This window comes from Canis lupus, chromosome 27 (assembly GCF_011100685.1).
Source record: "Canis lupus familiaris isolate Mischka breed German Shepherd chromosome 27, alternate assembly UU_Cfam_GSD_1.0, whole genome shotgun sequence".
NCBI lineage: Eukaryota > Metazoa > Chordata > Mammalia > Carnivora > Canidae > Canis > Canis lupus.
The window spans coordinates 19,762,506-19,898,724 of record NC_049248.1 but is presented as its reverse complement, the minus strand read 5'-3'; the positions used below and the strand labels follow the sequence as shown (position 1 = coordinate 19,898,724).

Here is a 136,219-nt window from a genome sequence, read left to right as displayed (position 1 = left end):
CAATCTTAATTTTACCGCTAATATGTTTTTGTGGTATTCATTCTTCTTGGAGGAATGGCTATTTTCTTTTTACTTTTTTTTTTTTTTTACTATATTCACGTTATTACAGTATTTACTATTTTGATTTTTTTTTTTTGCTATTTACTATTGTCTCCTGTAATATTTTCCTTAAGTGTTGTACTATAATATTAAGAAGGTACAATTTCTCTAAGTGGCTCACTCTAAAACTAGTAATTACAATGCCCCCCCCCCCTTAATTCTTTAAACTCTGGAAATAATCATTCTATATAAATAGAAAAATCTACCATGTAATTACAGCTATTTACTGATATCCCTAGTAATTATTGTGTTTTGATTTAATAAATCAAATAGTAGGGAGTACAACAGTGATTCTAATTCGTATTACTAGCTTAGACAAGAAAACAAAACATTCTAGGAGGAAATAGTACTTTAAACCCATTGAAATCTAGTCCTATTTACTTCTGTAGCCTCTTATTTTCACATGGTCTCACTCACAATGTGCTCCATCTACACTGAAATACACTGGCAGCATCCAGATTACAGCATGCTCTTTCTTTTCTGAACATTTGCACCTAACTTTTTCTATAATGCTCTTCCTCCAACTGATTTTCCATAGTGCAATTCTCACTGACCTTTGGTTTCAGCCAGCCATCGCCTTCCTTAAGGAGCTTTACTGGGGGGATCCCTGGGTGGCTCAGTGGTTTAGAACCTGCCTTCAGCCCAGGGCATGATCCTAGAGTCCTGGGATCGAGTCCCACATTGGACTCCCTGCATGGAGCCTGCTTCTCCCTCTGCCTGTGTCTCTGCCTCTCTCTCTCTCTCTCTCATAAATAAAATCTTTTTTTTTTTTAAAGAAGCTTTATTGAATGTCCTTAAAACTGAGCTAAGTGTCCTCTCTGTATGTTTCAATAGCACCTTGTCGTCCCCTGAAGTTAGCCTTATATGGCCTTATTTTAAAACTACCTACTATCCCACCTGACTGTCCCCCCACCACCATAGCCTTCTTAATCTCTGGGTTTATTACTAGTCTCCCTTTATATCCCCAATCTTCAATTAGTAGTGAGTGCTCAGTGTAGATGTCCCAAATGAATTAGCAATTAGGTGGAACATGAGACTGCCCAGTCCCCTAAGGACCTTTAGATTCATTTTCCAGGGTCAAGATCCTCCCACATATTATGAAAGCTAGTTCTTCTTTAGGGAAGGCAAGGAGAAGAACATCTTGGAACCCAGAGGAAATGGAAAAAGGCCACTGGAATGGAATTATTGTTTACTTATCTTAATACTTAACTATTTTCCTTTTTTTTTTTTTTTTACTATTTTCCATTTTAGTGTATAAGGCAATTTAACAACAGCTACACTGAAGATAAGAGAAATTCATATTGTTTTATGATAAATAAGTAAAATACTTCCCACAGCTAGTTAATATTCTAAGGGAAAAGAAAGGAACAACACTTCGCATTATTACTTTTTGTTTATTGAAATTGTAGTTCCCATAAAATAAATGGAAGTATAAAGAAGGTAAAGCATATTCTCTTCCAAATGCAAAAAATGCTAAATTATGGTATCAAATGGATGTGGCTAATTTATTTTAGTTCTTTTAAAATATTGGCATTAGGGGATCCCTGGGTGGCGCAGCGGTTTAGCGCCTGCCTTTGGCCCAGGGCGCGATCCTGAAGACCCGGGATCGAATCCCACGTTGGGCTCCTGGTGCATGGAGCCTGCTTCTCCCTCTGCCTATGTCTCTGCCTCTCTCTCTCTCTCTGTGATTATCATAAATAAATAATAAAAAACATATTGGCATTAGAAATAGTTTTATCAAAGAATTTTATCTGTTTTTTTTAATTTATTTTTTATTGGTGTTCAATTTACTAACATACAGAATAACCCCCAGTGCCCGTCACCCATTCACTCCCACCCCCCGCCCTCCTCCCCTTCTACCACCCCTAGTTCGTTTCCCAGAGTTAGCAGTCTTTACGTTCTGTCTCCCTTTCTGATATTTCCCACACATTTCTTCTCCCTTCTCTTATATTCCCTTTCACTATTATTTATATTCCCCAAATGAATGAGAACATATATCTGTTTTAAGAAGAAAAAATATGTTCTTTCAAATAATACTGTAAATACTACATTATATTCTCTATTGATTTTGTTTTTAAATTCGTATTATGTTTTTTAAAGATTATTTATTTATTCATTAGAGACACACACACAGAGAGGCAGAGACACAGGCAGAGGGAGAAGCAGGCTCCATGCAGGGAGCCCGACATGGGGTTTGATCCCCAGCAGGGCTGCCCTCAATGCTCCATTTCAATTTTTTTTTCTATTTATGATAGTCACACACAGAGAGAGAGAGAGGCAGAGACCCAGGCAGAGGGAGAAGCAGGCTCCATGCACAGGAGCCCGACGTGGGATTCGATCCCGGGTCTCCAGGATTGCGCCCTGGGCCAAAGGCAGGCGCCAAACCGCTGCGCCACCCAGGGATCCCTCAATGCTCCATTTCAAAAGGAATATTAATGTCAATTATCAGATAGCTATATTATGGAATCATAATATAATGATCTTCCTATTTAAAAGTAATTTAGTAATGTGTCATAACATACAAACCTAATAATTTTGCAAAACTTAGATAAGTCTTTCAACAGTATTCTATTTTCCTTTTAAATCTCTAGGCCCTTTTGCTCTCTGTCCTATGATGATCCATTTTCTTTCACCTGCCCCTAAATGTATCTGTTTCTCAAAGTTCTATTCTCTGTGAAATTCTCTTCTCTTTCTTTACTGCCTTTATAATACATCCGCTTTTTGTTGGTTACTGAATATACATTCTTCACCTCTTCCTCACTAACAGTATCCCAATTTTGTTTAAATTGACAGTGTGCTACCTAAAAATATTTGTCTTTCCATACCTTTGGCGGCAGAGGTGGCCATGAGACATAGTTCTGGCCACTGAGTAAGTTCAAGTCAGCCAGGAATTTAGGAAACCTTTGTTCTCCTGACACAGGTACTGCTAGCTCCTCCTTTTCTCTTTCTCCTTCTTCCTGTCTGGAATGTGGATCTGAGATTAGGGGTAGAGCAACTATCTTGCAACCATGAGATCAGAAGTTTGAAGATGAAGATATGTTTGCTAATGATGCGCAGGGGAGAAATGGAAAAACCCCTCTCTAAGGCTTAATTAAGCCTCTTTTAAAACTCTGGATGGCCTACCTCCAGGTCTCTTGTTGCCTGAGATAATCTCTCTATATTTAAACCTTTATGAGTTTTCTATTCTTATTGCTGAACATAATCCTAATCTAGCACACTTTTATTTAGTTAACTGAAGACAAAAGCATTTGGTTCACTCTTGTTATATCTTGAAAAGCATGTCTTCAAGTTAGATTTATTCATACTACTCATCTCTGATTTCCCTTCAGTGTGGTATTTGAAAATGTACAGAATTGAAGGCAGTATTTTATATTATTTGCAAAGTCAGACAAATTGCTTTTAGCTCAAAGGAGTTCGATGATTTATTGTGGTATTTCTCGCTATGATTTATCTGCAACATTTTGCTGTAGGTATGACATGATTTATAATTTGGAGACTCTGCTGATGGTTTTATTTCCTATGCCATTCCTGACCACAGCTGATGTCAATTCATGTTAATCATTCCTACAAATCCAGTCCAAATTAATCCTTCTGTAAATTTACTTTGTGAAAAGGCATGTCATATTTTACTAGACACAGTTTTTCATTTCCTACCCTTCCTATATTGAGGTTGCTTAGCAGTGAGCAAGCAGTAGGTCACTGTGCAGACAAATTTATAATTAATAATTGTACATATCTATATGAATGTTCACATCTAGATCTATATTTGCATATATATTTATATATTTAAGATTTATTTATTTGAGAGAGAGAGAGAGAGAGAGAATGAGTGGGGGAGGACAGAGGGAGAGAATCTCTAGGCAGCCTCCCCATTGAGCATGGAGTGAGGTAGGGGGCTCAATCCCATGACCCATGAGATCATGACCTGAGCCCAAATCAAGAGTCAGATGCTTAACTGATTGAGCCACCCAGGCACCCCTATATATCTATAATTACGTCTAGATCTGATTGAGGTATCAGGTATGTACTTAAATACGTTTTCCAAGGCAATGGCTTTGTTTTCCTCCCAATCATCATGGATTCTATTTAATGTAGTAAATTTCTAAGTTTGAATATATTTCTTCAGTTTTGTAAAAGTTCGTATTAATCAAAATTAGGCAAATATGCTCAATAAGATCAATAAATTTCACTTTTGTAATGAAGAAAATAATAAAATGAATTAGCAGGTGAGCATGTGGGTTATGCAAATGCAAACCAACACAATCATTCTAATGTTATTTAAAAGATTAAAAATCATTACATTTTTTACTGATTTATTCATTCAACAAATATTTACTGAGCATCTGCTATGAGCCAGGCATTGGTTCCAGGCACTTGGAATATATCTGTGAATTAAACAAAACTTTCTGCCCTACCAGGGAAAGACATACTAAAATAAATAAAATATATAGGGTTGTATGTTTGAAAAATGCTAAATGTATGGAAAATAATTAGAAAAAAGTGGGGTCAATAATACATGTGGAGGTGTGCTATTTACAATTTTCATCAAAGTCAATAGTCATTAAAAAGGTGGTGTTTGAGCTAAGATTTGAAGGCAGTGAAAAATGTCATACTGATGTCTGGGAGAAGAGCATTATAAGTGGTGGAGCAAGGACAACGTGGTGGGCAGTAAATGCAAGTGTACCCCTAAATGGGAACATATCTGTCATGAACAAGGCATTGCTAAGAAGCCAATCTGGCTGGAGCAGAGCTCTGAGGAAGAAAGACGTAAGTATGAAAGAAGTAAGATATGAGGTGAGAAACGATCAGGAAAGAGGTAGATTAAGTAGAGCTTTGTAGGCCATGTGAGAACTTTTGCACTTGTTTAATGAAATGAGGGGTCATTGCAGGGCTTTGAACATGAGTGACATGCTCTGAAGGCAAGGTCAAAATCAGAGACAAAATGCATCAGATAAGAGGAGATGGTGGTTTGCATCAGAAAGAAGCATTTGGATTCTGGGTATATTTTGAAGGAAGAATTAACAGGATTTGGGGAAGTTAATCATATATTATTTGTTATGTATGCTAGACATTTCTAAAACTGAAAAATAATGCCATGAAGTATTCTCCCAGGACAAGTGACATAAAAGTGTCCTGTTCTGGACAAAAGTGGGCATAAAATCACTAGTCATTAGTGACCAAGAGCTTCCTCTCCCCTCATCCCATCCCCACTTTGCTGAACAACTTCTCTTGTTTTTTTCCTTTCTAGTCAAATTCTGCCCCATAATCCACAAAAATTGATCCATTTTGCAATTGTTTATCCTGGTCAGACCAAATGTCCTCTGGGAAAAATCAGCACTGAATTCTGGAAGATAAAGAAAAGCAAATATTGCTCCAGAGTTTTTGGCATAAGTGGCCAGAGGATGATGGGATGATATGTCATCTACTGAGATGGAGAAACCTGAAGGTGGACTAGGGTCTTTCTTTTTTAAAGTGACAGAAGGGAGAAGGGGAAGATCTATTCTATTTTGTGCATGTTAAGTTTGATATGTCCATTAGAGATCCAGTAGAAATGATGAGTAGACATATGTTTGAAGTTTGGTAGTAATAGGTTGGATATATCTGTTTGTGAATGATCAGCCTGTAGGGAGTGTTTATAAGCTTTTAAACTAGACAAGATCACTGAGGAAGTAAACATATGAAATAGTCAAAACAACTAAGAACTGAGCCATGAGGTATTCCAGTGTTAGAAGATCATGCAGAAGGGGGTCCATCAGAGGAGACAGAAGTAAATCACCCATAGGTTAGGAGGAAAACCAACAAATGTGTCCTGAAAGCCAAGTGAAGAGAGTTTTCAGGAGAAAGGAATGCTAGACTTGTCAAATGCCACTGATAAGTTAAATAAAAGAAGACTGAAAAATGTCCATTAGATATTGCAATGGAAGGTCTTCAGTTGGTTAACCATATAAATTATCATTCAGACTTGACTTTTCAAAAACCAAAAACATTGTACTTTTCTAAAATGTGTATGCTTCCATTATCCTCCCAAACAATTCAGGAAATTTAACATGATTTGACTTCTCTTTGATATACACCAGTTCCCATCTTTACATATTCTTTTTACCCAATTTTTTTTTTCTGGCATCATTTCTTTTTTTTGACTAAGTAACTGGCCTTATACTTTTTATCTATTTCTTCCTATGGAAGATGTAACTCTCAAATAATCCATTATGCATACAACTACACATACAATACTGCTTTTGATAGCATCCCAGTATCATTAATTATAATGCTGATTAAATACATATTCAATGTTTATATAGTTATGACTGTATAAATATTATTCACGGCTGCTATTACACTATAATTACACTTCTTGTCTTGTACAACCTTTTTGTTTTTCCTGGAGTTGATAGTTGCCTTGCTTTTTTATTTGTTTAGTTTTCTTTGTTCCTATCTCTACTTTCTTCACAAACTATCCAAAAAAAAATGAAGATACTACAGGAATATAGAAAATCAGTATACTGACAGAACACTGATGAAAGAAATTGAGGAAGACACAAAGAAATGGAAAAATGTTCCATGCTCATGGATTGAAAGGACAAATACTGTTAAAATGTCTATGCTACCTAGAGCAATTTAGACATTCAATGAAATCCCTATCAAAATTCTATCAATTGGCCCGCAGCCCCGCGAGCGCGCAGCCAGGCCGTAGCCCCCGCGCGGCCCGGCTCCCTGCGGCCAAGGGGGCGTCCGCGCGGCTGTTGCGCGCCGTGATCATGGGGGCGCCGGGCTCCGGCAAGGGCACCGTGTCGTCGCGCATCACCAGGCACTTCGCGCTGAAGCACCTCTCCAGCGGGGACCTGCTCCGGGACGACATGCTTCGGGGCACAGAAATTGGTGTGTTAGCCAAGACTTTCATTGACCAAGGGAAGCTCATCCCGGATGAGGTCATGACTCGGCTGACCTTTCATGAGCTGAAAAACCTCACCCAATATAGCTGGCTATTGGATGGTTTTCCAAGGACACTTCCACAGGCAGAAGCCCTGGACGGAGCTTATCAAACAGACACAGTGGTTAATCTGAACGTGCCCTTCGAAGTCATTAAGCAGCGTCTCACCGCGCGCTGGATTCATCCGGCCAGCGGCCGAGTCTACAACATCGAATTCAACCCTCCCAAAGCCGTGGGCATTGATGACCTGACAGGGGAGCCTCTCATTCAGCGGGATGATGACAAGCCAGAGACGGTTGTCAAGAGACTCAAGGCTTATGAAGTCCAAACACACCCGGTCCTGGAATATTACCGGAAAAAGGGAGTATTGGAAACCTTCTCTGGAACAGAAACCAACAAGATCTGGCCCCATGTGTATGCTTTCCTACAAACAAAAGTTCCACAAATAAACCAGAAAGCATCAGTTACTCCATGAGGAAAAGTGTACATCACCAGTAAGATGAGCAGAGACTCCTCGCCTGTGCATTTAGAAGCTCTGTGTTCTGAGACTGGCATGTATGAGTTCTTTGAAAATTATATTAGTTTCACTTCTACTGATTTCATTCTGGAAATTAAGAATGGGCCAAATGAGTCCGATACTAAGATTCATCTTTTTGTCTACCCAGGGTATCTTCTACGGGTATGTAATTTAAAAACATCAGATGTCCTAATTAAAAGAGCAATTGGTAGTAATATTAACTTTTGTTCAGAAGACTAAGCGGTTGATAAAAAATTTTCTTATTCTTTGGAGAAGCTAAAAACATTTCCATGTCACTCGGTAAAGTATCTCATCAGAGAAATGTGTTGTAGACTGATGCCAAAACCCAGCATCGTTAGCACTGTGGTACATGGTTTTGTGAAACACTATCAAATTCTAGAAAACAAGCAACCAGATATGCAGATTAGTTTAGGATGCAAATTCACTGTTGCCTTTACAGTAAGAAACTTAAAAACTTAACCGTATATACTGTATTTATTATGTCATAAACTTTCAGTTTATTCAGAATTTTCAGTCTGCTATAAAATTGTGTTAAATTAGCATATAGGAAAATATTACTTTCCTATGACAGGTTTTGAGAACATGTGTATTGAAAAAAATGATTTATTAGAAATTGACATTGGAAGTTCTTATAAAAGCACTGAGGTTGAATTATCAACAGAAAATGTAATTAGTCTTGTGTTTTCAGATTATTACTCAGGTTAAGAAGTATAAGTATGTGCTTTAGGATCTACTTGCCAGTTTCTCTTTTTGATCACTATGTAAAATCTGCTGTGATGAGTGACAAATTAAAATACAAGAAGAAAAGCAAACCCATGGCCCTACATAAAAGCAAGCATACTGGGTCCTCAGGAAGTAGAAATAGATCAGTTATGCCTGGGGAGAATTTCCCTGACACGCTTAACAATCATAATAAGTAAACAATCAAAATTAGTAAACTAATCAAATTAGTAGCAATTAAAAGGATTTACATGAGAGGTTAAAAAGGAACAGGAAGGTAACTGAGTTTGTTGAAGGACTTTATTCCTAGTGAAAGCAGTGGGCAGCTGCTGGCTTTCCCTGCCACCGTCAGCAGGGCAAGAACTCCACCTGTGTGTGTAGCCTGAGTAAGTAGCCCTTTAAAAGCGAAGAGAATTTGATTTCTTCGTAGGGCAACAAGGATGCGTGCTTATGTCCTGTGGCCTGGCAGGAAGAGTGGGGCGATGAGAGGTGGATGAAAAAATCAGCTACATCTTCAGTGGGATATTTACTCTTACTTGGTGCTAAATCAGATGCAACGAGTCCTGGTACAACCTGTTATGAACTGCCTTTGAACACCGGCCTGTTATCCCAGGCACGCAAAATATAAATGCCAGCAAGTGGGTCTTCGTGTATTTTTGTGGGAAAAAACTTTTCTTTTGATTTTTAAAAATTCAATGTTGATCTTTCAGAATGGACCAAGGCTTTTTTTAAAAAGGATTGCAGGACACACTTAATTCTTTACAAAACTTTCTGTAATGCCTTATTTGAATGTATTATGTGCTTTCTAAAACTGTGGTGAACTACTAAGCTTATGAATAATTACTGGCTTTCCTGGCATACATGACTCTTAATGTACTACAATAAAATTAAATTCTAGAAAAAAAATTCTGTCAATTTACTTCACAGAATTGGAACAAATAGTCCTAAAATTTGTATTGAACCAAAAAAGACCCTGAATAGCCAAAGGAATGTTGGAAAGAAAATCAAAACTGGGTTCATCACAATTCTAGACTTTAAGCTCTATTACAAAGCTGTAGTCATCAAGACAGTATGGTACTAGCACAAAAACAGACACATAGATTAGTAGAACAGAATAAAGAACCAAGAAATGGACCCTCAACTCTATGGTAATCTTTAACAAGTCAGGAAAGAATACTCAATGGAAAAAAAAAACAATCTCTTCAACAAATGGTGTTGGGAAAATTGGACAGCCACATGCAGAAGAATGAAACTGGACTATTTCTCACTCCATACATAAAAATAAACTCAAAATAGATGAAAGACTAAATCTGAGACAGGACTCCATCAAATTCCTAGAGAAGAACACAAGCAGCAGTGAACTTGTGACCTCGGCTGCAATAACTTCTTACTAGACATGTCTCCAAAAACAAAGGAAATAAAAGCAAAAATGAACTATTGGGATTTTATCAATATAAAAACTTTTACATAGCAAAGGAAACAGTCAACAAAATCAAAAGGCAACCTACAGAATAGGAGAAGATATTTGCAAGTGTCTTATCAGATAAAGGGCTAATATCCAAGATTTATAAAGACCTTAACAAACTCAATGCCCAAAAACCAAATGATCCCGTTAAGAAATGGACAGAAGATATGAACAGATATTTTTCCAAAGAAGATATACAAATGGCCAACAGACACACAAAAAATGCTAACATCTTTTGACATCAGGGAAATTCAAATCAAAACCACAATGAGAGAGATGCCTAGGTGGCTCAGCAGTTGAGCATCTGCCTTCAGCTCAAGGCATAACCCTGGAATCCCAGGATCGAGTCCCACATCGGGCTCCCTGCATGGAGCCCTCTTCTCCCTCTGCCTGTGTCAAGCACTTTATTTTTGAATTGGTTTTATCTTTGCCTCTCTCTCTGTGACTCTTATGAATAAATTAATAAAATATTTTAAAAAAACATAATGAACTACTACCTCACACCAATCAGAATGACTAAAATTAACAAGACAGGAAACAACAAATGGCGAAGATGTGGGAAAAAAAGAAACTCTTGTACACTGCTGGTGGGAATGCAAGGTGATACAACCACTCTTGAAAACAGTGTGGGAGTGTCTCAGAAAGTTGAAAATAGAGTCACCCTATGACCCAGCAATTGCACTACTAGGTATTTATCCAGAGGATACAAACATAGTGATCTGAAGGAGCACCTGTATCCCTATGTTTATAGCAGCAGTGTCCACTATAGCCAAACTATAGAAAGAGCCCAGATATCCATTGACAGATTAATGGATAAAGAAGAAGTGATATATGTGTATCACTATACACACACACACACACACACACACACACACAATGGAATATTACTCAGTCATTGGAAAAATGAACTCTTACTATTTGCAAGAGTAGAACTAGATGGTATTTCGCTAAGTGAAATAATTCAATCAGAGAAAGACAACTACCATGATTTCACTCATATGTGGAATTTAAGAAACAAAACAGAGGATCATAAGGGAAGGGAGGGGAAAATAAAATAAGACAAAATCAGAGAGGGAGACAGTCCATATGAGACTCTTAATCATAGGAAACAAATAGGATTGCTGGAGGGGAAGTGGGTGGGAAGATGGTATATCTGGGTGATGGACATTAAGAAGAGCATGTGATGTAATGAACACTGGGCATTATATGCAACTGATAAATCACTGAACTCTATTTCTGAAACTAATAATACATGTTATGTTAATTAATTAAATTTAAATAAAGAAATTTTGGACAGTTTTCTTGTTACAAATAGGCATTGGCAATATATTTTTAAAAATTGAAAAATCTGACTATACTAAAAGTAAGAATTTTTGTTCATCAAAAGCCAACATAAAGAATGAAATGACAAGTATGACAAGTAACAAAGTGAGAGAAAATATTTACAATGCCTAGAGCTAACAAATTAGAATCAGTAATATAAGAGAACACTTCCTCATGAATAAAAGCACAAACAGCCAAATAGAAAAATAGACCAGAGAAATGAACAGGCATACCACAGGATAAACTCATAGAGCCAATAAACATATTAAAAAATGTCCAATCTTTTTTAAATCAAGGAATTACACATCATATCAAGGAATTACACATCATTATCGTGAAATATCATTTTATATCCATCCTTTTGAGAAAAATGAAAAAGTCTGAAAATACCAAGTCTGTATTTCAATAGCATCTTCCATGCATTGCTGCTGAGTATAAAGTAACATAATTACCAGCAAAGAGTTTGGATATACCTCCTAAAGTTGAACATTCACATCCCCTCAGTTGCATCCTCCCACAGGTAAGTCTATTTTCAAAAGAAGTTTTTGCACTTGTACAACAAGAGGTCTTCTTAATAGCAAAATCCAGAGAAGCATTTCTGTGTTTGAAAATTACAGTTCTCCCTTTTGCATAGGGAAAAAATCCAATTCTTTCCTCCTATCTTTCTCTTCTGTATATCTTTACTTTGACACCACTACCACATTCATACAGGGCACTTGACTTCTGACACTTGTGGTTACCAGATGTGTGTGAGGTTTTCCCCATATCAAGCAATTCTCTGAAACACTAGCTGGGTGTCCTACAATTGTACTTAATTCCAACACTATCTACTTAGAGAGAGAGTCAGATCTCACAAGGCCTCTATTCCAGAAGACTGCCCTCAACTTCAGATGCCAATTACAAATAGTACATCTCCCAGGTTACCCACGACTTCTATTCGATTTGGCTACAAATCACAGGTTCACATTATCCTTCCTCAGGTTTGATTAATTTGCTGGAGTAGCTCACAGAACTCAAGGAAACAGTTATATTTACCAGTTTGTTAAATATATGATAAAGAACAAAGATGAACAGCCAGGTGGGGATATACATATAGCAAGGTCCAAGAGGGTCTTAAGTTCAGGCCCTTCTGTCTCCATGAAGTTGTGGTATGTCACCCTTCTGGTACGGGGTTGTATTCTCCAAACTGGAAGCTCTCTGAACCCCATACTATTGGGATTGTATAGAGTCTTTCTTACATAAACATGATCAATATTTGAGTCCATTTCCAGCATCTCTCCTCAGATTGTAAGATGGGGGCGGGGGGAGAGTGAAACTGAAAATTCCAAGCTTTTAATCATAGTTTGGTCTTTCTGTGATCAGCCCACATGCAGGAGCCCTCCCAGGATCCCATCTAGAGTTCTCTCAATAGAATATCCAGGAACCCTGTGTCAGGGGTGGGGTCAAAAACAAATATTAGAACAAGATACCCTTAGTGCTCATATCACTTTAGAAATTAAAAGGGTTTGGGGAGCTCTGTACCAGGAACAAGAAGCAGGGACCAATACATATTTTCTGTAATCTCACAAATCCACATGTCCTCAAAGGCAAAGTGATAACTTAACTGTGGTAAATTTACCCAATGGAGTTTTATTTGGCAATAAAAATAAATAACTACAATGATATAATATCCACCAAAATAAATGAATCACAGCAATAGGTAAAAAATTTGAGTACCCTCAAATTACACACAGCCTGAAACTTTCTTTATGAAGTTTAAAACAATTAAATATATACATGTATGCATGGGTGCACACACACACTCTCTCTCTCCAGGAATATGCATAAATGCAAAGCTACATAAAAATGAAAGCAAAGAAATGATGAACGAAAGATTCACAATGAACACAAGATTCAGGTGGATGGTTACCTTGAGCTGTGTGAGACAGGAGGTGGGTTGAGGAAAATTAGACAGTTAGATGCAGTTTATTGATAAGGTCTAGGCTTTGCAAATAAAAGCATCCATGCATGGACAAAGATGGGAACAAGTAAACCAAGAAGTATGTATGATCAAACTAATTTTGTGTTCCTGAAGCCCCATAAAATATGTTTGTGTCTAAATTAAGGATTTCCTAAAAAGGTAACTTTCCACATTTTAAAAACAGAGTACAGAAAAAAAATTATGAGAGATGCACGTCTCACTTTGAATTAGTAAGGTGTTTTTTTGTATTATTTTGAATAATTACTAATAGTGCAATTGCTGTATCATAAGATAGTTCTATTTTTAACTTTTTGAGGAATCTCTATGTTTTTCAGAGCGGTTTCATCAGTTTGCATTGCCAAAAACAGTGCAAGAGGGTTCTCCTTTCTCCATAACCTGGTCAACACCTGTTTTTTTTGTTTTTGTTTTTGTTTTTAACTGCTGATTTTAGCCGTTCTAACAGGTGTGAGGTTATATTTCATTGTGGTTTTGATTTATATTTCCCTGATGATAAATGATATTTAGTATCTTTTCATGTGTCTGTTGGCCATCTGTATATCTTCTTCAGAAAATGTCTATTCATGTATTCTGCCCTTTTTAAAATTGGATTATTTGGGCTTTGGGTGTTGAATTGTATAAGTCTTTTTAAATATATTTTGGATTCTAACACTTTATCAGAGAAGTCATTTGCAAATATCTCCTCCCATTCCTAAAACCTTTCAGTTTTATTGATTGTTTTCTTCACTGTGCAGAAAATTTTTATTTTGATGAATCCCCAATAGTTTATTTTTGCCTTTGTTTCCCTTACCTCAGGGAGACATATCTAATAAGTTGCTATGGTCCTGAATGGATAAAGAAGATATGGCATATACATGCAATGGAATATTACTTGGCCATAAGAAAGAATGAAGTCTTGCTATTTGCAATGATGCAGTTGGAGCTAGAGAGCATAATGTTAGTGAAGTAAGTCAGTGAGAGAAAGACAAATACCATGTGATTTCACTTATATGTGGAATTTAAAAAACAAAATAATCATAGAGGAAAAAAAAGAGACAAACCAAAAAAAAAAAAAAAAAAACAAACAAACAAAAAACAAAAGCAAAAAAGAAAAACAAAAGACTCTTAACTATAGAGAACAAACTGATGGTTACCAGAGGGGAGGTGGGTGGGAAGATGGGGTAAATACATGATGATGATTAAGGAGGGCACTTGTGATGAGCACTTGGTGTTGTATATAAGTGTTGAATCACTAAATTGTATACTTGAAACTAATATTACACTGTTGGTTAACTAACCGGAATTTAAATAAAACTTGAAAAAATAAATACTATAAATATATTTTTAAAAAGTTATGAGGGAACTCCCTAACAAGTGCTGAGAGGAAAGAATGTGTGTAATAGAGTGAAGGGAACACACATAGTTGTTTTAAGTTCAGAGAGAGGTAAGTCGGATATGCAGACTCGGAACGAAGCTTCTGAACCACACTACTCACTGATAAAACCACAATTCAAAGATTATGTGAGGAAAGGATGGTAGTGGGTCACTAGCCACACATAGACTCTTTCCAGCACTTCACATTGATGTCTGAATAGCCATAAGTCCCAATTTTTTTCTTTAATTTTTATTTATTTATGATAGTCACACAGAGAGAGAGAGAGGCAGAGACACAGGCAGAGAGAGAAGCAGGCTCCATGCAGGGAGCCCGACGTGGGACTCGATCCCGAGTCTCCAGGATCGGGCCCTGGGCCAAAGGCAGGCGCTAAACCGCTGCGCCACCCAGGGATCTCCGTAAGTCCCAATTTTTATCAGAACTTCAGCTGACATGACTTCACACTGATATTGCTACTACTAAAAGCATTATTCTATACTAGGGGTCAGCAAACTTTTTCTGTAAAGGATTAAATAGTAAAAATTTAGGTTTTGTAGGCTATAAGATCACTGTCACAACTATTCAATGCTTTTATTGACAGCAGCCAGAGACAAAATTTAAATGGTTGAGTGTGGCTGTGTTCCAATAAAACTTTGATTACAAAAGTAAATAGCAGGCCAGATTTAGCCCCAAAGCATAGTTTTCTGAACCCTCTTTAATCTTATCCACCCAATGGTTCGTCTGTATATTGTATGGTTTTAGAACGAGCATCAATACAGCATGCTTGCCAGTGTGGTGAGATGATATTTCGGCCAGAACTTAGGGTTTAATGAGTTATCACTCAATAGTTGCCACATCTTCCAATGCGGCAAGAAACTCAATCCTATGATCCAGACTATCAGAATCTTTATGGTGGAATTATTACCAAAGAACACTATATCCAGAGCTGCAAATTTGAGATGAGGACTTGAGGGAAGCAAACAGTAAAAGGAGTTTAAAGAAGGCTTCTGTTATTTTTGGATGCCTCTTCTTTGAATAAATATATTTTATTGAAAATGTTCAGTACTACATAACCATATTCTGCGTTGTACCTAAAGATCTGTGTGTGTGTTCCTTTGCACTTGGCTGGTGAGTCCACTGGAAAAGCTGTTCACTAAAGGTGTATCCCAGTCCCTTCTTTGCAGATAAAAATCCAGCCTGGTCAGTATCATGTCGAAGATCCTGGTTCTGTAAGTTGCCAAATAAAAGTCCCAGGCAGACAGGCATGTGGAGTCAGTAAAGCAGGCTACCCCCTTTTAGTGTGTGTGTGTGTGTGTGTAGTCTGTGTGTGTCTATGTGTGTGTGTGTGATTGGGGCAGGGCTTACAGACAAGATAGAACACAGTCACTCAAAAAGTGAGTTTGTTATTCACTTTAAAAATAAGAATTGAAAAAAATATGTTCAAAGATCCCCATGGCTATCTTAAAACAATTTCTGAATGGTTGGTAGAATAAAGCTTTCTTTTGTTTCTAAACAGCTTCAAACCTAAAAGTACACAGGAAATGAAATTATAAACAGAGTTGGTAGATTGGCCTCAGAAACACATCTCAGTTCTGAAAATATTAAGTCCCATCATAATCCTGCCTCTCTCCCAGCCCCTTAGAGTTTTTAAAATATATTTATTAAATAGGCCTAGTGAGGGGAAGAGATTCCCTCTTAATCTTATTATGTTGACTTGTTTATTGTCTTCCTATTATCAGAACAAAAACATCTATAGAGATCTACACTTCTTACCAACCATGATAGTGTCTGTCATGAATAGGCATTTGGCAAATATTTGTTGAATGAAAGAAAGATAATCTCTGCTGTTATTTGATGTAGGTGCCATAATTACCCTTTAGCATGGGTTAAAAAACTGAAGCTAATGAGCATGTCCAAGACCACAACTCATAGCACTAGAGCTGGTTTAGCCAGTGCTTGTAAGCATCCCATAGCATTTGTAGCATATTAATCTAACCATCCTTTCATCTTTCATCCATTTTACCTGGATATGACCACCTGAACACATGACATAGCCCCTAATCTTTCACTCATCCAATCTGTGTAGCAAGTTACCAATAAAATAATTGGTAAACATTGATTTTCTCCCATCAGTCTACTGTTCAGAAATGGTGGTACCCTATAGAAGTGAACGTTCCTGTCCACAGCAGTGTTCCAAGTTTATTGCTTCCAAGCTTATTCTTATTTTGGCATCATCTTTTCTTAGGTTATCCAGTCACTCAGAAAATTAAACTAATGTTAACCATATTAGCCTTTTGTTTAATAAATGAGAAACCAGTAAGTAATTCCTTGACTTATGAAAGACTTGTTAAGGCACAAAAGAAAAATACTGAAGGCTTTGCAAGTTAAATACTTCTTAATTTACTACTTCCTCACTAACTGATTTTTTCTTTACTCTTTTAACACGATGTTATAGTCAGAGCCACAGACATGTAAGGGTTAACAGTTAAGAAAAAACAGCAAGGGAGGAGTCCCTGGTTCCAAGTGACTAATCTTTTCTATAACCTGTTTTACATAACCTTCAAAGCCAAAGAAACTTTATCAAAGGATTAAAACTTATATAAACAAAGATTCCTTTATTTATAACTGACTCTCTGCAGGACAAGAAGCTCCACTTACATTACACATGTGCAGAGATTTATACATATTGGTTACTCAGTGTGTAATTTAAAAAAATCTGATGATCTTACAGTATAGAAGCAGCAGTGAATGAAGAGGATGGTGAATGATAAGGTAAAGGGAGTTCATTTATTTGGTTTGTTGTGAGTTTCAATTCAGTTATTTTTGCTTTTAAAAATGCAATGAAAATGTATTACTCAGAAATATGACTCCTTGGGTTTTCTAATTACTTTGTCTATAATTTCCTGGTACTGACAAAAATTCTGTGTAATGCTGGACTACGTAATTGTAATAATATTGCTTGTTCACACACACACACACACATGGATATATACTTTGATTTTTTTCAAATACGTAGTTACGAGTGGTTTAGACCATTTGAAATGAGTTAAAGTGATTCCAGATAGTATTTCTTTTCTCTTGCTTTGCCCATGGTCTTTTAGACTGCTCCTTGTTTATTTAATTCCTCCAAACCCATCTTTCTCATTCTGATCAAGCCCCATGTTCCTCTCTTTCTCCCCTGAAATACTATATATGCATACACACACACACACACACACACCATTTATTGCTGTTTTCTTTCAAAGTTCAAAAATAAGAGGAGCACCTTGGTGGCTCAGTTGGTTAAGTATTCAACGCTTGGTTTCAGCTAAAGTCATGATCTTGCAATCATCAGATAAGCCCTGCATGGGCTCCCTTTACCCCTCCCCCACTGCTTGTGCAGGTTTGCTCAGAGGGCTTTATATTTGTCCTCTGCAGTTTGGTGGACACAGGGACTGGTGTCTGACTCATGCTAAAAAGTCTAGAAAGCAAAGCTGTGAGTGAAACCTCCTGCCAGGAGGTGGAAGGAAGCAAGAACTACATTTGAAAAGGAGCAATATCCAGTCAGTGGTGGGTCAACCATCACTAGTTTGGGTCAGTCTTCCACCTGGACTGATTGGATTATATGGAGCAGTGATGAGACCTCAGCAGAGAGGCTCAAAGTGGGTGATGCATGCAAAATTTTGAAGAACTTGTGTGTGACTGTCAGAGGAAGTGCATGTACCCTGCCGAGGACACTGCAGGTTAGTGATCATGAATGAAGGGGGAGCATATCCAAAGACCCATAGAAGGGCCAAGAGAGTCTGTTTTAAATAACTTTCAAGGCCATAGAAAGCAAGGATGACATTTCCTGCCCTGTTAACATCCCTCATATAAGTTTCAACTCTGGAGGACACAGAAACATACTTCTCCAACTGTGAAGGGAGGCCTGAAGTGGGGCTGAGGAAAGAGGCCAGGAGAAGCTGACCCAGAACATAGAGAAACCAGGATCTTTTTCCCAACCATAGAGCTTGGATATGTTGTAGTGGGAGGAAAAAAGCTGCAATTTAAATGAAGTTCAAATACCTTTTTGCAGGACTAATTTAACCAAAGGGCTTTTTTTTTTTTCTTTTGAAATTCAACAGAAAGTAGAGCAACCTGTCTGTGATTCCATTTAATATCAGGAAAAGAACTGGCCCCATAAAGTAAATTTTATAGGAAGTGTAGGGAAAAGAGTAAGGCTTTTTCTCTGATATCAAAAATCCCACTTGTTCAAAGGGTCTGTACTGTGATCTATTTCTGTATGTAAATACTGTTCAGGAACACAAAGGTGAATTATTTCAACTTTAAAGTCTTTTTTCAACAACTTATCCTTTACAATAAACATGGGACTTCTTAGAAATCCACAGGATTTCTTAGGATTATATATTTGCCTTCCTTCAATCCTCCCTTTACTTCAATATACTGTGGCTGATTGTTCTACCTAAGTATTTTCTACACATATATAATGTTTTACCATTTAGTCTGAAGACTTCTTTATGAATCATGGTAATAGATTTAGATTTAAAAGCATGTCATCTATGTCAGGATAGAGGTGGGTTAGGACAGTCAAAGCAAGTGAATCAAATTTGAGCTACTTTATAAAGAGAGATTTTTAAGTAGAATTTATTATTATTATTATTATTGAATTTATTTTTCATAATAATGATGTTAATTTCAATAATTTATATAGTATTTTAAATCTTCAAAATAGCCATTTATTTCTCAAAAGACAAGATATAAATAAGATTACATGTCCTATTGAAATGAGGACAGAAAGTAGAAAATGTCTTAAGAGTTACTTAACACAGGGATGCCTGGCATAGCTTAGTCAGAAGAGCATGGGACTCTTGATTTCAGGATCATGAGTTTGAGCCACATGTTGGGTGTAGAGATTACTTAAAGAAAAAAAAAAGAATTACTTAATATAGCTAGTTAGAGGGAGAACAAGGATAAGATGAAGTTCAAGCTCGTCGACTTTTTAATTATTTTGGCTAGCAATGAGACAGCAGGAATTACCAATTATTGAAGCTTTTGTCAGGTTTTCTCATAGGTATTTTACGTCATTTATCATTTTTCATTACATGCCTGTGGATGTCTAATCTTTTTAGGATCCAGCAAAAAGATTTAGAAATCTCCAATTTGAGTCAATTCTAGAAATCCTGACAAGATCCTTAATCCCTCATGGTCCCTTGGTAGTCCCGAAAAAACAGAGGTATTTGGGCTCCCTGGGCTCGAAAGTTAGAATTAGGGATGCCTGGGTGGCTCAGCGGTTGAGCTGCTGCCTTCAGCTCAGGGTATGATCCTGCGGTCCTGGGATAGAGTCCTGCATCAGGCTTTGCTGCTTCTCCCTCTGCCTGTGTGTGTGTGTGTGTGTGTGTGTGTGTGTGTATCTCATAAATTAAATAAATAAATAAATAAATAAATAAATAAATAAATAAATAAAATCTTTTAAAAAATTTAGAATTAATTCATATGTGGCAGCAGGAGCCTGGGTGTTTCAAATGTCATCTAAATATATGCTGTAAACTGTATTGTGTTGCTAATGCAGGAAAAGCACGAGAGAATGTAGATTGGGTTTGACATTGGTTTGGTTCACTAAGATTTTTGTATTACAAATCAGAAATCTTTCTGGTGGTAATAATCTGTGATTTAATTTACTTTAGGAAAATATAATATGGTGATCCAGTGAAATTGTGTAATTTTATTTGCATTCTCAAATGGAAAAACAGCCACTGAGCTAGGACTATGAAAAACCCACTAGAGGCACCTCATTTTGAAGGCATCCTGGTTTCTTTTCCTATTCATCTTCTTTTATTTGGATGTGATTTTTTTTTCTTCATCTGCTAGTGACACTTATATCATTTGCGGTTTATGCACTCCTATTCTCTATGCTGTGAAATTTGGTGTTAAAATCCATGGTAAATGGGGCTAATTGGTAGTACTACTTAATATTTTAATATCTAAAGTTGATATGAACTACAATGTCAGAAATATACATTTGAGCAGTGAATATGTTTTTGATTTTGCTATATCATCTTTTGCCTTTACCTGAGAGAATAAATTGCTTATATACAGAAGGAAAGGGCAGAAAATAGACTATTCCACATTTCTGTTTCCCATTTGGGACACTGATCATTTGCTAACCCTGTACAAATGGATCTTAACTTATTAATAATCTCATTTGCATCTGGAACTCGTGGATACACTTGAGTATATTTATATAGATTAAATTATTTTAAAATATTTATTTATTTATTTATTTATTTATTTATTTATTTATTTATTTGAGAGAGAGAAAGAACAGGAGCAGGGTGGAGAGGAGCAGAGGGAGAGAGAATTCTCAAGTAGACTCCCTGCTGAGCATGGAACCTGATCTAGAGCTCAATCTCATGACCCTGAGATCATGACCGGAGCTGAAATCAAGAGTCAGATGTTTAACTGGCTGAGTCACCCAGGTGCCCCAAAAGTGGCTAATTAAGTTGTAAATATGCATTCCTAGAACAGGCTGAAAAGAAAGGTGTATAGGTGATAGTTAATACTTAAGCAAAGTTCCCAATATAAACTTATAGTAAAGGGGATCCCTGGGTGGCTCAGTGGTTTAATGCCTGCCTTTGGCCCAGGGCATGATTCTGGAGGCCTGGGATTGAGTCCCACATTGGGCTCTCTGCATGGAGCCTGCTTCTCCCTCTGCCTGTGTCTCTCCCTCTTTCTCTTCCTCTCCCTCTCTCTCTCTCTCTCTCTGTGTCTCTCATGAAAACAAAACAAAACAAAAAAACAAAAACAAAAAAAACTTGTAGTAAAATGTAATTGTATGGTTGAGCTATTTTTAAGATATGTAAACATTATATCCTGATGCTTTCCTGTATTATAGATGGAAAAAAATTTACTTCAGATTACTGGTCACAGTGACCAAGCTCATTTTTGGTGGTAAAGCAACACGGTATCCATTGTAGGTGATTCAGTTCCTAAACTCAAATATACCAAAAGAGCAGCACATACTAGAGATATGTGAGACTTAGGATAGTGAAGAGCCTCAGCACATTATGTCTCAAAATAGACACATTTAAGCTTTCATTAGATTGTTATATAAAGTTATTCAGAATCAAGGTGCAGCCAAATGTGAAAGTAGAGAGGTTGTTTAAATTCTTAATACCTCATGCTCTGGTCAAAGCTGCACCCTAGAACTGAGTTAATAATAATTACAGGAGCACCTAGGTGGTTCAGTCAGTTAATCCTCTAACCTTGACTCAGGTCATTATCTCAGGGTACTAGTATCAAGCCTCATGCCTGGCTCCATGCTCAGTAGGGAGTCTGCTTGAGATTCTCCCCCTCCCCCCTCTCCCTCCCTACCCCTCCCCTCACTCATGCTCACTCTTTCAAATAAATATAGTCTTAAAAAAATAAAAGTTGCTAAATGTAGTATAGCCAAGTATAATTGCATAATAAATGCTTTTCATGCATTATCTCTATCCTTTTATCTCTGCAGAATAGATATTATATTTTGCATATGTAAATGAGGAAATTAAGGCCAAAAGAAATTAAGAAATGTTTATAAAGTTTTGAAAAAGAGCTAGATCCTAACAAAAGTTAGCCTGATTCTAAAACCCATCCTTTGGGACGCCTGGGTGGCTCAGTGGGTGAGCGTCTGCCTTTGGCTCAGGTCATGATCCTGGGGTCCTGGGATCGAGTCCCACATCGGGCTCCCTTCATGGAGCCTGCTTCTCCCTCTGCCTGTGTCTCTGCCTCTCTCTGTGTGTCTCTCATGAATAAATAAATAAAATCTTTTAAAAAATAAAAATAAATAAAATAAAGCCCATCCTTCCCATTACACCAGCAGCCTTACTATAGTAGCTTCCAGTATCCTGTTGATTTTTTGCTCTTCACCATGACAACAGGACATCCTCAAATTCTTTGATTTTACTTTTCTATTATGGAAGTTGAGCACACTTAAACAATATCTCCTGGGTATAGACAGATACTAATTATAAGCTTAAATTCAAGGAAAGCTCCAGAAATTGACTTTGAATGTCAAGATACTCAAAGACTGTAGCTCTGTTTGAGAGTCTTTTTCCAGTTCCATTTCTGTAGGTGGAGGACTCTGAACAAAAGTGTTCCTAAGGATCCAATACTGTCTCAGGAAGCCCGAGGAAGTTTCAGAGAAACAAATGGTTTCCATAGTCCCCTTGTTTTCCCTGTTTTGTCTTGCCGGCCTTCTGTACCCTACTGACCCAGGCTACATTTAGAACTTTATAACCGGGGATCCTTGGGTGGCTTGGTGGTTTTTTTTGTTGTTGTTGTTGTTTTGTTTTTGTTTTTTTAATGATAGTCACAGAGAGAGAGAGAGAGAGGCAGAGACATAGGCAGAGGGAGAAGCAGGCTCCATGCACCGGGAGCCCGACGTGGGACTCGATCCCGGGTCTCCAGGATCGCGCCCTGGGCCAAAGGCAGGCGCCAAACCGCTGCGCCACCCAGGGATCCCCGGTTTGGTGGTTTAGCGCCTGCCTTCAGCCAGGGCATGATACTAGAGTCGCAGGATCAAGTCCCGTATCCGGTTCCCTGCATGGAGCCTGCTTCTCGCACTGCCTGTGTCTCTGCCTCTCTTTCCATGTGTCTCTTATGAATGAATTAAGTTAAATTAAATTAATTAAATTAAATTAAATTAAATTAAATTAAATTTAAAAAAATCTTTGTAACCAGGGTAGAACTGGTGCTTTCAACAATGATCATGCCTAACTGTGTGCAACAAATGGTTACAAATGAAGGTAGGCCCCAAAGCCTGATCTGAGAAACTATAAGGTAACCAGGACCTTTTATGTCTTTTCCCCCTGCCCTTCTCCTTTCTCTTCCTTGCAGCTGGAGTCCTACCCCCACCCACCCACCTCTTTTCTTGTCTTCAGGTACCTATTCCATTCTCCAAGGGTTTGTTCTTAGGTAGCTGTTAACATACTTCAACCAGGGTATTAGTTGATAGTAAAGATTTCCCCATCAAGAATGAATTGTCTTTTACTGAAGGACTTTTGAACTAAAAACACTTAAAAGGAAAATTATAGATTTCAAATCATAGAAAGTTATGGGGGTTAATTTGGATTGGAGTTTTGTTCAAGCAAGACTTGTTGGCTTATTCAGATCACTCATATTTCTGGAAGTGGAGGCATATATTTAATAAAATAAAGTCAATTATTGTAAACAATTTTATCACAACTATATGTGTGTAGGGCCACAGGATCCTAGCCTTCAGGTGAGTTCACACTAAGTATTTCAGCATGTCAGTTACATAGGCCCCATGTTTACATGTTTAAAGGATAATTAAAAGGAAGATGAAAAGATTTTTTTTAAGTCTACAGTTTTTTGATAAAATTACTTTTCTTACATGTTACAGTTACATGTTTAAAGGATAATTAAAAGGAAGATGAAAATATTTTTTTAAGTCTACAGTTTTTTGATAAAATTACTTTTCTTTTTTATAATGCTTATCCTTGATTTCAGTTTTAAAAGTATTAAATTTATTAATATATAGTTTGTTATATATGTAGTAATATTTCTGGCCACTTAAATTCCATCCTTTAAAAATTTTAGAATTTGCTCTTATTCTTCTAATCTATTTCCAACCCAGGTAAACTCAACCAGATTTGCTTTTTCTACAATATCTATGATTTCCTTGTAAGGATTTGTGTGCCACTTCTTACTGATCATGACCTTGGTTCTACCTAACTAAAGGAATGTTTTTTACAGCAAAGAGGGTGGACTTTTAGAACCTACATCTTTTATGGCTTTGTAAAATTTTGTAATTCTAGACATGCTGTGCAGGACAAGTGCCTTTGCATCATTGGTTATTGGAGCAGGAAAAGTGTCTTGTGATACAAATCCTATTTAGGATTTGAGTAGATTATTGTCTTTATTCTATTTCCCTTTTGTCTCCTTGAACACTTCTCCTTATTGTTTTGAGCCCACTTTTGTTACCTACCTTTATCTTTTTTCTCTCTCCCTCCCCTTTTTTCTTTTTAAATCTTTTTTGTTTGCTATCAATAACAAAAGCACCTACTTTAATACCATATTGTTCCTTTCTTTGTGTATAGTTACCATGGCTATAATAGCTATCATTCACTGATTGAACACCCAAGATGGGTGAGGTACCTTGCATATTTTATTCCTACTTTTTAATAAAACCCTACAATTATTATCACCTGTTTACAAAAGGTGTAAATTTTCATATTCTATCAAATTTATCACACATATCATAAATTTATATTATTTTTGCTCATTCATTTGTTCATTTTTCAGAGTATGTTTGTTTAAACAATATATATTGAGTGCCTGCTATATTTGAGTAATGGGCTTAAATACTATTGGGATTACAGAGATGACTCATACTTCCTTGCTCTCAGGTAGTTTACAGGCTACATGAAGCAATAACACTTGTGCATATATAACCGAAGTACAAGATAGAAACTATGAACATGATCACAATGTTATCAAAATTCCGACTAGTAAAGTATTATCAAATACCAAAGTGAGCTGAATAAAAATTTATTGAGTGATTGAGTAAATGTTTGAATAAACTGATATTAGAAGAGTAATACAAATAAGAGCTATGTAAATCCAGAGAAGAGCTAAAAGAATCATGAGAGATTCCCTGGAAAATGTGGTATTTGAGAAGAACCTGGAGGTAGATTCCTAGAGGATGAAGGGAGAATACTGCAAGATAAGCAAATCATATGACCACAGTTGTGGAGCATAATGTGTGAAGTACATTGAAGTTAACATACAAGAGAAGTGCTATAGCAATGCAGATAAAAATGAGTTCTGAACTCTCATGGAAAAGACTTGAATGGAATAATTCCAAAACGAGGGCCCATTCACTCAGCTGAGTTTTTGTTAAACCACAAGAGAAAATTTTCTTAGTTGTATACAGAACAAAGAAATAAAAGTCTCAATAGAAAACTCAATATGAAAATGCAAGTTGAATTTGGTGAAGGATGGGAATCAAGATAAGTTACAAGGAATCTTTCAGTATGAGAAATATTCAATAAGTATATTCAATTTTTCAAACTTTCAGTTGAAACTATTAAAGAACAAAAAAAAAAACAAGGCAAAACTATCTCATACTGAGTAAAGATTGTTATTCTCAACATCAAACAAGTTGTTCATATTTTGAGAAGATATTTTTGTCCCATTATTCTTTTGCCTGACCTGTTTATCCAGTTCCAAGACAAGCTAATTTGGCAGGGTTCTACATAAAATAAACCACAGGACATAGTGGAAGTAGAATAAAAATATTTTTCTTTGAACATGATGTAGAGAAATTGTCTGGACTTTGATAAACCTGAGTTCCACTATTGGAATGATTATATTAACTGTGTGATCTTGGACAAGTTTTCTTTTAAAGATATAATCCCTGTATTTTGAAATATGCAATTGTTTTAAGACAGTAAGGAAATCCCTATCATTATTCTCTACTTTTGCAGAATGAAATTTTTATGTCAGCTCATTGTTTTGCTCCTTAGTTCTTATCAGTAAATGGTTTAAAATACCAGCCTCATAGAGTTTTGTGAAAATCAGCAATAACATATACATAAAATGTACATATGTATATAAAGTGTATGTAGACAGTACTTTAAAAATAGAGTCTTTTTTCTCCTAATTCCGTCTGGTCAGAATTTTGGTTTCTTCAAAATTTTTGTGATTTAGTCTATTAAGCTATGAAAGGAAAATGAAAGATTTTACAAATTAAGAAATTAGGGAAAATTGAGGTTGGGGGAAGCAGTATACCATAGTGGCTAAGGGCACAGCTCTTGAACCTGTAACCCCCCAAACTAGGATGCAAATTCCATGCAGATAGAGGTTCTGTCTGTCTGGATTATTGATGCATCCCATGCACTTTGAAGAGTGCCTGGAATATAATAGGTGCTCAGCAAACATGAGGAATGGTGAATATTTAGGGTAATATCTTGGCTCTGCCATGGGAGTTGTATTATACTTGGTACAAACTGAAGCAGAAGAAAGTGAAATGACCCTCAAGGTCAAACAGCCTCAGTTTTTTCATTTGCAAAAGAGGGATAAAAATTATACTTTTTATTGGACATTATTGACATATATTATTTCAGATGTACACTATAATGATGAATATATGTATATACTGAAAATGATAACCACAATATGTCTAGTTGATAGCTATCACCCACACTTGGTCACGAATGTTTTTTCCTATGATAAGAACTTTTAGGGGATCCCTGGGTGGCTCAGCAGTTTGGCGCCTGCCTTCCGCCCAGGGCATAATCCTGGAGTCCCAGGATCAAATCCCACATTAGGCTCCCTTCATGGAGCCTGCTTCTCCCTCTGCCTGTGTCTCTGCCTCTCTCTCTGTGTGTGTCTCTCAAGAATAAATAAAATCTTTAAAAAACAAACAAAAAGAACTTTTAAGATCTACTCTCTTAGCACCTTTCAAACATACAAAACAGTATTCTTAACTATAGTCACCATATGGTACAAAAAATCTCCAGAAGTTATCTACTTTACAACTGGAAATAACAGTATTTATTTAATAGGATTTATGAGGATTAAATCAGATAATACACCTGAATAAACTTAAAATAGTATCTGGTACATACTGAGCATGCCATAAATGGAGCTCTAAATTGGAAGACAACGAGTGCTTAGCAATTAATGGGTACCAATTAAATTGTACTGAGCACAAGCTGAGATGGATAAACAGATATGCATATTCAGATATAGAATAGAGTAAAAGCATGTTATATGCTTCCTCAAGCACCATCCTTAGCTCTACAGTGGGCAGGTACCTCCCCCTTTCAAAGTGTAGCCCAATTCATTCTGCTGTGGAAAGCTTGCTTTTGTGGGAAATGCTTTATTATTTTTTAAAGATTTTATTTATTTATTCATGATAGACACACACACAGAGGCAGAGACACAGGCAAAGGGAGAAGCAGGCTCCATGCAGGGACCCTGATGTGGGACTCGATCCCGGGACTCCAGGATCACACCCTGGGCATGAAGGCAGGCGCTAAACCACTGAGCCACCCAGGGATCCAAAGAAATGCTTTAGAGGGAGAGAGGAGAATTCTTCTCCAAAGGGAAAGGGAGACAACCAGCATTTATTGTAGGACAGATTTATAGTCAAAATCTTAACTATTTTCATCAATGACTTTTCATCTTCATAGTCAATCTCTGAATTAATTATTATTCTTTTCACGTCACATATGAAGAGAGGTTCAGAGTAACTTAATCATGATCACCCAAGTCTAAATGACTCTAGTCTGGATAGCTTTCCTATTGTAAGGTACACAGGAGGACATACATTGATCAGCTCTCCCTTAGTCATTCCAAAGAGTGTTGCTCTGGAACAAATGTAAATCTCCCATCTTCATCTCCATGGTGACCAGAAGCAAAATGGTAGTTCCCTCCTCTGAGAAAGACAAGGCCTTCCTATGCCCTGTGGTAAGAGGAATGTGTATTCTTAACTTTTCTGAGACCTACACAAAAGACCTACATTTTCATGTCAATAATGATACATCAAAATTCAGATATCTGGTCTATACTCTAGTTTATTTTTTCACTTCATAAGCATTTCTACACTATCATTGTGAAGAAATATCAAGTCCAAAATCACCAGGGATGCTACTGATATTTCCTATGTAACTAAGAAAAAGTGAAGAATTTGACAGCAATTTTTAAAAAATCTGCCATTACTTACCCAACATAGGTGTATTTCTCACCATTTGTAGATGACCAAGAGACCTTGGAAACATCATGGACTTTTCCACTGGAACTTGTTACTCAGTGATTTCTTTAGCAATAGAAACGTGATACTGTATTATATAGCTTTCTTTCCTAGGTATATAAGCCCATTTAAATAATTATCACATAAACAGTATTTTGCAGATGTCCAAAAGCATAAATTGGCTTTTTCCCAAAACTGTACTATGGAGTTTTAATACTAGATTTGCCTTTTTAGATTATTTCAATTACTTTAACTAAAGAGAATACCTGATCCCACCCATCACAAAAAGCTTGTGATCTACCTTGTGATCTGTAAAGCATGTATTTGTATTCTTATTGTTACAGGATCTTCTTATGGAATCCTAACTGAAAGTGTTTAGGTATTAGAGCATGGCAGTCACTATGCAGAAAAGGTCTCTGAATCCCCAGAAGAAAAATATTAGCTGTAATAGAAGTAACTGCCATGGTATGATTTAGTTTTTATTTTTTTTATTTTTTATTTTTTTTATTTAGTTTTTAATCATTGAGAGTTGCCCTAATCCCCGACAATATAAAGTGTGATGGTTAATACCCTTAAGTATATTAATTATAGGCCAAATGAATGATATAGCTATTTTACTAATTTATGTGTTGACTCATCCACAAAAACTTGGCTGTTAATATGTAAAGTTTTAGTTTCTGTTTGGCTTCTAAATTGATAAATCTTAGCACAAATATTTAATCCATTTCTCCCTGATTGACTAAATTATCAAGGAATGTCTGAGCATCAGGGATGGATTTCCAATATGCTTAGTGTCTTAATTTCTTCTGTTGGAAATGCTATAAGACTATGACTCACTGTGTTCCTTGGTATCTCATTATGCACTCTCAATAAATGTTTCAAAGTAGAAACGTTTCAGCTACAATAAATATTTTCCAAATAACATAGGTTAAAGAGACAAATGAATAGAAATGACCAATCTACACTATGTTCTGACAAAAGTAATAAAAAATTAAATAATTTTCAAAGTTTAAGCAATAGGCCAAAATTTAAATTTTATGAAATCTGTTTATAAATTCAATGTATAGCCTAAATGAATAGTAATGGGAAAGGTAAAGATGCTAGCATATTTCATCATTTTTCAAATGAAAGGGCATTTTTCTTACAAAGAGTTGTGAAATATGACTATTTGCTTCTGTCTCACTCCACTAGGAAGCCCATTTACTCTGGAAGTTACTTAATCCCACTTAATATGGAAATTTAGGATTGTATTTCAATTATTATTTTATGGAATTTAAATATTTAATTGTGTTATACTATGTTTATCTTATTAGGTGATGGAATTAACTTCCTAAAGGTTTAGTAACTCAAGGCAAGAAAACCATAATTAATATGTTCTGGCATATGTAAATTACATTCCATACCAAAAGATGTTGGTGGTAAATGTCAAGTCATTTTCCGAAGACAAAAACTGTTCAGCTCTATGCCAGTACAGTATCAAGGACAGAAAATGGAAACTACTCAAGTAGCTTACTTTTCTCCAGAATGTGTAAATAGGCTTAAGCTCCTTAGTTATAAAAAGAATATTTGTGGAATGGAGAATAATTAAGTCTGAGTTTCTGCCCTTAGGAACATAGCAGTGTGGGAGAAAAATGTGTCAGTCACACAAATAATACAGAAACAACATAGCAATGCGGTATTTTTAACACAAAGTAGCAATAATATAATTACTCAAATTACATATTTCTTTTGAATCTAAAAGATATCCTCAAGGTGTGGTAACAGCTCAGTGGGTGGAGAAGTCATATTCAAGAAGGGAATGATGATAGATCTTGACTTTGTCATTAAAAGATTTAAAAAGGTTGCACTAGGGACAGTTGTTCAGCTAGAGGGAATGGAAGGAAAAGATAGAGACTGGAAAAGAAGAGGACACGTGATGATAGAACAGAAACAACTAAAACAACCAAAGAATTTAGCAGGGAATAAATGTATAAAGTGAGATGATGTCCAATAAAGCTGGAAAAGATTAGGATTAATTTATAGTGGGACTTGAATGTTAGGATAAAGAATTTGATGAATTTTAGGTTAAGAATAAGTCTTTTAAAAATTCTGTGTAGAAGACTGATGTAGTAAGAAACATGCATTAGGAAACTACAGTAGGTTACTGTAGGGTTCTGGCTTACAATAGACTGGAGTTACACTGGTTGCAACAGAAGAAGAAGGAAGAAACATATCCTAATAGCAAAGACGCTTTCAAGTACATGTGTCTTGGTAACTGACTTGAGCATGTGGAATGTGGAATTTGAGCAGCTGGTGATAATTCCAAGATACCAAGACTGAACTATAGTGGGAGCATAGTATGCTATTATTAAATTCAGTGGAGTTGACAAGAGAAGCAGCTTTGTTAGGGTGACAGTCTGACTTTGGTTATTATATTATGGTAGGTTGTAGAGAAGAGTCACAAAAGCTTATTTCTTGATCCTACTCCATGTCCAAGACAGATTAGTAGGAATGTTCACCATGAAGTCACTCAGGGCTCCAGCCTGATAAGAGGCCTCCTCATCAGGAAGTGCTGCAGCGAAAGAAAGAGAAAGATAGGCTTTTCACCTAGTAGACCACCCTGAAAATGACACACATCACTTCTGCTAATATTTCACTTGCCAGAATCAGCCACATGGCCTCACCTGAATGCAAAAGGGCTAAGACTACAATCTCTTATATTCTCAAGAAAGAGGATATTGGTGAGCACTAATAATGCCTCCTGCAAATGCATTGAGTGGAAAATGAATCTTTCCATAGCTTTGAGTAGTCTGTGTGTGAAAAGGAAAATAATTGGTAGAAAAAGAATAATTTCCCCTACTTTATATAGAAAGCCTGTTTTGTACTCAAAGGAGATTTGGACTCACTGGACTTTTCTACTCTTGACCAAAAGGTATTCTGCATAATATTGCTAGGTAATGATATTCAGGCTTCAGAGAAGTGAGAGGCTCATTGCATAATGTTCTCTAAACGTGCTCAAGAGAATTTCCAGTTTTAAACGTAGCATTACTAAATAAATTCTATGTCTGACTCTGTATCGCAACATGGAAGATAGAGGAATCATTTGTATTTTTAGTTGTCTAGTGAAATATCATTTGTGGCATGCATATTAGTATTTGGAGGATTAACCCACTTCTAGATTATTCAAGAGTACCTGTGAATTCAGGTATCATAGACATAATGAGAAAAATTGGGACAAACATAAACATCAAAACTTACTGTTGATATCTCCAATTACATCAATTGAATTTTACTCATTATTTTCACAAGTAATTATAAAAAATCTGGAAAAGTATTTGGTAAGCCTCATGCAATAAAGCATTCCCAACTTTTATATATTTAAATCCCTACTGCCTGCCAGCTAAGAAAACACTATGGAATTTGTTCAAATGTTTTACTTTGATAATAAATTTAATGAATAAACTTGAGAGTGTTTACTATTAATATCTCTCATATCAATATAGTGACTCTTTTCTTCTCCAAAATCTTCCAGCTGGAATAAGTTACATAGCCACCCTGACTACATTTTACTCCTTAGCACCAAAGGTTGTTAGGTCACTATAACTACACATAACTCTTCTCATCATATTCCTGATATTTATCTGCTACTATATACATTGTCCTTGAATATCATATACACTCATTACATTTTTTTAACTCTTCAAAGATAGATTGGAAAGTTGATATAGACATGATATGCAATAGAGTTTTATTTAAAGCAGACTATTATAGGAAAATTTTAAATAAGGAAGTTTAAGAAATTGTAACTTAATCACACCTTACTCAATTTAAAATGTTGAACTCAAATCTACTTTGAAAGAAGGGCTGACAGTCGAATATCACAAATAGGAATTTATACATTCATTTATTTTAACGTGCAACTTATGACATAAAATCATTATAAATATCATCTGTTGCTATACACTCATACACACACAACTAAAATATGGTAATCTAAGGCACACTTCATAAGGGGAAATTTTAGTGTATAAGTCAAGTTAACAAGTTAGATTCCCATTAAAAATGAGATTTTTTTCTATTTTTTTTAAATACAAGTTTAGTGTCTTTAGGAATGGCATAACACAACATGATAGCAGTTGTTCTGGGTTAATGCTACTTCCAAAGGTGACTAAATCATGGTCAGGATAAAACAAGAACCCCTGTAAGAATGAGAATTAGAGGAAACATTACATTTCATGTCCAATTCAACAGTTTTCTTCAAGAAAAGTGTATCACACACATGTAACCTCTGCCAGAAATGTCCAATTAGTTTAACAAACAAAATAAGTTACCATAAAATATATAACTCTGTGGTCTTTTAACTGAAGACATACATGATTAAGAGGAACACAAGTTGCCTTTGCAATATCCTGTATCAGAATATGACCGAGGTTTGCTGTAAGCCACTTGAACAGAAAAAAGGGCATTTATGTTTAATAAAAGGTCATCAAATGACAACACACAATGAAACCCTCATAAACACAAATTGCCTTTATATTCTTAAATAACTTCTAATACCAACAATACAGCAAAGAATATAATTTAAAAAAATATTTTGACTGAGTCAGGAGCAAAAATTAATTATTTTTTAAATAGCATTTTATCTAAACATTTGAGAAATCCAATGCAAAAAAGAATTGCTTAACAAGGGTCCTTATAATTGTTGACTTTTAATGTGCTTAACTTCACTCTCCGTTGTTTACAATTTACCAAGTTTCCAAATACTATTTTCTCTTTTGTTCTCAAACTCAGATCATAAAGATATAGGCAAAAGAATGACTTTTTAATATGTTTTCAAAATAAATATCTATAGCAAGAACATTTCATTTTTAAAGACATTGACTTTTTATGATGGGGTCTTAATTAGCATTAAAGTTAAAACAATTCTTACCATAACAATTTATATGTAGTGCTAACAAACATAGTACATAAAAACTTATGTTCATGCTAATGTTAACTTACACAGGAAATCACTAGAATATTTTTATACATGAAAGTAAGAATGATAGGGGTGCGTTGACCTTCTAAAGTGGTAAGTAATTCAATGGTCCCCTGTTTAAAATCTCAATTGTGTTTCTCTTGCCATATGTATTGGATCCCACATTGGTAGGCGAGAGAATGGCACCAAGATTATTGCTAGTACGAACCAAGAAATTTGCCAGGCGTTGAGTCGCACACGTGGCAGTGTTGCATTTCCGCTTTTCCATCTGGTGACTGACAATATAGAACAAATATGGAAGGTTAGCGACTTAGACTCAGGTTTGTGTATATTTATAGGACAACAAATAGTTCATATTGATGAAAATATTTTCATGTAAGTAACTCAGCATTTGTTTTGGAAACATCTAGATGACTGAAATTTTTTGACACCTTGAACATGCAGCAGAAGCAATTTTTGACAAGGAAATCATATAACAAAACTTCCATTATAGTCGATGTTAAATTTCTCAATATAATCCTTTGAAATTTCAGAATATATTCCAGATAGTAATCATAATAAAAAGGGGTATCTTTGTCTTACAGTCCTCTAAACCCTTTCTTTTTATTCTTCTAAATCTTGGTGAATCTAGTTCCTAATATATAAAAAGGATTTGGAATATAAAATTTATATGTAATCTGGAGTATGTGGTACTAAATATGTATATTCATTTCCCACATCTTTCCAAAGAAAATTAAGCAGTATAAGATATTTTTGTTAAGCTCCCTGAGATCATTAAATCAGGCTATTAAAGGAGAAATGTCAGGTATCTGTTGAGTATAAGTGTATGCTGACAAATCTATTATTTAGGCAAAGGAAACCCACTTTGGGACTTAAATACCTAGTCTATATGTTAATGTTAGTCATATTATCTATTTAATTATTTCCATTTGCATGTGTAGTAAGCATGGCCAATGTGCATTTCCAATGAATGATTTAATGCTTTTTAAGAATTAAACCATAATTCATAACATCAGATGTTTAATTCTAAAAGAGAAGAAAATTGTCTTGAAAAAAGCAGGAATTGTATTTTGATCAAATATTTCAAACTAATAAATTTAAAGCAATAAAGGAAATAATGGGTCAAACTGGAAAGGTTCAAAGTGATATGTGTCCTAAAATGTTTGGCAAATGCCTGGAGCAGAGTGTAAACTAATCTATGTGCTAAATGTCTGAATGGTACTTTGATGATTGGTCTTAAGGTCTGTAACAGACTTAAAATTACTCCAACTAAAATTTTACCTTATTTGAGTTAGCTATAAGAGCCACCATTCTACTTTAAAGAAATAATAAGACCTTTTATGTTGATTTGTTTCATTATTATGAAGCTGCTTTTCCAAACAAGACTTTTCATGTAAATATAGCATCAGTATGTATAAGATTCTACCCCAAACTACCATTAAGATAGAAAAAGATGGCTGAAATGGTTAGGAAAAAAAGGCAACACACCCCTACTTTCAGGCATTTTTTTCTCTTTAACTACTTGGGCAGACTAGGCCTGCCTAGTATCTAGTAACAGACGTAACAGACACTAGTTCAAACCTATTGACCATTTACACACTGTGCAAATTCCTAACTTTAAGAATTTATACAGTGATGACTACAGACTGAAGTATCACTCTTATGTTGTTTCTCTTTACAAACCCCTCAGTTTCAAGAGTCTTCAAAGATTCGTTTTAGACAGAGAGAAAGAGAGAGAGAAAATGAGTAGAAGTGGCAGAGGGAGAGGGAGAGAGAATCTTAAGCAGACTCTGCACTGAGCACCGAGCCCATTGAGGGGCTTGATCTCATGACACTGAGATCATGACCTGAGCTGAAGAAACCAAGAGTTGGATGCTTAACTGCCTGAAACACCCAAGTACCCCTCAAAGATTTTCAAAACCATTTTAAACTATCCCTGCTCCAGTTCTCAATTTGTAGAAGTAATTATACTGTTGGCTAACCTCTGATTATCTGCTAGGCAGGTACTTATAACTGAGTGTTTAAAAGTTGGTGAGCAAGTGTGTGATCCTTTTCCCTCAGTCAAAAGTATAAAATATCTTTTGGTATGGCTTATCTAATCAGTTTGTTTCCTCTTAATCTCATGTCATACATGTACAAAAGTTAAAAAAGATCTCAAATGAGACTATTAAATTTTATAAGAAAAATGACATTGATAAATCTACATCAGCTTTGTCTTTTAAAGTTGTATGAGATTTGAGTCATTTTCTACACAGGCTTTCTTAGTATTTTATGAAATTTATAGACTATTACATGGATGAAGAGCTCAGGATGATAAATTCTTCCCCTTTAAAAAAAAATGACCAGACATCCAGATTTCTGGAAACTCATTAAAGAGCAATCTGAAGAATGCCTTGGAAGTATTCCTAATAAAAATTCAAATTAAGAGATTGTGAGGCTAGCATGAAAATAACTTGGTAATAAATAATGTTATATAGCATTTTATTTGTGAGTGAAGTTCACTTCATAATAAACTCATATCCATAATGACAAACTGGATAAAGGTGCTTATCTAGTGAAAGAAAAGATCAAGATATGAACAGAAATACTGTGTAATACTGCTAATTTTCCTGTTATTCTATTGTTCTACTGGTTTACCAGAAACATCATGTCAGTTTCAGTTATTTTTATCCAAAAATCCAATTGAAAATCAGAGCCAATTCTGAGAAGAACATCCTCTAAACTCGGTAAACCTGAAGGGACAAAGGAAATCTGATGATTCCTACTATTTACTACATGTGGGTGCTGTAGAACTCTTTACATATCACCACAGATTGCCACCTCAACAAAAAACAACCCAAAGGAAAATAGACAAGATGCTAATAATTCTATGAGAAAAGTTTTAATATTATTTCCAAAGCAAACTTTTCAAAAGTAATCTTAATATTCCTTGGTCTTAAAGAGTGTGTAGTTTCAGTTCTACAAAACTGTAAGGAGCCAACTGATTTAGGCACAAATTATCATTGTATTGTTTATGATGTATGCATGAATTGGCCTTGAGAATCTTTTAAATAAAGGGAGAATTACAGTTCTTTCCCCCTGAAAGTTATAATTACTGCTAACATTTCACCTTACAGAGTTTTTAGACTTCCTTAAAATTACCACTCAAACGACATGACACCTCCCAAAATAAGTCTTCTTAGGAAATCCTGATGCACATATTACCTATTGAAAACATTTTTAAGAGTATTAATTTACATTTAGAGTAGCTCAGAATTAATCTGATGAATAACATAATTTTTATAATTTTATTTCATTAATATGAGTTAATATAGAAAGAATCCCCTAAGAGCAAATGGCTTTTTAACTAGTTCTTAACATTTTAATTTGCCCCCTGATTATTTCTATGTATTTCTTTCCAGAAGGAGATGAAAAGTTTTGGACATTGTCAGAGCCCTCTGAGGAAAAAAAAAATCTATGTAAATATGCAGTAAAATCCCACCTAATATAAAATATATGTTTCAAGCTTCTCTAGTTTATTTGAGAACCAGGTTAATATAGTGGAAATTACTACCCTTTGGCTTTTCCTGCTTCCTGATCTGGTTTTGCCCCTCTAGGTTTCAATAACATATTTCTTGACAAAACTGGAACTATCCATTCCTGTCTGTCAGAAGTTCTGTCAGAAAGATACATCTTAATGGCATAAGGGCTGTTAGTTATATAGCAGTTTTTAATTCTAATTTTCCCACATTTTACAAAGAAACAGGATTTTTAAAATACTAACCTTTTAATGGGAGTAGCCTTCAGATGGTTTAATGCAACCGAGAGTATGATGAGAACTACTGGCAGCTTCAGGAGACACATTGTTTCTCAAATTTACTGGAAAAGAATAATGCAGCATTGAAATCAAGAAATTTTTTATAGCTCTGATTGATGGAATTTGAGACTAAAACTTACTGTAAAAAAATCTCATTTTAAACATAATCTCCAAAGATTATACTGATATAGTCCCTTGATACTGTTCAAACAATTTTTGAATATTTTCAAAACTTTCCCCTTCTGAATTTCCATCCCTGAACAATCTGGAAAGTTGATATTATAGCACATTACCCCTTTAGCTTTTTCTTTGAAACAAGCAATATATTTAATCCCAAATCTGCTCCTCCTTAAACAAATAATATTTTCCCATAAACAAAAAACTCTTTACCTTTTAATGTTTCAGTGTCAGTATATCAGAGAATGCCTCTAATGGTAAGAAAGCTTCATGAACAATCCCAAGCTTGCATCCACTGGAGTATTTGTCCCCCACTTGCCAATGAGTAACCCAGCTCTTATATATACTTCACACCTTTCCCAGCTCTGACATCAGGCAGTTCAAAGAGACTGTCATAAATTTCTATCCCTGTAGATAGAAAGTGCCTCATTAGACAACAGAAGCAGATGGGTCATAATTACATTAACCCATCAGTAAATACTAACATAGCAGATACAGAGTGTCTTTGTGCAGTTAATGATGTGTCACACACAGCAGAAGTTTGAATTTTCCATTTTTATAAAATACAAGTGTGGTTTTTCAAAGATTAATCAGTATGCTCCAGTCAGGGATTGATAAAAGGAAGTGATTAAGAATAACAAATGTGTTTATATGCAGAGAGTGAAGCTGAGGACACTGAGGAATCTAATGAGGAAGCTAAAGCCAAATGACCCCAAAGGCTTAATTCCATGAACATTTAGTAGTAGTTTAAAGTATGAGGGTAGAGTGGATAAAAAGAACACTAAAAAAAAAGAGAAATGAGAAGCTCTTTATAATGAAGTGGGAGGTGGAAGACTAAAGGTAGCAAAAAAATAATTTTCAATCCCCAAATTCATTTGTCAACATTTAAGTAGTGACACGTATCTATGTAGTTAAATTTTTTTTGCTAATTTTTTCTGTTATTGCATAAAAACATTGCAATTATCTTTGAAAGAATAGATTTAATTTGTTACTTTTTATTTTCTCCACATTGTTCTTTTTTCTTATATTTCCAAGTTATATTTAAATTAATATTCCAAGCTATGACAATTTAATTTCATATATAGCAAGTAAAACAAATTCCAATTCCAACTGCTAGTGAAAGCATGTATATTTATGTAATTTTAAAAAGATAGAAGTTCTCCAAGTAAAAAAAATAAGTTCACTGAGTCCATATACTTATTTAAAGCTTAGTAATATGGCTGGAGGGTGTTTAGTAAAAATTTCAGAAAGAAAAAAAACTTTTTTTTCCAATCCTTTTTCTAATTATCCAATGATAAAATTATCCAATTTTAATATTTCTGTAAAATTTACTGCTATCCCAAAAGGAAAAAAAAATAAAAATCAAATGATTTGGAAGAATGATGGTTTCCTATAAGATAATTAATGTATTTAACTATGTACAATGATTTAGAAAGGATACAGAGGCCCAGAGATATTAAATAACTTGTTCAACATTATACCTCTAGTTCATTTTGAAATCTTGAACCAAAGCTTAGTTTTTCTGATTTACAGCCTAGTGTTCATTTAAACCAAAATTTATTTTATTTTCCTAGTATTATTTGTTTTTTTTTCCCCCTGTGAGATGTTAAAGGTCTCATTCAAAAAATGATACTCACTTGTCCTCTGGGAAATTGATGTTATAAGGAAAATGTTCTACCTAAGAAAGTAACAGAAGGACTTGATTTTTTTTTTAAGGGCTACCTTATGCCAGGCACAGTATTTAATTGATATGTGATACCTCACTTATCATGCCTCTAAGTTTTCATCATCATCAGCTGATACGAAAATTCAGAGAATTTAGCTGCTAAAATTACACACCTACTCAGGGGCAAACTGAAATTCAAATTCTCATCCCTCTGTTCCACGATATTTATTTCCTTGTTAAAAAGGATCTCTGTTCTCATATACTGAATTGCCAATTGCTTCCTTTAAATTTTGCAACTTATTATAACACTTTAAATGATTTGGTCACAGTCAGATATGGCCTTAGAGGGTCTTGTATAATGTTTGGTAAAGTCAACATCCATCCCAATCTCAAACAGCCTTAATTAAGCCTTTTATGCTTTATACATCAATGAAAGTGAAGGTGATAGGTGATGATTTAGATTGTGTTTATGAGGCAAGTCCATTACCAGATCATAAACTCCTTCCTACAGGACAAACATTACTATCACTCATCTTTGTACCTGCTTTAGCCTTTCTAGTCAAAGTGTAATTAAGGCCCTGGCAGCTTTTGTCTCACAGGAAGTCTGTTAGAATTTCAGTCCCCACCCCAGAGCTACTGAATCAGAATGTGCCTTTAAAAAAGGATCTCCCCTCAGTGATTGTATGCACATTAAAGCTTGAGAAAATCTAGTCTACTGTACATTCCATTTATTCACTGATTCAATAAATATTAAGGACCCACTCTATGACAGGGAATGTTCTAGGTACTAGAGATACAACAATGAGCAAAACAAAATCCTTGCTCTCATGCAGCTTAGAGCTGGTGGAGGAAACAAAGTCAAAGCAATTAAGTATATATGCAATTGCAAGTGGCAAGTGCTGTGGAGAACATTAATATGGTGGTAAGAGAAAGAAAAGTAGTGATATTTAAGTTGAATCTTAAACCATTAGAGATGACCAAGGAAAGAGTGATGGGGATGTGTTTAAGATCTGAGAAACAGCATGTGGAAATTCAGGTGAATGAAGGAGAAAGTGCTGTAAAGATGCTGCTGGAGACATAAGCAGCAGTCTGAGAGTGCAGGGCTCAGAGGCCATGTTAAAAATCTTGGATTTATTCAGAGGATAGTATGAAGCTATTGAAGGGATCTCAGCAGGGGTGTGACATGTTCAGGTTTGCAACTTGAAGACATCAATCTGATAATGCATACCTGAAACTAATACAACATTGCATGTCAACTACAATCAAATGAAAAAAAAATAAGTAAGAAAACATCAATCTGACTAGTATGCATGGACTGGATCAGAGGGGAGCAAGAATAAAAACAGGAAATCTGGTAGTAGACTATGGCAGTGTCCAGCTGTGAAACAGTGATGCCACACATAAGGTGATGGCAGAGAAGTTAGAAAAGTAGATGAGTTCAAATCATATTCTGGATCCTTACATGATTTGGCAGTAGATTAGGTACAGGGAACAAATGAGTAGGATACAGAGCATAAAAATGAGAGCCAGGTTAGGATATAGTTAATAATACACATTAATGGGCTACTTCTGATCAAATTTTTATTTTTTTATTTTATTTTTTTATGATCAAAATTTTAAAAGGAAAAGATATTTTATATATCTTTTAGAAAATAATTTCTATTTTTATCAAGTTTGCGTGTGTTTACAATTTTAAAAAATTAAAATGCTATCCCAAGTCTAATAATTAAAACAGCAGTCATCTCTGTCTTCCTTCTTCCTACTTTTTGAATTTTGCTCTCCCTTAAGTAATCAATTTTAGCTGTTTTCTCCATATTTCAAAAATAATTGCTTCTCAGGGTGCCTGGGTGGCTCAGTCGGTTAAGGGTCTGTCTTTGGCTCAGGTCATGATCTCAAGGTCCAGGGATTGAGCCCCACATCAGGCTCCCAGCTCAGCAGAGAGTCTGCTTCTCCCTCTCTTTCTTCCCCTTCTCTCTCACCTCGACTTGTGTTTTTCTCTCTGTCTCAAATAAGTAAATAAAATCTTTAAAAATATATTATTTTGGGCAGCCCCGGTGGCGCAGCGGTTTAGCGCCGCCTGCAGCCCAGGGCGTGATCTGGAGACCCTGGATGGAGTCCCACGTCAGGCTCCCTGCGTGGAGCCTGCTTCTCCCTCTGCCTGTGTCTCTGCCTCTCTCTCTCTCTCTCTCTGCATCTCTATGAATAAATAAATAAAATCTTTAAAAAAATTATTATTTTTCTGGACGTTCTTGATTTATCAATTTTAGATGTTTTATGTTGGCATCCTAGTCTGAAAGATAAAGAGTTAGCATTTACATTCTTTTGTTTATTTTTAAGAAATCTCTATACCCAAAATGGGGCAGCTTGAACTCACAATCCTGAGATCAAGAGTTATATGCTCTACTGACTGAGTGAGCCAGGCACCCCAAAAGTTGGCATTTAACAACGCATTTACTTTTCTCCTTTACTCCATTCCTAAAATATTTTAGTAAAACATTCGGATTATATCAATATTATATGGATATTTTTGTATTTATATTTTAAACTTTCTGTTATGAAAAATTTTATATGTATATAAAATTTCAGTAACTATCAACACATGATCTATCTTATTTCTTTTACATTCCTCCTTCTTCCTTCCATTCCATACTAAATTGTTAAAAACAAATCCTGGACATTACACAATTTTTTTTAAAGATTCTATTCATTCATTCATGAGAGACACACACACAAAGAGAGAGAGAGGGGCAGAGACACAGGCAGAGGGAGAAGCAGGCCCCATGCAGGGAGCCTGACGTGGTACCCAATCCCGGGTCTCCAGGATCATGCCCTGGGCTGAAGGCAGCACTAAACCCCTGAGCCACCCGGGCTGCCCAACATTACACAGTTTTATATGTAGTATGTTTTAGTGTTATATTTTTAAAGATTTTATTTATTTATTCATGAGAGATGCAGAGAGAGAGAGGCAGACCACAGGCAGAGGGAGAAGCAGGCTCCATGCAGGAAGCCCGACGTGGGACTCGATCTTCGGTCTCCAAGATCATGCCCTGGGCTGAAGGCAGCACTAAACCGCGGAGCCACCCAGGCTGCCGTTTTAGTGTTATATTCATAAAAGATAAGGGCACTTTATGCAACATAGCTACAAAATTGTTGTCCTAACTAAAAAAGAAAATTTACAGTAATTTCTTAATATAATTAAACAATCCATTCAGTGTTCACATTTTCCAATTGTCTAGAAAAAAATATTTTTAACTGGCTTGTTTGAATCAATCTAAACAAGATTATATTTGTTTCTCCATCACTCATGACTCTTTTAATATATAATTTTCCCTCCTTTTTCTTACATTAGCTTATTAAAGAAATTAGATTATTTATTGTATAGAATTCCCCACATCCCATATTTTGCTGATGGCATACATGTTGGATCATTTAATGTGTTCCCTTCTCACTTTTATTTCCTCTCTACTGGTTGTTTGGTCCAGAGGCTTGATTCCATTCAGGTAAGAATCCTTTGCATGTGATACTGTTTATTTCCTATTGCATCACAACATCTGGCTGAATTTCTTTTGTGGTGTTAAGATTGATCAGTGAGGTCAGATTTTGTCAGCCACATTGCCCAATTCTCAGTTCTCTGTTAGGCCTTCAGTCACTGATTTTAGCAACTATTGCTGATAATTGGCTAGAAGCATTGTTTTATTATAGGCTGCAAGTGATAGTCTAATTCTATTATTTCCTCTACATTCATTAGCTGAAATTCTCCAATAAAGGAGACCATTCCTCATTAACTATTTGGCTACCTTGAGGCAAAATTTTTTTTTTTTTTTTTTTTGTTTTTTTTTTTTTTTTTTTTTTTTTTTTGTTTTTTTTTTTGTTTTTTTTTTTTTTGTTGTTGTTTTTTTTTTGAGGCAAAATTTTAAAGGAAAGGCAAGATATATGCTTTATTCTTTCCTTTTATTTACCAGTTTTCTGCACATGATAATGAGTTGGTTCTCTAGCTTCCTCCAAAAATGACCAAAGAGTTTTTTGGGGGGTTCTCATTGTGAACTCACATATTTTTGCATATATGTATTTTTATCCCCTTTTTAAAAAGTTTTTAATGATTTTATTTATTCATTTGAGAGAGAAAGAGAGAGAGAGAGAGAGAATGAGCAGGAGGGAGAGGCAGAGAGAGAAGCAGACTCCCTGCTGAGATGGGACCTCCTCCCCGCCCCCCCAGCCCCCACTAATGTGGGGCTTGATCCTAAGATCCGAGATCATGGCCTGAGCTGAAGGCAGATGCTTAACCATCTGAGCCATCCAGATGCCCTGATCCCCCTTTTTTGCTGCTCAAATTATCCCATGTTGGAACCCTTGTGCAACATTGGTAGAAATGTAAAATTAATTCAGTCACAATGGAAAACAATATGGAGGTTGCTTGAGAAATTAAAAATGGAACTACCATATGATCCAGCAATCCCACTTCTCGTTATATATCCAAGAAAACAAAATCATTACCTTGAAGAGATATCTGCACATGTTCATTGCAGCATAGTCACAATAACCAATGCAGGGAAACACCCTAAATTCCTGTTGACAGATGATTAAAGAAAATAATATTTTTAGAGATAGAATATGATACAAAAATGTCTATATTCAATGCCTGAACTATACAGAACATATACAATATTTTACATATAAAAATAGAAAACATAAAAATAGTGATAGTTTAGAGCTGATTTTTATGTAAACATTTTGTTGTTGTTGTTGCTACATAGTTTTAAAACTATCTTGGGGACTTCTAGGGAAGATGGTGGAGTAGGAGGATCCTAAACTCACCTTATTCCATGGATAAATCTACATAATACCAACATTAGTGTAAACAACCGAAAAATGACCTGAAGACTGGAAGAACAGACTCTCTACAACTGAACATAAAGAAGAGACCACATCAAAAATGACAGGAAGGACAGAGACTCAGTTGGGAAATAAGCCCACCCATAGTACTGTCCCCAGGAGGGAGGGACTCTGTAAGCACAGAGAAAGGAGAGGAATAGACCCCATACCAGGCACTGGAGGCAAGGAGAACCCACTCAGGGAAGACAAATACCCATAATATTTGACTTTGAGAACCAGAGGGGCTTAACATCATTAAATTTTACAGTCAGCAGGGCTTAACACCTGGAACTTTAAAAATTAGATGATTGGCTCTGGGAGAGCTAAAGGATGAGAGGAAACTGAGTCCCCACCTTTAAAGAGAAAGCATAACTTACCTCTGAGTAAGTTATGCTTACATAACCTCTGAGATATAGCCTGGAAGTAGCAGTTTGAAAAATGCCTGCAGTATATGGGAAAGAGATTGATTTACTAATTTCAGAGCATATGCAGGAGGAGCAGGGATCTTTTCCAAGAACAAAGGAACTGGCACGTGCCATTCCCTTCTTCTACCACCCAGACTGGTCACATGGACACCCATGGGAAACAGCGCAGCTGAATATTCTCAACTGGCTTGTTGACAACATGTCCTGCCTCCGTGCTCTTCTGGAGACTCACCTCCTCCAACTTAGCGTCTGTAGCTCTCCAAAGCAGCACGGAGGTCTCCTCCCATAGCAGACTTGTGCAAAACTTTATATTACCTCTTGCCCTCCCCCTTGCTCTTCTGTGGACTCAATCTCTCCAACTTGCCCTCTACAGGAGTCCATCCAAAGTGGATGGACAAGTGTGCAATATGCAAGCAGCCCTAACAGGGGCTAGTATCACCACAAAGTGACCCCTATCTTGGGAAGAAAGGAAGATAACCACACCAGTTTGACTATAGTCTCAGGAGTTGTCTGAGGACATATATCTGGTCTGACCTCAGGTCCTGCCCACCAACAGATTTTCTAATGGGACAGCACAGGGAGAGTACCCTGAACTTTGATGGGACCACACCACTGTCAAAGGCCTAGTCTGACTGAACTCATGCTCAAGGTGGCCTAAGACTAGGCCGCTAACAACACAGGGACCAAATCGTGGTCACTCCAGGCAAAGAGAGTCATTGCAGATAACTGGACTAAAAGCAAATGCATCTCAGCCACAACAGTAGGGTGCACACAACAAATAGGTTCTGGTGAGTAGGGAACATTGCACCACAGGGCACTACAAGACCTCTTTTTTTTATTGGAGTTCAATTTGCCAACATATAGCATAACACCCAGTGCTCAGCCCCCTCAGTGCCCATCACCCAGTCACCCCCACCCCCTACCTTCCTTTCCACCACCCCTTGTTCAAGACCTCTTTTTCATAAAACCACTACTTTCAAGAACAGGAGATGTAGCTGACTTTCTTAACACATAGAAACAGACACAGAGAGTTAGACAGAATGAAGAGATAGAGGAATATGTTCCAAATGAAAGGACAGGACAAGATCACAGCAAGAGAGCCAAACAAAACACAGATAAGTAATATGTCTGCTACAGAATTCAAAGTCATGGTCATAAAGGTATTCCCTGGAATTGAGAAAAGAGTGGAGACATCAGTAATATCCTCAACAAAGAGACAGAATATGTAAAGAAGAGCCAATAAGAGATGAAGAACTCAGTAACTGAAATAAAAATACACTTAGAAATATTAAATAGTAGACAAGATGAAGTAGAATGGATCAATGACCTAGATGGCAGAATAACAGAAAGCAATCAGGCTGAACAGGAGAAGGGAAAAAGATTAATGAAAAAGTTAGACTAGATTGAGGGAACTCAGTGACACCATCAAACATAGTAACATTTGCATTATAAAGATACCAGAAGAAGAAGAGAGAGAAAAGAAGGCAGAATTTTATTTGAAGAAATAATAACTTAAAACTTCCTGAATCTAGAGAAGGAAACAGAAATCTAGAACCAATATGCATAGAGAGCTTCCAACAAAATCAACCCGAGAAAGTCCACACCAAGACACACAGGAATCAAAATGGCAAAAAAAAAAAGTAGTGATAAAAAGAATTTTTAAAGTAGCAAGAGAAAACAGTTACATGCAAGGAAAATCCCATGAGGCTCTCAGTTAATTATTCAGCCCAAACCTCTGTAATCCAAATAGGTTGGCATGATATATTCAAAGTGCTGAAAAGAAAAAACCTGCGGCAAGAATACTCTCTCCAACAAGACCATCAATCAGAATGGAAAGAGAGATAAAGTTTCCCAAACAAAAGTTAAAGGAATTCATCACTGCTAAACCAGACTTACAAGAAATGTTAAAGGGAATTCTTTGAGTGGAAAGGAAAGAGCATAAGTAGGAGTAAGAAAAATTGGAAGTACAAAAGCAGCAATATCTATAAAAATTAGTCAAAGGAGTCACAAAATAAAAAGACATAAGGTATGATATTATATACCTAAAACATGGGAAGGAGGAGAGAACGGTTAAACTTCAGTGCCTTTAGAATGTGTTTGAACTTAAGTGACCATCAATGCAAAATAGACTATTATATGCCTAAGATGTTATACACCTATATCACTAAAGAAAGCCAGCAAAACATGAAAGAAGAAAGCAAAAGGAGAAAGGAACAGAGAACTACAAACACAACCATAAAACAAGTTATAAAATAGCAATAAATACATAGCTGTCAATAATTACCTTGAATATAAATGGATTAAACTCTCCAATCAAAAGACTAGTGTGACAGAGTGGATACAAAAGCAAGACCTTTCTATATGCTGCCTACAAGAGAGTAATTTCAGACCTAAAGACACATGCAGATTGAAAGTGAAGAGATATTAAGATATTTATCATGCAAATGGAAGTGAAAAAAAGCCAGAGGTGCAATACTTATGTAAGACAAAATAGACTTCAAAACAAATATTGTAATGAGAGAAAAAGAAGGACACTATATAATCATAAAGGGTACAATCCAACAAGAAATTATAACAATTGTAAATATTTATGCACTCAACATGAGAATACCAAAATACATAAAGCAGCTATTAGCAAACATAAAGGAAGTAACTGATAGTAATACAGTAATGATAGTGGACTTTAACTCTACTTTCATCAATGAATAGACCATCCAAACAGAAAATCAATAAGTCAATGGGGACTTAAATAACACATTGGACCAGATGTATCTAACCGATATATTCAGAACATTCCATCCTAAAATAGTGAAATACCATTCTTTTCAAGTGAACATGGAACATTCTCTAGCATACATCACATATTAGGTCACAAAACTAATCTCAACAAATTCAAAAAGATTGAAATCATATTATGTATCTTTTCTGACCATAACACTATGAAACTAGAAATCAAGCACTGGAAAAAAATCTGGAAAGAACACAAATATATGGAGGTTAAATAACATGTTAATAAATAATAAGTGGTCAATCAAGAAATTGAAGAGGAAATAAAAAATACATGGAGCCATATGAAAATGAGAACACAACAGTCCAAAATCTTCGGGTACAGTAAAAGCTATTCTAAAAGGGAAGTTTATAGTAATACAGGCTTACTTCAATAAGCAAGAAAAATCTCAAATAAGAACCCTAGCCTTACACCTGAAGAAGCGAGAAAGAAAAAAGCAAACAAAATACTGAACCAGCAGAAGCAAGGAAATACTAAAGATTAGAGTAGAGATAAATGATATAGAAACTAAAAAACAATTGAACAGATCAATGAAGCCAGGAGCTAGTTCTTTGAAAGATCAACAAAATTGATAAACCTCTAGCCAGACTCATTAGAAAGAGAGAGACAGAGAGAAACAGGGAGAATGAGAGAGAGGGATTCAAATAAATGAAATCACAAATAAAAGAGGAGAAATCAAAACCAACACCACAGACATGCAAACAGTTGTAAGAGAATATCATGAAAAATTATATGCTAACAAATTGGATATCTAGAAGAAATGGGTAAATTCCTAGAAACATATGTTACCAAAACTAAAATAGGAAAAATATATATATAAAACTTGAATAGACTGATAACCAGCAATGAAATTGAATTTCTATCAAAAAACTCCCAACAAACAAAAGTCCAGGACCAGATGGCTTCACTGGTGAATTCCATCAAGAGTTAATATCTGTTCTCAAACTATTCCAAAACATAGAAGAGAAAGGAAAATTTTCAAATTTATTCTATGAGGCCACATTAACCTGACACTAAAACTACATAAAAACACCACCAAAAGGGAACTACAGGCCAATATTTCTGATGGAATAGATGCAAAAGTCCTCAACAAAATACTAGACAACTGAATGTAATAATACATAAAAAAAATCATTCACTTAATCAAATGGGCTTTATTTCTGGAATGCAAGGTGGTTTAATATTCACAAATAAAACAACATGATGTATCACATAAGCAATGGAAATAATAAGAACCATATGATCATTTCAGTAGATGCAGAAAAAGCATTTTACAAAGTACAGCATCCATTTATGATACAAACTTTCAGCAAAGTAGGTTTGGAAGGAACACACCTTAACATAATAAAGACCATATATGAAAAACCCACAGTTAACATCATGCTCAATGGTGAAAAATTAAAAGCTTTTCACCTAAAATCAGGAACAAGACAAGGATGTCCTCTCTCACCACTTTTATTTAGCATAAAACTGAAGTCCTAGCCATAGCAATCAGATAAAAAAAAAAAAAATAGAAGGCATCCAGATTGGTAAGGAATAAGAAATACTCTTGGTACTTGCAAATAACATGATACTGTATATAGAAAACCATAAGGAATGGACTAAAAAGCTTCTAGAACTGGTAAGTAATTTAGTAAATTCACAGGATACAAAATTAATAAACAGTAATCTATTGCATTTCTATGCACGAATAATGAAGCAGCAGAAAGAAAGGGTAAGAAAACAATGCTATTTACAATTGTACCACAAGGAATAAAATACCTACGAATAAACTAAACAGAGATGAAAGACCTATACTCGGGATCCCTGGGTGGCGCAGCGGTTTAGCTCCTGCCTTTGGCCCAGGGCACGATCCTGGAGACCCGGGATCGAATCCCACGTCGGGCTCCCGGTGCATGGAGCCTGCTTCTCCCTCTGCCTGTGTCTCTGCCTCTCTCTCTCTCTCTCTCTCTCTCTCTCTCTCTCTCTCTCTCTGGCTATCATAAATAAATAAAAACTTAAAAAAAAAAAAAGAAAGACCTATACTCTGAAAACTATAAAACATCGATGAAAGGAATTGAAGATAACACAAAAAAATGGAGACGCCTGGGTGGCTCAGTGGTTGGGAGCCTGCTTTCGGTTCAGGTCATGATCCCTGGATCCAGGATTGAGTGCCACATCGGGCTGCCTGCAAGGAGCCTGCTTTTCCATTTGCCTATGTCTCTGTCTCTCTCAGTCTATGTCTCTCATGAATAAATAAATAAATAAATCTTTTAAAAAAGACAAACAAATGAAAAGATATTTCATGGTCATGGATTAGGAGAAAAAATACTGTTAAAATGTTGATACTACATAAAGCAATCTATACATTTAATACAATCCCTATAAAAATATCAAAGCATTATTCATAGAACTAGAAAAAATAATCCTAAAATCTGTATACAACCACAAAAGGCCCCGAATAGCCAAATAAATCTTGAAAAACTGGAGGCATCACAATCCAGATTTCAAGCTATACTACAAAACTATAGTAATCAAAATAGTATGGCACTGGCACACACAAAAAAAGATAAATAGATCAGTAGAATAGAATAGAAAGCCCACCTATAAATCTGAATTTATATGGTCAATTAATCTTTAACAAAGGAGGCAAGAGTATACAATATGGAAAAAGTCTCTTCAACAAATGGCACTGGGAAAACTTGACAGTAATATGTGAAAGAATGAAACTAGACCACTTTCTTACACCATACACACACACACACACACACACACACACACACACAAACCTCAAAAAGGATTAAAGGTAAATGTGAGACTTGAAACCAAACAAATCCTAGAAAAGAGCACTGGCAGTAATTTCTATGACATTGGCAATAGCAGCATTTTTCTAGATATTATTTCCCGAGGCAAAGGAAACAAGGCAAAAATAAACTATTGGGACTAAATCCAAATAAAAAGCTTCTGCACAGAAAAGGAAACAATGAACAAGACGAACAAAAAAAATCTACTGATAGGGAAAAGATATTTGCAAATGATATATCTGATAAGAGGTTGGTTCTCAAATATATAAAGAACTTACACAAATCAATACCAAAAAGAAAAAATCACCAAATAATCCGATTAAAAATGGGCAGAAGACATGAACAGACATTTCTCCAAAAAAGATATACAGATGGTCAACAGACACATGAGAAGATGTCAACATCATTCATCATCATGTAAATGCAAATCAAAACCACCATAAGATATCACCTCACATGTGTCAGAATAGTTAGAATAAAAAACAGAATAAACAACAGGTGTGGATGAGGATGCGTAAAAAAAGGAATCCCCATGTACTGTTGCTGGGAATGCAAACTGGTGCAGCTACTCTGGAAAATAGTATGGAAGTTCCTCAAAAAAGTTAAATAGAACTACTCTACAATCCAGCAATTGCACTACTAGGTATTTACCCAAAGAATGCAAAAACACTAATTTAAAAAGATATATGCACTGCTATATTTATTGCAGCATCATTTATATAGCCAAAATATGGAAGCAACTCAAGTGTCCATAAATAGATGAATGGATAAAGAAGAGGTGGTATATATATATATACACAATGGAATATTACTCAGCTAAGAAAATGAAATTATACCATTTGTAATAACATGGATGGATCTAGAGGGTATAATGTTAAGTGAAATAAGTCAGAGAAAGACAAATACCATATGATTTCAATCCTATGTGGAATTTGAGAAACAAAACAAATGAACAAAGAAAAACCAAAAACAAACAGAAAAATAGACTCTTAAGTGTAGGGAATAGTTGTTTATTACCAGAAGGGAGGTTGGTGAGGGTAAGGGTGAAATAGATGAAGGGAAATAAGAGTACAATTATGATGATGAGCACTGAGTAATGTACAGAATTGTTGAATCACTATGTTGTACACCTGAAACTAATATGTATGTTAACTATATCAGAATTAAGAAGATAAATAAATAAATTAATTAAAAGCTATCTTGTTAATGAATTGCCACACATAATGTGAAAGTGGTATCATTGTTCTAAACATTTTCAGAGGAAAAAATATTTTTAAATCTGTGCCACTTGCTCTCAAATAATGTTATTTTCTATTCCACTCCATTGTAATGACTTAAATAAGATTATTTTCTATGCAAAAAGCTACAAATTAACACATACTTTCACTTCTTTGTATCATAGAAACACTTTGCTGGAAAGCAATCCAGACTTGCCATTACTTTCACTCCACATCTAGTCATTCTTTCCTGCCACCCTTTAAAATGCAGCACAGAAAATTTTAAGTCCCTATATTTGTAGGCTCTTGTGGAAAAAGGGAAATATCCTTACTCAGGTATGTAATGGTTTGCATCTTTATATTTTAAAAGTTTCTCAAGAAGTGATTTTAACTGGGACACCTGGATGGTTCAGTGGTTGATGGTTTGCCTTTGGCTCAGGTCGTGATCCCGGTATCCTGGGATCAAGTCCCGCATCAGGCTCCCTGTGGGTATCCTGCTTCTCCCTCTGCCTATGTCTCTGCCTCTCTTTCTGTGTCTGTCATGAATAGATAAATAAAATCTTTTTAAAAAAGGAAGTGCTCTTAACACTTACATGTTATTTCTATGCCATTTTAGCATTTTGAAAAATAACGTAGAAGCCTTTTCAATGACTTCTAAGATCCTGTTACTTCAGACATACAAATTAGGAGCTTTCGAAAGGCCTACTGTTCCCCTAAAATCAAAACAAAATAAGCACACAAATAAATAGACAACAATCTTTGAGTTAAAAGAGACTGTAAGGAGAATTTAATTTACTCCCTTTAAACGCTTATTTGTTCAATGATAAATATGGTCTAATTGGAGATTTGGGCAACTAAGCAGAAAATAGTAGTAAAGTTTTCAGACTTTTGGACAAAGCACTATCAACTTAGTGACTTAAAAATTGAATGCATGGTCTTTGTTCTGGAGGCTGGAGGTCTGAGATCAAGATGTGAGCAGCATTGCTTCCTTTTGAGGGCTGCTCCATGCCTCTCCACTAGCTTCTGGTGGTTGCCTAGCAATCTCTGTTGTTTGCTAGTTTGAATTAGCATTACCCTCATCTCTGTCTTCATTTCCATGTGGCATTCTGTGTGTGTATATGTCTCAGTGCCCCATTTTCCCCTTTTTTATTAAGACCCCAGACATATTGGATTAGAGGCCCAAACTTCTACAGTTGGCCACATCTTAACCAATTATATCTGCAATGACTTTATTTCCAAATATGGTTGCATTCTCAGGTATTGTTAGGACTTCCACATGTGAATTTAGGGGAAATACAATCAACCTGTAACAGTCATTTTCTAGAAATTCTGCAATTTTTGCTTGTTTTTACCCTCTTCTTTAACTCAACAAGTTTGTTTTTAAATCTTTCTTTTTTTTAAAATTTTTTATTGGTGTTCAATTTACTAACATACAGAATAACCCCCAGTGCCCGTCACCCATTCACTCCTACCCCCCGCCCTCCTCCCCTTCTACCACCCCTAGTTCGTTTCCCAGAGTTAGCAGTCTTTACGTTCTGTCTCCCTTTCTGATATTTCCCACACATTTCTTCTCCCTTCCCTTATATTCCCTTTCACTATTATTTATATTCCCCAAATGAATGAGAACATATAATGTTTGTCCTTCTCCGATTGACTTACTTCACTCAGCATAATACCCCCCAGTTCCATCCACGTTGAAGCAAATGGTGGGTATTTGTCATTTCTAATAGCTGAGCAATATTCCATTGTATACATAGACCACATCTTCTTTATCCACTCATCTTTCGTTGGACACCGAGGCTCCTTCCACAGTTTGGCTATCGTGGCCATTGCTGCTAGAAACATCGGGGTGCAGGTGTCCCGGCGTTTCACTGCATCTGTATCTTTGGGGTAAATCCCCAATAGTGCAATTGCTGGGTCGTAGGGCAGGTCTATTTTTAACTCTTTGAGGAACCTCCACACAGTTTTCCAGAGTGGCTGCACCAGTTCACATTCCCACCAACAGTGTAAGAGGGTTCCCTTTTCTCCGCATCCCCTCCAACATTTGTTGTTTCCTGCCTTGTTAATTTGCCCCATTCTCACCGGTGTGAGGTGGTATCTCATTGTGGTTTTGATTTGTATTTCCCTGATGGCAAGTGATGCAGAGCATTTTCTCATGCATGTTGGCCATGTCTATGTCTTCCTCTGTGAGATTTCTCTTCATGTCTTTTGCCCATTTCATGATTGGATTGTTTGTTTCTTTGGTGTTGAGTTTAATAAGTTCTTTATAGATCTTGGAAACTAGCCCTTTATCTGATATGTCATTTGCAAATATCTTCTCCCATTCTGTAGGTTGTCTTTGAGTTTTGTTGACTGTATCCTTTGCTGTGCTAAAGCTTCTTATCTTGATGAAGTCCCAATGGTTCATTTTTGCTTTTGTTTCTTTTGCCTTCGTGGATGTATCTTGCAAGAAGTTACTATGGCCGAGTTCAAAAAGGGTGTTGCCTGTGTTCTTCTCTAGGATTTTGATGGAGTCTTGTCTCACATTTAGATCTTTCATCCATTTTGAGTTTATCTTTGTGGATGGTGAAAGAGAGTGGTCTAGTTTCATTCTTCTGCATGTGGATGTCCAATTTTCCCAGCACCATTTATTGAAGAGACTGTCTTTCTTCCAATGGATAGTCTTTCCTCCTTTATCGAATATTAGTTGACCATAAAGTTCAGGGTCCACTTCTGGGTTCTCTATTCTGTTCCACTTATCTATGTGTCTGTTTTTGTGCCAGTACCACACTGTCTTGATGACCACAGCTTTGTAGTACAACCTGAAATCTGGCATTGTGATGCCCCCAGATATGGTTTTCTTTTTTAAAATTCCCCTGGCTATTCGGGGTCTTTTCTGATTCCACACAAATCTTAAAATAATTTGTTCTAACTCTCTGAAGAAAGTCCATGGTATTTTGATAGGGATTGCATTGAACGTGTATATTGCCCTGGGTAACATTGACATTTTCACAATATTAATTCTGCCAATCCATGAGCATGGAATATTTTTCCATCTCTTTGTGTCTTCCTCAATTTCTTTCAGAAGTGTTCTATAGTTTTGAGGGTATAGATCCTTTACATCTTTGGTTAGGTTTTTTCCTAGGTATCTTATGCTTTTGGGTGCAATTGTAAATGGGATTGACTCCTTAATTTCTCTTTCTTCAGTCTCATTGTTAGTGTATAGAAATGCCACTGACTTCTGGGCATTGATTTTGTATCCTGCCACGCTACCAAATTGCTGTATGAGTTCTAGCAATCTTGGGGTGGAGACTTTTGGGTTTTCTATGTAGAGTATCATGTCATCGGCGAAGAGGGAGAGTTTGACTTCTTCTTTGCCAATTTGAATGCCTTTAATGTCTTTTTGTTGTCTGATTGCTGAGGCTAGGACTTCCAGTACTATGTTGAACAGCAGTGGTGAGAGTGGACATCCCTGTCTTGTTCCTGATCTTAGGGGAAAGGCTCCCAGTGCTTCCCCATTGAGAATGATATTTGCTGTGGGCTTTTCATAGATGGCTTTTAAGATGTCGAGGAATGTTCCCTCTATCCCTACACTCTGAAGAGTTTTGATCAGGAATGGATGCTGTATTTTGTCAAATGCTTTCTCTGCATCTAATGAGAGGATCATATGGTTCTTGGTTTTTCTCTTGCTGATATGATGAATCACATTGATTGTTTTACGGGTGTTGAACCAGCCTTGTGTCCCAGGGATAAATCCTACTTGGTCATGGTGAATAATTTTCTTAATGTACTGTTGGATCCTATTGGCTAGTATCTTGTTGAGAATTTTTGCATCCATGTTCATCAGGGATATTGGTCTGTAATTCTCCTTTTTGGTGGGGTCTTTGTCTGGTTTTGGAATTAAGGTGATACTGGCCTCATAGAACGAATTTGGAAAGACTCCATCTCTTTCTGTCTTTCCAAACAGCTTTAGGAGAATAGGTATGGTTTCTTCTTTAAACGTTTGATAAAATTCCCCTGGGAAGCCATCTGGCCCTGGACTCTTGTGTCTTGGGAGGTTTTTGATGACTGCTTCAATTTCCTCCCTGGTTATTGGCCTGTTAAGGTTTTCTATTTCTTCCTGTTCCAGTTTTGGTAGTTTGTGGCTTTCCAGGACTGCGTCCATTTCTTCTAGATTGCCTAATTTATTGGCGTATAGCTGTTCAAAATATGTTTTTAAAATTGTTTGTATTTCCTTGGTGTTAGGTAGTGATCTCTCCTTTCTCATTCATGATTTTATTAATTTGAGTCTTCTCTCTTTTCTTTTTAATAAGGCTGGCTAATGGTTTATCTATCTTATTAATTCTTTCAAAGAACCAACTCCTGGTTCTGTTGCTCTGCTCCACAGTTCTTCTGGTCTCGATTTCGTTGAGTTCTGCTCGAATCTTTATTAACTCCCTTCTTCTCTTAGGTGTAGGATCTATTTGCTGTTTTTTCTCTAGCTCCTTTATGTGTAAGGTTAGCTTTTGTATTTGAGTTCTTTCCAGTTTTTGAATGGATGCTTGTATTGCGATGTATTTCCCCCTTAGGACTGCTTTTGCTGCATCCCAAAGATTTTGAACGGTTGTATCTTCATTCTCATTAGTTTCCATGATTAAATCTTTCTTAGTGGAGGAGTTTTCTTTTATTGTTTTGTGGTCAAGCAATGCTTTCTGTATTGATTCTACTTTAGACTCTGATAAATCTCTCTTTGTGACCTAATAAATGATCAGTTTTAATAAAGGTTCCATAAGGACTTTTTTTTAAAGCTGTAATTTCCACTTCAGGTACAAAAGTTCAATATATGTGCATATCATCTATTTTATTGAAACTGTTATTTAAGTTTTCTAAATCTTTTCTTACGCTTTTCATCTTGTTACATCTTGCACTGGGAGGAGAATTAAGCCTGATTACTGTTTCTGCTGATTTATCTTTGTACTTCTTGCATTTTCTGCTGTATGAAATCACCTTACTGTCACTGGGTGAAACAAATGTATAACACTTACATCTTCACTGTGAATTGCCCCCTTTTGTACCTTTAATCTACCTTTCTATGTCTTTTCTAATACTCTGAATTCTACCTTGTTAGATGCTATCATGACTTGTGTTTTTTCTTTTTCTCTTTTTTCTTTTGGCAGGGCAGTTAAGCCACATGTTTCTTGATATAATATATATTTTGGGCTTACTTCTGTCATATTAATAACATTTATTCTATATGCTTAATATTATCAGCTTTGGTCCAAGCATTCATCCTTACACAAATTCCAATTTTTTTAACGAATGATAAAACTGAAGTACAGAGAGGACAGTAACATGCCCAAGGTCACAGAGCCAATTAGTGATCAAGCTGGAATTCAAAGTTAGTCTGGTTCCTGAATCTTTTCTCTATTATATCATGCAGTCTCTTTATTTTGTGCCATCTATGTTTGCTAATTCTGAGTGTTCTCCTGATATCTTTTCTCCAGTTCATGAATTATCTCTTTCATCTCTATCTGATATGACTCAATGAGTTTTAATATCAATGATTACATTGTTTCAAATACTTCTTGGTCATTTTTAATAGTTTGATTTTAAGATAAGCTATCTTTAAATTTTTATCACTTCACATATATTTACTTAATGTTGTGTTTCTGATAATTTCATAATATGAATTTCCTTAGACATTGAATCTGTATTTTGTTTCTGATAACTCTCTCACGATGACTTAATTTGTATTTATAAGATCATAAGTTCTTAAATTCAATCTGCAGGAATCATAGGGGCCCTTCCTGGGATGTTCCCTTAGAAAGGATATCTATGGTTACATCTGCCAATATCAGAATTTGCCAATATCTGGGATCACTTCAGCTCCATGGAGGGTCCAGAGTAACATAAGAGATTCACATTAGCTCTCCAACCCTGAGACAAACCTAAAGGTTAGGACGTTAGGGTTTTAGGATTTCTGTCAGTATTTGCTTCCAGGGCAACCTTCTTTTGCTGTCTGCTTATTTGTGGGTCTTCTCAAATTTTAGTTCATTACCTCCCCCTTCATACTTTGAGATTTCTTTTTCTTCTTATGAGCTTAACTATGCCTTAAAAAATATCTTAATTCATCTAAGTTCTAGTTGTCTTAATGGGAAGGCCCTTTGGTATAATTTCATACTACAGAAACAGAACTATATATGCATATTCTAAAAAATTCTGAGCTACAGAGCCAAATTCCTCTGTATGAAAGTTGTAATAATAATCTACTCTTCTTTGGAAATACATTAGTGTATCTGTTTATCCTTGAATTTTTCAACATGGTATATTTAGAAAAAAATACCCATGAGCCATATGGTAAAGGAAAGGAACACTTTTATAATAACTTGAATTTCTTTTATTATTAGTGAAGCTTAAAACTTTAGTATACTTCTGGACATTCATGAAATTTTTTTAAACACCTGGAAACATGAATGTGGATATCAGGATAGGTCTGATCTAGAGATGTGGGACGTTTTTGGACATGAATTATATAATCCAAAAAAAGCATGTACAACAAGAATAAGAGAAAGTGTATGTTGGTAAATATCAAAATTTAGGACTCATAATGATGAGTAGGAAAAGAGAAAGAAATGGGAGTGCACAAACATGACTTATTGGGAGACGAAAGTAATGTCAGAAGTGAAGTGACAAGAAAGTTCCAAGAAGAAAAGCTTGGGTTGAACATCATATGATGCTGATAGATTACACAGGATGCAGACTAAAAATAAAAATTAGAATTTGACAAGTAAAAGTTTACTGATGACAAAAGCTAGAATACTTCAGTTCATATTACAGAGAAGAGCAGGTATGAAGGGATAGTGTAACAGTCCTAAAATGTCACTGACTTCGATCAGTGGATCTTAACATATTGAGAATCAGGATTCTTTTAAGAAGATGATGTGGAAAATAGACTTTTGTGTCTATTTAGGTGGCACTCGAACATGCCAGCTAAATTTTTTTTTTTCTCTCTTTTTTTAAAGATTTTTATTTATTTATTTATTTATTCATAGAGACGGGGGGGGGCAAAACAAATTCATAGAGAGAGAGAGAGAGAGAGAGAGAGAGGCAGAGACACAGGCAGAGGGAGAAGCAGGCTCCCTGCAGGGAGCACGATGTGGGACTGGATCCCAGGTCTCCAGGATCTCGCCCGGGGCTGAAGGCGGTGCTAAACTGCTGCACCACCAGGGCTGCCCACCACCTAAATTTTGAGCACAATATCTAGACATCCATATTTCCTCTGACAATATTCCTTATACAGATTCTTCTACTGTAGCCTCTTTGAAGAGGTTTCATCTTAAAGAGAAGAAGAAAGAAAGACCAATAACTTCAGGAGAGGTTAGGGTTAGGTTAAGATAACATGTGAAAAATACCTGGCACTTAGTAAGTACACATTCAATAAATGCTTGTTGATCTTTCAGGAGCCAGCAGGAAAGGGGAGTTTGGTGAGCTGGGAGAAAGAAAAGTTCATTGTTGGCATAGGGTTCCCAAAGAGCTGGAAGGCAATGTCTTATGCAGGGGAGAGAGGTAGACATTATAACTGTCTGCTTACCCAGAATCAGCTCTATGTCCGGCATTTTCTTAGGACGTTTTGTATAATATCTCATTTGATGTTCAAACAACCCTGTGAAGTAGGAAATATAAATTCTACAGATGAGCATTTGAATGCTTTGAGTGACAATATAACGTTTCAAATTCACGTTAGAGAATGGCAAGAAGAGTCTAACCTCCATGTGCCATACATCAAAATTGCCACACAATTGGAACATTATACATAGGTTAAGAGATTAATTCTTATAACTGAGATTGGAGTTCAAAGGAAGGTAAATTTGGGAAATTTAAACCTCTATTTTCACTATCAAATGGCAGATAATGACTAGCTGAGAATGACTCTTAGCTTAGTCTTCTCCTTTCTAATGAGTGGTCAGTTTCTTAAAGGGACATCCACACATCATAACTCAGCTTCTTGCCCTGTGCTTTATCCTCCACTAGATCTGACAGCAATGAAACCTAGGTTTGGGCTAAACCTCTGAGAAAGAGCCAAATTGTCTATAGGAGATTTTCAAATATGAGTTAAATGAAAAGGAAGAAAACAAGAATACAATAGGCCCATAAGAGCAATCATACATTATCTCCTACCACAGCCATTGAGCTTTGACTTTTGTTACTATTGTTGTTTTCTCTGAGCACAATCCAGAAAGTATGGGAAGGGGCTATCAGCCTTCCATGTTCTAAGTTTTGGAATTAACTTCTTTTTCCTCTATACAATATTACTGTCCATGAGGTTCAGAAGTTCATTAGCTCTTTGAAACTTTGTTCATGTTTTTTGTTTGTTTTATATTTAGAAACACTTTATAAGTAATATTACTTCCTGTTGTTTATATTTGAGTTTTATTGCAATTTTATCTAATGCTAAGTAACTTCCAATCTAAATAGATATGCAATGAAATTAACTGGCTCCAAATTCTTTTAGTTATGAATGCTGTTGTTGAATCTAATTACAGAGATGAATTTTAACTGACATTACGTATAGTCAAAAGAACTCCGATTAGGATTTGATTATTTAAACAGGTCCTACAATAATTTAAGAGGGATATTCTATGATTATGTTATAACACTGTTCAGAGTAACATATAATTTAGGTTGAAATCTACCTGTTTTTATATCCACTGTTAAGAAGTTTAAATAACTTATGCCAAAAATTGCTTTAAAAATTAGTGGTTTCATTTTAATAATAATTTATTGGGTGACAAAATTGCCAAGCTCACAGATACTTTTGCTTACTGTCACCCATACTCCCTCCATCTCCCACTCCCATAGAAATGGTTAACTAACCAATGAACCAACCAGATTTGTAGAGCAACAGGGAAAGAGTATTTTTATTTCAATGTGTTTCAGATGGATTGATGATATTTGGTGTAACACACTGTTCGCTGTGGCTGGAAAGAGTGGAAAGAGTCAACACCTATGTATTCTGAATGAATATTTTCAGTTCAGAGGCCCACGGTAACAAATTTTATCTATAAACAGATGACAGGCACAAAGGAGTATTTATATGTGGGCAGCCTTGAAGAACTCAAAATGATGACTGGTGTTCTCAGACATACCTACACACAGCTATTAGCACTCTTACTGAGAGGACCCAATCAATATAGAGATTCCCGCAGTCAGATGACCTGTTGAAATAGGTAAAGGTGGAGAAAGAGCGTAATGACCCAGTTACTGGGAAAATAAAGTAAGATTACTTGTAATTTTACTGACTGTATGGAATTGGAGCTATCAAACTAAAGCCCTCTTAGCTTTTAATAGCTTGAGCCTCTTAGGATCTTAGCTAATTGCTACTATTTACCCATTTTAGTCTTTCCTCTCTTTGCATTTCCAGTGATAAATTCAGTTTTGGGGATGTAGGTCTGCATTAAAGTGCTTTGGTAAAGTGCATTTCTAACTGGTCAATCTATGAAATAAAACAGAATACCTTCCTTTTTAAAGGCTATTGTTAAATGCAAAGGGAGGGAAGACCAAGAGAGGTGGTTGGTAGCAATTAAACAAATTCTAAAAGATTTGATCCAGTAAAAACCATAAGGGCTTTAGTTTGTTAGCTCCATAGATGACAATGTGGACTAACCGGAAGACATTATGCTATGTCACAAATACTGTATGATTTTCCTCTTATATGAGGTATCTAAAATAGTTAAACTAATACAAACAGAGTAAATTGTGTTTGCCAGAGGCTGAAGAAGGGGGAAATAGAGATTTGCTGTTCACCTGATATAAAGTTTCAGTTATATAAGATGAAAACATTCCACAGATCTGCTGCACAATATTGTGCTTATAATTAACAATACTATATTGTGTACTTAGAAATTTAAGAGGGTAAGGCTCATATTAAATGTTCTTACCACAGTAAAAAATAAAAGTGTCATTGAGTAAAAGCAAGACAAGACAAAACAAAACAAAAAAAATCCTAGCAGACCTTTTAAGGTAGTAACTAAGAGGCTGATGCAATAGGACACCTAACATTTTCCATAAGAATATAGGCAAATGGAGGCATTTTGAATCCATTTCAATCTGTACCTCAAACATGTCCCAAGATTTTGTTTGAAACCCAGGAGAAAACTTCCTAGGGCCAATTTCAAATCAGTATAAACTAAGACCCAAAGGCCTAGGGTATGTTGGTGGGCTTATATTGCATTTGTCTGACCTCAGGTATTCGGGGATATAATACAGCCTGGTGTTGGTGCACCTCATATATTCCCTTAATCAATTCCCTTATTCTCAAGATTTTAGATTACATTGTTAGTAATGTTTATGAGGATTGGAAAGCATTTTAAAAATGCAAGACATAAATGTATGATGCTCATGGAGATAATCTGAATTCTCCCAAATTGAGAGGGATTTTTTTTCTCTTGAGGTGGGCCCTTATGGACTGAAGGCCACATTTTGAGAAACTGCACTAATTACTACAATGTGAGGTGCTTGTTATTCACAACACATCCTGAATTTTGTGACCTCCAGGTTTGTACCTCTCATGATTCAAAACACGTTTTCCCATGCCATGTAATCATCTATATGTCTTATCTATTGACTTGTAAGCTGCTTGAAAGTAAGGGTGATCTAATTGCTGACTTATTTACCAAATACCTCTTTAGCAGAGTGCCTTGTACACATTAAGGTACCTTGTTATTATAGTATAATGATTAAAAGTTAGAGCTTTGGAGAGGCACCCAGGCAGCTCAGTTGGTTAAGCGTGTGACTCTTGGTTTTGGCTCAGGTCATGATCTTTGGGTCATGAAATTCAGCCCAGCCTAGGACTGTGCACTGACTCTGCTTGAGATTTTCTTCCTCTCCCTCTTCCTCCCACTCCCTCCTTCCTTCGCTGGCTCTCAGCTCCTTCTCCAGCTTTTGTGCATGCACACATGTTCTCTCAAATAAATAAATAAATAAATAAATAAATAAATACATACATACATAAAGTCTTCATTTAAGAAAAAAGAAGAGGGGAACCCCGGGTGGCTCAGCGGTTTAGCGCCGCCTTCAGTCCAGGGCTTGATCCTGCAGACCCAGGATCGAGTCCCACATCGGGCTCCCGGCATGGAGCCTGCTTCTCCCTCTGCCTGTGTCTCTGCCTCTCTCTCTCTCTCTCTCTCTCTGTCTCTCATTAATAAATAAATAAAATCTTTAAAAAAATAATAAAAAAAGAAGATCTAGGGCTTTGGAGGCTGACAAATTTGGATTGGAATCCAGGTGTGGCCTGGAGCAAATTAATATTTCTAAATCTCTAGTTCTTCATTTTTAATACTGAATAACAGAAGCAATTATTTGATAATTAAATGATAATGCATATGAAGCATTTTGCATAGAGCCTGCAAGATTATAAACCCTCCATATATGGTAGCAAATTATGAGAAAAATTTTAAATCATCCAGTATTTGCTCATTAAAGAGATATAGAAAATACAGATAAGCAAAAATATTAAAGTAAAACCAACTTAGTCTCACCTTTGAAAGATAATAAAACATAGCATTTTGATGAATTTTCTCCCAACATTGATTTGTAATCTCTATATATCTGAGTGTTGACTTAAAGTGACATCATACCATTCATATCATTCTCTAATATGCCTTTTGTTATTTTTTTTAAAGATTTTATTTTGTTTATTCATTAATGAGAGACAGAGAGAGAGAGAGGTAGAGACACAAGCAGCGGGAGAAGCAGGATCCATGCAGGGAGCCCGATGCGGGACTGGATCCTGAGACTCGACCCTGGGACTCCAGGATGACACCCTGGGCCGAAGGCAGGCGCTAAATCGCTGAGCCACCCAGGGATCCCCTGCCTCTTTTTATTTAAAAACATGTTAGGAATATTTTCCCATGTGAGTAATAACCTTGTAACATTAAATAGCCACATTTTATTCTAGTGTATATGTAGAAAATAAACAATCCCTATTGTTGGACATTCGGGCGTTTTTGCCTATAATTTACAATAATTTATTGAGACAAAGCTGTGGTAAGTTTCCCTGGTACATTATTTTGCCTAGAATTACATTCTTCTTAATCTTTTCAGAAGTAAAATTGTCAGGTCAAGGACTACATTTTTATTTTTTTATTTTATCTTTTTAAGATTATTTATTTATTTTTTATTTCACAGAGAGAGAGCACAAGCAGGTGGAGAGGGAGAAGCTGGCTGCCAACTGAGCAGGGAGTCCAATGAGTGGCTAGATCCCAGTACCCTGGGATCATGACCTGAGCGGAAGTCAGATGCTTAACGGACTAAGCCACCCAGGTGCCTAAGGACTGTATTTTTAAATAATTGATACCTACTGCTCAGTTATTATTACAATACCATATCATTTATATATTCATCATCAGTGAGTGAAAGATCTTTGTCAATGTTGAGTATTATAATAAAAAAACCTTTGATGGCAGTTTGATTAAAAAAGATGGCAGCTCATTTGTATTTTAAAATTAATTCTCAATTCAGCAAATACTAATAGGCATTTCTTCTGTTCCAGGCACTGAATTGGGTGATGGTGGGAAGTGGGGGAGATGATTCAGAGGTAAGCAAGACAGATCAGGTTCGTACATTGATGGAACTTAAAGTTTAGTAGGTTTAAAGGTATGAATGAAATGATGTCACTCTAAATCTACATTAAATGTGTGGCAATTAAAGGTGTGATAAAGAAGAACATATCTAAAAGAGTTTTAACTTAGGCCAAGGCCCTTGAAATGCACTTATAGATGAGCAGAAGTTGACCTAGCTGGGAAGGGAAGGAAGTGCAGGGAAATACAGAAGTAAGAGCTTTTCAGACTGATTGATGCTTGAAGAACTGAAGGGAAATATAGTATGGCTAGTACATGGATCACAATAGAATAATTCAAGATGTGATGTGAGAAGTAGTAAGAGATCAGATCCCATGTTAAGATTGAGGACTTTAGGGATCCCTGGGTGGCGCAGCGGTTTGGCGCCTGCCTTTGGCCCAGGGTGCGATCCTGGAGACCCGGGATCGAATCCCACATCGGGCTCCCGGTGCATGGAGCCTGCTTCTCCCTCTGCCTGTGTCTCTGCCTCTCTCTCTCTCTCTGTATGACTATCATAGATAAATTGAAAAAAAAAAAGTAATTTAAAAAAAAAAAAAAGATTGAGGACTTTATTTTAAGGACAGAAATTTTGATTTTCAAATGATAATTTAGTTGCATTTTGGCGATGGATTATCAGCGAGCAAGGGTGCATATGGGGAGATTTGGTAGGAGGTGACTGTGGACTGGAGTGGCTTACCATTATCTATTACAATTCTTTGGTTACAAGTGATACAAATCTAACTCAAACCAAGGACTAAAGGAAGAATTTGTTGACTCATTATCAAAACATTAAAGTAAAAATTTCATCTGGGTTGGACAAAGGAAACTCAAAATTCCAGCAGTCTCTTCCTCATTCCCTCTCCTTTTCTTTGTCATCCCCCTTGCTGTCATTACCTATCTTTTGTATATACTTTCTACTTTTCAAACTTATTCTCTCGTACTGGCTTCCTCCACATGACTAAAAACAAGGCCACAGGTTGCTTTTGTAATGCAACTATTACTGCTTCACCATCTAGAAAAGGACAGACTCATATTTTCAATAAGTTAAAAATAAATCCAACAGAGGTCTTCTGGTAACAGAAAGAAGTGGAAAGGGTGCTAGAAAGTCAAAACAACAGATGTCCGTTACAGAGTAGGGATAAATGGATGGACTCAGCAGATATTTATAAAGCAAAGTCAACAGGACTCAGCAACTGGGAAGTGAGGGAGAGAATGGAATCTAGAAGGACTCCAATATTTGGACAGTATGGTACCAATAAATTTGAAATGTTTGCAAAACATCCAAGCTGAGATGTTCAACAGGCAACTGTTGAAAAGAGTTTGATGTTTGTATCTTTATAGATAGTAGTGGAGACAATAGGAATGGGTAGACTCCACAGGGTTAAGATAGATAGGTAAGGAGAGAATAATAACAGAGCCTGGAAAATTGCCAGTATTTATGGAGTGGGGAGAAGAGAAGCATCCAAAGAAGACTAAGAAGGAGTACACAAGAAGGAAATCCATGAAAGATAGTATCACTACTAATACAAATGGCTGAATTAAATTAATATTAATTCAAGTAATAAAATGTGTTCTGGCTTTGATCTCTGGTCATCAGTAATGATTCAAAGTGCATTGGGTGGGGGTAAGAGGTGATACAGAATGTGGTGTCATGAAGCCAAGGAAAGATAATTTTTTTAAAAAGAGAATGGTCTTCAGTGTCCAATATTGCTAAAAGATGAAGAAAAAGACTAAAAGATAGATGTTGAATTTAGCAAGACTAAGTTCACTGGTGAAGGATTTTAGTGCAATGGTTTGGTTGGAAGCCACAGTGGATGAGAAATGAGGTCAAGAAATAAAGATACTGATTATAGGTTTCATTAAACAGTGGTTTAATGTGTATGGCTTGCTAGCTCATCTTGTTTCCAGATAAAGTGCACTGGAAAATGTGGGTGTCTCTTTTTCATTGTGAAGTAGAGCACACAGCCTTGATTATATCTTTGCAAATTCAGTATATACAGTATTTGATGATATTGGACGGTGGGTCACCAAAGAGGCCAAATTCATCACATGACAATAAGTCATTAATAAAAGGTAGCTTGTGTTTGCAGTAATTTCCAATGTAAATACACCTATGTAAGGTAAAACATTTGCTTCACTCCTTGCAGGAAGCTCTTAGTAACATGACTGATTACAAGTTCAGACTTGTTTCAAACTACAGAAAAAAAAAAAAACAGCTATAGATAGCCTGTCAAGACTGTATTATTTTGAAAGATGAGGAATGTTTTTTTGAGATATAGAGGTGTTGTTATTGTTTTGCTAACCCGAAATGGAAATTGTTGAAAGTGAAACTTGAAAGAAAACTTGCTTAAAACATCATCAATGGTGCATAAATGAGCACAAGTTGATCTACTTCCTTAAGTACAATTTATTTGGTATGTAATGGTACAAAGTAGCATACTGGATGTTGGAGTTGAGTGGTCAGGTGGACCACTATAAGTTGTGCTTCTGTGAGGCCAAGTACGGGGTACACTGTCAGTTTATGGTGGATAAGGGGAAAGAGAATATTACTTGGATTATATATTCTCCAAGGTTTTTTATAATGCTAAAATTTTATGGATCTCTCATTTAGTAGTTCTGATAGGCAGCACATATACTTATGACAGGCAGCACATATACTTACTTAACCCCTAACATCAATACTACATGCAAATAGTCACTCAGTAAATGAGATTTATCTGATTTTTGAAGATCTATCTATTTGGTTATGAAAGTGCTAGTTTTCACTGTTCCACAGTAATTTTATTGGGGTTAAAGAATATTATCCAGCAGGCAAAAGAAAGTTTGACTCATATTATTCCTTTCCTTTTTTTTTTTTTTTTCAGCCAATACTCACACCTTATATGTGAGAACTGGTCTATATGTAGATAGAACAAAATATATATTACTAACATATACATTAGCATATGTAAATGGCCACCTAACATATGTGATTTAAAAGCTATTGCAAAATTTTGTGCTATTCTCTCCTGTGTCCCTGCCAATGGAAATGCACAATATTGGAATTTCTCCCTTGCATGACATACTCAAGGTGAGGGCTCTCTTCTTTATTTTACAAACATATGCATTTTTTTTTCTGGTAAGGAGGAAAAGGATGTTACCTTTTAATGAGAATGATACCTTTAGTTAGCTGGTATCACATTGGAAAGAAACAAAATGAGATCCCTGAGGGACATACCTGAAAAGTTAAGGGAAAGGGAGAAGAGCAAGAGGGACTGAAAAAATATTTTCTCATAGAAGTTAGTCTTTGATTTAGCCTGTCATTTTTCATATAGACTAAGGAGGGAAAATAAGTGACATTGATAATTTGACCTTCAAGATGACATATTGGGTACACATGGGTGTGTACACGTGTGTGGGTTTCTCACAGTATATACAGGTGTTTTAGCCTGACTGGATACATGTGGCAGACCTTCATATGTGATCAGATATATCTATTGACCACGCATTTCACTGCACACAAGGCAATCTGATAGTGGCTGATGTATTATTAGCTAATTTACACATATTGACTGAGCCTCTTTTATACATGGAAGTACATTTTTAACAGGAACTCTGTAATACCTTATTAAGAAGAAGTATAGGAAATTTTTAACTTTTCGAGGTTGATTAGTCTGGAATTAGTTTATTTAAAATACCATTGGATAGACAACTATTTATTCTGGGCTAACCTTAAGGAAAGAGTTAATGGACCACCAACAGTATTTAATTAAAATTTCTCTATATTGGTAGGGCCAATGATGTTTTAAACAAAAGTGTTTTAGTAAATTACATCTATTAGCTACTTTGCTAATCAAGAACCTTTTGCCATTGTATGATGAATTCGAAGACAGTCACATTTCCACAGAATCAGAATTATGGCCTGGTGAGTAATGAACGTATAATGTTATCTAGTTCCATAAGCCAGTGACTGATGAATCATAATTAATGACCTTTTTTTTTGAAAAACTTGAGAAAACATGAAGTCTTTGAGCTACAGTCAACTTACATCATATTTCTTTCTTTAGGTTGTATTAATCAAAGCCCTTTGTGAAAGATAGTTAATTTGCAAGCAATTAAGATTATTTAGATGAACTTTGAAGTATTTCAAGTTATGTTTTTAACATGTCTATCTATCCTAAATGACATCATTAGGGGAACTGCTTAAAAAATTGGTTGGCTAACTTGAGATAATATTTTGACTGCTTGGGATACTGATGTCAATCACATGCAGTTTCAAGTAAACAGCAAAGTTGGCAAGAATCTATTAACTTAAAATGCAGAGAGCTAGTGTGACTATTTCCTAAGTAATTTTTTTAAAATTACTTTTATTCAGCTTTCTCTAGTATTAAGTAATGGTTTTTGTGCTTGCCTTATTCGCATCATTTGGGGGGCGGGGGAAGATCAGATTTTCATCAGCTCCACTTTCTCCTTCATGCCCAATAAAGTGAGCTCTAACTGGTTTGCATGAAATTTTTTGTGGTTCTGCTTACTCAGAAATGTCCTAAACAGCAGACTACGGGGCTACTTTCTTCTTCCCCTTTGTCTTGAAACCAGTCACCATTTTGGGTTAACAGAGACAAAACTGAAATTATTTCCTCTAAGTGTTCACACTAGAATGTACATTTGTCTACTTGTAGACAGATGGAAAATAAGATGCATGTGTGTGCATGCCTGGGTGTTTGTGTACATGTGCGTGCTCATATGCCTGTCTATTTACATGTGGGCACACGTGCACATGTGTGTTGGGGGTTCAGGAGGACAGGGTTGGGGAGAGACCAAAGGCCTGCTGATGAGGGACTTCTTTGGGGGCTGGGGAGGTGATGGCTTGCTCCTACAAATAATCTAGTATATGACTTTCAACCAATCCCATAATGATTTAGGGTTTTCCATTCAGGAAATTAATATAATCATCTAATCCATCCCTGACTTTTACACACAGAGAAAACATCACGTTAGAAACAGCAGGAGAGGGAAGGACTGAGAAGAGAAGCAACCATGGGCCATTTTGTCTCACTCATTACCAAAACCCTCTTTCAGGTGGTGGCCCCAGCTCCCATACACTGGCGTATGCAGAAATGCAGAGCTTCTTGGAGAAGTCTGTTTATTTCATGCCAGACTTTGGCTCTTTTAGTCTTCTATCTGGAATGCCTTCTCGCCTCCCTTGATCTGTCTAGCCTCTACCTTTCAAGTTCAGTTTGGTGGTGCCTAATTTGTGAAATTTCTTGTGATTCCCTAAGTTAAGAGTGATCTTTTCCTCCTTAAATAAGTAATAATAATAATAACTAATATTTTTTAGTACTTTCTGTGTTACAGGCATGATGCTCATATCTCTGCACATAGTAACTCATAGTAGCTCACAACAAACCTCTGAGGTAGGTACTTTTATTCAGTAGATTTTACTGATAATGAAACAAGTTGGATACTTTTGCCAAGGCCACATAGCTAGAAAGTTGTGAGTCAGGGCTGGAGTCAATCTGGCTCCAGAACTGACATTCTTGTTCCTTAGCCTATGCATTGGTGGGACATAGCTTGAATTATAGTTGCTGCAATTAGAAGTCTTATTTATCAAGCCATAGGCCTTCTATAGAGAGAGACCACATATTTTTTTTCTTTTTAAGATTTTTATTTACTTATTTGATAGAGAGAGTGAGAGCACAAGCAGGGAGAGCAGTTCCTCTGCTGAGCAGGGGCTCGATCCCAGGACCATCAGCTCCATCATGATCTGAGCTAAAGGCCGACACTTAACCAACTGAGCCACCCAGGTGCCCCAAAACAACATCTTCTAAAGCTACTCATCCTCCAAGCATCTAGAAGACCGTCTGTATGTATTAGGTATACATGGTATGTTTATTGACCAAAACTATACAAAGCAGGAATAGGGAGAGTTATGTAATCAAATAAAGGAGAAAGAATTATTTTGCCTTACTAAATCAAAGTGCTAACATTGAGAACATATTAGACAAGCTGGCAAATTGGACAAAGGTGTAGCAAAGGAGATAAGAAAACAGAATTGATTCAAGGACACTTAGAAGGGGAACAGGTGGGATTAAATAAAGCTTTAATTATAAAGCTTTTAATAATCTCCTCTGCCACGGTGGCAGATCTCCAAAGGAAGTGCCCAGTTATTTTTATCCACCTCATTTGCATTGGCATAAGTATCAGGAAGATAAAATAGGATGGAGACAGCTCCCTAGTACCAGATACAAAGGACGAGACACAGCCTACCCTTTAGTTTTCATTGTATTTTCTGCGTTCTGGCCATGTAGGAAAGAAAATCAGATCAGCCAAGATTCTGATGTAGAAAAAATAGACACACAGAAATTACTTTGTGTCATAACTGACCTTGGCATGTTTTCATTAGCCCAGAAATACAATTTTCTCCTGACCAGCAGAAATGTGCTGAACATTCTTTCTCAGGAAAACTTCTGTTTATTATTATCTGATTGATTTATATTGGTTGGACTTCAGTATACTTGAGAAAGAAAAGACTTAGTTAATGGTGCCTTTATTCAATCATATAGTTTTAATGTAATTTGCACAACCGTATTTTTCTATGTATTAACATCATAATTAAGAAAGTCTATGACAGTTTGATTTCGGCACCCTGAACTTCAAGAGATCATGCGATTCACACTGACCTATAGTATTATGAACTTACAGTATTTGCTTCAAGGAGTGTGTAGGTGGTTAAGTGCCTAAGTCTGTTAAGCATCTGCCTTGGGCTCAGGTCATGATCACAGGGTCCCTGCTCCCTCTTCTTTTGCCCTCTCCTCCTGTACATGCTTACTCTCTCTCTCTCTTTCTCTCTCCTCTCAAATAAATAAATATTCTTTTTTTTTCAAAGAATATTTGCTTCAAAATACATGATTTGGAAGTGACAATTTATAGAAAGGATTTATAGATTGTTAACTTATTCAGAGGGTATGTATGAGCTATTGATTAACAGAACAACAATTTTCTAGGTGCCTTAGAACTTTTTCTATGGCACACATAAAAATAACTATATGTGTTGCAGACCAGTGCAAACAAAAGTGTATGCTCCCAGCTGGAGGTGACCAGTCTTAGGGAATCTGGTTGCCCCAAAGCGAGACTGGCCATCTTCTGGCTAAGCTATTAATATCTCACCACACCTTTAACCTGTTCACTATATAAGTGGAACATAGTTTGGGATGCTCTTTTGTAGAAGAAGCTCTTTTTTATGAGTAAAATATCATATCTTCATTTAAAGAGATGATAGTCTATTTGGAGATACAGATACCTATATGTTTATAATGAAGAAGCAGTGATACAATGAAAAATAACACATTGTATGAAGGCAGATGAAGATGGGTTCAGGGAGACCTCAAATGGTGGCACCTCAGTGGGTGTGACCTTGAAGAATAAGTGGAATTAGCAGAGAAAGCAGAAACATTTTCTACTAAAAGGGAAAAGCATAATGGTGGGTGTAATTGAAAATGTAACTACCACATACAGGTAGTTGGAGCATAGGGTGAGTATATAAATGAATATGGATCTTATAGTTAGGGCCATGGGATTTTCCAGATCCTCTGGCTCTGAGTGAATATACTCTGCCCTCCCCTCGCATTGGCTTGGTCATTTGGCATGTTCTGGTCAGTAGAAAGCAGCCAGGATGATACTGTGTAAATTCAGCAGGAAGCACTCAGGAGCACTGCAATTGCATCTCTATTTACTTCACTTGCACTCTTGTCATCTGACATGAGAAGAATATGCTTCAGGCAACCTGTGTTTTTAAATGAAAACATGTGGAATGGAAGGAAACCATAATTGAAGTCTAGCATCCAGCCTGACTCAGCTAAGTACATACACCCTGACTCACAGCCAAACAGAGTTGTAAATGTGAAAATACTTGTTTTAATGCCATAGAGGTTTTTGAGGTTGTTCTGCAACATTATTGCACAAAACCTTATAAATCCAGAAATTGGTTCTAGAAATAGAGTTCTTCTGTAACAAAAACATGAAGTATGCAGCACTAGTCTTAGAATCCGATGGCAAAAAGACCTCTAATATGATCTAGGAAAATAGTGACTTATGTTACATGGTGAAACATTTCGTCAAACAGTTTTCTGCAGTAGCCTAGAAAATTTAGATAAGGAAGTTCTGTGGGAGAAATGTTAATGGCATGAGCTGGTCATTGCTAAGTACAACAAAAGACACTACAAAAGAGATGTGTTCAGAAAATTAGATGTTCTCAAGAAGAATTGAAAAGGATTATAGAGAACCTAGAAATCCATGATTGCAAAATAAAATTGTTTCCTATCACAATGATGATGTCTCGGCCATTAGGGCATGTCCTCAAGGGCAAAACTGTATCTAATAACTGTTCTTTAGGGACAACTGCGTAACACACACATATTGAGATCACCCATCTGTGAACTGAGCTCATAATTTTTTTTATCTCCTATTAGATGATATTAAGGGATAGTGTAGATATGATAGTGAAGATATGATCTGATGGAGAGATGCAATTACATTACCTGCTGGATGACACTGAGTCTGGTCTATCTGCTATGCAGCTTACAAAGGCCCTCTAAACTTGCTTGCACCTCGTACTGAATGCATCACTTTTATCTTTTTTTAAAAATTTTTTATTTATTTATCTATTCATGAGAGACACAGAGAGAGAAAGAGAGGTACAGAGACACAGGCAGAGGGAAAAGCAGGCTCCATACAGGGTGTCCGACGTGGGACTTGATCGCGGGTCCTCAGGATCAGGCTCTGGGCTGAAGGCTGCACTAAACCGCTGAGCCACCCAGGCTGCCCACATCACTTTTATCTTATGATTGATTGCTTGGCACCCACCTCACTTTCTGACTTGCTGAGTCTGACCGAATGCAGTTCATTCTGGCAGTTCTGGTCACATGGTCACTCTATCTAGGCAGTCAGTCACTCCATCCTTTCCAGGGCCCAGTAGCTGCAGAGTGCATGGCCTTGCTTTGGAAATTTGGGGAGGGGGTGTCTCTGTTGTGATTCTCACACTGGGGCTTGCCATAACCTCCACATGTTGTCTTCCCCCCTGATAGCTATCTCTGTAAATGTATACCATCTTTTCTCCCACACAAATATGAGCAACTTCTGGTTCTTTTTTCTGATAAAGATAGAAAAGAATATATTTTAGATCAATGGTTGCATAACATACATGTATAACGTGTTCCTGAGACCATGTTAATCTTCCTAGAAAAGAGAACATGTCTTGCACAGCAATTACAAATGGGATCACTGCTAATTTGAGTTTGTGATAAACTATTGTCATCCTCCAGCATTTTCTAATTATTGCAGGGGCCAGAGTGGTGTGTTAAATGGGGGATAGGAAAGGAATCCTGCATTTTTGATCATTTAGTGTAGCATTAATTTCTGCTGTTCTCCCTACCCAGATCACTGTGAAAGATCTTACCCCACAAGCCAAGGAACAAATATGGGGGTTCCACCATTTACTAAGAATAACCATTCTAATTATTGCTGATAAAAAAATGACCGTGAGTGTGTCTGTTGACCCTCTGCAAGCTAGATCTGGACTAAGACTCCGTTTATTGTCTGCCCACAAATGGCCCCAGACTAACAGAAGGTCTGTAATGACTATTATTGTCTTTAGATATCAATGTCAACTCAGACCTTACATACTAGTTCTTGAATGTTTGAATATATGCCTTTCCCCAGCATAAGAGTACTCTAGTAAATGGCTATATAGCTCACTGAGGACAGATGGGAGGAAACCATATATACTAGTTGAGATGTCATGGTCCTTTCCTCTTAGGGACCTGGTCTCTCCTCAGTCAATGGGTTCTAATCTAAAAATGACTCATATCAGGAAATTGAACAAGATACTGTAACATTTTATTAGGGATGGATGCTCTCAGTCTTCTTATAATCCATCTTTGATTTCTTATGATTGTCTTTACAGCTTCTTGGGTAATATTCTTGTTGGCTACTCATCTATCTTGTACCTCTGGCTGTCATGTTGTATTAATGATCCCCATAACTTTCTGAAGTTCAGATCCCACTGATTACTACCCCAAGCATAATACTACTTGAAATAATTATACCCACTTTCCTTCTGATATTTAAATACTATCACCTGGCCTCTATTGTTTTGTGATATTATCATCCTCTTTGCTCTTAGAGAGCTCTATTCTATAACAGCATCTCTTAATGTTATCCCTGGCTTACCATCCTGAAATCTCAAAAAATGCTTACCAATGAATTCCATCTTGCTTGGGCAAATGGAATATCCTTTGGAGTCTTCCGTGAAACACAGATGATTGGTGGTGGGGCTTTGGGGCTTATGTGACATCTACTTTAGCATGCTTGTTTCTTTGAGCTTTTTATCCCTTCTCCTACCATCTCCCATGGATGTTTTGGAATTTCTATTTCACTTAGTCTGGGCTGTCACTTTTCTAAGCTTCTAAGAGACATTACAGAAGCATGCTAGCTTAACCTTTGCCAAATATTAAAACTTGATAAAACCTTATATGTAAGGGATGGTATCAGTAAAGGGGAAAATAGATATAGATTGTTTTAAAATGTTGGCCAGGATAACTTTTTAAAAGATTTTATTCATTTATTTATTTGAGTGAGAGAGAGAAGAGTGAGAGCGCTCCAGTGGAGTGGTGGTGGGGCAGGGGGAGAGAATTTCAAGCAGACTCCCCACTGAATTCAGAGCGCCACATGGGGCTTGATCTCATGACCCTAAGATCACCACCTGAGCTGAAATCAAGAATCAGATGCTTAACTGACTGAACCACCCAGGTGCACCCAGGAGTATTTTTTAAAGAAAATATCAGAAGAACTTACAACCTTACCAGATACTAGATATAAATTGTATCAAAATTTTTAGAAACAATGCATTTGAAAACTTCTTTGATGCATTTGAGAACTTTTTTGTTGTTGAGAACTTTGATGCATTTGAGAACCTGGCACATTTCATATCCTTGTGTATCAACTATTCAGACCTGGGCATTGCTTTTCCGTTTCACTTACTTTCATTTCCACTCTTCAATCAACAGCCCACATGTCTCATTGTCCTGTGATCCTGTGACCTCAAAAAACTGTTCCTCATCTGATATCTTGCACCAGGAAATGCATCTGGATATTTTTTTCTTTAACCATAATGTTTTATTTATCTAACTCTCTCACCTTTTTGGTTAATTAACTTTTCATCTCTCTCATATTACTCATAACAGCCCTCCTTGTGGTTTCAATCTGCCACTTCCTTAATTCTTCCCTTCCTTCTGCACTCAAATTTGACTTCATGGTCCATAATTCAATTCTATACTTACCGGCTTCATAGATTCCTTTACTGCCTTAACCCATTGGCAGGTCGAAATTGCCAATTCCAAATTCTAGATGAACATATACTTCTATTTATCTCCTTCTTTTTCTCTATTGAATATTTCTGACACAAATTACACAATGATATTTATGATCTTCCATAAAATCATATCATCCAATGTGACTCAGTCTAGCAATCAATCGGTCTAGTAACCTTTTACTCACTTGCATTCTGCTTTTTGTTTTAACCTCCACAGTGACCATTTTTAACTTTTTTTCACTAAGTACCTAAGTCTTTATTATACTTGTTTTGTTGGTGTTTTTACTTTATTTGTTTTTAGATTTTTTGTATTTCTCTTATTTTCTAATTTTTTTGAATTTTCCTATTTGCTTTTTGCTAGAAGTTTAAATTCCATATTGAGCCCAAGACAAGCACATCCTCCCTCCATCCAGCAGATGCAGGGAATCTGTTATAATTCTCCCTACCACTATTAAACAGTATTTTCATAGAAGTTATTTATGAATTACAAAGAGAAAATAATAACTATACTGAAAGAAAACTGGCAGATATACTTTCACCACTGTGATCAAAGCTAACACTTGCAAAACTGAACAAACTGACATCATGTGTCTTCAGATCACACGCCCTGAGGAGGACATATTGCTTCAGTAGTATTCCTGTTCAAATGTGTAACTAAAGTTAATCACGAAGAAACATCAGACAAACTCAAATTGAGAAACATTTTGCAAAGCAACTAAGCTACACTCAAAAAATTTTCAGGGTCAAGAAACACCAAAAAGAAAAAGGAAAAAAAAAAAAAAGGAAAGTAAAAGAAAAAAAAAAAGGTTGAATAACTGTTCCTGATCAAAATAAACTAAGATATAACAATGAAATACAGTGCACAGTGCTGGATTGAACCCAGGGTCATTAAAACAGAAAAGCTAGAGGCATCTAGGTACTAATTCAGTTATACCTCTGAATTCAGCTCAGGTCATGATCTGGGGGGATTGAGTCCGATATGTGGCTCCCTGCTCAGCAGAGAGTCTGCTTGTCCCTCTCCCTCCCCAGCCTTCCCTGTCTTTCCTCCGCCACCCAACTTGTACTCCTCTCTCTCTCTCTCTCAAATAAATAAATAAAATCTTAAAAAAAAAAAAAGCAAAATCCAGAAAAGCTGTAACATTATTAGGACAATTGGCACAATTTGAATACAAACCACAGATTAGATAAGAATACTTAACTAATATTAAATTCTCAGGCTTTGAAAATTGTGTTCTGATTATATAAAAGAATGTCCGTTTTTTTAAAATACACACAGAAATAGTTAGTTAGAAAGGACCACAATATCTCCAATGCATTCAAATGGCTTAGTAGTGGGGAAGACAGTACATATATGCAAAGAGAATCAGAGAGAAGGGGGAGGGATGGATAAGGGAGGGAACAGGGAAGCAAACGATGCAAAAGGTAACTAATTGATGAATCTGAGTAAAGAGTATATAGAAATTCTGAAAAAATATTACACTGTATGTTAACTAACTAGAATTTAAATAGCCTGATACAAAAAATAGAGCATATGGAAATTCTGTATATTCTTGCAGCTTTTCTCTATGTTTGAAGCTCTACCAAAATAAACATTGCTAAAACAATACGGCTGCTTAAAGAAGCAGATCCAATAAATGAAACTCTTCATTTATACTCTAATAAGATTCAGTTCTGGTGGGGAGTGTTATATCATAGGAATAGGTAGAAAGGCCAGCAGGCCAACGATTAAAATATATTCTGGCTAAGAATCATGGACTTCAGTGATATTTTAGATATTAGTCAAAACAAAAGTGTGTAAAGGTGCTTTACAGTGTTTTGTGTGCATACATATATATTATGGCTGTTTCCATATTTGCCACTGAGAACTCGACTGGACCAATGTTATCAATTTCTTTGGGCTTGTACAAGAGTCTTATTCTCCCTCATGGTAAAGCACAATCTTTTGAAAATTTTCATAAATTAAAACAAAGTTTATTTAAAAAGTAGTTGATTCTACCTAAGTGTTTGTAGGCAATTATTAGCTTTATTTAATTAAAATATTTGTTAATATTAAGAATGAAAGCAAATTTCTTGTCATGTGTATCATATTATTTAACATAGGTATACACTTCCTTATTTTAAATTAGTGTTGTGAGAAAAATGCATGACCCGTTAAGAAACAAATTTAAAAATGGCGTTATTTTGTATTTGGCTGCAGGGAATAATATATAAAAGTGTAGATTGGTACTTAACTATAAAGGTGTTAAAAAAGCTGATATGATGTTAGAAATTTTTACATTTAGAGTGTTTAAAAAGTTTTAAAAATCAGTAAGCTGTTTTATAATGTTTGAATTTTTTTCAAATTGAGGAAATAAAAGAATGGCTTTTATGTTATTATTTGCAGATATTTCTGTGAGTATGAAAAGACATCTACATTCAATTTTCCATCTCTTATTCCTTTTCAAAAATTGTTTAGGAACAATGGGACCATAAAAGAAGGTACTAGGTAAAAATTTTGGTTAGGTAAAAATTTTGGTTACATGAATGAAGCTTAATGGTCCAATGAAGATAATCTTGAGGAAAATTTATAAAATTATTATTTTTTAATGTTCCCCCTTAGGTTATATCTTAACATCAATGCCCTTCAAACTTATCATCTTTAATCTGTGGCCCATTAGAAGCAAAAATAAAATAGCTTATGACTGTGAATAGACAATTTAAAATTGTCTAATGATCCAAGCTGCCATGCTGACAAATTCATCTGAGGGTTAACTTGAAGGAGAGGCCAGTCATGTGCCTAATCATGTGATTAATGCTAGTCCCTGAGCCTCTTGCTTGATATGTATTCATTCAAAACTGTTCCCTTTATATAATTTAAACAACTGTTTTATTTACTAATCCCAAAGTAAAAATTGGAATGGATACCTTTATGGCCTGTAACCACATCTAATAGAAAGTTCTGCATAGCAACTCCAGCTCTTTCAGTGGCTTCCAGTAAGGAAAATCATGGGTGCCTTGGGTTGTTTAGCTAAATTAAAGCCCAAATAATCAGAGTCCCTGAGCCTCTTGCTTGATATGTATTCATTCATTCATTCAGAGAAAGAAAAAGGATACAAACAAAAGTTCTTAGTGATAGCAAGATAGAGTAACAAGAAAAAATAGAAGTAGTTAAGAATATAACATTAACAAGGATTAGAAATGTGATATGGTCTTATTATATTAGAAAACAATCAATTCCAATGGTGGGCATTCTTTTCCTTTATGTATTTAAAGTTCAATAAAAAATAGTATAAGTACTCTTGTGGAAAACAGCAAAGAAATTTCCAAAGGAAAAATAAAACAAAATTAACCATCCAGAGATAACCACTTTTAGATTCTGGTTTTGGCCTTTTAGTATTTTATCTAAATGAATACAACAGTAAACACACACGTGTACACACACACACACACACACACCCCACACCATGGTGGAGAGGCAGATTAGGGTAATGGTTCATAGTATCTAAGGCCAGACTGCATGGGTCTCAATCCTGGCTCTGACACAAGCTGTGTGTCCTTGCACACATTACTTGACTTATCTATGCTTTAATTCCACATCTTTAAAGTTGGGATATTATTGATGTCATATCATATGTCCATCAACAGATGAATGGATAAAGAAGATGTGTTATGGGCAGCCCTGGTGGCTCAGGGGTTTAGCGCTGCCTTCAGCCCAGGGTGTGATCCTGGAGACCCTGGATCGAGTTCCATATCGAGCTCTCTGCATGGAGCCTGCTACTCCCACTGCCTGTGTCTCTGCCTCTCTCTCTGTGTGTTTGTCTCTCATGAATAAATCAATAAAATATTTAAAAAAAGATGTATATATTATATTATATTATATTATATTATATTATATTATATATAAAATGGACTACTACTTAGCCATCAAAAAAATGAAATCTTGCCATTTGCAATGATGTGGATGGAACTAGGGAATATTATGCTAAGTGAAATAAGTTAATCAGAGAAAGACAATTATCATATGATCTAACTCATATGTGGAATTTAAAAAACAAAACAGAGGATCATAAGGGAAAAGAGGAAAAAATAAAACAAGAAGAAATCAGAGAGGGAGACAAACCATAAGAGACTCTGAATCCTAGGAAACAAACTGAGGGTTGCTGGGGGCGGGGTAACTGGGTGATGGACATTAAGGAGGGTGTGTGGTGTAATGAGTACTGGGTATTATAAAAGACTGATGAATCACTGACCTCTACTTCTGAAACCAATAATACAGTATATGCTAATTAGTTGAATTTAAATAAAGTCTTTAAAACTCACCAAAATAAAAAACTAACTGTGCTTTAAAATAAAAATATTTACGTCATGGAGTTTTATGAGAATCTCTGGATTGACATCCATAAAGCTGCTGGAACAGTGCCTACAATATAGAAAGTAGTATATAATAATAATTATTATTATTATTATTATCTCCAATTATATATAGTTTTACATAAAATATCACATTGTAAATATTATAATAGATCTTACGTTTTCCCAATCTGCTTATAGCCCTTCAGGAAAATCTGCTATTTGTACTTTCCTTGTATTTTGGGGTCTTTAACAGTGTCCAATAAATGGATATCGATTAATACCAGCTTTGCTCCCATCCTGAGTCCATAGAAAAATAAAACAGAGAAGTATAACATGGAACGTCCAAAATATCACTGTTAGTACTTAACAAGCTGGTATGAGGGAATGTGGCTTACTCCTGCTGGCAAGCATGCTTCCTTACAGTTGACTTCCAAATACATAGGCTTCTCCAAGAAGTCAGTGGGTCATATCAGCCATCTCACATGGACTAAATGAGGTTACAGAGAGAGTAAAGGCATGTCATGCCAATAAAATGCTATTCATATAAAAGGAAATAATAAGAATAAGGAATAAGAATGTTATTTTTCTCCCCTTTTCTTCTCCCACTATGGGAAGGTTTTCCTTCTGACTGTGATGTTCTTTAAAAACTTGGCTGTTGAAGCAGTCTCACAAAGCACTTAGGGGTAACTAAGACTATGTATCTCAGATCTCCTTGGACATTTTCCCCATATGTAACTTGAGAAAAGAATCCCAGATATGCCTTGTTGTGTGAAGATTTGGTGACTACAATTGTGTTTACATGATGTAAAAGTAATTTATTAATGTATGAATCAGTTGAAAATCAGTTCATCTGGTGCAAAGTCTCACGTCTTATTGGGTATTATATGGAGACTGAAATGTCTGTATATGTAATGTTAGGAGTTGGCCAATTATGTGGCCAAATAGCTTGAGTCTATTACTGAGAATTTAGAGCATTAATGATTGAATGTATATTATCCAGTAATACAAATAGCTACCCTTCACTGAGTGTTGACTGTGTGCTGGCATCATGTTACACGTTTATTACATATTATCTTAATCCTATGCAACTGTGGTTATCCTATGCATAATCCTATGCAACACAGGATCCTCTTTGTATCCCAGGACACTGACTTCTGCAAAATTTCTCAGGCTGTCTAGCATCTGATTTCCTGTTAGGTTGTTGATGGCAGTATTGGTGTGAGACTGGAGTTGTTAAAATTAAAACAGACAAGATCAATCTTGGAAATTCCTGGAGCAGACAAAACTAGTTTACCCATACAAAGCTTACCTTAGCTTATTTTTGCAAGACTAACTGGAAACGTGGGTTATTTCTTGCTTATGCTTCTGGAAATTGTAAACAAAACTTAAACTATTTCTCAAGGTTGGTATGAAGTAACCACTGACCGATTCACTATCATTTGAGAAAATTCTAATATTCTGACCAACTACTGCAAAAATGAAACAGACACTATTCTCTTACTACATAAGATTCTTTCTAATAATATACTCCTGAGCCTCATTCCATGAGTGGGTTTGTGTGCTCCTGGTTTTGAAAAGTATCTTTTTTAGTGTGTGCACAGAAGTTTACTAATTACTACTTCAGTGATTCTTTCTGAAGTTTTGACAAGGTTGTAAAGAGAAGAAAAGCCAGGATATGTCCAACATCTGACAGGTGGTGCCTCTGACAACTTCAGAGGTAGTAGTGCCTCCCCAACCTTGGGAACTCCTGCTCCTATAGATCAAGTCTTTTCCCTTTTTGATACAATCATAGGCATGGGAGTGACTTCTCACTGGTATAAATCTCTAGATTGCACACCCTTTGCCTAGTTTGGCTTTTAAACTCTTATTATACTTTTATAACTGGTTTTCCATATTAAATTCCTTTACTGAACTACTTGTCATGAGTTCTATTATCCTGTCTGGACCTTGGCTGATACAAAGGTAGAGACTGTCTTCATTGTGTGGATAGAATAAGGTGACTTGTACAAAACCACACAGCTAGTTTAACAACAAGCTTTTAGACCAGTTGTGTTTCATTTTAAAATCCAAGTACTTGAACTATGGTGCTGTATTCAAATGATATTCCAAATGAATACCCCAAAAAAGTTTTAATTGTCTCTTCCCATTACTTAGCTTAAATTGCCTGTGTTATGGCACTAGCTAGCTATGTTTATCATTTAATTGTCTATCTCTCTCAATAGCTTATGAACAGGCACATATGTTATTATTCATCTTTGTATCCCTAGCACCAACTACTGTGCTTGGAACATAGTAAAGTCTTCATAAATATTTGGGGAATGAATGAATAATCATTAATAGAATAACTATTAATAGAATTAACCATCAATAAAATAACTACTTTATTCCAACAACCCCACAGGGATATTATATAAATTTTATAACAATCTTCATTCACAATCTTAAAAGGTAGGCATAAGCATATAGCTATCCCACATCATAGGTAAGAAAATATAGGCTAAAAGATTTAAACAACTCACAACTGAACTAGAATTCACTAACTGGGCTTCAAGTTCTGACATTTTTATTATATCTGGCTGCCTCCATGAATGTGAATGAACAAATAATGGGTTTGGGGGAAATGTAAACATTTTATTGGATTTTCAGTTATTTGGGGAGCTTCATAAACATAAAAGCTTTGTTAAATGTTGTATTCTTTTTCTATGAGAAAAAGGAGCAATTCAGTATCTATGTGCCATAATTAAATTAAGGAATATGTTTTTCTATCCAAAATTAGGTCTGTACAGGCAAAAGGAAGAAAAAAATGGGATAATAATCTGAAGAAATGAAAGAGTTTATAAATTGTAAGTGTGGAAGAGGTGCCTGAGAGGCTCAGTTGATTGAGCCTCTGACTCTTGGTTTCAAGCTCAGGTCATAATCTCAGGGTCATGAGATCAAGCTAGGGTCAGGCTCTGAACTCAGCAGAGAATCTGCTTGAGTTTCTCTCCTTCTGCTCTCCACCCCACTTGTGCTCTTGTCCTCTCTCTTAAAAATAAATAAATCTTTTTTAAAAAATTGCAAATGTGGAAAACAATGGTTATTCCCATAATTATTTGACCATTCTCTAGCATGACTTGGCATGGGATATAATACTGATGATATTTACAGCCAGTTCTCCTAAAGATTTAGAGCAGGTTTCATGTTTACTTTTCCACATTTTGGTCTGTTATCTGGAGTTAGATGGTATGTTATCCAAAGTAACAGGTTAGGTATTTTTATTACTGGATTGCTGCTGATGGCAGGTTTTGCTTGTGTTATTGTGTGTTCCATACTTTGCTTTCCATGGTAGAATCAGTGTCTGAGTCTATGCCCCAGTTAAATTTCACCTCTATTTTTGCCTGGAGTCATGCATTCCTGGTACCTCCTCTGAATGTAGGAATTAAAATAATACTTGTAAAGCTGATTTACAGAATCCATTATCTTATTTTTTTAAGATTTTATTTATTTATTCATAGAGACAGAGAGAGAGAGAGAGGCAGAGACAGAGGCAGAGGGAGAAGCAGGCTCCACGCAGAGAGCCTGAAGTGGGACTGGATCCAGGGTCTCCAGGATCACACCCTGGGCTGCAGGCGGCGCTAAACCTCTGCGCCACCAGGGCTACCCACATTATCTTATTTTTTGATTTCAGATGAAAATGAACTAATAGAAGACAAATAATGTGGAAGGCACCACACAAAGTATTATTATTGCTTCTATACATGCCTTATTGGCGCTTAACTTGATTTGGTATTGGCTGAAATTATTTCAGCTGGATACCACCAAGAGGTGGTTCTTCTCTTGCAGAACTAGGAGTGACTTGAAGACTCTGGAAATAAACAACTTTCATAAGATTTTTGCTGGGGCAGCCCTCTCTTTTCTTCCTGGGGGAAGGATGTTCTCTTAAGTCTTCTTCGTGTTATGTACTACCAGTTTTGCCATGATAAAGGAAAGTCTTCATTTTATTCATTCAATAGTATAGAATAATGCAAAATTAAACATACACATTTTCCTCTGGTTATTTATAGTAATAAAGAACAATGTATAGATACTTAACCCTGGGGAAAAAGCACAAACATGACCATTTATTTGCTTTGTTAAATGTTGTATTCTTTTGTGATTGGAGACATACCATTAAGGGCTGACAACCCAAGGTGCCAACACTCCCTTCCAACCCACTACCCTCACTGTGTTGCTATACAATGGTTATAGAGTTTCAATCATGCACGATGAAATAGCTCTAAGGTCCAACGACCTAAAATATGAATTTAGTTAACAATTCTATAATGTGTTTTTACCACAACTAAAAACAAAAACAAAGAATCTCAACAGGGTTGTGACCAGGAGGCCTGGAAGAAACTCAATCACTTTTGTAGAGAATGCATACTAAAGAATTACTTGCCTTCATTTGAATGCTGAGAAGAGTTAAAGAAAGAAAATGCTTCTCCATTTAATAAAACTTGAGCAAGTTGTTTTCATTAACAGTAATGATTGATGGGGATTCGTTGGTGACACTGTGGTTCCAGGAGCAGAAGTCACCGTATAAACAACATTGTGCTAACAAAAGGAGTCTGTTCACATGGCTGGCACTTGCAAGGCCACAAGGATATGGAGAAACAACACGTGCATTCCCTGATTTGGAGCCAAAGTACTCAACAGTGATTGTGACATTAACTATTGGATTTCATGGATTTTATTAAATAAACAGAATAGATTTTATCCATTCATTCATTCATTTTCCCCCATTAATTTTTTTTAAATGTGTCTGAAAAGCTAAAATGTTTTGGGGGAATGCTCAGTGTTAACTCAATCACATTGAATTCCTTCCAAGTGCTTAGCTTCAAACACTACCTCTTATCCCAGTCAAGACAACTGTTTATAAAACTTCTCTCAAGACAGTAAACACATTTTAAACAAATCTTTGAGGCCAGATAACAAAAACTGCTCAAGGTGGGTACATCGTATCATAATGCAGGGATGGAACTAGAGAATTCCCCTTTGTAGTGATTTTCTGTGTCACTAACTCCACCTCCTGTGGCTGCATGGGAAAAATAGGTATTCAGAATAGTCATGACTTTACCCACTAAAAAGAGTGAAGCCAACTTTGATATGGAAGAGGAAAAAGTTTTCTCCCTCTTATTGTTTGATTGGGTGACCATAATTGGGTTCAGATATTGTCAAGAAGAATAGAAAGAAAAAAAGAGAGAGGAGGAAGACTGGATTCTAAATCAAAGAAAGAAGAATGAGGGCAGTTGAGAGGTTTCTGATAAAAGCAGATATTACAAACGAGGACCAAAAAATAGCAGTTCCTATTCTTTTAAAAAATTAATTCCATCTCTCGGTCTTTCCAAAACTAGTGCCATGTACTTGATCCATAATTAAGGTGATTTGGCATTTTATGTGGGGAACTTCAGCATGAGTTCATTTGTATGCTATTCAGATTTGCCAAGCTTCTAATCATTTTCATTTATAATCTATGAAACTTTCACCACTTATGTACCAATTTGTATTTGACCATATGCTGTTCAGTTCTAAAGTGTTTTATTTAAAAGTTTCACCCTTTTCAATAAAAATATAAGTTCCTTGGGATCTGAGTCCAAGTACATTTCACAGAGGCCTACACCTTTCTAACTAGTTTATATTATCTGTAAGAGAACTTATCTGTCTTGTTCACTGCTAAAATCCTGTGCTTAGCACTATGATTGGTACATAGCAGTCTTCCAATAAATGTTTGTTACATCTGTGAGGGAATGAGTAGAGAGATTTAAAATCATATGTAACAGCTCAGTGGCTGTTGCCTTCAGAAAATGTATAGAGGGGGCAGCCCTGGTGGCTCAGCGGTTTAGTGCCGCCTTCAGCCCAGGATGTGATCCTGGAGAGCCGGGATCAAGTCCCACACGGGCTCCCTGCATGGAGCCTGCTTCTCCCTCTGCCTGTGTCTCTGCCTCTCTCTCTCTCTTTCTCTCTCTCTGTTTCTCATGAATAAATAAATAAAATCTTAAAAAAAAAAAGAAAATGTATAGAGGTAAAGCAATTAGGTTTTAGAAAGTTAATGTCATTGAGGATCACTTGTTAAAATGGATATTGTTCATAGGATTTTAATAAATTAATGCTGGGGATACTAGTAAAGTATCATTCTGGCAACTTGAAATGGATTTACTAGAATAAGTGTTGCCAGTGTGAAACACTTTGGTTTTGGTACAAAATAATCCCCTTCTTTCAAGACATAGTAGACAAAATCTTTGACAAGGAGTTAGTAGAATATAATAGAGTTTAAGTCATCCTTTTGTTTTACATATAAAAATGTGTGCCTACATATCATACATATGAAAATGCACATATATTTATGAAATGTGTAAGTATAAAGATCTCCACTTATATGTTTGGTCTTCTAAACCTCACATTCTACCTTCAAACTGTAGGATTCTTTTCCAGATCATAGAATTATTTGTTATTTTTACTTAGGCTATTTCCATGATTAAAATTCCATATCTCCCCAGGTTTCTGTGAATCAGCAGTGCCTCAGAAAGCGTTTCCCTTCCTGAGACTCCAGGGAAGTCTTGGAACGCAAAGAACTTGAAGAGGGAGCCTGGCCAAATAGAGATTTTTGAGCCTTGGTAGGCTTGCTGAAGCAGATTTTTAGCACAAACACAAATCAAAGTCTTTGTGTTCTTAAAAGGAGCATTTTCATGTAAGTCCAAAAACCTCACTTTGGTTCTATTTGTTTTGGCTAAAGAAATGAAACGTGGTTTGTTTTAACCACGTGGTTATTATTTTGCAAGGAGACCATAGCAAATTATTCTAATATCTTTAATCTCACTAAAGAGTAACAAGTTATTTGATGTAACTTTCTCAATGGAAAATTAGCAACTAAATTTTCTCTAACGTCATTATTTTCTTCTAGATCTGAATCAAAGCTTCTCAGGTATTTTTGTAATACAATGGATTCTGATTGTTACTCAGATTCCATGTTTTCTTCAAAAGAATGACGACTTATGATTTTGCCAATTAATAGGTTTTTGTCTTCTTAAAAGGATAGAAATAAGAAATATCAAGATTTAATACCTAAATATCTTGAAACACTCAGAAGAGCAACATGGCAGAAATTGAGAAAAGACTTGAAACTCATAGAATGAGATGTCTTTCCAAGCTGAAGGTATGGACTTGTGTGTGTGTATATATATATGTATATGTACTATTTTTTTAACTTAGAGCTTGTAAAGTTTTTCACATGAAATTATTTAGTTTTAATGTCACATTATCTGATAAATTGATAATTTCTTGCTTTGCTGAAGTTAGTTTTATAACTGAGGGTTAAATTAAGGGCTATTGATTCAGACAATTTAATCAGAAATAGTTTTGAGGAATTTAAATGGAAGACAAGGTCTTAAAGTTTTCAGGTGCATAATATGTTACAGCAAGAATTGATTTCTTGGATCAAAAGGTCATTTTAATGCTCACTCTTGTGGGGGTTATAGTCTAGAGGAGTATGGGGGTCTCTCCTAGAAAATGGTTCATTGGACAGAAATGCTTTGTTGATCTGCGTGCAATTATTACTTCACAATGACCCAGTAAAACAAATGTTTATTTCAAGCTTTGGCAACATATCAATCATTCTCTATAAGAATAATGCCCATTTGTTAGCTGTTTCCGGTATTCTTGCCTGTTTCAGAGCAAATTATTTTTGTATAGCTTCAAAGCCATTTGCCTTCAAAGAAAATTTGAATTTGTTTTAAACCAAAGGATCTGGAAATTTGTCTCGATTCTACAGCTAGTGCCTTCAAGTGGTTTTCAGACTAAAACTGTCACCAAAATTCTCCCTATCAAAGTTTGCTTTCTCTTCACACACGTAGAGAAAATCTACTCATGTGCATAAAAGTGGTGAATTGTGATCTAGAACTAGAACACTACTTTTGCCTAAAATGCCATATTAATTATTTATTTTAAAAATTCCTCTTAAATTGTCCCTCTATTCTCATATCCTTCTCCTAAAATTGAGTGGTTAAAAATAAGACTCTAGGCTTAGGCTCCCTGTGTTCATACATGGGCTCAACTGTGTACTTGCCATTTGACCTTGGACAAATTTCTTTCTTTTTTTTTTCTTTTTTTCTTTTTTTCTTTTATAATAAATTTATTTTTTATTGGTGTTCAATTTACCAACATACAGAATAACACCCAGTGCTCATCCCGTCAAGTGCCCCCTCAGTGCCCGTCACCCATTCACCCCCACCCCCCACCCTCCTCCTCTTCCACCACCCCTAGTTCGTTTCCCAGAGACAAGTTTCTTAACCTCTTTCTACTTCAATTTTCTTACTTGAAAAAGCTAATAACAATACTATTTTGTAGGATTTTTTTTCCTTTTCAAATACTTGGAAAAATGACTAAAATATTGTAAACATTTAATAATCATTAACTATTATTATTGATAGCATTAGATGTTAACTAACTGGAATTTAAATAAAAACTTGGAAGAAAAAATTAATATTAAAAGCATTTGTGTATAAAAGTCAAGTCAGTTGTTATTTATAAATAATTGCTCTTAATTTCATATTGCATGCTACTTTGGAGTTTGTCAAGATTAAATATAGATGTTCATGCTATGGCAAAATATTGAGAGGACAAATTCATCAGGTAAAATTGGGCACCAACTGCTTAATAGTCAGATTTTTTTTCTTTTTTGATTCTCTGAACATAGAAATACGCATATTGAGCAAAATTCTTTAGAAAGCATCAGAGGACTGTCCTCAGTAAGTTTGCTTCAAACTGTGGGCATTGCTGTTAAAAGCTATTAGGACTAGCTTCATACATATAAATGTTATTTTGCACCAGACACCAGTCAAAATAGCCACCGGTTGCTTTCACTTTGTGACTAGAACAAAACAGTTTAGGCAGCCTACCTAGGTGTCTTAGAAAAGAATACTGGGGTCATGATTCATCTAGTTTCTACTCTTAAAATGTAAAATAAAATAAATTATTCTCCCAAATATGATTTGTATGTTATTTGGTAGACCTTGCTTTTAAAATAAAACCTGAATTATAAAACCATGTGAAAATTTTTTACTCTCAGTCATGTGCTCTGCAAAGATTTATAGTGTAGAGACAGTTTCTACAAATGACATTTACTGTGAAAGAATAAACAACTAGAGATACAGCTGTATTATCTTCTCAGCCATATAATGGATTTGACCCATATTAAGCTTGATATTTAAATTTCCCATGTCTTTTTCACATACATTTCTATTCAGATTTCTCCAAATGAATTGATACAGGCAGCTTAGCTTAGGAACATTTAATCCTGTTACATTTCCTCTTATATTCAGCTTACTTTCAGCTCTGACCACTTCTTCAGGATGTTTTTGAATACTTACTCTGTCATTAATTCAGCAGACTTGTATTGAGTGCTTACTATTCTTGAGGCACTTACTAGACACCAAAGATACAGAGGTAAATAATATATGGATCCTATATTTTGAATTATTCATAGAATAGTGAGGGAGGAGGTTATAGGCATCCAAGCAAATACATAAAATGAATTATGGTCAGAGCTATAATAGAGACAGTACACGGTAAGATGGGAAGGTAACAAGTGAGTAGTCAAGGCTACCTGGAGAGCAGAGAGGCAAGGAAGTTTCCACAATAGAAAGGATGGTAGAGCCGACTTTATTATATATAGAGATAGAGGATATATTTATTTGATGCATACGAGGAAGAAAAGCATTCCAAGAGGAATCCCATCCTATAAAATGCACTGAGATGTAAAATAGCATGGTGAATTAAGAAACTGTAAGTAGAACATTATGTCCAGGGACAAGTAGCAGAAGATGATACTGAGATATAGATGAGACATTGTTTGCCATCTAAAAAGGTAGAGATTTTTTGTTTTAAGAAGTGAAACTGCTTGCTAGTTATACATTTTATTAATTCACTTCACAGATATTTACTAACCTCCAAATTAGTGGTAGAGGCAAGTGGGGAGAAGTATGGACAAGACCAGAGGCAACTAAGGAATGCTGGCAATTGTCTCAGCTACATTGTGTGTCCATTTGAGAGACTTCAGCATATGGGTGATAGGGAAAGTCATTAGTGATATTTTTTTAGGGGGAGCACATATAGCACAAAGAGTAGAGGGTACAAGACAAATCCTGAAAAGGTTGGCCAAAGAGAAGACTGAATAGAGTCTAGCAAGTAGGTAACATACAGGTATGCATGGGGGGAGAGAATTTCAAAAAGAAAAGAGAGATTAGTAGAGTTAGATGAATCAGAGACATCAGGTTAGTTGAGGACTGAGAAGTATCTATTGAACTTAGAAATCAGGAAGTTGTTTTTGACCTTTTATGGAGTCACTTCAGGAGAGGCCAGACAGTAGTAAACTAAAAGGTGAATGGAAGGTTAAAAAGTCTAGGCAATAAACCAAGACTGTTCTTATAAACAGCCTGATGGTAGCTGGAGTAGCAACTATCAGGGGTTGGGAGGAAAAAACAAAGAAACAAACTCTCTCGATGATATAGATATAGATATAGATATAGATATAGATATAGATTGATATATGTCATATACACATACAAAGAAACAAACTATATCTAGATATATATCTATGATATCTATAGATATAAGATATCTTATATATCTATAAGATATTTATGTCATGTATATAAATATAGACATATTTATATAGATATATGTATATCTGAATATATATGTATATAAATATATATAACATAAATATCTTGAAAATATATATAAATTAGTGGGAAGAGAGGCAGGAAAGAGTATGAGGTTGAAAATAGAAGAGAGAATACTAACTGATAAATCAAAATTTCAAATGGGAAGAATGGATTCAAAGTATGGGTGGAGGGATTTTATTGTACTGGAGAAGGGACACCTATCTTTCAAAGGCAGGAGGGAAATTAGAGAGGCAGAGATGGAGGGAAGTTTGAGGGTGACATTCCTGAGATCATTTGCTGGTCATGAAAAGCACCTGACTGGTTTGAAGACTGAGAAATAGAAAAGACTGTGAATAATTTTGAAGAGAATATATAAGGTGCAATATAAATTGTGGGGTTGGTTCAAAATTGGGAATGTAGAAGGTAGTGGGGTAAGGATTTTAGGGATTTGGGTATGCTGGCTAGAATAGACTTAATAGCCTCCCAGGATGGACGTGCATAAGGAAGCATCTTTAAGTGGGACCAAGGAAAAAGCCCTATGGCATAGGGCTGGAAGTCACCATTCAGGATGACCTAAATCTATCCAATCTAATGGGAAAGATTTTGTTGGTTTTGAAGCAGTGTATAATCTACCTGACTATACTATTACCCAGTGCACAACACTCCTTTGCCAAATCCTTTACTGAAATCCAAGTCTGTTTCTTTCTAACTTAATAAACCTATCAAAATTTTTATTTTTCCACTTTTTTTTAGTGAAACCATACTAGCTGTTGGTGATCACAATGGTTCTATTTCTTAAGCTGCCCTTGATTTTTGTTATGGATCACATTAACCTGACTGTCCTCTGAAACTGTATCAGTATACAAGAAATGTGATTCAATACACAGAAATTTATTATATTCATATTTGTTTCTTATAGCAAGTACTTGTTCAGTTTAGAAACATATTTATAATGGTTTAAAATTACTATACTATATTATAATATAAATAAATATATAACACTGCTTTAAATAAATAAACAGAGTGAGCAGCAATCTAATGTTACCTAATTTTATTACTTTGGAGAGACCTTGAGCGAATTTGCTATAGAAATAACATCTGTGTGATGCTTTGTTCTTTTTTTATTATCATATATGTATTCTTTATACTACAGAGAGAATTATAGTGCTGAGGAGCTATTTAAACTATTAGCTATATCTTATTTAGAATTACTATTTCTGTGTATGTACAGGATGTGCCTATAAAATAATCAGACTCTAACCTACAAAATTCAATATTACTAATCAATTCCACTTTGAGTTTTCAAAGAGCTAACATGATTTGACAGACCAGAAGAACAGACCACATTAAAAGTTTCTTCAAATTCAAAAAAATAAAAAATAAAAACAAAACAAAAACAAAAAACAAACAAGTTTCTTCAAATTCAAGGGTTACTGGCATTGGAGACAATCAGTCTTGTGGTAGAAGATATTTTGTCAACAGGTGGCAAATATATGGTAAAAAATAAATTTTTTCTGTGTTTTCTCATATTCCTTTCTTCCTAGATGTTTCTGTTGGCAATAACATGTGCATTTGTATCCAAAACACTCTCTGGATCTTATATGAATTCCATGCTCACACAAATAGAGAGACAATTCAACATCCCTACATCTTTAGTCGGATTTATTAATGGGAGCTTTGAGATTGGTAATGAATTACTACTTCTTTTTATATTGTACTACTTCTTTGTATATTTATCTATATAGCTAGTCTGAATTTTTTTCTCCTTATTTGCAATTTTAGGACATCTAATCTGACAGAATAACACGTTTTCCAAAATGGATGAATAGCCTTGCTAACTTTGGAATATTCTTAAAAACAATTCATTTAAATATTATCCCCCAAATAACACTTAAATATTGCCACATATCCCATCATTGGACTTTTTATGCTAATAGTTTTTTGGCTGTCTAGCATGAGTAGCAGAGTATTTAGAATTTTTGTAATCTATCATTTGATAATTCTTAAGAGCTCTATCTTCCTATTTGGAAGATATATATCATGGAAAACAAAGGAATCTTATTTCCCAAGGAAAACATGAATATTTTTCTTCTCCTGCTATTTCTGGGAGACTAACAATTCTTCTTTCTAAGTGCAGAGGGAAGAAGAAACTGTTTTCCCACCTCCCTGAATTTATTTCAGAAACAGACTTTAGGAAAGAATAAAGTCTATTCTTACTGTCTGATTTTTGTGGAAGACTGGGAAGATTTGAAGACAGGGAAAGAATAAGGAAGAGAAAGGTTTCTCCTGTAAACTATGCTACATAGAAATATGAATGCCATTCTTTCACAGTTTTAGAGTAGCTTCTCCCTCCTCCATGGTGAAAGTTGTCTTTAATATATATACTTAATCAATATCTGGAAGAAAAATTGGGACTGAGGAGACAAAACTGAAACAGGTGATGCTTGATCTTGTCTCCTAGTGTTTAATTCCCTCAGACTCAGCTCTGCACCTCTAGTGTGCTGGATCTGGGTGATGGAGCTAGAAATAACTCTTTGTTTAGCCTTGCCTGGACTCAGCTCACAGTCTAATGGAGGACATCGATGTACAATAGTAATTTTAATAGAAGGTAGTAAATTTGGTGACATAGGCAGATGCAAAGTCCCATAGAAACATACATCAGGGACACAGTCTTACTTAGGGAAGATGTTGAAGGACGGATAAAGAGTTTTCTAGGTGAATAGACAGGGTCTGATGAGTATGAAGGGAATTCCAATAGAAGAAGAAGCATAGGGTGAGGTAGCATAGTAGTGTGTATGTGCGGAGTAACATTCAGCCCAATATTATTGACTTGCAAAGTTTATGTGGGAATTATTAAGATATGAGTCTGGAGAAATAGATAGGGGTGAGAAATGGACTATAGAGAACCTTGCGTGCTTGCTATGGAACTTGCACAAAGCAAAAATTATAAAAGTAAAAAGAAACCTGGTTTTATATGAATAAAGTTATTATCAAAATATTAAAATGACTTTTCATATAGTAATATTTGTGCTTACCAACACACTAAATATAATATCTACACTAATTTTCAAGTAATAAGTAGGATCAATATTTTGAGGTATCTGCAACAATTATATCATATAGAAATATCTGTAACTTCTGTTGGTGACAATCTGTGTCAAAATCATTAAGTACTGTTAATGCCACCATAGTTTGTACCTATTCTCACTATCAAAGAAAATGCTAATATTAATTTTAATTAAAACTCAATGAAAATAAAGATAAAATTTCTTTTCTCATTTAAGTTCATGGAACTCTTGATTTCTATCCATGGATCCTTGAAGGTTTATTTATATACTGCAGGTTAAGATCGCCTATTTAAAATGATAGAGTTATTTTTAAGCAGGGCCATGCTTGTGGCTATGTTGGAGACACATTTGAAGGTGGCCAGCCAACCAGAGAGGATCCTAGCAGGCCAACACAAAAGCACAAGAGAGAGCTACGTGGGTCTAAGTCAAGATTATACTGGTAGAAATACAGAGAAGAGAGTGACATAAAAAATATTTAGGAGTTAATCTTCTGAGAACTTAATGGCAGATTAGTTGTGGTGGATGAGAAAAGTAGATGTCCCCAGGTTTACAGCAATGGAATGGATAGTGGTGCTAAGACAGAGAACAGAGGAAGGAGACAAGATTGTGGTAGCAGCTATGGGTTGATGATATGTTCTGTTTAGGCAAATTATTTGTGGTAGTAGCAGTGAGACCTTTGAGTAATGATGTCTGAGTGGCAGTTATATGAGCTGGAAGCATTGGAGGAACCATCTGGGCTGGAGCTACTGATTGGTGAATAAACAGGTGGTTGTTAAAATTAAAGAACAGAAGAGGTTATTTAGGGAAAGGGTACTGGGTGATAAGTCCAATGGACAAAGGGTGGATACCTGAAGTGTACCAATACTTAAGGAACAAGTGGAAGAAAGGAGCCCACAAAAGTGTTAAGGAATTAAGAGGGAAACAGGAAAGAATGTTATGAGAGATACCAAGGAGTAGAAGTTTCCAAAATAAAAATTTTTCAGCAGTCTCAAAAGCATTAGTATATACAGTTAGAAAATAGGATAGAAAATTATTCCCTGGGTTTATATAATGCAATAATTGATGATCTTGTCCAGAGCACTTTTAGCTAAAGAGTAGATAGAGAAACTAGAAGGTAGAAAGAGAGCAGTGACTTTGGGAAAGAACGGGAAGGGAAGAAGTGGACTCTATGACTATAGGTAATTGTTAGTTTGGAGAGAAACTAGAGAATATCTGTAATTAAAATGCAGCTGAGAGGGAGAGACTTAAAATATATGAGGGATATTTTAATTATTAGAGTAAGTATCTGGAGAAAATGGAAGTGCCCAGGTGGGGTGTTAGACCTTGGATGGTTAGATGGGCACCACTACCTCTGTAATTGAAGGAAGGTGGTAAGGCCATAAGGTGGGAAGCTTGACTGCCCTAAATTTCATGACGAAGTATCAACTATCAAAAGTGAGTGGCAATAGGTGGCTTGAGAATGATGAAAATCTGAAATAATCGCTGAAGGGAAGGAGAGAGGTAATTTATAGATACCAATCAATGTTTTAGTTTGCTTACCTTTCCTCAGGAATTTTTATAGACTGTTCCTCACACCCTTAATAAAATCTTATCTATCCTTTCCTATTCCCTCTCATGGTGATTGTTTTACTAACAGAGAAAGGCAATTTGAAAGATAAGCTTACCCTTATGTGTAGAGAAGTCTCTTCTTTTCTTCTTTCAAAAATGGAAGTGGATTTCAAACGGTGGCTTTTTAGAGATAATACCTTCAGCATGGATGGCTTTGGTGATGGGGATTTTAGAAACCTAGAGAGGCCAGTGTGGTTGTACTTGGTGGGGCACTGTCCATATGAAACAATGTAGGTGCTGACATTTCTTCTACTTACAAGGTAGACTAGAGAGAAATATACAAGGAAAGAAAAGTCTTCAAAATATATACCACCACTTAGAAAATTAACAACTTGAGAGAGAGTTTAAAAATTTTTTATAGTTCTCAAGTTCATCATAGAAGTTTTCCTTACGCATAGTAGGATTAGGGAAAATATTTATTACTGAATTTAAAATGTATGATATAAGAACTTCCTCATGTATTTGGTTCTTTCTTTTTGTTAATTTAAATTCAATTAGCCAAAATATAATACATCATTAGATTCAGATGTTGTTTCCAATAATTTATCAGTTGCGTAAAACACCCAGTGCTCATCATATCAGGTGCCCTCCTTAATACCCATCATCCAATTACCCCCTTCAGTTTGTTTCCCAGTTAAAGAGTCTCTCATGTTTTTTCTCCCTCTCTGATGACATCTCATTCAGTTTTCCCTCCCTTTCCCTATGATCCTTTTTCAGCCCTGTATGCCACTCTTGTCAAGGGCTTGTCCGTTGGAATGGGGCCTCCTCAATTACTTTCTTCATCTTGAAACTTCATCCTAAGATGTGGATAAATATTTCACTGAATTATTTACCCCTCAAAGCAAGTCTTCCTTCTAAGATCCAACTGGAAATGTGGGGACCTACTATTTTTTACTTCTAAGGAGAGAATTAAAAATAAACAAAAATCTCTGGCTTGCTTATATTCACCAACACAAAGTTATATTTAAATCATAAGTTGTACAACATATATGTATCTGAATTTGACTTTGGCTTCCTTTTCAAGCATGAAGCAGGCATGGAAGGAAAGGCCAGAGTTGACATACAGTCTAACACCTACTTTGGCATCCCATTTTTCTAAGGCTACATAATCATACACAGAGTCTTTAACATCTCTCAGAACTATTCCCCAGTCTCTTCTACTGACTTCTCTTCTTCTGCCCTCTTTAAATATTGGTATTCCACAGAGATCTGTTTACATATTTGTCGACATTGTGAAACAAAATTCTTCTTCAAGGCAGGAGTTTTGTCTTATTTATTTATTGTTTCATGTGTCCCTAGTACCAGTCCTAGTATTTGAAATAGTTTTTAAAAACAAATATTAAATAGTAAATGATTGGATGAGGATAAGATATTCATTCTTATTGAAATATTCATTTTTCATCTTAATTTTTTCCTAGGAAATCTTTTGTTGATTATATTTGTGAGTTATTTCGGAACCAAATTACATAGACCTATACTGATTGGTGTTGGATGTGTGGTTATGGGCCTAGGGTGTTTCTTACAATCTCTACCTCATTTCCTCATGGGCCGGTAAGTATTGCATTTCTGATGACTTTTTAGGTTCAACTTTTGACTGCATGAAATTAAACTTGAAATCTCCTTTCTAGGAGCAATACTTCCTAAAAGCATAGAGCACTGCAATGGGAGCCAGAAGATGCAGATCCTGTTCCACCAGTCCGGTGTGCTCTGGGCTCCTCACTTCACTTACATAGTCACATTTTGTCCATCTATGAAATAGATATTTAGGATTTTATGGAGTGGAGTCTGATGAAAAGATTTTTAGCACCTGGCAAAATGTGGGATTATTCTTTTCCGGGTATTATTTAGAGACTTCTAATTATAATGACATTCTGTTTACTTGTATGGAGGTCACTAAAAGGCCAGTCTGGTTGATTTTTATTTTAATTTTTACCAAAGTAATATGTGCACCAACTTGTAAAAGTAAAATTATAGTGGAAAAAAAAGAGTTGTCCCCTGCCCCTTCAACATTGTCCATATTACTGCTTTCCAGGAATAGCCACTTGCAACTCTTTCAGTTCTTTCTTCTATTTGCCTTGATAGTTCTAAGTAAATATTTATACTTTTAGTTGTTAATGTTACATAATCTATATTGATTTCCTGCTATAAAATTATATTCACTATTTCCATGCGTATGACTATGTATCTTTTACTACTGAACCATGCTGCTATTCCTTTCTTATATCATTTTTATTTTCCTTGGATTTAATAATTGTTCCTTTTTTATTTGATTCATTTTCTTTTTATATCTCACTAATCATCACCAAACCCTCCACTGGTAGGGGAACATCTCAAAATACTCATACATATCATAGGCTTCATTTTTGTCTTAGAGATACCTCTATGTCACCATCAATTCTCTGTCTGCATTCTGAACTAGAATCTCCCTTGGCTTGGTGCATGGCTCCTTCCTTGACATTCTCCTTCACTGTTATCCTTGGGAAATAGATTTACCTCTTTTCTCCATTCAGTTAACTTTTATCCTGGATATCATATCTTCTGCTTTCCTTTTTACTCTCATTCCTTTTTGTGGAAAACATGATCTAATAGATTTCTGAAAAAGCGTATAAGGTAAGTAAAAAAATTTAAGACCTTGAATATCTGAAAATAAACAAATAAAATAAAATAAATAATAAATAAAATTTATTTAATTTATTTAAAATTTAATAGTAAGATAAAATTCTGGGCTGGAAATATTTTCCTATGGATTTTGAAGACATCATTCCAAAGTTTTCTAGTTTCCAGTGTTACTATTGAGAATCTTATGCCATTCTAATCCCTGTGACTAGTTTCTTTTCTCTGTGAGCTATTGGGATTTTCTTTTAAACTCTTGAGTCTGGATTCATTGTAACTGTCTTGGTATAAATCCCTTTCTTCCTTTGTGCTAGGTATCTGCAATATGGGCATTTGGAGAAGTTACATGTATTACTTCTTTGATAATACACCCCTCCTTTTTTCTCTTTCTAGAATCTCTATTCATTGAATTCTGTACATCCTGGATTAAGACTATATATTTCTCATCTTTTTCCTCCAATGTTCTATATCCTTGTCTTCTTGTTACTCTTTGGGAGACATCTTTATCTTCCAAAGCTCTGAGTTCATTCAGAGTGAACTTCCTACTTTTGCTATCACATTTTTAATTTTCAAAAACTCTTTTGTTCTTTGAATATATCTTTTTAAGAAACATTTTGTTCATCTTTCAAAAATTCAATGTCTTTTTTCTATCTAAATTTTCTTCATCTATCTTCATTGTCTCTTTTTCCTCTGAGTACACAGTTTTCATTTGTTTTTTTGTCTTTGTCTTTACTGTTACAGGCTTTCTCCATATATCTGGTGGGTTTTTGTTATCTATTCATATTTAAGAGAGAGGAATAACAACAATAAGCTAACTTGAATTTTTTTGTATGTGTATAAGGCTTAATTAAATGGAGGACTTCTTTGTAGAGTGATTGTACAGGAACTGGCTATTTTCAGGTGATTCAGAACTGCCCATAAACTGAGTTACATAAGGCAAGGATTCTCTAATCTGTTTCCTAGGAGGTGGAAACTTGGCTACCAGCATGTGGGAGTGGGAATTGCACTTTTCAGCATGTATATTTCTTTTAACCTAATAATATCTGCAATTTTTAATATGCCTCGGTGTCTATTTAGTTCCCTGAGCCAAAGGCCATATTCAATTGCAATGGCAGAGGATATCTATAAGGACTTAACTGCTCCTTACATATGCTTTAAATAAGTCCTCTTCTGGGACCATGCATATTCTCAGTTTAGAAGTATCTTGTTTCTTGCCTGAAGTCTTTCAGCTATGTATGGCATGTGTTTAGTTGCTCCCCTACAGACACTTAATCAGGATTGTGTTTTTTATATCTATGAATTCAGTGATCACTCTGATTTTCACTTTCAAAATCCTATTAAACTCTCTCTTCTTGGCAAATCTTCCCTTTTCTTTACCCACATGGCATTATGCCTTTTCCTTTCTTATTTTAAAATCCATTTGCTACCATCTTGCTGATGTTTGGGGGAATCAATGGACATGGACTGAGTTATTGGGTTTTTAGTAGGTGATTTAAATGAAAAAGATATTTTAATTCTCAGATATTTCTGAAGGGATAAGAGGTTTCAAGGCAAGGAACTTCTACTGTTCTTCTTCTCCTTTCTTTCCCTATCCTATCTTATCCTATTCTATCCTATTCAAGACAATGTCAAGTAACATTCAGCTATTATTGTCATTTCTTTCTACACTCTGCCAAAGGTATTATTCTTTTTTTTTTTCTGAAGCTTTCATATCTCATGGGATCATGGGTGTGGAGACAGAAGCCTTTATCCACGGTTCACAGTCAAATTCTATGGATATGACTGAGAAGTTATTCAAGGGGGAATGTATTTTAATCATTTTTATTATGTCCTATAACATAGTAATTAGGACTGGTGATATCCAAGCATAACACTCTTTAGCTCATTTGAACCTCAAAAGGGCAAGTTTTCTTTTCGCTTTCTCTTGCATAATAAAAATATGGAAACCAACCCAATGTAATTTCTCAAAGACAGTTGGACATATTTTCATCCATTGTTGCAGCATATAATTTTCTTTCTGAGAAAGGGCATGTGGAGCTTGTGGTAATTTGCCTATGATAAATGGTCACAGTTTATTAACACTTTTGTCTTCATGAGAAAAGAAAAAGTCTTTACATTGTGCTGTCATAATGTTTGATATTTTCCTAAGGTCTTTCATTATGATGGGTACATGTTTTGTTTCTCTGAGGGAGTTAATGAACGTGTGAAGGAATTATTGTTTGGATTCTTGGAAAGTGGGAGACTTGTTGTGTTGTTTTTTTCCCCCCAAAGCCTTTAATTATGTTTTGTTGCATCTATTATTTTTCTTGAGTTTTGTTCCTTATTCCACAGTAATTATTTCCAGGAAATGATCACCTAAAAACCACTTAAGTTTGATGTCAGATGATTTAAAAGGTAGATCATCCACATACAGATAATTGAAAACTAGCTATTAAGGAATTGTACACTGACAGTGAGTGGCAAGTTCTTTTTGATGATACTAATTTATGATGATTAGATGTAAAGATGAAAAGAATTGTCCTTTCCTGGATTTGGAAGTTAGATCTTAAGTGAAGTAGGAGTTAATAATCTGCACAATGCTCATGTTGTCTTCATTGGCTCCTTAACATCTCCATGTTTTCCCTGTGTTCATACAGATATGAATATGAATCTACAGTTTCAGTTTCAGGCAATTTGTCCTCAAACAGTTTCTTGTGTATGGAAAATGGAACCCAGACATTCAGACCAACAGAAGATCCATCAGGTTGTCTACTTCACTGTATTGCTTTCTGTTCAGTGACTTTGTAAATGAACACTTTTTGCTTGGGGCTTTGAATGTTATTAAGTTTGGTTAAGTGTATAAGGTAAATGAACACAAAAAAATTTTTTTCCAGAGATTTTGGAGGAGATCATGGAGGGAAATAGAAATGGCTTATAATTTAAGTGTTATTCCTCTTATATTTGAATATACTTAATAAGATTGCCTTATCTATTCTTTGAAATGGTTGTTTAAAAATAAGTCAAAGACATCCATCCAAGGACCACTTAGAGTTACCTCCACAGGAAAACACTTAGAAAGAGAGATTTATGCTGATGATTTGTAAATAAGATATAAATAGAAAGCAAAATATTTGTGTTATAACACTGATCTTCTATAGCAGAGAAAGCAGGAAAGTATGCTGTAACTCTGGTTTACTCTATTCTCTTTCTGCTGAATTAGGAACTGGTCTTTCTGCCTTACTTCTTCCTCTTTACCAGAGACACTAATTTATAGTCTGACACAATAGTAGTGCTTCTTTTGGCTTCCTGCAGTCCCGGCACCAACATGACAGCTTTTGGTCCTTCATATGCTTAAGGGACCTATATAATCTTCTAGTGATGTTTAGTCTGGAAGTGACCCATTGATTTACCTAAGGCCAGAACTTCTCTTCCTCTGAGGGGGACATTTTTATGCTGAATTCGTATCAGTGGGAGTTACACCAGTCCCCAAGGCTAGGAATTTCACTGCTGGCATTGAATCAGAGGAAATCATCAGTTTCAAGGAGTGTAAGAATAGCTGTCTCAGAAACTTTAAGCCAAAGCAACTTCCTGGGGAAACAAACAACCAAAAAAAACCCAGTGACATCAATGGTGACCTATATTTTCTTCTTGAGCTGACTTTTTCCAAAGACTGACCTAGGTTTTATTTTCTATTTTTCTGTTTAATCTGCACTGTAGTAGATAAATCAAAACTTTCCCAGTCTAGTGAATCTCCTGGATAGTATATTAATTCTTTGATCTCTTGACATTTTAAAGTTTGTTCTGGAATAGGCCTAGAAATTGCCTATGATCTCTTGACACAAATCGCTGTGCTCACCATAGGTAGCACCATAGAAAAAAAAATGAATACCCAGAAATGGACATTATGATTTTCTAGATGGTAATGACTGAGAGGTAGACCTCATAAGATATTCTAGGCCCAGTTGTGCTCAGGAACCTCATATTTGTGGGTACCTGGCAAGACTATGGAGATGAAAATAAGTTGTCACTCACTTTCCTGAAAGCATAACTCCAGAGTGTCTTCCTGGATTGATAGCTATTTAGGCTTAGAACAGAATTGGCTGCTTTCAGACATCAGCCTATTTTTCACCCTGTCAATTTCCTTTGGCCTAGTCTTTTTTATTCTACTTAGCAGTGCTGCTCCAAGGATTGGGGTGGATTTCTCTGTTAAAAATTATTTGGTGGTTATAGTATACAGTAGGTTCTATGGAGAAAATATGGTTACTACCTAGTTAAATATTTTTATTTTCTATAAAGTGATTAGAGCTATAGAGAATTCAAACATCTTCAGTGAGATTCTTATTTTAATATTACATTATCAATTCTAAGAAGAGATATTTATGTTTGTTTGTTTTTTCTCCTCCCTAAATAAGTATAAAAGTGGGATATCTCTCATAGCAGATAGCTGGGTCCAGTAGTTGCTGGTAAACTATCTCTCTGGAGGGAAAAAGTTATGGTTTTAGTGTTTGTCAATTTCTGTAGTGTAAATACTGCCGTCAAACTACCAATGTGTTGCCATTAAGCACTAAATTGAAAAGAGATGTGTATACTGAGCATCTATCCCAACCCAGTATATAAGTAGCTCCAGCATACCACTTATATTTGGCCATATCTAAGTACTCTGTCAGAAAATACAAATGGGATGTCTCAATGATTTATTGCTAACATAGTAGTATAAATCATTGACACACACCATGCCACATAAGAACTGTGAAATGTGTACAAAAAATCTAGAATTAAGTATTACTGATACTTTACTACCAAACCACTAATACAATATCTTTTTTTCTTTTAATACAGAGTGTGTGAAAGAAGTTAAGTCATTAATGTGGATATATGTACTAGTAGGAAATATTATACGTGGAATTGGTGAAACTCCCATCATGCCTTTGGGGATTTCCTACATAGAAGATTTTGCCAAATCTGAAAACTCTCCTTTATATATTGGTGAGTTTGAAAATATGCTTTAGCCTCTTTTCAGGAAAGAAAGTTCCCTAAGGATGGATATCAATTATTTGGACTCAATGTTTTCTAGAATGATGAGCAGAGTACCTTGGCACAGATGGCCATCAATAAAAGTTTACTGAATTGAGCTAAATCCAAATAAGCCACTTTGCTAACTCTGCATTTTGCTATTAAAGATACCACTAATATAGCACCCCCAGTTCTCTTTGAGTCATCCATTTCTTTGGCACCACTCTATGTCAAGTCTATTAAATGATTTACCAATGTTTTCTTTAAACTGTCCCTTATATTCAAAATCTTTCTCATCATTCTCATTACTTCTATTTTTGTTCATATCTTTATTACTTCATCTGTAGATTATTATAACATCTTCATTGGTCATAATATTACTAGCATTTTCTTTCAATTTCTTATAAACATTCTTGCAGTATAATTTTTCTCAAACATTGTATTAATCATGTCCTCTCTACCATACCAATAAAACATACTAGCTCTTTCTTTACTAAATCTGGTCTCTCCACTTATTACTCAATCTATATAGTTTCTTCATAATCTCTCCATGATAGTCAAGCTTTTCCAGATTCTTCACTAGTATCTGGTTTGTACTTTATGTTTCTTGAAATTTCCTTTTCTAAAATCCATCACTGTCACATCCCACAATAACTAACTTCAGATTCACCTTCTTATGCTATCTTCCAATCTCCTAAGCATTCTTAATTTATTATGAATAACTTATTTATATTCTTTAGTTGTTCCATCTTTTGTTATTTATAAGCATATAACTTTTAGTTCAGGACATTTTGCTATTAATGTAGATATATCTTTTAAGAACCAGAAATGTCAAAGAGAGTGAAAGAAGATCTGAATACAGTTACACATAATCATGATAGGTCAAAATGTTTAGAGATTCTTACCCCATGTAACCTTTGGCACTTTTGATGACTCAGACTTTGCAATAAGCCTTTTTGGTGTTTTCCTTTTTGGTCCTTTCAAATCCTTTCACATATTTATCTTGAAAGAATACAAATGTTTGCCTGAAATAAGTCAGTGAACATCTTGTTATAATCTGTATTTCTTTATTCAATATATACTAGGGTATATAAAATATGGAAATAACAATGTTAATCTCTTTACATACCAAGAGAAATAAGACAGCCCATGTAAGGTTTAGTATATAAATAGCTACATAATGCCCGAGCCCCTCTGAGCTGCTCGTGGAGGTTCCTCAAACAGTTAAAAATATACCTGCCCTATGACCCAGCAATTGCACTGTTGGGGATTTACCCCAAAGATACAGATGCAGTGAAACGCCGGGACACCTGCACCCCGATGTTTATAGCAGCAATGGCCACGATAGCCAAACTGTGGAAGGAGCCTCGGTGTCCATCGAAAGATGAATGGATAAAGAAGATGTGGTTTATGTATACAATGGAATATTACTCAGCTATTAGAAATGACAAATACCCACCATTTGCTTCAACGTGGATGGAACTGGAGGGTATTATGCTGAGTGAAGTAAGTCAGTCGGAGAAGGACAAACATTATATGTTCTCATTCATTTGGGGAATATAAATAGTAGTGAAAGGGAATATAAGGGAAGGGAGAAGAAATGTGTGGGAAATATCAGAAAGGGAGACAGAACGTAAAGACTGCTAACTCTGGGAAACGAACTAGGGGTGGTAGAAGGGGAGGAGGGCAGGGGGTGGGAGTGAATGGGTGACGGGCACTGGGGGTTATTCTGTATGTTAGTAAATTGAACACCAATAAAAAATAAATTAAAAAAAATAAATAAAAAATTAAAAAAAGTAAATAAATAAATAGCTACATAATTATAAATGAACCAAATTTGATAAATACTTGTTTGTAATTAAATTTGAAAAGAATTAGACTTAAAAAATGAAATAAATAAATGTAAATGTGTATATAATTAAATAACTATAAATCAATAACCTATACAATGAAAGAAAATAGTTCCATGTATGGCTTTGAAGTTTGGGAGAGAACATAAAACCTAGAAGTGAATTTTGAGAATCACATATAGAGAAAAAAATGAAATTAAAAGGGTGAAAGGAGTTTGCGAGGGGAAGCTACGTATATAGTGAGAGATCTTAGGTTAAAATACTAGGGAATACTTTTAGTTATTGAGTAGAATTGGAAGAAGAAAAGTCAAAGGAGTAGTCACAATAAATGCATAATTTTGTGAAAGTATTAGAAGAAAATGTCAAAAGAAGAGCTAGCCCGCAATTTCAAAAAACATAGAATTAGGAGAATGGAGGCTGGAAAAGGACACCAATTAAGTGGCAAAAAGAATACTGGTGTTACTTGCAAATGGTTTGAGAAGAATTGGATAGATTTGAGTAGATTCAGGAAGTAGTGAGGGTGTAAATGCAGAGTGGAGGGAAAGGAAAGAAAGCAGGGGTAGATGAGAGATATTGTGATCAGTGATTAGGGGAGACTGAACAAGCACAAGAAAAGGCAAATTAGTAAGATCTCAGAGAAGATAGAAAGGGTTGAGGTCAAGAAGTCAGGTGTGTGTGTGGGTGGTGGCTAGCCTATGAAACTGTAGAATACATATTTTGAAGTAAGGAGGAACTAGCTGAAGGAGCTCATGTCTGGGTTTTCAGCAGCGGGGACGGCTCACTTCCAATTCACAGTTGTAGATAAGCCACGAGCTCACTGATAATGAAATTCCAGATGAGTAAGAAGTTGTGAGGGCAGAGGGGATTGATGAGTATGGAAGACAAGAATGTGGAGGATAAGAAAGGAGATCATAATGAAGGAAGACAAGTATCAGTAACAGTGAGGACTAAGCCAGAGGAGGTTTTGAGTCAGAGATGTGGGAGTGAAGGCTTTCTGAGGAATGTGCTATGGGAAATTTATCATAACATAGTGTTGCTTTAGAACTCCTCCAAAAATGTGCCTATGGAAAACAGCAGAAGAATCTTGCTCTGTGTTGTAGTTTTGTCAACAGCATGATCCCTGCCTATGCTGCTACAGCAGATTTTACCTCTGATTCATCATACAAGAGAATTTGAAGGCCCAGAGAAACTGGTTTTATATTTTGAGGTTCTTTTTCCACGTTAACAGAAACAAACTTGCTACTTATATGTATGTCAGCTTAATTTTCTTACAAATTGAAAATTTAAGGCAAACAGATCTGAGGCAAAAACAATGCAGTCTTCAGACTCTTCTGGAATTAGGACACTTTATGTGGGTATATAACTATACTATAACTTTATATCTTCATTTATTTTTAGGGTTTGTAGAAACAGGAGCTATCATTGGTCCTTTGATTGGACTTCTGTTAGCGTCATTCTGTGCAAATGTTTATGTTGATACTGGATCTGTGAACACAGGTAATTCAATAAAATTTATTTACAGTGTCTAGAATACACAAAGTACTTTCATTTATGTTACCACAATTAGTTCTTGCCTTTTTGCCCTTCAGTGGATAGGCTAATTCCAGTTTTCAGGTGTACAAACTGAAGTAAAGAAGTTTAGATAATTTTTCAAATATTTCACACCAGTGAGCAGGAAAACAAGTTAAAATTCTGATCTTTTGACTCAAAATCCAGTGCTCTTTCTTTTTCCTTTTTTTCTTAAGATTTTATTTATTTATTCACGAGAGACACAGGCAGAGGGAGAAGCAGGCTCCATGCAGGGAGCCTGACGTGGGACTCGATTCCGGGTCTCCAGGATCACACCCTGGGCTGAAAGAGGCACTAAACCTCTGAGCCACCCTGGCTGCCCAATAAATATCTATTTATAAATTCCTTACAAGATAGGACAGATAACCAAAATAATTTATTGGTAGGCGATATTGTAATATCACATATTGTCAGGCAAATTTTATGAATGTCTAAATTGTATATAAATTTTGTACTTGGATAAAACCTGAGAACTGTAATGTTAATAATTTTCTATAGTTAATGCAGGAAATAGTGGCAAGCTAATAAAAATGTGTATATTTCTTTACAGATGATCTGACCATAACTCCCACTGATACTCGTTGGGTTGGTGCATGGTGGTTTGGCTTTTTGATTTGTGCAGGAGTGAATGTGCTCACTGCCATTCCTTTTTTCTTTTTGCCCAAAACGCTTCCAAAGGAAGGACTAAAGAATAATGCAGACATCATTAAAAATGACAAAGAAGAGAAACAAAGAGAAGCGGTCAAGAAGGAAAAGGATGGAATCACTAAAGGCAAATATAAAAATTCTAAATGCTATATAATTTGCCTTTTGTTTTTTACAGATATGTCTATATTTTAGTTAACACTATATCGTGCTAGGGTGCATTAAGACAGTCAGTAGTCAATAATGTCAGTAGTCCGTAGTGCCTAGCCTGAGTCTTCCTGTGCTACCATTGAAATAAGTGATACAATAGCCAAACTGTGGAAGGAGCCTCTGTGTCTATCGAAAGATGAATGGATAAAGAAGATGTGGTTTATGTATACAATGGAATATTCCTCAGCCATTAGAAACGAGAAATACCCACCATTTGCTTAGATGTGGATGGAACTGGAGGGTATCATGCTGAGTGAAATAAGTCAATCAGAAAAAGACAAACATTATATGGTCTCATTCATTTGGGGAATATAAAAATTAGTGAAAGGGAATAAAGGGAAAGGAGAGAAAATGAGTGAAAATATCAGTGAGGGTGACAAAACATGAGAGACACCCAAATCTGGGAAACAAGGGGTAGTGGAAGGGGAGGTGGGCGGGGGATTGAGGTGACTGGGTGATGGGCACCGAGGGGGCCACTTGACGGGATGAGCACTGGGTGTTAGGCTATACATTGGCAAATTGAAATCCAATAAAAAATTTAAAAAAATAAACCCAAACATAAAGAAAATAAATAAATAAATAAATAAATAAATAAATAAATAAATAAATAAATAAATATTTAATGCAATGCCTATCAAAAAAAAAGAAAATAAGTGATATAATTTGGAAGCCAAATTATCTGTGATCAATGTGTATATAAAGTTTTATGTCAATTCAGACACTAAATAAATAAATTCCCCTTTGCCTTAAAAAAAATCTGTTTTATAGAGAACATAAATCTAATTTTAAAAAACCCAAACCGAGAACAAAAGGAGGAAAAATATACACTATTTCAAATAAATGTATAGTTCTGAAACAAACAAAAAAATGTTAGCTTAACTGTGAGCTTCCTGGAAGTTAAGCTAGAAAAAGAAAACATGATAGGTCACATAAATCTCTATATTTGATAGAGAGAAGAATAATAATTCTTTTTTAAAGAATAATAATTCTTTTTTAAGAATAATAATTCTTAAAGAGAAAATGTTCTCCAAGTAACACATTGTTAAAAAAGGAAAAAAGAAAAATTCATCATATGATGTATAATGCAGGCAATATTGAATCACACAGTAGTTTCCCAGCAAGTGCAAATGAATATTTTCTAGAACAAGGCTGTTTTTTTTTTTTCTTTTGGATACACCTTCAGTAAAAGCTAAAAGAATAATTTACAGAAAGTGTTTATGTACTAAGCTAAGATAGTCTATTTAATGTTCAAGAACACTGATTCTCAAACTTGGCCATATATTGGAGTTACCTGGGAAATTTAAAAAATTACCAATGCCCAGAAACTCTGGAGTATTCGCAGGAGGTCTGATTTAATTAATATGAGGTATGGCCTGGTCTTTGGAATTCTTAAAGAGTATTCATTTACTAGGTGAAGAGGGTTTCAGTCTCCTTATCTGTAAAATGAGGAAATAATAGTAGTAATTATTACAGAGTTGTTATGTGAGGATAAAAGGAGTTCCGGCACATATTAACTATTAGTACTGCTATTGGTATTGCTGTTATTATTGTTGATATTGATACTTCTACCATTGTTCATAAATTATAATACCAGTTTGCACAGAATTTTTATAGTGGTTGAAGTGGATGTGTACACATTCACTTAAACTACTATTAAATATAATAATTCTCAGATCATTAGAAGCTAATTCAGAACCTTTAAAATTCTCAGTAGTTGTGATTATAGTAACAATTCTTTTTGAAAGGTTGATATGGACTTATAGAAGATTTTAACATATAATATTGTTTGTGATCTGCAAGATCAATTTTCAAGACTAGGAAAGAGCAGAGCTTAGTATGAGACATACAAAAAAGAGATTTGAATTACTGAGACTCATCTACTAGAACAGAGATGTCAACAAACATGGACAACCTGAAAAGATCCAAAGTGGTCTAAACAACTTTCTTCCTGCCATGTACTTTATTTGTAAATATGAATTCTATAGCTAAAATAGGTTTCTTTGCATTAAGCTATGCTTCTTTCTCTCTCAATTTGTTTATTTATGATTCTTTGGATTTTAGGCAGTTTATTGAGCAAAAAGTACAAATAAGTAAGGAAATCAAGACAAAAAATGTGAAGATAGGAAAAATGAAAAGTAATTATAAATGAGACTTTGACCCCAAAACGGCAGCAGGGTGACCTGGAACATTTGCAAGAGATGGGACACAAATTTGGCTCTGAGCTGTGTCAGTCCACATCAACAGAGGAAAGTTTGCATTATATAATTTACGTAGCCTTTAGTATGTACCAAAAAAATCAAGATCTCAGAGAGTAGAACCTGGGGTTTCATTGTGTATCTAGTGTGAACCATTGACAGGACCTAAACTATTGTTCTGAAGAAGTAAAAAATACCCAGTACTTGAGAAAGTTATATACCATGAATTCCCACATATATCTTCATTCATTTTATTTATTTATTTTTTTTAATATTTTTTTAATTTATTTATGATAGTCACAGAGAGAGAGAGAGAGAGAGAGAGAGAGAGAGAGAGAAAGGCAGAGACACAGGCAGAGGGAGAAGCAGGCTCCATGCATTGGGAGCCTGATGTGGGATTCGATCCTGGGTCTCCAGGATCGCACCCTGGGCCAAAGGCAGGCGCCAAACCGCTGCACCACCCAGGGATCCCTATATCTTCATTTTAAATGGTCAAGAATGATAATAACAATATTTGAGTGTGAACTTTATCAAGTAGATCTCCTTCTAAACTTTAAAAAACAGAACAAGCATCTTTCATTCTATTTGATCTCTAGAGAAGAGAGGATATTAATGGAAGGAAAAAGAGAAGGAACAAAAGGAACTGGTGTGAATACAGACAATATTTTGGTCATGTTATCATTTTTCCTTAAAACACAATAACAACTTAGTGATGGTAAGACTATTGTGCTCTGCTCCCTATCCAGTCAGCTGTATTACTGGCTTGCAGAAGGTACAAAAACGGTATAACTAGCTTTCAAGAGGTAACACAGCAAAGCAAAGCAAAAACCAGTGTGTGTAGGATAAACAGAAAAAATATAATTTGCAGGGGAGGTTGATGTTTTAGAAAAAGTTGATCTTAAAATGCAAAGCCAAGCTAGTTTAACACACACTTTTTCATTTCAGATTTTTTACCGTTCATGAAAAGTCTTTTATGCAACCCAATTTACATGCTTTTCATACTAATAAGCATTGTACAGTTCAATGCATTTGTTAATATGTTCACCTTCATGCCTAAGTATTTGGAACAACAATATGGAAAATCAGCTTCAGAGGCAATCTTTCTAATTGGTATGTTTATTCTTCTCTGTATCAGTAGTCCACTTTTTTTTTTTAAACCATGAAATGATGAACAGTGTGATGATGGGTCTAGGAAGTTCTTAAATTGAAATATGTGGAGATGTTTCTGTCTCTGGTACATTTCCGCCTTCCATTCTCCAGGGAAATCAACAAAGGGTAGGGAAGGAAAGAGGCCAGGAGATCCTGGCTTTTTTTTCTCTTCTGCTCTCTCTCTCTACTCAAAATATTTGTGGAAATCTTGAGGAATGTAAAAATTAGAGATAATTTTCAGATAGGCAACCATTAATGTAAAAAGGGAAACAAGGATAACTCATTAGTAGGAGTCTGAGTTTACTCATTTAACTCCAGTTTACAAATTCAAGGTCTCTCCTAAGTTCCTTGGGCCCCCTGGTGGTTTGAGGTGTCTTTGCAGCCCAAGCATTCTGATTTTCCTGTGAACACATTTACTACAGAGGTGCTCTTCCTCCTTGGGTTTCTATTGAGATCTTTTTACGGCTTTGAAAAGTGAATATCCCAGACTGTCTGCAACCACATCACTTAGAATGCTTGTTGAAAGTTCAGATACCTGATACTCATTTCAGAATTCTTAATAACTAGAGTGGGTATAAACAACTGCAAAATTATATTAATCACAAACTACTGGTCAACTTTGACTTGTCACTCCTACCTGAACAATTAGAAAAAGATACAGATCACAAATCTCTGCATACAAGAAATATACGACCTACTACAACTAATTAAATGAAGGATAGTGATAACAGTCTTCAAAATATACTAGACATTGAGAGGCATTTAAAAATCTCTCTGTAGTAATATATAACTCAGCAGAGATAAAATTCACCTTTCTTCACTGTGCGTTAGACCTAAATGATTTCTTATGTAAGACATATTAAATAAAGTTAAGATCATATTTGTTCTTTTGCTAAATCACCTTGTAAACAACATTTCATTTATATCTCTAGGTATTTATAACTTACCTCCAATATGCATTGGATATATAGCTGGTGGTTTAATTATGAAGAAGTTCAAGATTACTGTCAAACAAGCTGCCCACATAGGATGCTGGTTATCTTTAATTGAATATCTTCTCCATTTTTTGTGTTTTCTCATGATCTGTGATAATACTTCAGTTGCTGGCATAACCACCACTTATAAAGGGTATGTTGTTTCCTAATGAATGTCATACATTTAGAACAGTTAATAACATATCTTATTCAAAGGTTACCCATGACCAGATCATTTGCTAATTGGAATTAATAACAACAATCCATGGTCTTTCTTTATCTTTCCTCCATCTGTCAGTTATAAGCCTATCCCTACCAGCTCTAGGCTTATTAAAGAGATTCGGAACATATCATAGGGTTAGTGAGTTTATGACTGCACGTGTGTGTGTGTGTGTGTGTGTGTGTGTTTGTCTTTGTAATATCCTAGTGGATATTAAAGTGGACATCAAAGAAACTACTGATAGTTTTAGGTTGTATTGGGATATGTTATCCATATATTTTGGACTCTCATAAATGGGTGAAATTAATTAACTATATAGTCTCAATCATCTTTATATGTTTCCACAATGGGCCTAAGTCCAGCATAACTGAATCCTAACACATAATATGTTAATTCACATGTAAATTCATACATTTCATTTGTCTAGTTAGGTCTCTATCATTGAATAGTTTTAGATTTGTATTTGAGGGTTATCTGAATTTATAGAAAGATTATGCATAGGGATCCCTGGGTGGCACAGCGGTTTGGCGCCTGCCTTTGGCCCAGGGCGCGATCCTGGAGACCTGGGATCGAGTCCCACGTCGGGCTCCTGGTGCATGGAGCCTGCATGGAGCCTGCTTCTCCTTCTGCCTATGTCTCTGCCTCTCTCTCTCTCTGTGTGTGACTATTATAAATAAATAAAAATTAAAAAAAAAAAAGATTATGCATAGTAACATTTTCTCATGACTTGATAATACACATCCTAACAGATGTGAGGTGATATCTCATTGTGGCTTTGATTTTTATTTCTCTGATCGGTGAAATTGAGAAATTTTTAATTTACTTATTGGCCATTTGTATGTCTTCTTTGGAAAATTATCTATTTAGTTCCTCTGCCCATTTTAACACTTGATCTTAGCCAAAAGGCTGAGAAATTATCCTCTGCCCATTTAAAAATCAGATTGTTTTTTTGTTATTGAGTTTTATTCATTTTTTATTTATTTTGGATATTAATTCCTTATCATATATATGATTTGTAGATATTTGCTCCCATCCCATAGGACACCCCATAGGGTGTCTTTTCATTTTGTTCATGGTTTCCATTGCTGTCCAGAAGCTTTTTAGTTCATGTAGTTCCATTTGTTTATGTTTGCTTTTGTTATTTGTGATTTTTGGTGTCCAATTCAAAAATTCCTTGCCAAGACTAATGTCAAGGAACTCACCCACTATATTTTCTTCTAGGAATTTTGTGGTTTCAGGTCTTTTTTTTTTTTAAGATTTATTTATTTATTTATGATAGACATAGAGAGGCAGAGACACAGGCAGACGGAGAAGCAGGCTCCACACCGGGAACCTGATGTGGGACTCAATCTCACGACTACAGAATTGCGCCTTGGACCAAAGGCAGGCGCTAAACCGCTGAGCCACCCAGGGATCCTGTGGTTTCAGGTCTTAAATTTAAGTCTTTAATCCATCTGACTTTATTTTTTGTGTAAGATGTAAGATAGGAGTCTAGTTTCATTCTTTTGCATGTGGCTGTCCAATTTCCCAACACCATTTATGAAAAGAGTATCCTTTCCCCACAGTAAATTCTTAGCTGGCTTATTGTAAATTAATTCACCATACATGCATGGTTTATCTGGGTTCTCTATTCTCTTCCATAATCTTGGTGACTCTTTTTTATGCTAATACTATACTGTTTTGATTACTATTGTTTTGTAAAATAGTTTGAAATCAGGAAGAGTGATACCTCCTGCTTTGCTCTTAAGATTGCTTTGCTATTTTTTTGTGGTTCCATGCACATTTTAGACTTGTTTTTCTACGTCTATGAAAAATGCCATTGGAATCTGTTTAGCAATTTCAATAAATCTGTAGATTGCCTTGGGTACCAAGGAAATTTTAGCAATATTAATTCTTCCAATCCTTGAGCATGCAATATCTTTCTATTTATTTGTGTCCTCTTCAATTTCTTTCACCAATATCTTACAGTTTTCAGTGTATATATTTGCACATCCTTGGCTAAATTTATTTATTTTTATTCTTTTGATGCAATTATCAGAAATTTCTCTTCTAATAGTTTGTTGTTAGTGTGTAGAAACAGAATTGATTTTTGTATACTGATTTTCTATCCTGCAACTTTACTGGATTATAATTCTAACCATTTTTTGTAGAGTCTTTAGGTTTTCTATACATATTTATGTCACCTAAAAATAGAGGTAATTTCACTTCTTCATTTCTGCTTCAAATGCCTTTTATTTTTTTGTCTTGCCTAATAGCTCTGGCTAGGACTTCTTGAATAAAAGTGGATAGAGTAGATATTCTTATGCTTTCCTGATCTTAGAGGAAAGTTTCTCAGCATTGAGAATGATGTTAGCTGTGGGCTTGTCATAAATGTCCTTTTTATATGTTGTTACATTTCTTCTGTATCTAATTTGTTGAGAGTTTCTTTTTTATCATGAATAGATGTTGAATTTTGTCAAATGCCTTTTTGCATTGATTGAGATGATCATATGATTTTTATCCTTCAATTTGTTAATGGGATGTATCACATTGATTGGTTTGTATATATAGAAATGTCCTTGTGTCCCTGGAATAATCCCACTTGATCTTGACATGTGATCTTTTTGAATTCATTTCACCAGTATTTCTTTTTTTGGAAGATTTTATTTATTTATTCACGAAAGACACAGAGAAAGAGGCAGAGACATAGGCAGAGGGAGAAGCAGGCTTTTAGCAGGGACCCCAGTGCGGGACTTGATCCCCAGACCGGGATCATGCCCTGAGCTGAAGGCAGGTGCTCGTTGGCTGAGCTACCCAAGCATCCCATTTGCCAGTATTTCGTTGATAATTTTTGTGTCTATATCCATCAGGGATTTGTCCTGTGGTTTTCTTTTCTTGTAGTTTTCTCATCCGACTTTGGTCAGATTATACTGATGTATAATTCTGGCCTCACAAATGAGTTTGGGGATGTTTCCTCCTTCAATTCTTTGGAAGACTTTAGAAGGATTAGTGATAATTCTTCTTTAAATGTTTGATAGAATTTACTAAGGAAACCATCTGATGCTGGGCTGTTCTTAGTTGGGACATTTGTAATTTTGATGCTCTCCTTACCAGTAATTGATCTGTTCAGATTTTCTATTTCTTCATGTTTTTAGAAATTTATCCATTTTTCTAAGTTGTCCAATTTATTCGGTGTATAATTTATAGTTTTGTCTTATGATCCTTCACATTTATGTGGTGTTGGTTGTAATATTTTCTCTTTAAATTATAATTTTATTTATTTAGGTTGTCTCTCTTTTTGTTTTTCTATTCCTTGATGTGTAAAGTTAGGTTTTTACTTGAGATTTTTTTTTTTAATGTATGTGTTCATTGCTATAAACTTTCTTCCTAGAAATTCTTTTGCTGTATCTTATAAATTTTGATATGTTGTGGTTACATTTTTGTTTGTGTCAAAATATTTTTTTATTCCCTTTTGATCCTTTTGATTTCTTCTATGATCCAGTGGTCATTTAGGAGTGTGTTGTTTAAATTCCATATATTTGTGAACTTTCCAAATTTCCTCCTGTTAATTGATTTCTATTTTCATATCACTGTGGTCAGAAAAAATACTTAATGTAATTCCTATCTTCTTGAATTTCTTGAGAATGGTTTTGTGGCTTAACACATGATATATCCTAGAAATGTTTTCTGTACTTTTAAAAAGAATATATATTCTGCTGCTATTGGATGGAATATGTTGCATTTGTATATGTCTTTTAGGTTGGTCTACAGTCTCGTTCAAGTCTGCTATTTCCTTATTAATTCTCTGTCTAGATTATCTATCCATTGTTGATAGTGGAGTATTAAAGTCTTTATTATTGTATTGCTGTTTATTTCTCCTTTTAGTTATTTGTTTTATATATTTAGGTACTTCAATTTTGGGTGCATAAATATTTACAACTGTTGTATCTTCTTGATGAATGCATTTCCTTTGTGATTTGACAACTTTCTCTGGTGTATACTTTGACAAATTTAGCACAATATTTCGTATACTACTATAGCTCTTTCCTTTGTTTGAGGCTTACATTAAAATATATTTATAGCATCCTATTTTATGTTACCATCTTGACTTTGATAGCATATGGAAATTATTTTGTACTTCTCCTCCCCTGTATCTTAGGTTAATGTTAAAATTTACATTTGTTTACACTGTGTATCCAATATGTTACTGTAATTATGGTTATTTATAATACATTTGTTTTTCAGCTTTAAACTAGAGCTTTATACATTCACATGTTTTTGTGATGTTAATTACCATCCTTTTATTTCAGCTTCAAGAATTTCCTCTAGCATTTTTTGTAATTCAGGTTTAGTAATGATGTACTTCCTCAGTTTTTGTTTGTTTGGGGAAATCTTTGTTTCTTTCATTTCTAAAGGACAGCTTTACCAGGTATAGTATTCTTGATTGAGAGGGGTTTTTTTTTTCTTCCTATATGTTGAATATATTATCCCACTCTCTCCTGACCTGCAAAGTTTTTGTTGAGAAATCTGCTTATAGTCTTATGCAAATACCCTTAAAGTGACAAATCATTTTTGTCTTGTTGATTTCAAAATTTTCTCTTCATCTTTTACTTTTGTCAGTTTAATTATTATGTGTTTTGGTATACTTTCTTTTTGGATTCAACCTATTTGGGATTCTTGGCTGTGTTGCACATTCAAATGGGACTACTGGGTGGGCTTTCTGATTGGGAAGGGCTTCTGGCTGTGCTCCACAGTCAGAAGGGACCACTAGTAGGTTGTAGACTATATTCCCTGTCAGGATGATGCCACTGGTCAGGGATATAGGTTGGGCTCACAATTGTTCCTGATCAGCTAAGGTCTCATGCTGTGCTCTATGATCAGGAAGGGTGACAAGCTGTGCCTTGAAGTTAGGTGGGGCCACAGGGCGAGCTTCACAAGGGAGTTACTGGGCTTTACTGTTGAACAAGGTTGCCAACCACGCTCTCTGGAGGAGAGAGGCCTCTAATATCCCAGAGCTAGGTGGTGCTAGAAACTGCATTCTCTGCTTGAGCAGGATCACGGTCCAAATTCTCTCATCAGGTAAGGCTGCAACCTCTGCTCCATGATTGGGCATAGTCACTGACTAGGTTCCCTGCCTAAATAAGGCTTCAGGCTGTATTCAGCAATTGGGTAGGGTCAAAGGCTGGGCTCTGTGCCTGGGTGATGCTGTAGTCTGGGCTCTGAGGCTGCCCAGGGTTATTGTTCAGCCTCCTTGGTTAGGTGGGGCCAGAGGTTATGCTTAGGGCAGGGCTATTAGCTTGACTCCCAGGTGGAGCAGGGCTGTAGGATGGACTCTATGGCTGCCTACATTCTCTGGCCAGGCTTTCCAAATCAGTGAGACTGGAGGCTATACTCACTAGTTAGGCAGGGCTGTGAATTTTCTTCCTTTCTCAGATAAGGGAGTTGAACAAGCTCCAATGCCAGTATGCCCTGTTGACTGGGAACCCAAGTCAAGTAGAATTGCCAACTGAGATTCTTGGTCAATAGGAGCCACCATTCAGCTCTGTAGAATGAGCAGAACTACAGGCTGGGTCTGTACTTGCACAAGGTTGCAAGTGAGAAAACAGTCCGCCAAGATCTGAGTGCTGGTTGCTGTAATCCCTGTCTTCCTTCTTCTTCTTTATCTAATTCCTAATAAGGGAGGCCTACAGATTCTCTCAGTGATGCTCATGAGGTGATACCTGAATGGGCCTTCTGGGAAATATCCCACAATGCTGAGGGAACTTAATGTCTACCTTGGGCTCTCTTTTCCCTTTGGAGAAACAGTAGGACCAGGGGGGACTTCTCTGTGTGCCATTGTGTTGACCTGGGGGAGGGGCAATTTGATTACAGTGTAACAGCTCCTCTTACTCTTCCAATGTGATCCTTCTAGGTCTCCATGGTCCAGAGGGATGCTTTAGCCTCACCCCAGTGCTGGGATTTTAACAATGGTATCTTGTCTGGATAGCTGTTACTTGGTCTTCTTGGGAGGGAGACTGGTCAACAACAACTTATGCTGCCATTTTTTAAAAAATATTTTACTTATTTATTAATGAAAGACACAAAGACAGAGGCAGAGACAGGCAGAGGGAGAAGCAAGCTCCCTGGTGGAAGCCTAATGTAGGACTTGATCCCACTACGCCAGGATCACAACCTGAGCCAAAGGCAGATGCTCAATCACTGAGCCACCCACATGCCCATATGTTGCCAATTTTATGACTACTGGACATTATACTAGAAGAAGGTATTTTTTACTCAAGTAGTTAGATTTCTGAAGCTAAATATACTGTCTGCATTACAAATTGAACTTACATTTAAAAAAAAACAAATTGAACTTACAGATTTTGAACTTCAAGATTGCTTTCATAACACAAGATCTCTCATTACTAACTACCATATGGATCAACCACAGGGATTAGGTCATCTTCATTTTTGTGTTCTAATAATACCTAGAAAAACCTCTTCTATATGGTAGGCACTCAGTTAATGCCTGTTTATTGGCTACTTGCTTATCTGAAGTAAATCGAAAAGTTGCTATGTGGTCACCAAAGCACGTGTTTTTTATGCCAGAGCTACAGTTCTGAGGCCAGACATTGAAGGTGGGAAGATTTCTGCTTCTATTTTGGGGGTCAGAAGAAATATAATTTTGGATTAAGATGAAAAAATAATAAGGAAATGTTCTAATAGTCTTTCAATATCCATGCGTTATTTTAAAACATTTCAGAATACAACAAGATTTATATGTGGAAAATACCATCCTTGCGGACTGTAACAAGGATTGCAACTGTCCAATTAAAATGTGGGACCCTGTGTGTGGAAACAATGGTGTGTCATATATGTCAGCTTGTCTTGCTGGTTGTGAGACATCCGTTGGAACAGGAATAAACATGGTAACACATTCTGTCGGTCTCTTTTACAAAACATGGTTTTATGCATTGCATTGGAACTTTCCAACATGAAGTGGGTCCACATTTCATAAAAGTAAAATTAAAGTTTTTCTGTATGTTCATTTGATTTACCTTTTATTTCATAAATCTTACTTTAAACCTGCACAGTGTCTGACCACTGTTCTTATCCTTTAATTAATTATTTTTATTTGAGTATACTGGACACTGATCTTTAATTCCATAGCAGTTGACATTATTATATAACTCATTTTAAAAATATTCTGGACTGAAATACTTTTATCATTGAGATGGAGTTGGTTGTTTTGATCTCAGCTACACAGCTAATTGCTTTGCCATTTTTTTCTCTTTTTTCCCCTTTTCTAAATATATATATATATATGCATGTGCTTTCTGTGTTTTTCACATTCTGACAGCTTTTTAAGAGGATAGAATTAGGCTGCTTTTTTCTCCTGAAAATTTTACAATATTTAAAAATTTGTTGGTAATAAAGTAAAATATAACTTTTGATTCTTATGAAAACCTGAAAAAAAGAAAAAAAGAAAACCTGGAAATATGAGTTTTTAAAGGATTGACTCTACTACAGTTTTGAAATAAACTATACTTTTTGAAACAAAGCTTTATTCATAAAGCTAAATATTTCAGCTGAATATTTGAAAACAAATTTTGTTTCTCATACTTCATGTTGTAGCAAAACAGTATGCGTCTTTAACAGACATGACTTTAGGATAGCTGAGTGATTGCAAATGTACTCCATATGTTAGAAAGAAATACCATTTTTCTAAAACCACACTTCCATGTTTTGTTTTAAGCTATAATCATGAGAAGCACCATAATAGAGATGAGAATAAAGGGAATAAATAGTCTCCATCTTGATCCAGTTAGCTATGTAGAAAATATTTGTGATGTGTGTTCAAAATTTTACTTTCTTAAATAGGATAATATATTATTTTTTGATAGGTGTTCCAAAATTGTAGCTGCATTCAAACCTCAGGAAATTCATCTGCAGTTCTTGGGCTGTGTGACAAAGGATATGACTGTTCCATGATGCTCCAGTACTTTTTAATCTTGTCAGCAATTGGCAGTTTCATTTATTCTTTATCTGCGATCCCTGGATATATGGTTCTTCTAAGGTACAAAAATTTTCTTTATTTGGATTCCTTCTTGGTCCTTTACTAAGGTATCTTTTTCTAAAAAAGCCACTTGAAGCCTATATTATCTAAGAATTCAGTGCTCTTTTATATCATGTATTAAGAATTTTATATTAGATATTGTTGAATTTTATAAAATTTTGATGTTTAGGGATATGAAATTCATCTTTTAGCATTTCCCTCTTTATCTTTCCTGCCTTATTTTTTGCAGCTAAATTATGTGAACCTCTCATTGTTGACACAAGAAGAAACATTAAATTTTAGTGTAACCCATATGAAATGGTCATTTTGATAGATAAAGAGTGGTTACTTAGCAGTCATTTCATACAGTTCAAGCTACAGGACAGCAGAGTGTAAAGCTGTCAGAAACCTTGGTGTCGGGATCCCTGGGTGGCGCAGCGGTTTGGCGCCTGCCTTTGGCCCAGGGCGCGATCCTGGAGACCCCGGATCGAATCCCACATCGGGCTCCCGGTGCATGGAGCCTGCTTCTCCCTCTGCCTGTGTCTCTGCCTCTCTCTCTCTCTGTAACTATCATAAATAAATAAAAATTAAAAAAAAAAAAAAAGAAACCTTGGTGTCACCACTTACTATCTACAGGGCATAAACAGGTCACTTGATTTTTCTTAGCTTCATTTTTTAAAAAACAAATAGGCATAATAATAAATACTCAACTTTTTTTACAAGGCTATCATGAGATACAAATGATGAAGGACTTTCTAAAACTAGGAAACTGCAGAGCTAGGATTCAGACTTGGTGTAGTACACATGTGTGCATTCAGTTCCAGCGTTTTGCATGCCTAGAAAACAATCATAAACATTCCTACTAAGCAAAATGTGCATTTTTATCTCTTCTTCATATTTTACTGGAACTTTGAAGCAGAGTTAAGATAATTGCAATTCTCAGTCCATAGCACATTATCCTTATAGGCTAGGATAAGTTTTCATTCTTGTTTTATTTTTGCTTTTTTCATTCTATTTTTCACTCCCTCTTATCATAGTCACCCACATTAAAATGATAAATATGGATTATCCTCTGTGAAATGCTAATATTTTTTGTGAGTTTGTGTTTTTATATTCACACAAGGAGGTATTGTGCTATATTTATATATGCTTTGGTTCATAAGGTATAGGCATAGATAAACTCACCAAGTACTACTAGTACTTATGAGTTATCTCACACCTTCACTACATGGGAGTTCCTACCTCCTTACAGCCTCACTAACACTTGGAATTATCTTACTTTCTGATGTTGACTACTCCAACACGTGTAAAATGGTAGCTCACTGATGTTTTAATATGCGATTTCCTAATTCAGTATATTTAAGTATCTCTTCAAACTTTTAATAACTATTTAGGCTTCTGATTCAAGATGTTTATTGACTTTCTTTGCCCATTTTGTATTATATTTCTTATATTTTTCTTGGTGATTTTGCTGATTGCTGTCTAAATTATAAATATTAAGTTTTTAAATATTTCATTTATTTATTTGAGATAGACCAAAAGAGAGCATGAGCAGGTGGTAGCGGTAGAGGGAGAGGAAGAAGCAGACTCCCCACTGAGTGAGGAGCCAGATGTGGGGCTTGATCCCAAGACCCTGAGATCATGACCTGAGTAAAGGCAGACACCAAACTAGCGAAGCCACCCAGTCACCACTAAATTATAAATATTAATGTAATATTTGTTTACATGATACAATTATCTCCTCCTCTCTCATCTTTTTAAAATTTCTCCAAAGCATCTTTTATGAACTTAAATCTTAAATTTTATTGTACTGAAATCTAATAATTTTCTTACTTTAGGGTTTATGTATTGGAGAGTCACATTTTAAAAGTGTTTTTATGCTCCTAATTTATAAAAATATTCCCCTAAATTTTATCCTAATAGCTTTACAGCTTCACCTTTTACATATGGTTCTTTAAACCATCTCAAGTCTATCTTTATGTATGATGCAAGGGAGATAGTTATTCAGTGTTATTTTTTTCCATATAATAAAGCAGTTTTTCCAGCATCAATATAAATAAGAGGTCCCTTCTCTGTTGATTTGTGGTGCTACCTTTACCATATCTCCAGTTTTTAATATTACATGAGTCAATTTTCACTTTTATGCTTATTTTACAGTTTTGTTTGTTTTCATACAGTACCATATTGATTGTCTTACTTTGACATGGTATATGTTAATATCTCATATGATAAACTCTTCTTTACCCACCCACCCCAACACCTTTGCTCTTTCTTTATTCTTTTCTTCACAAATTGATTTAGCTACTGATGTATGGATCCTTATGCTCACATAGGAATTTTGATGGAGTTTGTGTGGATTCCATAGATTATTTGGAGAAAATCTGGCATCAAATATTTGTGAAAATCAAATCTTTCCATTTATTTAACTTTTCTTCTATAGATAATATACACATTATATACAAATGTATACATACATATGAAATTATGTCATTATAATAATAAATATATTCATATCCACATATATCAGTCCACACAGAGATATGGATATATTTTTATGGATACATACAGGTATGTAAATATTTGTGATTGTAAGTGGTACTATTTTATATTTTCTAGTTGATTATTGTTGATTTAGAGGAATGTTGTTAATTTTTTAAAGTTTATAATCCAGCAACTTTTCTTATTCTAGTAGTTGTTTATTTTGTTAGGCTTTTTATATATAAATATGTGCAAATATGGAGAGTTTTATCTCTTCACTTCTAAGCCTTACACATCTTAGACTTTTGAAATTTTCTTAGAGCATCAACGTAGACCAAAACTCTATTAAACAATAGTGGTGATACTGAGTATTCTTGTACTTTTCTAATCTTAATGGAAGCCATACAACTTTTTCCATTATGAGACTTGCTATAGATTTTCAGTATATAGTTTTCATCTAGTTTCTAAGTCTTTACTAATGAAATATGTATTAAACTTTATTAAATGTATTTTTCTGCATCTATGACTTTTGTAACTTTTCTGCGTAGTGTTTTTAGTGTAGTAAAATTAAGTGGTAGCTTTTTATGTTGAACTGTTTGCATGGATGAGAAAAACCATAGTTATGGTATATTTTTAAAAGATTTTATTTATTTATTTGAAGAGGGGAGGGGCAGGGAGAGAGGGAGAGAGATAATCTCAAGCAGACTCCCTGCTGAGCATGGAGCCTGATGAGGGGCCCAATCTCACAATCCTGAGACCCTGACCCAAGCTAAAATCAGAAGAAGGATGCTTAACCTACTGAGCTACCTTGGTGCCCCAGTTACAGTATGTTTCATATATGATTTGGTTTGTTTAAATAATACTTTATTTAAATTGTTATATCTATGTTGATAAGCAATAAAGACCTATTTTTTTTTTTTTCTTTTATTTATTATTTATGATAGTCACAGAGAGAGAGAGAGAGGCAGAGACATAGGCAGAGGGAGAAGCAGGCTCCAAGCACCAGGAGCCCGACGTGGGATTTGATCCCGGGTCTCCAGGATCGCGCCCTGGGCCAAAGGCAGGCGCCAAACCGCTGCGCCACCCAGGGATCCCAAGACCTATTTTTTATTCTTTTTTTTTATTTGGAATCATTTGAGGCCCCCAAAAATGAATTGATAAATTTTCTATATTTTAATTTCTGAAACTATTTATATTAAATATCTGGCTGTTAAAAGTTATATAAATGCACCTATAAAAGTGTTTACATGTTGGGCTCATTAGGACAGTGATATTTCATTATGATTTCCATTTATTCAGTGTTAGTGCCTATTCACACTTTCAATTTCTACTTATACCTGTTGTATGCTTGTTAGTACATAGATATTTATAATATTATTTTATCATTCTGATACTCTGATGTATCTGAAAGGTTTTCCCTGTTTTATTAGGTGTTTTGCTTATTTCCTCTTTTTTATTTTTTATTGATCATTGTTGCAGAGGCTTTTCTATTTTTCTTCTTTTGAAGAATCAGGTTTTAGGGAAGCCTGGGTGGCTCAATGGTTGAGCATCTGCCTTTGGCTCAAGCTGTGATCCTCGAGTCCCAGGATCGAGTTCCACACTGGGTTTCCTGCATGAAGCCTACTTCTCCTCTGCCTATGTCTCTGCCTCTCTCTCTTTCTGTGTCTCTCATGAATAAATAAATAAAATATTTTAAAAATAATCAGGTTTTAGTTTTGTTAATCTTTATTTCATGTATTTCTGCTCTTCTTAATTTTTTTTTTGCTTTTAGACTTGCTCTGTAGTTCTTTATCCAATGATTTGAGTTTAATACTTAGATCACTATTTTCATTCTGTACTGTATAAGGCTATACATTTCGTTTCAAGTATTACTTTAGCTATGCCTCAACTAGCATTTTCTGTGAGGTTTATTTCTAACTATTTTGTGGTTTCTTTTATTATTTGCCCCGCTAGACCAAAGTTTATTTATTAATGTGTTATATAATATATATCACATCTATAAGAACTTTCTATACTTATTCTTTTATTATTGTTATTGATTTTTATATTCAGAGAACATGATATGAAAGATAACAGGTTGGGGAGATGGGATATTGAAGCTTTCATTGGGGTCTAGTGCATTTTTTAAGTATTTCATGAGTTTCTGAAAAGAATGAGTTACTTCTGCATTTGGGGTTTACAGTTCCCATATCTCTTGGATTGCAGTAAAGCATTGTGTTACCAAAATTTTGTAAATGTAACTCATCAGTTTTTCAGACATAGGTGTTAAAATCTTTAAATATTGTTGATGCATTTCCCCCTATAATACTGTCAGTTTTTAAATTTATGTATTTAGAGACTATATTATAGGATGCAAATGTGCTTTTGATCATTATACTTCTGTTATTAGCGTCACTTAATTCTCTTCTTTATCTTTTAGTTATTTCTTTCAAGGAATTATATTCATTTCTTAGTTCTGAAACCAGGGATAGTACCAAACCCTACACATATTATATTTTTTCCTATATATACATAGCTATGATATAGTCTAATTTACAAATGTGACACAGCAACAGATTAACAACAATAACTAATAATAAAATGGAACAATTGAAACAATATACTTTAATGAAAGTTAAGTGCATGTGGTCTCTCTCACTCTATAAAAATATCTCATTGCACTATACTTACCCTTTTTCTTCTTGTAATGATATGAGATGATAAAATGCCTACATGATGAGATGAAAGAAGTTGAATGAAGTAGGCATTGTGATACAGGGATTGTAGTATTCAGCTGCTTTTGATCTTCCAATGATATGCCAGCAGGTGGACCATCTGCTTCTGGACTCTAGTTGACTGTGGGTTAATGCAAAGCATAGAAAGTGAAACCACAGATAAGGGGGAACTACTGTATATATTGGATGTTCTGCTTCTTTGAAAGCAGTTCAAATAGTTAACCTGATTATTGAAATTCTTAACCACATTAATGTTTTACTTTCAAAACTTTTCAGTATTAATATCTACCCCCTAATAAAATAAGTATCTAATCAGGCTCTCTTCACATCTCTATTATCTTCCCCCATCACTTGCCAGGGTCATATGGTGGACGTTAACCACTGGATTTTTATTAGTATTACTTGTGTTTCTATTTTTGCGGAATCTCCCCGGGATCTCCTACCATGATGGTAGAGGGTGAAACATCAATGCTATTCTGCCAACCTGAAAAATGATTTCAATTTTTCTCAGCATTTTCTCATGATTTGTATGCTAATTTTTCTGATTCTTGGATTCTAGACATTGACATTATTATCAATGACTATCAATGATAAAGTTCATAGAACAGTTTAAACTGCTTAAACAGTTAAATAATTTCTTCACTATAGTATTTCATGCTTCTGTGAGAGATAAATGGGAAAGAAAAAATTCTTCAGTAAAGTTGAAATGCCCTATTCTCTGTATTAAATGGAAACCATGGGACCAAGAGGATCATGATAGGTCTTTCTGGCTTTTCTTAACTTCTAAGTAAAATCATTGATGTTGTCTAAATAACCTATGCATCAGGAAGATAATGTCTAGATCAACTTATGAGATTTTTTCAAATTTTATACTAAAACACTTACATTGAGAAAATGTACTGTCATTTTATTGACATGCTAAAAATGTATTGCATGCTTTTGTGAAGAAAGCTGCTTTTATTTTCTCAGCTTTGAATTAATCAGGGAAAGGAAGGGAATATAGTGGAACTATAATTAAAAATTATAATTTTTATATAGCTAATCATGCTGATGCTGGAGTGGGACACAAAAAAAGTCCAGTGGGGAATTATAGTCTTCATTTCTATAGGAATTTCAAGCAACAGTGCAAAAGTGGGGGAATTTTTGGAGAGAATGGAGATTTCTGTGTGACTCTTGAAATGATACCAAATCATTTAAAATATATTTGCTTTGGATTTCTTGACCACATCCCTTTGAAAATTTTTAGTCTCTTTCTGCCTTAAATTTACTTATATACATTCTCAGCTTTTCTGTATTTTGTCAACATAAATAAGTTAAATACAGCTAGGGTTGCATCATTTTTGTTTTAGGCTAAAGATTTAATCAAGAACTACCACTTCAATAAGTGGATATTGGGGTAGAAATTGATATGACATACTTTCTTCTTTGATAACTCTCTGATAGAAATGAATGAGCAAAAATGATGGGTAAATGCCAAGGACCAGAAGTAGAGGTCCTGTGTAGGCTATAGGCTGAATAATTAGACCTTGGATAACCAAGACCTGAGCATGCAAAAAAAAAAAAAAAAAAAAAAAAAAAAAAAAAAAATCTGGTCCCCAGTGTGTTACTTGCATATAGTTTTTAAAGAAACCATGAAACCATGACAAAGTTTAAAGCTCTACTTTTATTTTATTTATGAATTTACCTTTTGTTTTTAGGTGTATCAAGCCTGAAGAGAAGTCTCTTGGTGTGGGGTTACATACATTTTGCACAAGAGTATTTGGTAAAAATAGTAATTTTTCCAACATCATATCAAAACATTATTAAATACTAAGAAAATTAAATCATACTCTTGAAGTAACAGTCTAGCAAATATCCCTTCTGCTTATAGCACTTTGTAATTTGTATGAGAATGAGGTACAAGAAGAAATAGAGAACTTCCCCCTTTTACTTAAAAAAGATCTATCTGAACTTAATTCTACTTTTTATCTATTAGAAGATTTGAAAAGCAAATGAACAACAACAACAAAATGCTTTGTTAAAGTAAAATGTACATGTGATTGGTCCAGAAAAATGCAGGAAAAATATAAAGAATCATTAATTCAATGTTTTTCTATATCAATAATGTTTATGTTGCATTTATCCATCACATTACTTATCCTTTATAATTTGGAAACTTTATAGTAAAAGTAACTTCTGATTTCTAAAAATAAATTTAAATCATTTTATTCATATTTTGTTAAACTTTATTTGTTCTACAAATAGAGAAAATTAAAATGTTTTCAAACAAAATAATGTGCTTTAATTCTTACCTTGTTGATGGATTTTTCTTTCTCCCTTCTTTAATTGTAGCTGGAATTCCTGCACCTATTTATTTTGGAGCTTTAGTGGATTCTACATGTTTACATTGGGGAATGTTGAAATGTGGTGAGTCAGGGGCATGCAGGATATATGATTCTACCAACTTCAGGTAAAGATAATAAATTTTTTAAAGAATTACTTTCTAAGCACAGCCTGTACATAAAGTGGCACTATTCATGTATAGCATTTTCTTTGTCAGGTACACAGACTACCTTTGACTGTGTTTCCAGAATATATGCTAATACTATATATTTATTACTCATTTATACATAGAATCTTATATTCTCACTATACTCAAAGTACTTGTTAAATATAAGCATGGATGACTTGCCTTTTTAAGTGATCTTTGCTAAATTGGTTGCAATCAATACATTATTGAAAGTAATAGCTGTACATAAACTACCTATCTAAATTAAATTACTCTCTAAAGCATTCCCATTTCATCTTACCTCATTTTTATACCTTACTAGCCTGAATCTTTACTTCCTTTCACATCTACCTCTATTTTTCAAAATGATATTTTTCCTCCATTAAATTTTGCTGACACAATAGTCTTCATAAAGGCTTATTCTTTTGTTAATATAAGTCTGATTTTAAACAAAACTCAAGATAATATTAATGTGTTTTTTAACGAAATGCTTCCATTTTGCTCTATTTTCATATTCTTTTTCATTTGGAAACCTGAATTTTGTTTAAATTTGTATTAATTTCTCCTGACGAAGCAGTACAAAAATTCATTTACTAAAAAACAATTTAGCATTGTTTAAAACATTCTAAGGTCTTATCTTTTTTTTTAAATAAATTATTTTTTTATTGGTGTTCAATTTACCAACATACAGAATAACACCCAGTGCTCATCCCGTCAAGTGCCCCCCTCAGTGCCCGTCACCCATTCACCCCCACCCCCCGCCCTCCTCCCCTTCCACCACCCCTAGTTCGTTTCCCAGAGTTAGGAGTCTTTATGTTCTGTCTCCCTTTCTGATATTTCCCACACATTTCTTATCTTGATTAGTAAAATGATATATGTGGAGAACTGTGAAGAGAGCAGACAACATGAGATTCATGTTTTCATCAGTTCTCTGTTCCCCTATAGCTCTACAGGGGTAATGTGAAGGTGGGCCCAAGCACATACTGTGTATGCAATGGGTTTGATTCACAGTCGAAAAACCCTGAGGATCACTAGTGTAGATTGGCCTCAACCTGCTGCCAAGATTCATTTTGATAGTAGCCTTAATTAAATGCTATTTCAGACAAAATAATTATATTTGGTACCATCCTCTATCAGTCAGATTAATTGGAGTGGCTGATAAAGTAGTGTACTCATGAGAAAATTCACCACATATAAATATTGTGTAGAAACAGGAGGTGGATATTGTTAGTAGACAGTTCTCCATGGGTCTCTTACATTTCTGCATACCTTGTTAGCAGAGGCTTTTTTTTGAACTATCTTTTCAAGGACGTTTGAATAGTAAATGACCTTGGAAGATATAGATGATGTTTTCCTATCTCTAGAGTTTGCTGTCTAGGATGATAAAAATAATAACTCTCTCTAGGTCAAAGGTTGGCAGATTTGCTTGTAGCCCATTTAAAAGAATGGGATTTCCTAAACTCAGGATTTCTCAGCTGTGATCCAAACCCATTGTGTGCACAAGGTCCACATAGGTCTTTCACCATGGGATTCCTTTGGGACTTGAAGATTAAGGAAAACCAGCCTGAACTCGCAGCTTTTGCTGATTTCTGTACTGTGAGTAAAAAAGTCCTTTGTCTCTGACATGGAAGTCTTGTATCTTGAACCAGTATCCATGCAACTGTGGCAGGCTAGCCTGTTAGCTTAAAATCCAGGTAAAATCTAGGAGTCTTTTATAGTTCTTAAGAACAGAAATGCTGATTAACTTTAAATTTTGCCAAAAATGTAAGGCTAAAAGGATGGCCACTTATATTTACTTGACGCCAATAGAAAAGAAGAAAAAGATTAAGGAAAATTAAATGGAAGTAAGAAATAGGAAAATAAAAACACACAAAATAATTTGAAAATATAAGCCTAAGTATACCAAGTTTCACAATAAATGTAAAGCAAATGAATTTGCTTCTTAAAAAGATAATGACTTCACATGAATTTCAATGTTTTCAAAATTCTAGCTATATGCTATTTGTAAGACACTGCCTACAAAATATAATATGAAGAAAGGCTAAAGATGAAGGTCAGAAAAGATATACCAGACATATATTAAAATCAAATTTCTGTGGTTATATTAATGACTGTGAGACAAAATAGAATTTAAATTGAAAAGGATTGGGGCACCTGGTTGGCTCAGTCAGTTAAGTTCCAACTCTTGATTTCAGCTCAGGTCTTGTTCTCAGGGTTGTGAGTTCAAACCCTGCATTGGGTTCCATTCTGGGCATGGATCCTACTTTAAAAATAAATAAATAAATAAATAAATAAATAAATAAATAAATAAATAAATAATGAAAAATGATTAATAAAGAAGAATGTTACTTAGTAATCAAAGAAACATTTTTTTTTTATGATAGTCACAGAGAGAGAAAGAGAGAGAGGCAGAGACATAGGCAGAGGGAGAAGCAGGCTCCATGCACTGGGAGCCCAACGTGAGATTCAATCCCGGGTCTCCAGGGTCGTGCCCTGGGCCAAAGGCAGGCACCAAACCACTGTGCCACCCAGGGATCCCCCAAAGAAACATTTTATCAATAATATGTAACAGCCATCAACCCATGTATATCTATTAACATAATCTTGAATATATAAAACAAAAAATTTACAAAATTACAAGAAATCTAAATCAGAGTGGAAAATTTCAACACACTTTCCAAACAGGTGAATAGAAAATATAGACAAAAAAATCATTGATGATAGAGAAAATTTTGAACCACCAAATTGTACAAGAGTTATCTAATATATAACAATTTTAAAAAGCCCAACCAAGAGAATATATATTTTTCTCAGGCCTATAAGAAGCATTTATTACAACTAAGTCCAATGCCACAAAGTTAAAAAAAAGTGTTGATAATATATATATAACCACTATTTTCTGTCCATAATGTAATGCAGTTAGAAACCCATGATAAAATTTTGCCAAAGCCTCACATTTGAAATTACTCATAGGTCAAAGAATAAGTTCTAATACAAATAATAAAATGACTAGAACTCCTGTCATAGGAAAACTTGTGGGACAAAGCTACGCCAGTACTCAAATGTGTATTTAGGCCTTTAAATGTATATATGTTTTTTAAAAGACTGAAAATTAGTGAACTCAGAATTAAGGAAAAGGACAATGTAACTTCAAATAAAGTAAATAAAACCCTGATAAATAATTTGATAAGTTATGTACTGATATATTTCCTATTTCAAATAAGAACAGTAGATACAATATAATTTTTATATTCCGAAGGGATATATCTGGGTTCAAAGATAATAAAAACGTTATCTAGCATATCTAGTTTTCCTGAACTAGAAATTGAACAGAAACATAAAGAATAAACATAAAGAAATAAACAGAGCTGAGAGCAAAGCCTAAATGCAAAGCCTTTAAACCTAGAAATGTGCAGTGGTTTCTAGGTGATCAGCTTCCAAAAAGAAAATAAAATACTTTTAGGAAGTCAAGAGATCAGATCCAGATTGAATGCTTTAATTCATGAGGTGGTATTCATCACTCTTGGATTGAATTGAATGGTGTCCATCAAAATTTCACATCTACCCATGATCTCAGCATATGATTTTATTTGGAAATAAGTCTTTGAATTAGTGAAATTAAGATGAGGTCATACTGGATTATGTGGGCTGTAAATCCAATCACCTGTGTCCTTATAAGAGGAAAAGATGCAAAGGGACACATACACAGGAAGATGCTATGTAGAGACAGAGGTAGAGATTGCAGTATTGCATCTACAAATCAAGGAATGCTAAGGATTGCTGGCAATTACCAACAGCTAGGAAGCGTCAAGAAAGGATTCTTTCCTGGAGCCTACAGAAGAAGCCTAGCCATGCCAACATCTTGACTTCGGGTTTCTAGCCTCCAGAATTGTGAGAACAACTTTATTTTGTTTTAAGCCATCAATTTTGTGGTGCTTTGTTATAGCAGCCCTAGAAAACAAATACAAACGTCATTGTAAAAGAGATTTTGAAAGAATAAATACAGAGAAAGAAAGTCAGAACAATCAGCAACAACAACAAAATACTCAAAATTGTTTAGTTTTGCAAGCTAAAACTTAAAAACACTTGAATAATTCTACTGGCAAAAAAAGATAAGCACTTAAATTACCAATTGAAACATACTTAATTCCAGATCAAATTTAATATAATGTAGGAGTTTGACAAAGACTTTAAAATAAGTGTGCTTAATCAGCTCAAAAAGATTAAGAATAATAAGTAAATGGTATAATATCCATTAAAAATGAACCAGAAATTGTAAGAAAAAGCAAGCAGAAATAAGAATATCAAAAAGAACTCTTGGGAAGATTAGAGATTAAATGTATATCATTGAGATAACAAAAGAATCTTAAATATGCAATACATTTCAAGTTAATATAGTTAACATGAGAATTAGTGAACTGAAAGAGAGCACAGAAGAATTTATCTAGAAAAAAAAATCTAAATCAAGATTTTAAAATCTATCAATAAATCAATAATCAATAATCTGAAGTGATTAAATCAATAATCTGAAGTGATTCAACAAAAATGAATGCCTAGATAATATTAAAGATCAGTTAACAATTAAAGCATACACTTCAAAAAAAATTCTAGAAAGAGAATTGAGGAAATGTCAGATGTAAATTAAAGAATTAATGGCATAAAATTTCCTAGAATTTGAGACATAAATTTTCATATCAAAGGTGAACTTTTTATTTTTTTTAAGATTTTATTTATTCATGAGAGACAGAGAGAGAGAGTCAGAGACATAAGCAGAGAGAGAAGCAGACTCCATGCAGGGAGCCCAATGTGGGACTCAATCCCAGGAGTCCAGGATCACTCCCTGAGCTAAAGGCAGATGCTCAACCTCTGAGCCACCTAGGCATCCCCACAGGTGAACTTAAAATGTATAGTAGAATAGATATAAATGGACATATAAGAGCAAAATTACAAATATTCAAGGTAAAGGAAAAAACCCCATAAATTACAGAGAAATAAATATGTGGCTTACAAAGAAATGACAATTAGGTCAATAGCAGATAGGTCACCAGCAACAATAGAACCTAATATCTTTGATCCTTATTGCTTTGTGTTTGAGTTAAAACAAAACCACAAACCATATAGCAAGAAATGAGTAAATGTGGGCAGCCCGGGTGGCTCAGCGGTTTAGCGCCGCCTTCAGCCCAGGGCGTGATCCTGGAGAGCGGGTATCGAGTCCCACGTCTGGCTCCCTGCATGGAGCCTGCTTCTCTCTCTGCCTCTCTCTCTCTCTCATGAATAAATTTTTTTAAAAATGAGCAAATGTGACTATAAACTTTTAAATTTTCTTGATAACAGAAGACATTGTAAACAATAAAGAATGTTGTTAATATATAAAAACTAATGAAAACTTTTGGGCAATATCTATTAAGCTGTGTACTCTACAACCCTGAGACATATTTTAGAGAAACTCTTGTTTACATTAAAAGGAGACTTATTGCAGTATTATTGATATTAGAAAATGTTAAAACAAGTGTCCAATAGGGAATTGATTAATAAATTGTGGTATATTCACACATTGAAGTGTGGTGCAATAGTTAAAAATAAATAAAGTAGGGATGCCTGGGTGGCTCAGCGGTTGAGCATCTGCCTTTGGCTCAGGACATAATCCTGGGGTCTGGAATTGAGTCCAGATCAGGTCCCTTGCAGGGAACCTGCTTCTCCCTTTGCCTATGTCTCTGCCTCTCTCTCTCTGTGTCTGTTATGAATAAATAAATGAAATCTTAAAAGAAGAAGAAAGAAAGAGAAAGAAAGAAAGAAAGAAAGAAAGAAAGAAAGAAAGAAAGAAAGAAAAAGAAAGAAGAACTGTATGAGCATAGTTTTATTTTTTTTTTGTATGAGCATAGTTATAAAATGAAGGGCTAACAAACACATTTTCAGAATAAAATATATAGTGCTATTCCAATTATTTTAAATGTAAAAACGTATAAAGTAATTGTATATGTTATGAATATAAACATACGCACCTTGTAAAACTATAAAAATAAACTAGGAACAAAATCCGTAACATTCAACATAGTCTTACATCTAGAAAGGGCTAAAAGGTCATATCATAGGGGTATACAGGGAATTTCAATGTATTAGTATTTTCTTTTGAATTGGTCTCAAACAAAAATGGCAAAATTTAATCATTTTGAAGTACAAACCTTTTATTCTGTATTTTAAAAGTGTTTCATAATAAAATTTTAGAAGTAAAAAATTTAAAAAGATGCAGAAATTAATAAATGGACTATACACCATACAGGTACAATACAAATAAAACACTATTTTTTGAAAAGATTAAAATATAATAATAATAACAATAATCTGAAAAGGCAAATAGAGAGGAGATACGAATAAATACTATTGAGAATAAACAAGGAAATGTAAATACAAATACTTAGGGATTTTAGTCACACAATTCAGAAACATTAAATAGATGGTTTTCAAGATGAGTGTATATTACCAAATTTTACTGTAAATACATAGAAAACATGAATATTTTCATAGCTATTTAAAAATGTTAATCAGTCAAAAGTTCCCATCCCTAAAGGCACCACGTCCAGATTCTTTTTTTTTTTTAAGATTTATTTATTCATGAGCAACACAGAGAGACAGAGGCAGACACCGGCAGAGGGAGAAGCAGGCTCCCCATAGGGAGCCAGATAAGGACCAATGGAGATCCCGTGATCACACCCTGAGCTGAAGGCAGATGCCCAACCACTGAGCCACCCAGGCATCCCTAAGACAAGTTTTATAAACCTTCAATGAACTGATGATTTCTACATAATACAAGTCATTCCAAGAAATGGGAAAAAAGGGGAAAATTTCTTGATTTACAAAACTAGTACAGTCTCGATATTTGCATTAGACAACTTCAGTAGAAGGAAAAAATACAGGCTGATTTTACTTATAAATATGCATGCAAAAATTCTAAATAAAAAATTAGCAAATCAAATCTAATATATAAAAACTCACTCATAGAATTTATATTAGGCATGCAAGGATGGTTCAGTATGAGAAAAATTTATCAATCTAATATACCTTATTAACACAATAAAGGGGGTAAAATCTTGAATATTCTACTATGCAGAAAAATAATTTGGTGATACTTTACTTATTCATATTTAAACTTTGAGCAAGCTCAGGATAGAAGAAGAGTTTTCTTAAAGTAATTAAGGTTATCAAAAACAAAACAAAAAAAACCCCACAGAGTAGAAATCACAATTGATGGGGATTTCTTTGAAAGCATTTTTATTAGATACTAGAAAAAACCTGCTCACTATCAGTATTATATATATATTTTTAAAGATTTTATTTATTTGAGAGCATGAGAGTGTGCATGCTTGAGCATGAGCTGGAGAGGGGCAGAGGGAGAAGCAGGCTCCCCACTGAGCAGGAAGCCAGATGTGGGATGCAATCCCACAATTCCAGAATCCTGACCTGAGCAGAAGGCAGGAAGCAGTCCCTTAACCAACTGAGGCACCCAGATGTCCCTCAGCCTTACACTTAGAGGTTCAATTCAATGTAAAAAGATTTTTAAAACCCAAAAGATTAGAAGAAAAGAAAAGAAGTGTGAGTTTTCTCAATGAAAAATTCCAAACAACATTTAACAAACATTAGAATTAATAAGTGAGTTCACTTATATAAAATTGACATGCAAAACAATTATAATTATCTGCTGTAATCTTCATGGGAATGAAATACTAAAAATTAAAGATACGCAAAACTAACGTACTCACTACACTTTATTATTTAATATATTTTAATTATTATATAGATTTAATATATTTTAACATTTTTTTGATAGATACATCTACCTTGGCTTGCCAGCAGCTCTAAGAGGAACAAGCTATATTCCAGCCTTTTTAATCCTAATTATGTTGAAGAAGCGTCTTCTACCTGGTGAAAATGCCTCTTCAGGAACTGTACTTATAGAGGCAAAGGTTACAGGAAAGGAAAACGATTGCAAAGATATGCACCAAAATTCCAAAGTTTTGAATGATGGTGAATTAAAAACTAAACTGTAATGCCTTATTATATCATGCTTCCCAGAGTTGGAGAATACACTACAACTTAATTGTTTTTAAAATCAATAGGGATACAGGGGGTAACTTTTTCTTGTTTATGAACCTCAAATTTTGGTGTTGTTTTGTTTTGTTTTTTACTCAAGATAAAGAAATGTTCATTGATGGTATTTCTGAGACATCAATGGCATTTGAGATATTCCTCAGAGGGACATTTATAACAACCTTCAAAACAGGAGATTAGAACTAGCTTTATTTTTATGTGGAAATAACAATTTCTCTTTTAAGTCATGTGAAATTAGGGTATATTTCCCACATTTCCTTTTCCAAATGATTCTAAAAATTTTCTATTATGAAAATCTATTTAATTCCATTGAATTTCTGCTTTGATATTGGGGTTATTTAGAGAATGAAATTCTTACCTGGCTTACATGAATATTTAAGTCTTTTATTCAAATTTATCACTTTTATGTGAGAGAGGCCCACATTTTCTAATTCTAGGAATTGTTCTTTAACTTCTCCTATTCCTTCCAGACATGAATGTTTTAAAATAGATTACTCATTAATATGCCATCACTTTCTCTCATCTTGTTCCCAGCTTTATTACTCAAGTCATATATTTGCTCATTTTGTTCAGAACACTGAGAAACTGAGTCAGGTTATTAAAAATATGTAGCAAAGATTGTTGGATTTTTTTTTTTTTTTAGCAATTCAAACCTGGTGACTAAACTCTCTGTGAAAAACAAGTGTTCAGTCAAAGGATGAAAGGATAATATTAGAAAAATACTAGTCCTTAAGGCTGTAGTGTCAGATATTATCAAAGGAACATTGTCCCAAATTCAGGAGACCTTCTGAGACCAATGTTTATCCTACCTATGATGTCCAAAGTTAGAACACAAATACTAATTTTCCATAAGTCATCTTAAAGAATGATGCTTTAAAAAAGTAGCTTCTGTTATGAAACTGGGTTAATAAAATTCAAGATACACATTTAAAACTAAATCTACTAAAAAAAATAAAAAAATAAAAATAAATCTACTCATATTATTATTTTGTCATTTATGGATACAATAAAAGGATGAATGAATTTAAAAGACAAGAGACCCTATTGATGATGTGGGGTTTCTGGTTCAAGGGAGCAGAATAAGCAACCATATTTACCTAATCCTTATTTTCTCTCCTTATTCTCCATTCCACTTAAATAATAGTCAATACATAAAACATAATATATTTACATAATGGTGAGGAGATTACAAGGAGGGAGGGTGGAAAAAGTGGATGTCAATATACTATGGTTATATATGCGTAATATAAAGGGAATGTGAATTCCTCCAAGATAGAAGAGCAGAAGAGGGCATAATCTAGAATGCAGTCACAAGGAGCCTGGAATATAGGTAGGAGCCTCTGAGTTGCAAATTCAAATATCACCAAAAAAATTAGTAGCTGCACAGAAAATAAAGCAGTTAATTGAAAGACTGCCTAAAGATATTTTGAAGACTAATATGATTTCCTGAATGATTATATGTGTCATATGAGAAGAAAGCAACTCAGATGAGAAGACTGGGTAGGTCAGTCTTTAAGAGTTAAATTTTGGACTTGTGGAGTTTGAAATTTCATTTTTGGTTTTATTAAAAAT

At 35.2% G+C, this 136,219-nt stretch overlaps 3 protein-coding genes and 1 long non-coding RNA gene across 9 annotated transcripts; 2 read left to right on the top strand and 2 right to left on the bottom strand.

Moving 5' to 3' along the window:
* The first annotated feature begins 6,830 nt into the window (after window positions 1–6,830).
* LOC119866317 (GTP:AMP phosphotransferase AK3, mitochondrial-like) lies at window positions 6,831–9,170 on the top strand. The gene has a single exon (XM_038576146.1). It carries the CDS (start codon window positions 6,858–6,860, stop codon window positions 7,503–7,505), a length of 648 nt encoding a protein of 215 aa, XP_038432074.1. The 5' UTR covers window positions 6,831–6,857; the 3' UTR covers window positions 7,506–9,170.
* Window positions 9,171–16,969: 7,799 nt separating this feature from the next.
* SLCO1A2 (solute carrier organic anion transporter family member 1A2) lies at window positions 16,970–135,644 on the top strand. 6 transcript variants are annotated; one of them, XM_038576978.1, is made up of 18 exons: window positions 16,970–17,177; window positions 61,230–61,333; window positions 63,330–63,374; window positions 85,591–85,781; window positions 86,130–86,246; window positions 91,299–91,440; window positions 95,849–95,981; window positions 99,680–99,786; window positions 101,862–102,008; window positions 105,284–105,382; window positions 106,005–106,226; window positions 109,450–109,614; window positions 110,586–110,781; window positions 117,569–117,734; window positions 118,710–118,882; window positions 125,751–125,815; window positions 126,385–126,502; window positions 134,367–135,644. In XM_038576978.1, exons 5-18 carry the CDS (start codon window positions 86,187–86,189, stop codon window positions 134,584–134,586), a joined length of 2,013 nt encoding a protein of 670 aa, XP_038432906.1. In that variant the 5' UTR covers window positions 16,970–17,177; window positions 61,230–61,333; window positions 63,330–63,374; window positions 85,591–85,781; window positions 86,130–86,186; the 3' UTR covers window positions 134,587–135,644. The 6 variants fall into 6 exon arrangements, with proteins under 6 accessions (XP_038432906.1, XP_038432903.1, XP_038432908.1 ...); XM_038576975.1 differs by having other exon boundaries at window positions 86,125–86,246; window positions 134,367–135,643; XM_038576980.1 differs by lacking the exon at window positions 91,299–91,440 and having other exon boundaries at window positions 134,367–135,643.
* IAPP (islet amyloid polypeptide) lies at window positions 32,827–37,314 on the bottom strand (the record flags this gene model as incomplete). Its single annotated transcript, NM_001003233.2, is given in 3 exon segments — window positions 32,827–33,372; window positions 36,861–36,955; window positions 37,284–37,314. Coding segments are annotated over 2 exon segments (270 nt in total). The 5' UTR covers window positions 36,941–36,955; window positions 37,284–37,314.
* Window positions 94,492–110,776, bottom strand: LOC119866417. Its single transcript, XR_005379922.1, has 3 exons — window positions 110,601–110,776; window positions 102,941–103,060; window positions 94,492–94,695 (listed from the first exon to the last, which is right to left on the bottom strand). It is a non-coding gene; the product is annotated as an uncharacterized LOC119866417 (long non-coding RNA).
* Window positions 135,645–136,219: the final 575 nt, after the last annotated feature.

What these genes read in the sequence shown, in the direction of transcription:
- SLCO1A2 (XM_038576978.1), top strand. Translation starts at nt 86,187, where the DNA reads ATGGCAGAAATTGAGAAAAGACTTGAAACTCATAGAATGAGATGTCTT. An exon ending in ATTTTGCACAAGAGTATTTG is followed by an intron (nt 125,816 to 126,384) that starts GTAAAAATAGTA and finishes CTTTAATTGTAG; the next exon opens with CTGGAATTCCTGCACCTATT. An exon ending in TATGATTCTACCAACTTCAG is followed by an intron (nt 126,503 to 134,366) that starts GTAAAGATAATA and finishes TTTTTTTGATAG; the next exon opens with ATACATCTACCTTGGCTTGC.
- LOC119866317 (XM_038576146.1), top strand. Translation starts at nt 6,858, where the DNA reads ATGGGGGCGCCGGGCTCCGGCAAGGGCACCGTGTCGTCGCGCATCACC.